This window comes from Neolamprologus multifasciatus, chromosome 13 (genome assembly GCF_963576455.1).
Source record: "Neolamprologus multifasciatus chromosome 13, fNeoMul1.2, whole genome shotgun sequence".
NCBI classification, from domain to species: Eukaryota; Metazoa; Chordata; class Actinopteri; order Cichliformes; family Cichlidae; genus Neolamprologus; species Neolamprologus multifasciatus.
In genome coordinates this window covers 9,730,187-9,871,246 of record NC_140451.1, presented here as the reverse complement: position 1 = coordinate 9,871,246, position 141,060 = coordinate 9,730,187, and the positions used below count along the sequence as shown (strand labels likewise).

The 141,060-nt window shown below is 41.3% G+C and overlaps 10 protein-coding genes across 12 annotated transcripts; 4 read left to right on the top strand and 6 right to left on the bottom strand.

The window, feature by feature from the left end:
• Positions 1–27,555: 27,555 nt before the first annotated feature.
• On the bottom strand, positions 27,556–36,816 carry emx2 (empty spiracles homeobox 2). Its single transcript, XM_085183290.1, has 3 exons — positions 36,024–36,816; positions 34,617–34,801; positions 27,556–33,131 (listed from the first exon to the last, which is right to left on the bottom strand). Exons 1-3 carry the CDS (start codon positions 36,412–36,414, stop codon positions 32,964–32,966), a joined length of 744 nt encoding a protein of 247 aa, XP_085039416.1. The 5' UTR covers positions 36,415–36,816; the 3' UTR covers positions 27,556–32,963.
• Positions 36,817–39,046: 2,230 nt separating this feature from the next.
• Positions 39,047–47,216, bottom strand: eif3s10 (eukaryotic translation initiation factor 3, subunit 10 (theta)). Its single transcript, XM_085183452.1, has 22 exons — positions 47,029–47,216; positions 46,380–46,570; positions 46,152–46,288; positions 45,830–45,993; positions 45,157–45,356; positions 44,777–44,985; positions 44,505–44,676; positions 44,277–44,381; positions 44,049–44,147; positions 43,844–43,960; positions 43,519–43,704; positions 42,975–43,322; positions 42,778–42,882; positions 42,591–42,704; positions 42,368–42,490; positions 42,128–42,281; positions 41,830–42,011; positions 41,637–41,704; positions 41,116–41,543; positions 40,871–41,003; positions 40,550–40,749; positions 39,047–39,911 (listed from the first exon to the last, which is right to left on the bottom strand). Exons 1-22 carry the CDS (start codon positions 47,075–47,077, stop codon positions 39,727–39,729), a joined length of 3,669 nt encoding a protein of 1,222 aa, XP_085039578.1. The 5' UTR covers positions 47,078–47,216; the 3' UTR covers positions 39,047–39,726.
• Positions 47,217–48,246: 1,030 nt separating this feature from the next.
• dennd10 (DENN domain containing 10) lies at positions 48,247–52,825 on the top strand. The gene is made up of 10 exons (XM_085183479.1): positions 48,247–48,442; positions 48,528–48,582; positions 48,887–49,083; positions 49,200–49,279; positions 49,362–49,510; positions 50,751–50,862; positions 50,945–51,045; positions 51,178–51,285; positions 51,359–51,453; positions 51,539–52,825. The coding sequence occupies exons 2-10, from the start codon at positions 48,537–48,539 to the stop codon at positions 51,704–51,706; spliced, it is 1,056 nt and encodes a 351-aa protein (XP_085039605.1). The 5' UTR covers positions 48,247–48,442; positions 48,528–48,536; the 3' UTR covers positions 51,707–52,825.
• Positions 52,571–56,954, bottom strand: sfxn4 (sideroflexin 4). Its single transcript, XM_085183480.1, has 14 exons — positions 56,760–56,954; positions 56,597–56,662; positions 56,455–56,511; positions 56,326–56,352; positions 56,142–56,196; positions 54,739–54,764; positions 54,604–54,657; positions 54,392–54,454; positions 54,186–54,260; positions 54,002–54,092; positions 53,465–53,580; positions 53,292–53,377; positions 53,098–53,215; positions 52,571–53,018 (listed from the first exon to the last, which is right to left on the bottom strand). Exons 1-14 carry the CDS (start codon positions 56,796–56,798, stop codon positions 52,941–52,943), a joined length of 951 nt encoding a protein of 316 aa, XP_085039606.1. The 5' UTR covers positions 56,799–56,954; the 3' UTR covers positions 52,571–52,940.
• A 327-nt stretch (positions 56,955–57,281) lies between these two features.
• Positions 57,282–64,410, top strand: prdx3 (peroxiredoxin 3). The gene is made up of 7 exons (XM_085183483.1): positions 57,282–57,408; positions 61,124–61,235; positions 62,159–62,300; positions 62,439–62,574; positions 62,820–62,923; positions 63,958–64,123; positions 64,241–64,410. Exons 1-7 carry the CDS (start codon positions 57,373–57,375, stop codon positions 64,289–64,291), a joined length of 747 nt encoding a protein of 248 aa, XP_085039609.1. The 5' UTR covers positions 57,282–57,372; the 3' UTR covers positions 64,292–64,410.
• Positions 64,411–65,628: 1,218 nt separating this feature from the next.
• tm9sf3 (transmembrane 9 superfamily member 3) lies at positions 65,629–78,221 on the bottom strand. Its single transcript, XM_085183471.1, has 15 exons — positions 78,000–78,221; positions 76,894–77,089; positions 76,624–76,746; positions 74,535–74,695; positions 74,324–74,401; positions 73,885–74,016; positions 73,605–73,771; positions 72,062–72,156; positions 71,819–71,949; positions 70,974–71,113; positions 70,181–70,249; positions 69,942–70,088; positions 69,753–69,836; positions 69,582–69,658; positions 65,629–66,268 (listed from the first exon to the last, which is right to left on the bottom strand). Exons 1-15 carry the CDS (start codon positions 78,204–78,206, stop codon positions 66,201–66,203), a joined length of 1,875 nt encoding a protein of 624 aa, XP_085039597.1. The 5' UTR covers positions 78,207–78,221; the 3' UTR covers positions 65,629–66,200.
• A 967-nt stretch (positions 78,222–79,188) lies between these two features.
• On the bottom strand, positions 79,189–86,394 carry LOC146505034 (lysophosphatidylserine lipase ABHD12). Its single transcript, XM_085183617.1, has 15 exons — positions 86,339–86,394; positions 85,171–85,265; positions 84,568–84,649; positions 83,261–83,376; positions 83,061–83,166; positions 82,798–82,917; positions 82,652–82,682; positions 82,520–82,565; positions 82,071–82,200; positions 80,859–80,896; positions 80,329–80,411; positions 80,121–80,221; positions 79,928–80,006; positions 79,667–79,788; positions 79,189–79,568 (listed from the first exon to the last, which is right to left on the bottom strand). The coding sequence occupies exons 1-15, from the start codon at positions 86,392–86,394 to the stop codon at positions 79,547–79,549; spliced, it is 1,227 nt and encodes a 408-aa protein (XP_085039743.1). The 3' UTR covers positions 79,189–79,546.
• Positions 86,395–87,072: 678 nt separating this feature from the next.
• mocos (molybdenum cofactor sulfurase) lies at positions 87,073–95,642 on the bottom strand. Its single transcript, XM_085183461.1, has 15 exons — positions 95,203–95,642; positions 95,031–95,120; positions 94,858–94,924; positions 94,115–94,759; positions 93,935–94,011; positions 93,597–93,796; positions 93,386–93,502; positions 92,909–93,289; positions 92,639–92,801; positions 92,425–92,506; positions 91,901–92,025; positions 89,441–89,537; positions 89,155–89,296; positions 88,963–89,067; positions 87,073–88,839 (listed from the first exon to the last, which is right to left on the bottom strand). The coding sequence occupies exons 1-15, from the start codon at positions 95,312–95,314 to the stop codon at positions 88,732–88,734; spliced, it is 2,511 nt and encodes an 836-aa protein (XP_085039587.1). The 5' UTR covers positions 95,315–95,642; the 3' UTR covers positions 87,073–88,731.
• Positions 95,643–97,458: 1,816 nt separating this feature from the next.
• On the top strand, positions 97,459–113,212 carry LOC146505032 (poly(rC)-binding protein 3). Of its 3 annotated transcripts, XM_085183476.1 has the most exons (14): positions 97,460–98,061; positions 99,361–99,401; positions 102,201–102,309; positions 102,452–102,475; positions 102,588–102,620; positions 102,728–102,844; positions 103,011–103,142; positions 103,609–103,737; positions 104,375–104,464; positions 105,013–105,054; positions 105,468–105,543; positions 106,421–106,473; positions 108,605–108,774; positions 109,111–113,212. In XM_085183476.1, the coding sequence occupies exons 3-14, from the start codon at positions 102,232–102,234 to the stop codon at positions 109,469–109,471; spliced, it is 1,305 nt and encodes a 434-aa protein (XP_085039602.1). In that variant the 5' UTR covers positions 97,460–98,061; positions 99,361–99,401; positions 102,201–102,231; the 3' UTR covers positions 109,472–113,212. The 3 variants fall into 3 exon arrangements, 2 of the variants coding, with proteins under 2 accessions (XP_085039603.1, XP_085039602.1); XM_085183477.1 differs by lacking the exon at positions 99,361–99,401 and having other exon boundaries at positions 97,459–98,061; XR_014877736.1 differs by having other exon boundaries at positions 97,460–102,309; positions 109,111–109,650; positions 109,696–113,212.
• vwc2 (von Willebrand factor C domain containing 2) lies at positions 112,762–139,746 on the top strand. Its single transcript, XM_085183481.1, has 4 exons — positions 112,762–112,896; positions 122,739–123,459; positions 124,847–124,976; positions 136,969–139,746. The coding sequence occupies exons 2-4, from the start codon at positions 122,818–122,820 to the stop codon at positions 137,118–137,120; spliced, it is 924 nt and encodes a 307-aa protein (XP_085039607.1). The 5' UTR covers positions 112,762–112,896; positions 122,739–122,817; the 3' UTR covers positions 137,121–139,746.
• Positions 139,747–141,060: the final 1,314 nt, after the last annotated feature.

Genomic DNA, 141,060 nt, shown 5'->3' with positions numbered 1-141,060 from the left:
AATAATAATAATTTTGAGATATATTTCCTGCTGCTTCTGTGCGCAGACCTCTGCTTGCATGCTTTTACTATGAACAGCCTATTGATTTCCAGCTTATTTTATTTACTTACACTGCCTGTTCTTTGAGGGACAGGACTGCTAGTTTTACTTAAGTTAAACACTATTATGCTATTATGATAAAAGGCAAAATTGCACCAGAAGAGGAAAATGTCGAGCCTTGAAGCGCGGATGGCTCGTGAATAATAGAAGCATAAAAAAAGGGGACGAAAACAAACAAAGAGTCCCAAATCAACAAACACGCTGAGGCTCATCAGATATCACATTTTCCCCAGCTCTGTTTGTCAAAACACCTTTTATGGTGGTCTTTGAAATTCAGGGGCCCCATTAACAGTTCAAGCATATAATCACATCTCCGTAATGAGGTATTAATTAAGCGAGGGGCATCCATTGGCCCGCTAAACAACCTCATAAACAATTGACAGGAGATTTGTGATTTTTGACTCCCTGACACCATTAAACAAATCAATATTGGGTTTTGCAGACATGCTCTCCGGCTGGCTCTCTCTGGTCTTTGCCAATCAGCTCTGTTGAATACTAATGAGGGAATTAACTGCCTCGTATTCCGCATGTGTCCCATCAAACAGATCCTTATCAAGCGAGTCTCATTTGCATGGAAGAAGACTCTGCTTTGTAGGTAAAGATTTCACAATATGTCACTCATTATGCCAGCCCACCCCACCCCAACCCAATCTTCTATCCCTCTGCGTGTTTCTTGTTTTCTGCAAGGCTCTTGAATACCCCCCCACGCCCCACTCCAATGTCCACAAACACACACATACACACACCAGACATTCACAAGCGCTGTTTGGTTCTCTACTCCGGCCAGAGATGATGATGTAACATAATAAACAGAACGGTGGTTTTTCAAGTGGGGCGTTTATCCTCACTATTTCTGCTGAGATTCTCTCCCACCACGCCTACAGTGAGTTTGTCTTTGAAATGACTGTCTGTTTGTTGTCGCCGGGCTTCGGGCTCCCTGAGTGCTGTGGTAATCTTGTTTGATGAATATTGTGCCCAGACTACTTAAAGATGTTTGCTGTTCAAATTACAAAGCTGTTTTTTTCAAACCTGCTTTTCCATTTAATGTTACACCATCTAAAACATTATCAGTGACAGTGGCTCACTCTTCATTTTTATTTCTTTATTTCTTTACAACGTGCAGCTAACACCTGTGTTAAAAAAAGAGACACTGTTAGTCTGCAATGAGGGACTATGGAAGGGACATGGAAACATGCTTTCTTTGACTCTTATGAGCATTAAAGGGTGTTTGAACATTAATAGCGATGTGAAGCCTTGATGCTACTACAGTGTCCTCGCTTTGTCTGTTTGCACGAGGTTGTTTGTCCAGTATTTCATTGTACATGTACAATGACAATAAAGAGCTATTCTAGTCTATTCTATACATGCAGACATGTCGATGGTGGTATTCTCACATCTCATTTTGAAGCTGTTATACCCCTCTACTGAGATTTGGTGGTACTAGCCATACAAAAAAAGACTGTTAGCTAGCGTGGAATCGCACCTTAAAATTATTATCAGTTTCATAGCTACTGTTGGTGCTTTATAGTTACAGATAACATGCATAGAAAAGACGGTGAAGCCTCTGTACCTGCATTCTTTAAAGCTTTTAGCACGAGGAGACTGCAAAAAGATGTCCAGTTGTCTAGAAAGCAACAGTGACCTGTTTTAAGGGCTAATATTTATTTTGTCCGTTGACGGTTCAGAATGTTCTTATATAAAAAGCTTGGCGATGAAAAGATTTGATCTGGGTGGAAAAACAATGGAAAATGAAAATAAAGGTACATGATCATTTTTAACAGCGAACTAGTGCATTGCCAATTCCAGATTTCTTAGTTGACGACCTTCAGCCTATTTAATGCTTTGTGTTGTGTGTGCAGTAAAGTATCAAAATAAATTGATATAAATTGATAAATTACTGCTTTTTTTTTTTGTTATGAGTGACCTCCACCAATCAGAGTTGTTTCAGTTTTTAGGATTGTGGGTGGAGTAGTTTGTTTCACTATGAATAAAACGCTTCTTTATTGAAATAAGGTTGACATCGCACAGACGTGGTTTCAACAGGATACCCTTTGATTGATAAGTTGGCACCATGTGGACATGCAGTCTCTTCTGTTTCCCGGTTAGATCAAATAGTTTATGGTATTAGAAAAAGCAGAGGTGTAGATATTAACACACAATTCCATGTATTCCTCTGCTTCAGTTTAATAATAATAGCTCTCTCTGACGCTGCCATGAATAGAACAAAGGAAGCTTTGATTTTATTAGTGACACCTGTGATTTTCTTCTAGCTAAAGTTGAAATGTCCTACACTAAAGGCCTTTTGTCTTTAGTGTAGGTTTTTAAAGCACCCGATTCTTTGGGACACCACACTAAAACGATCATAGTGACCTGATCAAATGTCAAACAGAGTCAGATTCATTGCATTCATTGCACAGCTAAGTTTAGGTTTCAGCAGGTGAGCCCAAAAGGACAGAGCATCTAATTTAATCTATCTTGGGAGCGCTCTCTGCACTGCTCACCCCAGAAAAAATGAGTGACAGAGGATGGCCTGTTGCCTTTGTGCTGTGTGTGTGGCCGTGGGGCGGTGAGTTAATGCAGGAGATTGACTCTTAATTGCAGTGGGGAACGCTCATCTTTTCTCATTAATGAGAAGGAGCCCGAGCCTAGAGATTTTCTCATCACATAAATACACTCCTCCACCGGCCAGGTTAAGTGCTGTTTAGAATATTGGCCTTCTTGCATATGATTTTTTTCTTCTGGACCACTATGTCTCAGATAGTGAACACAAGCAAAAGATGAAATGGGAGTAAGGCGGGACTCAAAGGTTTGTGGTGTTGTTTGCTGTCGGGGTGGGTGGGGAGTGGGGGGTGTCTCTGAAGTGAGCCGGTCACATGTGTGATACGAGTCGTGAAGAGGCAGGGCCCCGTCCAAAAGGGGGCTGGTGAAACCTCTTCATAGAGCCTAACGAGGCAGATGAGATGGCCATTTATGGGATCACGTTTCATTTGCATTTTGTCCAGCCTCCAGATCAAAAGACAACCTTAATTTGAGGGCTGCACCAATAGAAAGTGAGTGTTTCCTGATGGATACAGATGTTGTGGCTGAAGCAGAGCAGAGGCAGTAGAGCTGCTCTGCGGTCCTGTCTGTCTGCTCGTCTGTGAGTCTGGAGGTGGGGGTGTGGTGGGGGTTAACCTCCGCCTAAAGGACGACCACTGGCTCCCCATGATGCATAACCGTGAGGGATTAGAGAGCACAAAGCAGCAGACTGTTTGGTGGAGCACTAAAATGTGCTCCTCTGGGGCTCATTGAAAAATGATTGCCGATTAAGTGTTTGAAGTCTGCCAAAGACGAGTGTGCGTTTTTAGTGGGATGACGATGAAACTCTATCTTTCCTGCTTATGCAGGCAATTTTCCCTCTCTTTTTCCACTAACTGTACCATGATGTGTGTTCTCTTGTCGTGCCTGGAGTTGAGGTTGCCAAACTCATTTCACCTCTTGGACCCCAGCTTGACTGGAAGCCAGACAACCAAAAGTGATAAGAGTGAATTAAGCTGTTACTCTCCAGCGGGAATGTTATTATACCGCCAGAGAGAGGCATTGATTTCCCTATGAGAACAACAGGTGAGCTTGTAGAAAATAACTTGGAGTCTGCCTAAATAGCAGGTAATACCGGGTCTATAAAGATAGAATTATGTTAATGGAAATAAAGAAGATAAGGTTGCATAACTCAATTCACGGAGGATAAATTGGGTCAATCCTAATACCGTATTTAGAGCGCCATAATAGTCATAATTTCTAGGGGGTCCTATTCGTGCAACGGCAAGGATTGCTAAAATATTTTATTTTCAAGTGGCATTTATCCAACATGATTTACAATTGTCGTAGGTATTTATTCCAAGTATAAAGCGGTGAATTACAACCCTTAGAAAATTCCCTGAACAAAATCATGAAGTATAGCGTCCGCTGTGATGCCAGGGTCAGTCAAAGTCAGCCTCCCGAGGCATATGGGACTGTGCTTCCTTTGATTAATTGAACCCCTAAGAAGACTAATACTCTGAAGTGAACTGGAGGAAATAATTTGTGCGAGAGACAATGTCGAGAGTGATGACAAACATAGCTTAGCGTTTCCCTCGTTGCACCTCAATTCCCCGCAATGTCAGCTTTGAAACTGCGGCGCTCCTCAATATATTATCGTGTTACACTCATTTGTTTTCATTATTGCATCAAAGAGGATCTGGTCATGCAGCGGCCATTTTCCACCGTACGGAGGCCTAGAGAACAAATGTGACTCTGGAGTCACTTCGGGGTTATGTAAACAATGACGAGTCTGCAGTTTAATAAAGGGTTAGACTCACATTCTTATGTTACTACATAAAGAGAGCAACAGCCACTGAACTTCAGGGTAAATACAAATATTCTATGTTGTCCTGTTCTGGAGTAATATTTGAATCTCTAAGTTAATTACAGCTACATTCACATCCTGTCATAGCCCGCCGAGCCTTCGATTTCGTAATAAAACGCCACGAACTCGACTTTCGTCTCGGCGATGTTGGTAAACAAAGCAGGAAGATTTGTTTTAGAGTTGTAAAATGAGCCGAGTATGTTAAGTAGTCTCACAGAGAGGCTGCGGGGCTGGGGGTGAAGGGTGAAGCCGGCCCCAGCGGACAGGTGGAGGTAAGCTGAGAGCCATGCCACCCAAGGGGAGGATGAACTTGAGACGTGTCCCTCACCGTCCCGTGAAGGTGGAGGTCAGCAGACAGCCACTCTGATCGCCCGAGATGCCCCAGTCAGCGGGAAGGACCGGACCCTTCTTCCCTCTGATGAAATGAAGCCACCAGCGGGCCGGGTCAGTCTCAATTAGGCCTCATAAACTATCATCAAAACCTCAAAAGCTGGGCTCCAGTACTCAGGTGGTCAGGGCAGAACAGAGCACATCTTTGTGCCGTGAGAGCGTATCGCTCATGCGTGGAAACAGACACGCCTTGTCCCACTGTCTGAGATGTATCTCTCAGTCAGCATGGAAACAGCCTCCTCAAAAGTTTGTACCGTTGTCGACTTTTGCTCCAAAAAAGCAAGAGTTAATTAACTCTGGGAAAAAGCACTCACAAGTGTCACAATCCCTTCACAGGCAATTTCCACCTTATATGGAGCTTTTATACTAATCTCCCTAAGACATCAGACTACGGTTATAACCGTCTATACGCCCAGAGGTTGTTTGTTTTCCACTAGCATCTCTATCTAAGGCCGATTTATTGTTTGTTTTTGAAAGCCGGTAATTAAGGCAGCTGCAAATTTGTATTTCTGTTGTCTGAGGCCTGGGGCTGGGATTAACAGCATTTAGCATTGTGGAGTGTACCCCGCCCCCTTTAAATAGGGTCAATTAAAAAATACAACAAAAAAAAACACGAGAAGATGAGTTCGTGTCTTTAAAACACAGAAGACGAAAAAATGCTGTTTGACATGTTGATGCGGTTGTTCAAAAAACGAGTCACTCGTTAACTGTGTATTCACGCACACTGCATTAGCTGGTGAATATAGCAGCAGTGCATATATTTTTAGCACAGGACTAATGTTTATTTAGTGCTCTTGACAGGCAGCTGTACATATATACATAAAATAAAATTGATACACTGATAAGGAAATGATTAATAAGTGGTATATTTCCTGCTCTTCAAAGCTTGACATGAATCACATATTGTTCAGAGAAATAATTACAGCTACACCTACGGTTGGATTCTGATTTTTGACACCAAAGTGACGCGTGAAGCCAAAAGGTATTTGAAATGGCCGTTGCTTTCTGACACTCATTACCCCGACATTACAAGAACACGTCAAGCATGAACATTTTTCCAATTTCTGTGGTAGAATTTGAACAAAGGGTTACATTATAGCCCAGGAATCCTTAGACGCTCACTAGGCATTATTTACCCTAGGCTGCGCCCATGGGTGACATCTCAACTCCCTGGGTTATTACACCTGCCCATCAAGCCTCGGCTCTCAGCCTCTTTTTTTTTTGTTTTCTTTTTTTTGTTCGGTAAAAAACATGTTTGAGCTGTCGCTCGGATCGACCCGCTGCACAGACTTGCTTACCGGGAGGAAGTTTTCTGTTTCTGACGGCCCGTTTGAAAGCAGATCAAGGCGATAAGCCAGATTGAGCAGGTAATAAGTCATTTTAACTGATTCATCATTTAACTCACTCTGACGGACTGATATCCACACTGATAATATCTGCTACAAATTATAGGCTGTGAAAAGATCGACTTTACAGGCTCAATCATGTGACAGTGAAAGATTTCGCTTGTAGATTTCTGCTTCAACCTCAGGGTACAAGTGATAATTTCCTGGCAAAGCAATGTTTCCTCTAGCTGTTTTTTACACATTTGTAGACATTATCTGAAGGACGTGCATGTTAGAACCCAAGAAGCGGGATCAGATATTAAACACACGAGCAATCACATCTTATTCAGCAGTAGTGCAGCATAGATGCTTCGGTCCAGTAAATCCTCCTGCACGCTCCTCTCAGGCAGCACTCTCACCTAAACCTGTTTCTAGTAGCAGGAACGCAGCTAAAGAAGACTACACACCTTCTTCCATGAAGCAAACTATGCACTCCTGGCAGTGTTGCTGTAAACAAACTCTAAATAAGGACCATTTCTACCCTTTTGTCTTTTTATAGTTTTTAAAATGTAAGTTATTTCAACTTTAACCATTGCATCCTCTCAGCTGTGTTTTTTCAAGAATCAGTGCAGTAAATGAGAAAGGCCAACCAGCAATGAGGGAGTAAATTCTATATTTAGAGCAGCTTTTCTGTCAAATAAATGGATTTCTGTTTTTACAGCTTTGCCAGGTTATAAGAACTTTAATAAGGTTTATATTTGCTGTTGTAGCAATAATGCAGTACACCAGACACACTACATTTCCTGCAAAAACAGCTGTGGCGCTTTGGGAGAAAAAAGAAGCACTCAGTAGCCCCAGAAATGATTCATCATAGTTACAGTGTTGTAAAAAAAAAAAGAAAAGAAAAGGACTTTGAGTGTGCATCGTGTATATTTTTTAGTTGTAGTTCTGTTGAACGAGAGATGGTGGCCACCCCAGGGGAGCTCTCTCTTGTAGTCAAACCTCAGCATGCTCTGGTAATCCTGTTAAATAAGCGAGGACTTGTAGCACCTCCAGCAGATTAGATGTGACCAGAACTGAGGGAACACCTGAGCGAAGCCAGAAATTTGACCAACTCCGAAAGACAGAGCAAAGTGAAATAAAGTGGAAGGGAGTTTATGTTGTGTTACGCTGAGAGGGAGCCGTCGTTGAGTCAAGTTGCTTCAGGGCATGAGAGGGGAGGTTGTTAAATGAGCCGGTCCTGCTTTACTGTACCTGATATGAAAATAAATCAGAATCATATGCATCTTTGAAGCATTCGCATGTGAAATGATGAGTCCTTTAAGAGTGTAATATACTGACCTTGTTTTGACTAATATGAAGAAGACGTCCTACAGGACATACGTGAATGTACAGAACGTGACTGCACTGTATATCTGCAAAGGTAGAGAGCGTGCTCCAGAGGGGAAGTTTATTTTTCCTCATACATTCCTCCACCTTAGCTCTGTCATAAGCTATTTTCTGCTCCGCTGCAAATCCTAATTGATCCAGTTCAATCTCAGCTTTACGTTACATGGGCAGATGACATCATTTGATACCGATATTTTGCACCGTTCTCGCGGGCTAATGTTGTTTTGCCAGCTTTATGGCAACGCACCGTCTAGACAAAGGCATATGTACACAAAAATCAAGCGTATAAATGTTTAGACAATCATTATTTTAATTTAAAAATTTTAAGGTTGACTTACCTGCGGTGGATGGTGCCAGTCATTGTTGGATGGTGACAGCTCGAGTGTTATGCTAAGGCCTCCGGTGCTTTGGTCTTTTTCAGGCTCGCATGCTTCACGGGGCTAAGTCAAGAGTGGAGAGACAATAGTGCAATTTATTACACAGCTGAAGATCAGGTTCTGCTGTCAATCCTGGCTTTGCTCAAAGGATGTGCCGCGTGCTTGTGTGTGTGTGTGTGTGTGTGTGTGTGTGTGTGTTGTTTCAGTTGTGATGATGGAAGTTATTTTGTGCATTGTCACCCAAGTCTGACATTTCTGACAGTCAGCACTCTCGTCAAACAATCCCTTCATAATCCTCCACTTTTTAAACAAACACGATGTGATTAAATGCTGTGAAATAGTTTCTTAAATGTGGTGGCTGAAACCCAGGTACCTGGATTTAGTGGTCATAACCCTAAAGGAGGAATTTCTCTCTCACATCTCCAATTAAAAGATACTAGTGTGATTTTTCTCTTGAACTTCCATTTAGTTACTTCTATGAAAGTAGCATTTTCTGCTTAAAGATCTTTATAATCTTCTAAATGCCTTAATATGTAGTTTTCTGTTTTTTCTTTAACAAGACAGTTAAGACACCCTCAAACATCAGTCACTACAGGCTTTATTGGCATTCATTTCTTCAGGGTAGTACAGCAGCCTCCCAGAGGGGCTGCTAAATCAACCTTAAGACCCAAGACTAGTGCTTTAACCCCTTGACTACCTCTCTCCAACTCCTCCCCCCTTTTAAAGCTTGTCCTTTGGACATTTACTAATAAACAACAGGTCAGCACCTGCAATGGCAGGTGATTTATTTAACTCCGAACAGCCGTGACGAGCTTGCAGTGAGGAGGGAGGTGGGTTGGAGGTTAAGGGGGGAAGATCCTCCCCAGAAAACCAGCTCCCCGGCCCCCGCAGGCCTGGAAGCCGACGCCCCCACTGTAAAGCACTTAGTGCTCACTTCGTTCTGCTTCTCATCTGACTGTTTTCTTTATTTCCCCAGTAAAAGACGACAGAATCGTTCCAGTTTATCACCATGAGCTCATAAAAAGCCTGGAGGATAAAATAATCATTTGTATAGCAGGTGGGGGGAGTTGAAGCATGTCCCCAGTGTATGACATCATTGGGCCTGACCGCCTCCCAGCCGTGCCAGTGACACAGGGCCACCATGTCGTAAACCCACGATAAAGGATTAGAGCATGTTTCCACTGCATCTGTCCAGTGAGCTGAGCTGATCGGACAAGGTACAGTGCAAGATGTTGTCCAAGGACCTAACTAGAACAGAATTATTGAGTAACAGGAAATTAAAAAATTCCTGCAATGCCGATCCACCACTCAAAGTAATTCTTTTGCAATCTGGCCTGCCCCCTCTCTGAACTTCAGCCATTGGGGGTTCATTTTGTTGTTGTTTCCGCCAAAATATCCCAACATAAAAGGAAGGAGGACAAAGACACTGTACCTTTATCAGTTTTTGTTTTCTTTTGTTTTGTTTTTTCATAGGAAACGTATCGTTTTACGCATCATAAGATAGTACAACTTGTACTGGTTTCACCTTCATAATTACAGTTTAGAGCGACAAAACTCTTAAAAGTTCATAAAACTGCAAGTTTAATGATTGCATTTAGTGAGATTCTAGGTTGTCTGGTTCATCCATTTGGAGTATTTACTTAGCTTCTCTTGCCAAATGCAGATAGCTCTCTCGCTGTTAAATCCCTGCATAATACATGGGATAAAGGCCTAAATGTTTCACTGCTCCAAATCTCCCCTGAATAATAACACTGAAATTTTATTCAACTTTTATGCCTCTTAGAGTCAGATCCCTTTCCAGGAATCCGACATTTCGCAAATCGGACCTTCATCTCACCACGTGGGCACTTTTCTCTTTGGTCAGAAAAATGAGTGTTAACAAAATCACTTATATAGCAAACACACGTAGGTGGAAGATAGCAAACATCCTTAGCTATGGAGGGGTGTTTCTGATCATATATTGTCACTGTTAAAGCTACTTTGGGATGTTCTTGTCAGAGGTAGCTCCACATTTTTGTCAGTTTCTGACACAACTCCTGTAACCATGAGTCGTATATTCTCACTGTTTTCATTTTATATTAACTAAATCAGACAGATTGAAAATTATTACATCTTTAAATAACTTTTGGTTAATTCTGCGAGTTTTTTCAGGTATTATTACGAATTATTCTAACACATTACACAATCACCCGCAAGTTAGAGCAGACAGACTCCGTAAAACTGTAAGCAGGTGTGAATGAAGGCTGAACAGAGGTATGGAAGCGTGACCGCAAGCCCACCCACACCTTTCACATTAAGTAACATCAACCTTAAACCTGCGTGTAAAATATTAACAAACTGAGAAAAAATGACACCTGCCTCACTTTAAGTTTCATCAGCATGTGGAAACAGTTAATATCATACCTCTATTGTAGCCTGTTCTCATTAGCAGAATGACTGAAGCAGGAGGGCTGGGGTGCGGGGTGATGAAGAACATCCAGGCTTGCGTTTTCAAGACTTCAGCACACGTAAACACAACATGAGGATTTGGTGAATTCACTTCCTGCTTTGAGAGAGACACTCTACTAAAAAAGAAAAAAAAAGCAGTACAGCTGGGGTCATGTACTTGTTCCCATCAGTTCCATGGTGTTACCTTCAGGGTACCAGGACCAGATTATGTTGGGGTACAGGATCAAGTATTTCATTTTCAGCTGTTTTCTATTAGTCAAAACAAACAAACTTATGTTAATTTTTTCTAGAATAGTTCACCATTATATGTGAACTGCAGTAAATTTTTAATTTTGGAGGCTGTTTCAACACAGCTAAGAAGTCTTGTTTGTGTGCATGTCCCTTCCTCCACTTGTATTTAATAGAGTAGGTAAAGAGTAACACCTCAGGCAAACAAGTAGGAAAATAAAGTCTTTAGAGACTATGAAAAATCCCACAGTAACTTTGTACCTGCACTGCTTACTAGTTTTATTTTAATCTCTACAAACACATCAGCTAAATGTCAATCATGTATTTTCCTAGTCCCCAAAGGTTGCCGTTTTTATTCTACTGAAACTGTGCCATTACTGGTTAGATTCAGGCACTGATTTGGGAAAGCTGGTTCAAAATAATCTCCTTCTTGGACAGGTGTTATTATTTGATGAGCTGGAAGTGAGACCCTTTTCACTGTTTCTGTAAACCATGCGCCGCATGTCTGTGAGGCAGTTTTGACAGAGTGGCAGTGTTTGATATCCTGGGAATGAGAGAAGCCTGGAAGTGCAGTGACAAGAGTCAGTTTTGTGTGTTTGGGGAAAACAGTTTTAGATTACATGCAGTGATTTGACCCATTTCTAATAAAACATATTTATTTGAGCAACTAGATGCATTTCTGATTTTGAACAATAGGCTATAACTTCAGTTACTGTTTGGGTAAAAGCAGGGAAAATGAAGCTGTCAGTGTGGGAGCATTCTCCCTATATGACATTAAAAAAAACATTTTGTATCGTTGTGTATATTTAATGCCTCATACAAAGTCTAGCTGTGTCTCATTCTGCCATGTACATTACATCAGCCTCAGCCTAATTCTGCTCCAACCAAACAATCATTTGGATTAATTGTCAAAGAAAATCTCCCGTACAGAAACACGACAGTCGCTGGAAGCTTGTGTGTGTGTGCGTGTTTGTGTGTTTATTTTTCCCTCTGTCACAAACATGAGGACTTGAGTGGAGTGTGAGTTGTGTTTGAAAGGTGGTAAACCTGCTGAGGCTCTTTAATTTCCCCCCTCTTCACCGGCATGAGGGATGGTTCAAAGGGTGACTCTCTGACAGGGCATGTGATCGCTCCTCCGTCCTTTATCTGCCTCCCCACATTAGCACGTAAATGAGGCTGCACTTTGGGTTTTGGGAGCTGAAGCGTGCTCAGTGTAAACAGGAGTTGTACTGTTATCATTATTGGACAGATTTCTGACATCCTAACACCTCCGTTTCATTAACATTCAAAAGGGCTGGGATTTGACACTGCCTCTGTTTATACAGATTTTTGAATACTTTGCGGTGGGGATTGTATACAAAATACTGTATACATAGTATCGCCACTGTTGAGTGGAGTTACACACCTTTGTATTGGCAACCTGAGCTTTGTGGTGTACGCAGATGATTGGATGTTTAAGTCCTGAAGTTAACTTAAGAGGCTATAGTCGGACCCTAACAGTGATTTATAAGAAGAGACTCTTTAGTTCGAGATGGAGCCAATATTGTATGTATAATTAGCTACAGTGCTATATTTCAATGTGCTTGCATATCGATGTTGATGTCTGTGCTGAAGTGTGTTCTCAGGCCTACAGTGGGGTGACTGCAGGGTCCTGAAACTCCATTGTGATTCGAGCAGAGCTTATCGCATGAGAGAGAACTGGCAGCCTCTTAAAAGGTATTATATGTGCTCTCGTTCTCCTTCCCTCTGTCTGACAGGAGCCCTTGGGATGAAAGGAAAAAGCAGTGGAAAAAGAGACATCGGTTCCCGACATGGGGAAGTCTTTGTTTCTATTCTCTCCATCCCAAGTCTCTCCAGGAATCCTAATTTCCACCATTCACCTACCTATCGGCAGATAAAAGCTGCTTGAAGGGGGGGATTTCCTCAATTGAGACAGCTTGTAACCAGTCTGCATAAGGGGGAAGCCGCACAAAGCTCCGTGAGTGAGAGGAGGTTGGAGCGCAGATTTCAAACCGCTTTGAATTCGAACACACTGGTGAGTGAGTTGTTCTAAAGGACATTTTCACAGAGGCTGATTTGAAACCTGGCTGGGAATCTCCGAGCTGAGAGTTTGGATAAGAACACTGACACACGCCATGAGAATCTCCTCAAATCCTGAATATTCCCAGGAAACCAAAGCAAGGATGCTGACACGGCTTGTGAGAGCGTCATAGCCTTGTTTCTCATTATGTCGGTTTCTTGAAACCACTTTTTATTAAGGTTGTTTGCTTTTTGGGGTGGGGGGATGATTAGATGGTGATGTCCAAGTTCAGGGAATGCCAGGCTTGGCAGCTGACGTCCTTAATGCGGCTGCTTGGCATTAGAATGGGGGAGGAGAAAGTCCATGCCAGTCTCCGGGGAGTGGGAGGTGTTAACTTCTAATGGCTTTCTCTGCCACAGCTCTGACATCTGCAGGGCTCCCAGCAAAAGAGAGTGAGGCCTTTTTGAAAAATTAATGGAGCTGAATGCATCTCACAGCAAGGAGAGGGCTGGATTAATCAGCACATTAAGGGCTAGCTCCGGATTGGAAATAATTATTGGAGCTGACAAGGTGCAGAGGTGCCAGTGCCAGCTCCTTTCAGGAATGCATTTTAAAAAGCAGTTTAAAAAGCCTTCAGATGTTGGCATTATCTTGCGTGACCAAATTAGGAGCAAATGAGAAAAGTTTATCTGGCATTTTGGAGTATTGAAAGAGCTTAGGCTTTATAAATTATACAGTGTGTGTTTGTGTGTGTGTTGGTGTGTGTGTATGTGGAAGCACATGTGTCTGCACAGCGTGCACGCAAAAGGGGTGCAGATGTGTTTTTTTGCAAGTGGGGGGAAAGGATGAGAATGAGAATTATGAGTAAATCCTTTTTTTGCAAAAAAAAGAGAGAAAAAAAACAGGTTTCCGATTAAAAGTGGGTGTGTGGTTTTTTTTTTTCTAGAGGGACTGCACAAAACTTTAAGGGGGATTAATTTAAATGGGTGCTTGAAACTATCTTACTGTTTGTGCAAATGAAAAGTGGATGTCTTAACATCCTGAAAGAGCCAGACGGTAAACTGATTACTGTTGACCACCCATGAAAAGCATGAAGAAGGAGGGGTGGGGGGGTTGAAGAGAGAGAAAGAGAGAGAAATGATTTAATAAGCGGCATGTTTTTCTGCCTTTCAGAAATAATCCTCTATAATTTTTCTAAGCAAGTGATCGGGCAGGCGTTCCAGTCACCATTAATATACTCTACATTTCAGACATCATTTGCCCGATAATAGCTGCTTCCATCTGAAAGGAATCAAGGTGATGCAAGCCGAGTCGAAGATAAGAACCATTGCTGCGGAAATGCAAAACATTGCAGTATTTTTATTTATTACATTTGGACAAATCAAAGTGAAATTGGAATTAGTTATGTAAGTTATTAGGAGGCTACCTGACATTTGGATGTCAAAAACTGGAGGCAAGAAATGAGCAAACTGCTGCAAGCTAATACAAAACATCTTTTCTTATAATAGCTGCTTTATGATTCCTGCACAATTTCCAGGGTTGACTTTTTAATTAGTGTTACAAATGGTCAGTGAGCATTTCTCTGGGTTATCCTGGATAAAATTGAATGTGACTCTGCCCTGAAAGCAAACAAAATATGACTGAATGGATTAAGAGTAATAATGTTTACATCTTCGTGGTGGTATGAAGACACCTTTGAAGAGAGGCGGTCCACAACATCAAAAGAAGCTCTGTGTGGAATGCCAAATGTTTAGCTGGCTGTTTGATCTTTAAAGCACCGTCGATCAGATATGCAACCTTGGATAGAGATCTCCATTATGGCTGTTAGTCTCTTTTAAGTACAACGGCTCTTCAGGTAAAGTGCTCGGTAACAAACTGGAGGGCCTTGAGCGTCGTCTTTACGACCTCTGTTCCGCTTGCAGTGAAACAAACTTCAGGCGGCGGTGAAAACTTCAACGCTGTGAACGAGCGATTACTCGAGCCAACGCCGACGTAATTCCGTTGTCTCGAATGTTGTCGCCGGTCCTCGCCATGTAATTACACGGAGCGTAGCTAAAGTCAAACCCCAGAAAATGGGTGGATTTCGCCGATGCAATCAGGTTTGTGATATACCCAATTCAAGGGATGCAAATTTGATTTAACTATTTCCAGGGCTGATGTGTGGAGCAAGATATTACTGAAAAGGCACGTAAATTGAAAAAATAAATAGGAAAGAGATCATCTTAATTACCTTGAAATTAGACTCATATTCCACGGTGCTGATATCAGGAAGTGACATAGGTTAGAGATTTCACTTGTTTATTCACCAGCTGACTTGGCGATTGCCATACGTTTGCATTTATATATGGCGTATCAGTGAAATTGTGTTTGTTTCAAGATGCTGCAGATTATCCAAAGGTGTGAAAAGATTCATACGACTGAATTGCTTAATATTGAATACTAAATCAATTCCGTGTCTGTGTGTACGTTGGGAGCGGGGAGGGGGGGGGGGGTCTCTGCCCTGCAGCTTGTGGGCGTAAAGCTTAAGCTTCTACATTCATGAAATCCAACAGGATATTTACCACCTGTAAATGCTTACATTACGTGAAACTCTAATTTCCCCAGATCCATGTGTGTATGATTGTGTTTCTGAGACCTCATCCAGGCCCGGTCGCCTCAGGGGCTGAGACTGGACAGCTGTATTCACTATCGTAACACTGAACTGCTTTGGACTTTGTGTTTCTTCATCACGGTACTTAAATCCAGTGAAAATGGGGGTTTTAAATTTTTTTTAAAAGATGTTTCAGGTATATGCATCTATATATTTCATCGTGTTCTAAATAAATAGAGGAAAATTCAACTTTCATGCTTCCAGAAATGAATTATGCCTTAAGGAAATGGCCAAACTTCACAAGAGTGGGCGTTTTCAGAAAAGACGCATAGGCCTTGTCATTATTTCCTGCCCCACCTACTATTTTTTTTCCCCTCTGTCTGCAGAGCAATGCATCTCTGCCCTGCAGCCACAGCCTCGAGCACGTCATTCTGGGAAGCATTCGAGAACACCTCTGTCTCCTCTTTTCAAAAGCTGTTTAGTGTCTGGTAATATTTGTGAATTCCTTTTGATATACTACATACATTGTAGTGTGAAGCGCTCCTGCACATACATGCGGGGTCACAGTGTCTTTGTGTCTTTTTCTCCCTGATCCACACTTAAAACAATGTCGATGGATTAAAGAGCTACGAGAGCGACGTGTCTGCATGAGAAAAGGCTGCTCTTGGAAAAGCTTTGCTTTTTTTGATGATCATTGTCGTGTCAGAACAAATCAATCCCAGTCTTCATAGTCACACATCACCTGCTGTGTGGTTAGTCACCAGCCACCACTAGGTTACATCCCAGACTAAATAAATTATGTGTATCAGAAAAAATCATAGAGAGGAACAAAATTGCAGATATTTTACAATATCTATATATATAGAGTCTTAATAATATTTAAAATATGTTGTTCATATTCAACCTTAGTTTCCATGGTTTTAATCATACCTTTCTAACACAGCCCCTTCTCACCAGCATCTCGTGTTCTTAGCAAAAGTATATTAAATGCAATTTTAGATGAGTTCATTTAAAAAACATTTGCATCTAAAGAAATGTAGATGGTGCAAAAACCACAAGGGGGGAAATCAATGTGGTCCTTACTGTAGCCTGTAATTAAACTTTCTTAAAGCTACTAAAAGAGATTTCATAAAGGCCAAAGGTCCTAGACTGGCACCATGGGTGCTGTGAGGGTGCTGATGGTACAGTACGGTGGCGAGGGAGAGCTGTGATAAAGGGCAGCTGCCGGCGATTTAATGAGGGAGCAGGGGATGTGGCCCCCCGCTGCAACTCATCGCCACTTAATGGCACCACTAATCCCTGCAGAGATGGTGCTGTACACACAATTGGTCTCCCCTTCATGTGGCGAAATATCCCAGCAACACTTTCTCACACCCAGCATCACCAGTTAGCTGTTCGCAATCACTATGAAATGGTGCCTCTTTCAAAAACATTGACAGAAGAAAAGATGAGCCGCTTCTTGCAGGTGATTCGGTCTGGAGCTCAGTCCTTTGAATGTTGTTTCTGGCTAACACCAGCCACTTCACCCACTCAACAACTGAGGACATGGTGTGCAGGTGTAAAGGACTAGAGGGTGTAAAAATGTGCCCATTATTTTTCACTGCAAGCCTCTCTTGTGTATGACTGCTGGCGGCCACATGCTGCTAAACTGCAGGGCAATGAGTCCTCGTGCTTCCAAGGTTGCGGTGTTAAGGGTTGAGACAGATCCATCAGCTCTTGATGTTATTTAAAGCAGGCTTTAATTGGCCCTGGGTGTGAAATGTGATCTATGAGTTGCTGGTCCACTTGTTTTTCACAACACTATGCCATTATAAAGTGGATATTCCCTGACCTGTTAGCTTTGCCAGGAATTCTGTCCCACATTTTCTCTCGCAATCTATTCGACAAGAGCCTCGGGCCTAACATCAGCGATGTGCATATACAGGCCCTCCTGTAGTCCATTCATCAAACACAATGATTTGGCTGTGTGTTTATATGGCGCAAGCAATTCTCCTGTCTATATTTGAACAGAGTCTCATTAGAATAGCGGAGAGAACTTGAATTTCGGGTAGTGCTCACCGCACAAGCACACCGCTCTCAGATGAACATATGGAAATCGATTTGCATGTGAAAAAAGCATGAATGAGCGTCCAAACCGCACTCTGGAAAAACATTCCATGTACGAGAAGAAGAGGGAAGCACTTGCAGCGTCACAGAGCTGAAAAGTTAATGCAGGAATGTCAAAGCAAGCATGTTTCACTTGTAAAACATCTCAATCTGTTAGCATGAGCGCACGATTTATACGTCTCAATTTTAAATACATGCATGTAGAGTGCAATCTGTTTAGTTCCCAGCTGGGAGCTTCTCTTTGTTTTCTGGAGAAGAGTTACTCGCTCCACTTGTCTGGACGATAACTTACGGAAAACATTCATTCTTTGACTGAAGTTGATACTTTGCTCTCAGCGGGACTCCAGGCCAGCGGAAACAAAATCTTTACGATTCTTTACCGTCCATATGTTCTTGTTTATGAGCAGGCACCTCTGCCTGTCATGTTGGGACATGAAGGGCAGTTTCTTCCTTAATCTTCAGAAAATACGTCCAAACACAAAGTGGTGCCCACCTGCCTGACGCAGACATAAGCCCACGATCTATTTAGACACTCGCACACACTATCCCTCCCTCAGCTTTAGAGCCAGATGTGCTATGCTCTCGGCGCAGCCTGAACTGCCAGCTGAGGCGAGAGCATTACCCTGGCAAAGAGCATAAAAGGCCACATGAAACAGACAGAGGAGAGGGATTAATGCTCTCCTCCCATCTTCACTTGGCTGTATTCAGCTCTATTCAGCATATCTGGCCTATAATGCATTTACAAACTGGATTGTTACTGACTTTAATAAAGAACAGAGTCTGGATGGCATTCTAATACTCCGAAATTTATCTTGCACCTGTCCCGAGAAACTCGTGTTTCTAAGCCTGACACAGTTATTGATTTGGACAGCGAGTTCATCCTTGTTAAGAAATTCTGCCTTAAATCCTCGCAGCTGTAAATTATTGCCGACGCTTATTGTTGATGAAGCTGTGGTTTGTGGAGACAGAGTGCTCTTTGCGTCAGATCTCAGCGTTTTATGCTGCAAAGAAGGAGAGGACCTTTGTAAGTTAATCGAAAACTCTCGGCACAGATGATTCTTTTAGCGCACGAGAGGAAGACACAAGGCTAAAGAGGGCAAACCTCAAAGGGGCGGTGCTTCATATTTCTTTCCAAGAGGATTGTGGGAGATTTTGCATACAGGCACCTCTTGAAACCAAAAAGAGGCCGCAGTGAATCAAAGATGGAAGAAAGAATTAAATGCCAGAGTATACGCAACACGCTAAGACTTTTATTCTTGTGGTGATTTTTTTTGTCACTCTGTAAATGTGCACTTAGTTTGCATTTGGCAAAGATTTCGTGGTGAAAAGACGAATTGGTGTAATCTTTATCCCATGGCAGCGAGTGCAAATTATGAGCCACCGGTAAAAACAGAAATGGAGTGAAGCTCTCGCTTCTATTGCCCCCATCATCTTTGACAAATGGAGCAGCAGTAAGAAAGGCCTCTTTGAGTGAGTTGTAACTTTCGGCAGCCCCTCGCAGGTGCGGGTGATCTTTCATCCTCCCGGCCCTCCTCCCCCTCTGCTTCGGCATCCAATCTCTGGCCTCCATCAAAAGTGAACGCGCTGCCCCAGGTTCAGATTAACTCCACTCCGACAGACCAAAGGCCTCCCCTCCTCCTGCCCCTTTCCACCTCAACTCACACATCTCCTACAACAGGGGAAATTAGGGCTAGTTTAGCAGATCTTACAGCATCACTAAACACCGCCTCAGATCGCTCGCTGATTGCCTGGCTCAATCCGTTGCGTCCCTCCCACCACCTCCACTCCCCTTCGCTTATCTCTGCCTTTGGCCAAAAGCAGCTTCTCTGCTCTGAACCCTTACTCTCCCCTTACTCACACACAAGCACGAACACGAGCGAAAGCACACACAGTCCTCCCTCCAACTTCTCCAGAGGAAATATATAACTAACTTATTGTGAACAATCTCTCAGCAGAGTCAATAGATAATTTAAGTCAAGCCTGATGCCATGCCACAGTGTTTGCCGTCTGCTTTTTCCACTCGGAGTTAATGTTTCTTTTAATTGTGAACCATAATAGAGAGCTTGCTGTGTTCATGATCAACTGTACGACCTCCTTTACAGGTTATTATCCCAGCTTTGTCCCAGACGAGCTTCAGTGGTAACAGATTTACAGATTTATGTGGACTGGGATGAGTCTGACTACAATGAGCTAGGTAACCACAGCTTAGTGGTAGACTTTTGGAAATTAGTTATGGGAAAATGGGCTGTGGTAATTGCTGGAGTAAAATAGTTTCTATTTTTTTAATTAAATCTCACCAGATATTTTAAAGGCTTTTTAAAGTCTTGCAGCAATTACGGATGATCAGCTTTTGTAGCAAGCTGGTTAACCAGCGGGTGGTTGGGTGAGACCTGTCATTTGTCTCTCTTGTCAGTTTCCTGTTTTCCTGAGCAACTCCCTTGACCTGGCTGGCAGGCCTGCCTGCCCTGAAGAGCACTTTCCCTTTCCTCATTTTGCGTCGGGCCACAAGGATGAAGGGAGGGAGAGGGGGAGGGAGGGAAGGGTGAAGGTGGCGGTGGTGGGGAGGGTCCAACTTAATCTGACCCATTGCTCAGGTCAGTGAGCTGCTTACAGGGTCTATCCAAACATAGGAGCTTGTTTTGCTAAAGCTGTGGAAAGAAGAAGTACCCTCTTAAATCAATGCTTTACTTAGAGCTGTGCACATGCAAGGTTGTTATGCGTGAAACCACAGGAGGCAGAGCTGGCACACAACCAGCAGCGTGCTCCTCTTCTCCACACTCCCCTCACCAAAGGGAAGAAAAAGAAAACTTGCCTCTGTACATGGCCAAAAACTTTTTCACCATTATGAGCTATATTTTTAAAGCATAGCTGGAGTGTGTGGAACAACCCCCTCCCCACACGCACAAACAATTGCTTTGGTTCACTCAAATGCAACGGCATTTTCATTTGGGCCCTCCACAGTGTGTGCTCTTCCTATGACAAAAGAGAATTGCAGTCTAAAATGCATCCAGCTGTGTGTACTTATCTTTTTCTCTTGACATATTTTCACCAAAAAAGTTCAGCCCTGATCTAATCACGATGCTGCGAAGAGACCAGATTGAGCGGCGCTCATGTATGTTTGTGGTGCACACGCTGGAGCAGTTTGAGTTTTCACCCGGTTGTTTGGGTATCATATGATCTAAAGAGGAATGTAGAAATCAGCCAGATTTATTATTCCTGTTTGAGTGAGAGTTTGCAAAGGCAAAGAGAGAACTGCTTACTGCTAGCTTGAGGAGGCATTTAAGGTATCTTTGAAGTAGCTGCTATGACTTTTCGGGGCACTAAACTGCCTTGTTACAGAGGGGAGCAGACGCATTGCACACTTCAGAAGTGGTTTGTCATTTAGATTGAATTTTTATGAGTGCCCACAGGCACTTTTTCTCAGGGGTCTTTGCTTTCAGTGAGGTGGGGCGTTGTGGAGCTGTGGTTGACGCTGCAAAGAAAGGAATTCACATTAAATTCTGCAGGTAGAGCGCAAACACCTGGGCGAGGTGTGTTCCCAAACTAATGTGCCACAAGTAACCAAAGCAAGCACGGCGCACTTGAACCCAGGTTACACAGGGCTTCTGACAAACATGGCCACTGGTAAAAGGCTCTTGTTGTGACTGTAAACAAAGGCTCTAATTCACCGTAATGGTTCTGTGGGTCCAATGCTCTGGGAGATGCAATGGCCAGTCTCAGTAGCTTAATTATCTTTCTAATTTGTATTAGCACCAGCTATCCTCTCAGGGATAATTATGTGTCTTGTGTGTGAGCAAGCTTAATGAGGTTAACTTAAGTCTTTACATGGAATACGGGTTCATTCACCTTATAGAGTAGAGAGGCAAGGAAAAAGCTCCTGATTGCTGTGTTTTTCTCCTTTATAGATGAATACCATAAAGTCTTAGAAATCCCAGTAGAGTGCAGAGGTACTGTGAACTTATTCTCAGTGCTAACAACAGAGGAAGTTAGTTTGGCGTTCTGGTTGAGGGATGTTCAGCTGAATCAGTCGAGAGCGCTCTAGAATGGCTAAACCTTGTCCATCCTCACTGATTATAGATAAAAATCAAAGAGCATTCCTATCAGATTGGTATAACCTTGCAATCATTCACTATGTTCCCTCTCCTCCCCCTCCAGTGACATTTTCAGGAAATCTCAGCACTTCCACCAGCCGAAACTCAGCGCGCACTGAAGGGAATCATGTTTAGCAGGTATTGATAAGGCTGATAAGAGCTCAGGCTTGCTCCTTGATATCATCTGAATTCCTAAAGTCCTGTGATCATACGCCTTTTCCCCTCTCGATTCATATGCTGTGCACCACCACTACAAAAGACTACATTTTTCCCTCTTATGACTGAGTGTAATCCACTGCTAAAGAGCCCTCATTTATTTGCTGTACCCCTCCCATTTTTGCTTGCTCAATACTTAGCTGTTTTTACTGCGGGTTAGGGAAGGAAACCATCTTATCTGTGACTAGGGGGATTTATTAGTGCAAAAAAAGATAATTGCTATTCATAGGCCACTGGGGGCTGATTTACAACCACTAATATTTAGGATTCCTAGAGCCGGTTTTCAGCTTTTTTATCTCCAGTCCTGCCTGCAGCGCAGAGGGGAGAGAGGTCGATGAGGGATGGACTGGGCAGAGCCTCCGCTCAGAGTAATTTGGTTGAAGACTAATGTGTGAGGAAGTAGCCTGCATGAGAAGGCCTCATCCACGTAGGTCTGCCTGGAGCTGACAAACACCTGCGCTACTTAACCTGTAATGAGTCTGCAACTGAGATCTGTCTTATCCCCTTTTGGTCCACGGGAGCAATTCTAAGGCAACAAAAAATGTCAATAAAGTGGAAAAATCTGGAACGATATTACTTTAAAGTCTCTTTTATTATCTTTGAATACATAAAAATATCTGGAATGACCACATTGTTCGCTTTCTGTTTTCCTTCTGGCCTTTTACCCACAGCACAGGGAAAACATAGCTTGTCCTCACAAGGGTCGTGCTTTGGTTACCTGTAACACAGGTAGCTTCTTTTTTCTTTTCTTTGCTTTTTTTTTTGTTTGTAGTTGCAGGCGAAACAGGAAATGAAGAGTTCTGGGTCTGTCTGTCCGTGCTGATCCTCCAGCTGACCGGGAGGCAGCGGGGGCTTCAGCGAGAGCACTCAGATGTGAGGTCACGGGTTCAAAGCCCAGGTGTTGTGCCTCACAGCAGGACGTTTCCCAGTTTAAACTGTGTAAATGATTTTAGAGAATGTAGAGGTTAACCAGAGATCAGCCTCTGGTGAGACTCCTTCTACAGTATCTGTCAAAGACGTCAGTTTGTAAACACTCTGATCTGGCTTCAGTGTGCTCACGCTAATGTGCTCTATTACTGCAAATCCAAATCGCGACTTTAAGTAAACCTCACCTCTCTGTTTTGGTGAGCAAATTTGATTGTAGATAACTTCAGATAAGAATTAAACAATTATTAAATTTAGTTTTCAATTTGAAAACAGCGTATCTGCGCATGCAAGCTGCGATATTACAGCAGGAGAAATTTTTATGAAAAAAAAAAAAAAAAAAAGGCGGCTGAAGAATCCCCAGTACATGCAGCAACTTCCTTTTGATTCCCATTTCATTGATTTAATTTCTCATCCTTAAGAGATGTCACTTTGTCTGAAAATGTATTCATCCTGCATATGCGACTCTTAATAACGCTAATCTTTTCGCCAGAGCAGAAATCTCATGGAGGGATAATCTGAGATAAATATAGTTAATTGAGGCCAGGTGAACTTTCTTTATCAGCGGCACAGTCAACCAATCTGAAGTAAATGTGATAATTAGAACGGAGATGTCTTCACCAGGAACAGCGCATGGTCCTGTCCCGCAGCCATTTGCCTCAAATTATATCTGATTTCACAATACGTCAGAAATCTATAGCAAATTAGTTGGGCTGCGAATGCACTCATGTTTCCTATAGACATGCCTGTACATGACAATCTGGAGGGAAGAAGGACAGCTTCTCCTCAACCACTCAGTCTACTGATCTTAAATAACACTGCACATCCTACATGGCAAGTGCACCAAACAGCCCCCTCCCTGAGAGACAACAGGTCTAAATCAAGGGGAAAACAGCCTCACGTCTCCCCCCCCCCCCTTCCGCTTGCTGGTGAGGTATGAAAGAGTGCTCTCTTTGGCCATACATGGAGCCTATGCTCCACTGAGCCTGACCACCATTAACACCCCTGAGAAACTACGTCCTAATTACTCATTCAGCCCGACAGAATCTCCTTAATTACAAACTTCATTAGCCTGCAGGACTTTGTTTTTCTCTTGAAAAGGAGGGAGCAGGGGGACAGCTCAGGCCAAGGTGCAGTGGAGGCGAGGAGCTATGTGCTTTAGCACCTTATTCCTCCATGCATTTCTTTTTTCTTCTTCTTCTTCTTTTTTTTTCAAAGGAGATGTTAAGACCTCAGTCAGAGATCTAATTAGATTCATGGTGAGAATCAGACACCTTTTAACTAGCCTCTGGAGTCCCCCTAAAAGGACAGTGAGATCCAGGCTAAGAGAGGCACAGAGAATTAAATGAACCTACTCCTGCCTTTCATGTGTGAAGTGGTCTGATTTGCCATGTCCTCACCTCCAAATACAAAATAACCTGCAGCACTTACACACCCCGCTGCCATTATACCTCACTCATAAACACATAGAACAGCCTGTGTGTGCGTGCGTGCTTGTATTGAGGGGGGACATAAAGCTTCAACAAGACCAGGTGCTGTGGCTTTAGCTGTCGTTGTAATTGGACTTGAAAAGACATAGATTGCCATTGCCTCGTTTATATATTCCACACTCGGCGTTGCACCTGTTTATTCTGCCCGCTCGTCTGAGGTGCTGATGCGCACATCGCGTGGCTTCACAGTCAACCCGCCCCTCATTTCTGTGGGTTACATGCATTTAGAGCTCATATGTTCACACTGCATGCAATTATATGGTTGAAGGCGCTTTAGCCAGCAAGCGTTAGCACCAGTTAGAGTCAGGTGAAGCACAGAGCACTTCTCGGTTGCTGCTAATGCATAATGGAGTGCTGCACAACCGTCGAAGTTGGAGAGTTCCCAGCCAACGCTGGTCAGACTTCAAAGTCTCTCTGTGCCGCTGCCTGTGGAGAGGTAATTATTTCACCTTAAGCTTACGTAAACCGAGTTATGCTTGTTATTAATTAGAAGGAGGCTCTCACAAACTCCACTTGAGATGTTTAGACAGCATCCCTCTCCTTTCAATAAATAGCTAAGCTGTGCAGAGGAAGAACATTATGAGTGAATGGGAGTGAATGATCAGCAAGAGTAATTTAGGTCAGTTTCTCTGTGGAGGTGCTAAGTTGTTCATTGGCCCATAATAGGTGTCACAAACTGAATTACTGCCACCAATCATTTACACCGCCTGTCAAGCAAGGCTCCAGCTCTCCAAGCAGTCACACTGAAACCTGCACTAAAAGCCTTTTCTTGTCTTTCTGCGTTGCTTAAACATGTCAGTTTTTAGATGTCAGACACTTCAGCACACTGTATTTTTTCCCCCTGCCGTAACACATTTGGAACACATGGCCCGCACGGTTTTCCAGCGGGGAATTCGAGAACATCTGCCGCCATAGGAAAGACGTAACAAACATGAAGCTTCTCGTACTTTTTCCAGCCTCATCTTCTGTATATTACTTCCATGTTTGTGTGCTTAATCTCAGCTGAAGTTGCAGCCCTCGGGCTCATGAGACAAAACCACTTCTTTTGTTAGGTGTTTGTGCTGAACGTAACGATGTGTATTTAGCCATGACCGAGGATGTTCAATTTCTCGAGACAAAGCCACAGACTGTTTTGTCGGACGGTATTTTTCCACGATGGAGCAGAGAACGCAGAGACACCCACTACCAAACCGCAAATGCATACTCGCTCATACAAGACACGCACACACAGTCCTCCACGGAAAATATTGTTTGTGAATATTAGTCAAGTTTAAACCGACTTTAAGTGTCTATTGCGCAGAGGGGGAGGTGGGCTATTATGACAGAACTGACCAGAGAGTTGGCGCGGCGTCGCATTGATGCCACAAATGACTTCAGTGTTGTATGAGAAGCTAATGGGAGCTGGCGTAAGAGTTGGATCAGCATTCATGAAGACGTCGCGTGAAGCAGCTGAAACGTCATGAATTACCATGAATTACAGAGTGTCAAGAAACCCCTTCTGGTGTGTTATGAAAACTGCCTGTTGTAAATTAGAATAAAGTGGTCCGGTCAGTGTTGCTTGTCATTCTCCAGTTTTGACTGAGGGTAATTTGGAAAGGAGGGTAAAAGCTCCATATTCCAAACCAAAGCGTGAAAATGTACTGAATAAGCTGGTAAATATTTTCAGTCTGGAGCCACACTTCTGTTTTTAACTCACACCAAATATATCTACACACACACAAGCAGAAATGTCAAAACACTTCATAATGACCTTTGTTGTTAAATGGTAAATAGATAGTTAATTCAACAATTACAGGATTAATTATTTACTAGTAACATAGGATAATTATTCCTGTTTACCAACCATTATTAAAGCAGTAATATAGTTATATAATTAATTCATATGTAGAAAAAAAATAATTTTATTCAATCCAATTGTATTTATGGGACACCTAAAATTCTAGATATTAAAAAAGAAAGACCCTTCAACATTTTTTAAAATTATATATAGTATAATGCATGGTGTCATAACTGATAAGAGAAATATTGTAGTAAAGCTTTCATTACTGATCGCTAAGCTTGTTCTAATTCTCAGGGCACCAACATATTGTAGATTTGTCATGACTACTGGCATCACAGAGATACACAGTGCTCAGTGAGATTATTCTCACTATATATATATATATATATATATATATATATATATATATAATTAATATATTTTTATTTTTTTCTTAAACCGGAAGTGACTAATTTGTGTCTGTTTAAGCAACAATATTTCAAAAAATACCAAGATGCTAGCATAAGTAAGCAGCCCCCCCACCCACCCTCACCCCCTGCCCCAAGCTCACATTCTTATCATTTACGCCACTGCCCACCTTACCTTCTTAGTTTTAAGTTATTTAATACAATTATTAAGAACATAAGCTTCGACTTTTAGAATAGCCATGTAAGTAATGTTTATACTAGCACTGCTGTGTGTTTACTAACTTCTACAACGATTTATAAACATCATTTCCAGCTTTACAGTACCATCAACAAAATGTTCACGGATAGTTTGCAAAATTAAAAAAAAAATATGCAGGTTATCATTGCTTAAAGCTCAATTTATTGCTAGTTTTTATACATTGCCCACTTGTTTCACAAGCAAATTAATTATCTGGTAAAGGAAACATCAAAATAGCGCCACGAAAAGTATTTCTTCTATATTAATGTTATGATATAATTATTTGTGTTATGATCAACTACAGCTCAGGCTATAAAACAAATTAGAATAATGATTTTTCACCTTACCATAGGGTGGTCCAATGCAATAGTTTACGGTTCCACTTTGAAACTGTGCCATTTCTTTTTAGTGTTAACAAAACTATGTAAGGCTACAGTACCAGTAGTATTTACTGATATGTGCTTTACTTCAGGCTAATGTTTCTCTTGTTTGCCAACAGTCTATTTTAAAGCCACTTAATGAAAAATCCAAACGTCTAAAGTTACATTTTAAATGTGTGTCATGGGCTCAGTTGACTCCTGCGTTGAAAAGGAATAAGGAAAAGCGATGCACCATCCGCTACCCAAGTGCATGCAACCCCCTGTCTGCAAAGACCACTAGTATTTTATTGCTGCTTCACTTCCCAGACACTAAACACTCCACTGCTGTCAGACTCAGCCCAAAGTAACTTGATATTTCATGTTTTTTGGGGGCCAGATTTTGCTCCCTCCCAGTCACCAAAAGGGGGAGACACAGCGAAGCTTTGAGGGGGCAGAAGAACAGGTGCCCACAATTTCACCTGTCTGCTCTGTAACCCATGCTCTGGGAGCTATGTTACACTTCAGCTCTAATTGTAGCCACATTTGCAGCGATTTCACAGGGATGAAGTAGCAGAGGGGAAGTGGACTCAAAAGTCCACTTTTAGAAGTGAGCTAATTTAATTGCATGTGACCATACCCTCACATGGAGCGACATAAAACACGGACAGGAAAACTAGCAGCTTACATAGACACGCACACACACACACACACACACACACACACACACACACACACACACACACACACACACACACACACACACACAAGAGCAATGGAGCTTCAGCAAGCCTACAGCCTATTTATTCTAAAAGCAGCAGGTCATAAAATCAGGCAGTATTTTCAAAAGTACCTGCAAGCTGCATCCTGCAAACAGACAGAGCCGTGTCAGTGCTGATGATGTGGGAGGGGACTTGCAGGTCAAGAGACACAAAATAGTTCAGCAGGCACATGTGATATATTTAGTGAGGCCATTGTTTGTTTTATTTAGAGAGCGAATTGAGGATTTTCCAAACTGCAGCGCCCCTGAGGTATTTTATCAGGTGTACAGTCCGCCATGTGTTACACATTAGCGAGCTGAAGGGAATGCTGCTTGCAGATACAACCTATAAAATGTTTGGAGGTTGGAACTTCAGAGGACAAGGGGTCGACAATCGTTCTCTTCAGAGCTGGTGGTGGATATGTGGGAAACACTTATATGCAAATGAAACGGCCTCAAATTACAGCCCAAATTGCCCCTATATCGTTAGAGAAAATAAGCATTAGGTATCTCTGGTATTGCAGTTGGCCATAAGAATATTAATGCATGGAAAAATAGGTGTTTACTGCTGCAGCCAATTATAATAAGAAGAGTTTAAGAAAGACGGGGGGAAAAACAGCTAATAAAGTTTCTGAGGCCTTCCAAACTGAGCTGTGTCTGTGCAGTGTGGTTACTGAGGGGAGCACACAGATATGCTGGTGGTGTCTGCAAATGCAGGGCGCAAGGCATGATGGGACTGAGGCCTGACAGAGGGGGAGGGCGGCCATTGTGCAGGTGGAAAAAAAGAAAGTTTACTGTTTCTGAAATGCAATGAATATTTCATAGTGAAATGACCATTTGTCACTTGTAGGTCATGTGATGTGCGTGTGTGTGGTGACCTCGGTGAACATGGGCAATGGAGCACCAAAACCCAGTGAGTGAAACTCTGCATGGGCCTGTCAGAGCAGCTTGTAATGTGCCACTTGGCTTTGTTCATCTATTAACAATCACATTTTGGTGCCAGGCTCTTAGTGTGTGTGTGCGTGCGTGTGTGTATACGATGTCGACCTGCCTTGAATACATTAACTCAAGTGTCTTTTTGTTTCTTTCTTCTTCTTTTCTTTTTAAAGAACAGTCAGCATATTTATATCTTACAGCTTTGGCATTTTTTCCATATTTTTTTAAACAATATGTTGATTTTTTTTTTCCAGTATAGGATCTCAAACGCTAGCAAGTTCATTGTCATGTCAGGAAACGCAGCAGGCCGCTGTGATGCCTTTAAGAGCGCTTCGTGAGTGTCTGCGTGTTTAATCGTGCTCTTAAACGCCTCACCTCGTTCAAAATCGGAGCTGGAAATAACTTAAGGATAAAGAACGCGTTATTCACAAAGATCGCCACTTCTGCCCAGCTGTGTTCATGCCCCTGAAAGTCGGTAGACTAGTTAGTCCGAGTCAATAACCGCTGACTCTACCCGATGGCAAATTGGAAATTGCTGGGTTCGGAAAACATAATCATCCGAGCACATCGTGGCTGCAAACGCCACTCCTTCGTTATTAATAATAAAGAAAGAAACTGAATCCGAGGCGTGGATGTTTAATTTGTTATTATGTAAGCTATTTGAAGAGTGATTGTATGGTAATTGCTCATTAGTCTTGTATATTTATCGCTGCACCTTATGTCGAGGCCAGGGGAATTGTGCGGGGTTCATTCTCTCGTTTCAAGGATCAATTTCAGAGGCAATTTGTGAAACAGGACAGATCAAGTTAGGCCTGGCGTTGGGTCTGTTACGGGGTCGGCCTACAGGTGCCACCCCACAGACATTCATTTTGCCCCCGACGAGATGCTCTTCGAAATGAAACTCCTCTGGCAGACGACGTGTTGACAAACTATCCAAATCCATCCTTTCAGAAGCCACTTCTTCCGACTTAAGAGATTCCAGCTCGATCAATTATTGACTTTGCGCGCTAATACCGAGCCTGTCCTCCGCTTATTCCCTCCCTCGGCCACTATTCACATTAGTGGTGTCAGCGGACGTAATTATACCTACTAATTGCAGATTAGAGGTTTTGGGTCAGTGGGGTCACTTGATAGGACCGACTACTCTTTTCAGTGGTGGATAATCGTTTCACGTTGCGCGCTAAATGTTTGATGCAGCGGGAGCTCGTTTCCAAAATGTCCAAAATTTACGCAAGAACCAAATTGCGCGTGGACTTGTGATGATTTATGAGGGAGTTTAGCCCCCGGACCGAGAGGGGCAGTTTCAGTTTAGATAAGCGGGTCACCAAAGGTCCCCACAGTTGGCCCTTAACGCACAGCACGAGCGTCTGGGAGAAGGATCTAACATGTGAGGGCCCACTTCAACTCATAACGCGCGCACGCTGTTTGAGTTCTGTCCAAAGTAATTATATTCATGTGACCTTAGTTTCAAATTTCACCTGATCGTCCTCTAACAAATGCCAGGACCTGAAAAGAAGAGCGCCTTGAATTTCTCAGACGTAAAAACCTAAATATTACGGAAGCCGCATGCGCGCTTTTGTTAGGAAAATGTCTTTACCCAGACTGCTTTACAGAAAATAATCCCCCACGCCACCTCCGCCTACAGCTTTTTATTATTTTAATTTTCATTTTTTATGTAGTAATATGTACTTTCAAAATAAATAGTCTTTTCTAATTTTATTTAACAAATTAAAATACAATACACCCACTGGAAGCTTTTAATTTGGTGAAGCTGATTTTTGGATATTGTAGCTTTAAAAAAAAACAAAACGTAATTTCAAAAATAAGATCAAAAATTATTTCCATGCACTAGTTTCTTTTAAGAGAGAGGGGTTGAAATCAAACGCATTTAAATTAATCAAATTGTACCAGGCTCTAATGAGAAGCCTGTCCTGTCTCCTGTGTGTCCATGCAGGCGCACACGAGGAGGGGGTGTATGTGTGGTGGTGGTGTGGGGGGGGAGTGCGCCAAATTTGTTTGCGGCGGATCAAGGCTCACCGCCTCCACTGCACTTTCTTTATCTTAATTCCAACTTGAAAAGATATAATTATCTAGTTTGAACAGGACTGCTATCAAATCCTTCTTTATAGGCAGGGTAGGGAAAAGCTCGAGTGGATTGTGAAGCTCTGAGCCGCTCGGTGTTGCCCGAGATAGGAGTAATGAAGTTGTGGAGTCCGGAGATACAAAGGGCATTAACCTCATTAGCATGAAACCTTTTCTTCTAACTATTGTGGGACCCTTTCAGTCCTCTAATCCCCCCTATTTCAAAGCTGGGTTTGTAATAAAGCTTTTAGGGTTTTTTTCTCCAAAGCTAATGGTATTCTCTATAGATTTTTATTGCTGTTATAATCTATGGGCCGATTAAGAATTCCCTATATGCCATGCCCCCCCTCCTTCCTAACCCAAACCACAAAAACACCACTTTTTACTTTATGAAACAATTAAACAAACACGTGCACCTCCGCGAGAAACACCGAAGTTAGGTTTGCTGTGCTGTTCGCGAGGAAACAAACAAAAACCATCATAATCTAGTTTCAATTTGTTAAGATTTCTTTCTGCTTTCGTGGTTTTGTTGTTTGGTTTGTTTGTGCTTAAATGAGAAATCGTTTCCTGCATCTCTTTCTCTTTTTTAATGCGCCCACGGACTCCAAAAAACAAGTCCTGTAATGTTTCCGCTCGGTCCAAAGCAGCAGCTTGCAGCACGATTGGAGCCTAAAAGACAAGATTTTAAACAAAGATCCCATTTTTTGCGGCACATTGCAACCTTCCCTTATCGCGTCGTGAGGGGTAGTCAGATTGTACTAAATTATGTCCAACCAAGCCCCCCTTGGATCCGTGGATTAAGAGATTAAAGTGGACCACTGGGCAATGCATCCCCTTTCCCCCCCTCATATTACTCGCATGATAATTGCCCAAACTGATTTGCACTTTCACAAAAGCTTGTAGGGACTCTTTGTAGCCGGAGCGGAGCAGACGCTGCAGCTCCTGGAGGAAAAAAAATGCTTTCTATGTCAGACTGAGAAACAAATGCAGGGCTGAGGAAAACAAATTACATGCTGCAGAATTTTTCCTCTCTTTGTTTTTTAAATCATCCTATAAACGCCACATCAGCGCGCCTCGCTGTGCGCTAAATGATTGCGCATTTCCAAGAAAAAAAAAAGAAAAAAAAACTTAAGGTTGCTTTCCGTAATCAAAAGCCTATACTTTTACTGCGCGCGACATATTGATAAAACTTTATTGACAAAATATTGACAATTACATACTTCTTGGAAGTATACTTTGTGTTAAAATTGTAGCAAACTTAACACAAACACAAAAAGTATTTACATTCTGTAAAAGCGGGTTTAACAGAAACATTAACTTTTTTTTAGCATTTCTGTACATGGAATAACGCTCAGTGCTTTTTTATTTTTGCTCTCTCTCCTGTCTTTGTCAATTCGTGCTTTTTAGTCCTTCGTTGCAACTTTCACTGGAGGGTCAAGTCCTGACAGAAGCCTGTGTGGGGGCCACAGCGACACATTGGTAAAGCTTTAGGTTAAAGGAATGTCCTGATACCTTCCCTTTAAGTACTTTGTCTGTGGTCTGATTCACTTATTTTTTAAATTTTATAGAAAGATGTCATTTTTTCATCGAAATTCCACTTTTCTTTCCTTAAAAAAATTAAAAATAAACACCATAACGCAGCACCGCTACTTCATATGTTTTCACAATCACTTTTACACGAGAATCATTAATTAAAGACTGCACACATTGTAAAAAGGAAGAAGCACGACATCTCTCTGTTTGAAAATAGAGTTAGAAACAAAACTGATTATTCCTCTTTTTTGTTGTTATTGTTTCTGTTTTTCCTTGGTTTGCGAAAACTCGTCAAATTAAAAACAGCTACCAGGAAAAAAGAAGAAAAAAAAACTAGACCATGCATTTCAAGTTTTACAAAAAAAAAAAAAGCAGTTTGGTGTTTTGGTATATCTTACGTGGAAACGATTTTTTTTTTGTTTTGTTTAAAAAAATAAGAGGAGGAAAAAATAATAATAAAAGCCTTCTGAAGTGCAAACGTCCAATGTGAATTGGAGAAAAATATAATTAGGTGTTGGTTGTAGGTGGGGGAGGGTAGGGGAAGGGGGGTAGTAGTGGTGGTTGGTGCGAGAAAGGGTTCAGGTAGGTGGACTGAGACACTGTCGGTCACATTTCCCTGGGTCACTCGGACTGACAGACCCGCGTGGTGACAGCAGTGTCAGTCGGGCTTGTCTCACCCTCAGCTGCCGGTCTCCGGAGATCTGAAATGTGACATTGGCTTTGTACCCTCTCACTTGTCTCTACACGGCATCCTGTATCCATGTCCTCCTTCATTCAGGCGCATAGTCTTTATTTTAATCGTCCGAAGTGACATCAATTTCCTCCGGGCTCGCCTGTTTAGTCGCCAGTCTCCACCGGTTTATGTGATGCGATCCTTTCTTCTTCTGCTGAGACTCCGAGCCCTCCTCTTCCAACTTCTGTCTCTTGAACTTCGTCCGTCGGTTCTGAAACCACACTTTTACCTGCATAGAGGGGGGGGGGGGGACCAGAGAAACCCGTATCAGTATCACGAGATAAACCGCGATTGGCCAGTGCGTAAAACCAAGCGTGAATAGGATGGCAGGGCTAAAAAGAAGCAGAGAGTTCAGCAGAAATAACAATATTTTTTAAAAAAAAGGCTAAATGTGACCTGCACCTAAACAAACATCAATTATAGTTCCAGTACAGCACGAATACATGCCATTAAAAATCATGTCATTGTTAATTACTCCAATTATTCTTATTAACTCACATAAAAAAGAGCGACTTCCGCCTTAAAAAGGTCAAACCCCAATTCTATTAACAATATAACAGGACAGAGTCTTTTCCACATCACGCCTTAAAATTATGGGGAGGGAAAAAGGAAAATGAGACAAGGTGCTGTGACACAAATAGAATATTTTATTAAATAAGATTCACTACTGTTTTAATGCACGCAGAAACTTTGACGCCATACCCAAAGTAGGTCAGAAATGTATTTTATTTTTTTAGATTTTATTTTAAAACAAAAATGTCAGCATGTGGATGTCAAGAGAAATAAATGTCTCTGAGGCACGTTTAACATATATGTCCACACGCTCCTCTAAGTGGATTTGTTAATAATCGGTACCGTGGGGGGAATTAACAACATCTAAATCGATAAATTATCTGTTCCTGTTTTGTCGCTGTGCAGCCCTTTCAGCTCTTTAATGGCAACCGAGGTGCGTTTAATAAGCCTTCAGTGGGCTAATTGAAGTAGGTGACGGTTCATTTCTCCCTTCAGCTCCTCCAAAAGGCCCCGCCGTATAAAGGAGACACAGCGGACAAAAGACAGCAGGCTGATGGGCTCAAACAGCATCTTAAATATGGCAGGGGGAATTCACTGAACCCGCCTCGCTCTTTGTATCTCCTACCCTATAAAATGGTTAACTGGTTAATTTGCCCTCCATTTTGAAAAGGCAACATTCTCTCCCCCCCCCCCACCCCAAAACAAAGTAATTCAACCCCCTCCTGGAATGAGGTTAGGCCTACACAATGACGGTGGACTGGCTCCAGCAGAAAGCCTCTGTCTTCAAATGACAACGTGGAAACGGTGTGCCACCTGATAATTTCGCGTTATTGTTTGGCAAATGATAAGCAAATGATAACACCCCGCTTTAGTGCCGCGCGTAAATACGCACACGTTTTACAGGCCTGATTGAAGGCTCCATGACGCACGGTACCACGTTAAAAAAAATTTAAAAAAAACCCCAAACACATAAAAAGTAACACACCGTCCTCCAGGACAAGCACCACAACACAGTCAGCTTCTATAATAATCAATAATAATCTCTCGCATCACTGTAAAATGAAAGTGGGGATTTCCTAAAAGCCAAAAACACGACACGACGCGCTGAGAAGCAGCACTGAAACAAAAAAACACACACAAAGTGAGAACAGGTGAGTGGAGAGAGAGGGCGGAATGTCGAGTAAAATCCAGTGCTTCTTACCTGAGTTTCTGTGAGGCTAAGGCTGTGGGCGAGCTGCTTTCTTTCTGCTCCCACCACATAATGGTTTTTCTCGAACGCGTGTTCGAGCCGCAGGAGTTGCGAAGGTGAAAACGCTGTCCGGATTCTTTTGGGCTTTCTGGCCAGCGCGTTGTGCAAAAGGAAGCTCTCTGGACTCGTTTCATTACCTGGAAGCGAGCAGAAAGCGAGGATCCTCAATGACGTATTCAAATATATATGTATATTTTATAAGATGTTAACTATTTCATAAGAAACAACAGGCCTGGGCGCAGCTAGAGGACTGCAGTCTCCTGAGGGACTATAAAAGAGGACGATAATAAAGTCCAAAAAGAAGCTGGACATTAGTCAATAAAAAGCCACACGTCGTATTTATGAAAGTGTGTGTGTGTGTGTGTTTAAATTAATCATTACTGAAGGTTTCTTCTTTAAATATCTGTCAGTCCTTCCGTGTGAAGAGAAGAGGGAAACAAATAAAGCAGACGTATAATCCTGGACTTAATTAAATTAGCTTTTTGTGAACAAACTGTAAATCGACAACACCCAAAACCAGCTTAGAAATTAAACTGAAAATACATTCCAGTAAAATAAAGAATAAAAATAAAAAATAGTGCTGTCACTTGCAGGTTACACAAACCAAATCAAACAAATAAAAATAATATTCAGTAATAATATTATTAATAATAACAATCACATAAAAATACCACAAATTCAACACCCGAAATCAACAATAGAAAAGTTCTCAGGCCAAACCAACTTAAACAATAAATTTACAATTTACTCATATTTTGTCTAATGTCAGGTTCAGAAATTTAGAAACAGCATACTCATATAATTACACGTTTAGCTCAAATAAAAATATATTTATTTCTTTAAAAAAACAAAACTAAAAAAACTAAAAACAAAAAACCTGCTGTAACAGGTTTAAGCCGCAGACTAGCGAAATGCTTTCATTGCGTTTCTGGATATAGATCATGCCTATATATAACCTGCAGACTACCGGTGTACAAACATGTCAGAATTTCAATTCTTAAAAAAAAACGTTAACACATACTCCAAAGCTGCAGGCGTCCTCACAAGCCCAGCCATAAATATTTCTTTGTTACAGATTATTTTTCTTTGTCCAAAATCGAAGAAATTCGTTACGAGGTCATTTCTTTTTACAGCTGCAACACCTTTAGAAACTACTTTTGGCACTTAACGACGCTTCACTTTAAAACTGTTCTGCTACAGCTACAAATATCTATTTAGATATTTTTTTACACCACCTTGCTCTCAGCTTAACACAGTCTAAAAAAAACAAAAATGAAATAATAACAGAAAAGAAAATGCTACAGCCCGTAGTTGTTCGTGCGTAAAACTCATCCAACGTCGAATACTTTGACAACTTACCTTGAAACCTGTGACCCAAGTACCTATATCTGTGTAATAACCAGGGGTAGAAAGTTGAGGGGTCTCTTTGCTGGCTGGCAAAAAGCGGGTGCGGACTGTGTGAGGATGAAAGCGGGTGCGCGGCCAGAGCGTGCGGCGGGGCCACCGGATGTACTGGAACGGTAGAGTTTGGCGGATGAGAGACCGCCTCGGCAAAAACCAAGTCCGGGTTAGAGTAGACGCCCCTGCCGCCGGAGTGAAAGCCGTTCAGAAATGGGTTCATCTGGCCGGAGTTTGCATAGCTGAGAGCCGCTGGCCTGATGGGCTCCTCGGAGCGGGACGCCGGTATCGGATTATCCTTCGCCACTAAAGACTCTATAGTAAAACACCTCTTGGGTGTAGGTTGAAACATGGTCTGATAGTCCAGATTCCCCAGTTTAGGTTAAAGTTGTCGTAGGCGCTCTTGCTTGAAAAATACTCCACACCCAAGGAAAAAAAGGGGAAAGTTTCTGCGCAGTAAACAAGTTGGGAAAGGTCGGCGGGCAGTGTCGAAGAAGCCAAAAAATAAAAAGTGCTCGGCTACTCCCAGACTAATCCATGGATGTGATCGTTTTCCTCGCCGGCTTCGTGCAGGCAGATTTGTTAGTTCATGAGCCTAATTAGCGCTGCAGCCCCATAAACAGCTTCCTCTGAAGGCTGTAATGGCATGGTGATTGGTCGCTGCCGCTGCTGCTCGCCTTAAGGTGGAGAAGGGGGAAGACGCTTAAAAAGTGCGTCAATGGGAAGCAGGGGCGCGGAGAGGCGGACTCGAACGCGCAACACGGAACGGATTCGTTCAGAGAAGAGCCCCCCGCGTGCACGCACACATGCCCGCACGCGCACATGTAGACACACAGACACATGCATCTACTCGTGCGCACATATCTCCAGGACATTTAACACATTCAACTAACCAGTAGAAAAGGTAGCCTGCTTATTTGCATTTAGTGTCTACGACAGGTTCAGGCAGATTTTTAAAGTGTGTGTGCGCGCTGTTACTACTAGAGGTGATTACTTTAAAATATGCAAAAACAATGTGGCGGCAGCACATCAGCTCTGACTCTCTTTTTGGGATGCTAATGGTATGGAATAAATGGAATTTTTCAGCAGCCGCTTATTTGCGCCATTAGTCGGATTTAATTTTCTTTTTCCATATTTTCCTGTTTTCTTTTTGTTTTGTTTATTTATTTATTTGTGACTGGACATTTGTAGAAATTTCTTTTTTTCCGTTGCTGCTTGTTTCCATTTGTCCCGATTCTAGGATCAGCATTAGTATGAGTTCTACACTGACACGCTTACATTTGTGCAGAATGGTTTGTCGGAGACGCAGACGGGCTTAAGCTCAGATTTAGAGGTGTTTCTGCTTTTTTTTTTTTAAATCTAGTGTGCGTGACACGACCCTGAAACAGTCACTGTTCAGTAACACTGATGTGTCGCTGTGTGTTAGCCGGTGAGAGCTGTTTATTAGAGTAGTGTACCTGTGCGAGTGCGACCTGTCACCCCTGCATGCAGATCAGCGGCTGACGGCAGCAGCACGAAGCTGCAGCCATGTCCGCGCACAGCGGGCCTTCACAAAGAAATAATACACACTTGGAGTCCGTGCAGGCTGCTGACAAGTTAACTGATGCATCCCCGAAATGAGAAAATGATGTATTGCCTACCGACAGCCTACGTCCAAATGTTTGGAGATTATTTCATCATCTTATGCCTTTTTTTGTTTTTGTTCATTTTAATTTTAATTTTTTGGCCGCTGCTTGTAAAGCTGATACATGTTTCAAGGAAAGTTTCCAACCAAATACATATAATCAGAATAATTCCACTTATTATTATTATTATTAAATTATTATTATTATTATTATTATTATTATTATTATTATTATTATTATTACTCACATGGAGTTTAGGCTTTGCTCATTTATGCGGTTAAGGGTCCCTGAAATTAAATGTGGCCTATAAAAATATACTGGAGCACTGAATGGGCTTCTCAGCGCTATCAGAGCACCAACATGCCCACACACATACACCACACGCACGATCCATCTTGTTTAAGATGTTAAAAAACACATTCCAGTTTATTATTTTCAATACCTGGAGGAATCTCCCAGAGGTGGATTTTTTTTTTTTTATTCAATTCGCTTATACAGTTCAGATAGAGGCTTTTGGTTTGCATTAAATATCAGCCTATTATTATTACTGTTATTATTATTATTATAACTATATTTATAACTTTTATTATCATCATTATTATTATTATTATTATATTGTAGCTCAAATCGGGGAGTCAAATTCAAAATGCCAACGCAGTTTTGTTGTTAGGACAACAAACCCCCGCCCTGCTGAGGGTGTTTTCTTACTTTACAGCTCCAGCAGCATGTTACTGGTTTTGTAATTGCCTCCTTTCTGACCACCTTCTACTTGTTTATATTTTTCCTGAGTTTTATACCCTCAGTTAACTGATGATCTTAGGCATGAACCAACACGTTTCCCGTTTTCAGATGTAACGCGTCTTCTTTCTGGTGTTTTACCGACCTCTAGTGGTTACAGAAAGAAAGGTTTTACAAAGTTCAGATCGCCAGCGTCGTGCGGTTGTAGCCTCCACAAGCAGTTTTGAATTATTGTTATCTTGTTTGCCAGGCCAGCAGTCTGACCGCTCCTAAATGTTTGGGCATACATGTTTCAGTTTCAGCCTCAAGGTAGCCAAGAAGTTCTGGATTACGATGCACCATGTGTTGTTGTTTATACATTAGCAGTGATACTGCAGTGATGTGGGATTAATTTAGAAACCAGAAACCAAAATCTAAACGAAAAGCTTCATCATGTGCAAGTATCAACATAGTTGCTTTACTCATTTAAATTAAGTATTAAAATGCATTTGCAAGCAGGCTTTATTTCTAAAATGTATGTTCATAAGGTTATCTGTGGCTTTATTGATCTAAACTAGGCGATGCTGAGGACAGCATCCTCTAACACTTTTTTAATATCACATTGAAGACAAAGAACATATCCCTGGTGAGCATTGTCTTTATTAATAAAGGCTTTATCTGTACACATGCAACCTGGTGTGATACCATTGATTGCAGCAAGATAGAAGCACACACTGGATATGAAGCCAGACCATTTCAATACTCTATGCATGCACAAAATGTAAATTCCACTAGTTCTTTAACAGGTTAAAAAGCATCTCATATTAGATGGAAGAGCTGAAATAACTGAAGCAGGTGACAAGATTCCTAGTCACCATCAGCCATTAGAAGAGTTGTAGATCTGTGCCATAACATCTATGCAAGGTACAGTCAATAAAAGAGGCAGTTGGTGGTACACTGAGTTTGCATTGAATATTGTAGCAGGTTCACTGGTTTGCATGTAGGTTGGATTAACTTCACTAAGGTAAGAACATTTCCAACCACTGGGGGTTACAGTAATGCTTCACTGAAACCTAAGTGAACACAAGTTCATTGGTTAACGGTGTTTAGAAGGTGAGGAGTTTCTGGTTCAAAACTGCAGGTCAAAATAAAAATAAAACAAAATCACTTCCCAGGAATCTACATTCTACAAATACTCAAATCAAAGGTATTTTTTGGCCACCAATGAAACACTGTGGCCAACAGAGTAATGTGGTATTTATGATTATTATAATTATTATTATTTTAAATCATTTTTTATTGATTGAGGCATGAGCTGAGGTTCAGCGGCGAACGGTGGTCCAGCCATCATCATCTGTCTCGTTTTTGGTGCGGCGAAGGTTTTCTTTGTCAGTACGCCAGCCCTTCTCTCCATCAGTGTCACGATCACGGTCCCGTCCCGGTTCTCTGTTTCGGTCCCTGTCACGCTCCTCACGTTTATCCTCACCTCCACGACGCCAAGAACCACCTGTGGGGAACAAAGATGTTTTGTAGAAAATATTCCAGCAACGGAAGTTTTTTATGTTTTAACTTTGGAAGATTTGTGTGTCCAAAGTGGATGATTTCTTTAAAAAAAAAAAAAAAAGCTTATGTAGCAGAGCATGTATTAAATGGGTATGCAGTGCCCTCTGCTGGCTGAATAAGTTATCTTCACGTTGAAATTGTTGACAGTCAGAAGATGAGCTCAGTGGATTGAGGATGGAGAGTTGGATCAGGGACACCAGCGTCTACAGCGTTTTAAATCTCTCTCAACTGTGATTACTTTTTATTTGATTTCAGCAAGATAAAAACCATGGTGATGTTGTGCACATCAGTTTTCTTTTACAATCTTGTAACAACAAAAGTGTTTGGGAACAAACCATACTAGTTTTGGAATAAAAATGTTCTCCATTCAAGCTTGATATAGGATTATTATTAATAAAAGCAGAGCTTAAATTATTGGTAAATCTCTGCAGTTTTTTTTTTTAAATTTTTATTTACATTTCATATAGCAATTTTCTGAAACAAAGTTACCATTTGTGCATAAAATAAATTACTTAGATCACACTTAATGAGATCAAACCCAGCAAAGACACTGAAAGCAAGTCTAAAACATGCTCTGCTCACCATCATCAGGATCTCTGGGTGGGCCTCTGTTGTCACGATCATCACGGCGATCTCTATCACGAGGGTCTCTATTGCGGCGATCATCACGGTCACGTCGATCGTCTCGGTCACGTCGATCGTCGCGGTCTGCCTCCTCTCTGCGAGATTCTCTCCAGCTGCTTCCCTCATCAGTACCCCCTCTTCTCCAGATACCATCCTCTCTGTGAACGCACAGTGACACCAATTAGAAACTCTGCCAACAACTACCTGAAAAGCAAATTGTCACATCCTCCGCGGTGCTACGAATAACTCAGCATACAGGCATAGATCTATTAGCCCCACCTGTTTGGACGACGGTCTCTGTTGCGGTCGCTGGATCTTTCGTCTCCTTCGCCATCCTCTCCATCATCATGGGAGCCACTCCGGGGAGGTCCCCAGCTCTCCTCTCTGGCCTTCTCTCGCTCACGCCAGCCCCCTATATCAGAGGCGTTCATTATCATAATTTTATTAAGACTTGACATTTAGGCACAGACCAGCTGCCTGGCTGTTGGATAACAAGACTGATAGCCAATTGGCTACAGACTTACCAGGTCGGCCCAGTGGTTTCCAGGGTTTGGCGTCATCACCACCACGACGTGGCCCATCATCCATACCTCTCCTTCCAACTCGGTCATCATCTCCTCTTCTGGGGCCCCAGTCGTCATCAGCTCCACGCCTGGGTCCCCTGGAGTCATCCATGCCTCTACGAGGACCCCTGTCATCATCAAAGCCACGTCTAGGACCACGGTCGTCATCTCCACCACGCCTTGGACCACGATCATCGTCGAAACCTCTGCGTGGACCACGGTCATCATCCAACCCTCTGCGAACAGGGCGGTCTTCATCGTCACCACGGCGTGGGCCTCTTTCATCATCAAAGACCCTACGGGGACCTCTGTCCTCTCCGCTTCTACGAGGACCATCTCGTCTGAAAGGTAACTCTTTCTCCTCCTTGTCATCGTCCTGTCTCCAAGTCCTAGGGAGCACACAGTTGTTGTTAGAGAAGCCATTCCTAGCTGAGTCGACATTACAAGAAGAAAAGCAGGAACTAAGTGTTAGTGACACACACCTGTCTGGTGCAGGACGACGCCACTCTGAATCCCCACCTTCTGTGCGTCGTCTCCATCCTCCCTCCTCCTTTTAACAGAATCACATGATACTTCAAGATTACTCAAAGTCCTGTAGACCATATTATCCTTACACAGCCCATCCCAGCCATCTTGGGGTAAGCAAAAGCAACTTATTAGAAAACACATCCAAACCTTTGGCTTCTCCTCCTGTGGGACCCTTCTCTCCTCCTCACGGCGTCGTTCTCGCTCCTCAATCTCCTGCTGACGAAGACGCTGCTTCCGCTCTTGCTCCTCAAGCTTTCGTAGACGCTCCTGGTACTCCCTCTCCTCCTCCTCTCGCTGCTCTTGTTCCAGGCGTTCACGCTCTTCACGCTCTATTTACAAAAAAATAAAAAAATAAATCCTTCCTGGTTCTCTGTGGAATATGAGCTCCTGTCCTAACTTTGAGGACAGGTTGGATCACGGATTCGACTGGAAAAATTGTACAAACCTTTCTTGAGCTGCTCCTCATGAATACGCTGTGCCTCTTCTTCTTTTTCCCGGTAGTAAGCATTACGCCTGTCCTCTTTGCGCTGTCTCTTTCTGTCTTCCAGGCGCTTCTTCCTTTCCTCTATCAAGCGCTCTTGGAAAGCCTTCAGTTTTTCCTTTAAAAGGCACAGAAGTGAAGCTGAAAGCACTGCTTCAGTCCTCATAGTCAGCTAATGCTCAGAGATTGACTAAGCAGTCTTACCTCATAAATGAAGCTACGAGCAGCTGTTATTTTGGACAGGAAGTTCTCTTTGTCCTCCATCATCCTGGACATGCGCTTCTTGTGCTCCAGAGCCTTCTCCCGTTCAACTTTCATGGTACTAATCTACATAAAGAGAAGAACAACTTGTTACATTCCAGATGCTCAGATTTTTTACAATTGTTTTTATCTCTTTATGTAAAGCGCTTATTTCCTGCCCACTTACCCTCTCCTCCTCCTGGAGCTCCCACAGTTCCATATCCTTGACACGCTGCTCCTCATAAGCTTTTTTGATCAGGGGAATCTCCTCAAGACGCTTTGCCCTCTCAAAATAGTCAATCTGAAGAGAAATAAAACTTAGGGCCCAGTACATATTTAAGTTATCAATACTTTTACTGATTTAATACCATTACCTTTTTCTCCTGGTTCTTCAGACGCTCCTGAAGTTCTTTCTTCTCCTTCTCCAGCTGCTCCACCTGTTTAGCCATGATGAAGTCAGGGTCCAGTTCTTCCAGGTCCTGCAACAAAATCAGTTTGTTAGATCTACATTAAAAATGTAATCCATGTGAAATTTACCCAGATCAAGTTGATTATGGCGACATTTCATCACCTCAATGTCGATATCCTTGAAAGCCTTTGCTCCAAGTTCAGTCTTCTTGATCTGCTCCAAGCGCTCACGGGCATTCTTCTTCTTGATCTGCTTGTGCTCCTCCATGATGCGCTCCTTCTCCCTTTCCTTGGCCTCCTGCCGCAGACGCTCCTCCTCTGCCTTGCGAACCTTCTGCATCTCAGCCTCCCGCTGTTCTAGCTCCTCCTTCTCACGCTGAATGTTTAAGCTCTCCAGACGCTCCTTACGCTCTTCGATGGTCTGTCTACGAGCCAGGATGCGCTGGTGATCCTTGCGGGCATTTTTCAGGTAGGCAGCGATGGCTTGTTGGTTGTGCTCCTCTCGCTCTTGCTGAGAAAGAAAAATTAAAAAATAAATAAATAAATAAGATGCACTTGAATTCAAACAAAGGCACAACATCAGTAATGTTTTAAATATAACATGAAAAATACAGTTGCTCTATGTACATTAATAAGGTTGGGGGGGGGGGGAGCGCTGTATATTAGGTGCCTCTGGTCACTGTGTATCAGTTAGAGGTTGAACTCACCAGGATGGAGGCAGGCTTGATGACCTGTATGGCTTTAGCCAAAGATGCAGACATGGCAGTGAGCTGGTTCCTTATCTGCTCTGACGGCATGTTCTGCAGGAAAGGTCCAACAGGAGCATCCTCTTTGGTCGAGTAGTTCAGATCAGAGCCGAAGCTCAGAGTTTTAGAGGTGTGGTCTATTCTGACCTACAAGACAAAAAGAAATGTTAGATAATCTACAAAAATGCAGCATGTTACTTCAGTAATAGCTCACATCCCTGTTTCTGGACCATCAGTAATGTTAGCGTGTAAAAAACGACATCATCTCTACCAATGTGAATCTTACCTGCAGATCACAATGCCGTGCAGCATCTACAATGGAGCGCTCCAGCTGGAAGGCGTCCACAAATGGAACCAGAGAGGCCAGACGACTGAACTCGATGCTTTGATAGATCTGTGCAACCTAAAATTTTAAAAATGAAGACAATTACACCCATTTCAGGGTAGAAGTGATTTAGAAAAAAAAGATTAACCAGAAGAGAGAGGATTACCTGTTGCAAGAGCCTCAGGATGGTGTTACTCTGCAGATGTGGGACATACTGCTGAAGATCAGGTTCCTTCTCAGCCTGATCTCTCACCCAGTTTAACACCTAGAAGAGTAGCAACAACAAATGTTAATTAAATTAATAAACTTCAAGCTGTATGTAAGAAAATGAACTGAACGACAGCTCCTTTTAATGATTACGTCTGCTGCTGCCACATGAAGCTGGACAGTTTACCTTGGTCACTCTCCCGCTCAGCTTCAGAGGATGAAAGTCGACCTCAAGCCAGTTGTAAAGTTCTTTCACATCAGGTACAACATACTGCAGCAAGTTAAATCTCACCTAAAACGCAAAAATCATACATTTGACAAAAAATTAAAAACAAATTAAAGAACAGATATAAACAAAAACATTATATTCTTAAAAGGGTGTGAAAATTTCTCTCTTCTTGAGCACATAGTGTACCATATCATTAATGAGACTTTGGCGGGTTGGTGGAGACTGCAGGGCCAGGAGGGTAGCTAGCCTTCGGTGTTTCTCAACAATGATGCCATCCATGTCAAGCAAGCGAGCAATATCGGTACGCTCAGGGGTGATGGGAATAGACAGCGTAGCCAGGAGGACTCGGGTAGACATCCTGAAAATTGAAAGTAAATTTTAATACATATTTGGTCATGATCAAATTTAAAAAACAAACAAACACTGGTGCATTTATCCACAAGGAATTAATGGAATACCGCTGCATCTCCTCTTGGGTCAGATTCTTTCGCATCTCCCTGGACAGATGATAGAGCCGGTGAAGTGTGCAGGCATGGAAGAGAGCGTTTCCAGATTTCCAGAATACAGTAGACACTTTGTTGTAGTAGTTGGCCATCAGCTGTGGTTTGGGAGGCTTCTTGGAAAGAGCAAACAGGCCGTGGATGTCCTCAACAGCCTTGAATGCTTCCTGAGAGGAAAAAGAATAATTGCATTAGTACCATTAATTTTACATTCACCATGTTTCAAAGCTACTATAATATTATACATTGCCAGCTGTACATTACAGCATCCCACAACAGTGGAGGCAACCGATCTGAAAATGCTTGTGTAGTTGTTGAAGAGTGTTAGGTAGACTAACCTGCCACAGCTCCATGCTTATGGCGCTGTCCAGCTGCACCAGACGTGTCTCCAGGTGCATGGACTGACTTTCAGGGTTGTTCAGATTGATGGCAGTGCTCTGGTTGTGATGCCGCTGGATCTGACCCAGATGCATGCGCAGGTTGTCACAGAGCTTACGAAATTCTGCCTTGCGGGTGTACTGAAGGCAAAACTTGAATGCTGCAGGGAAGGTAGGAAGATAGAGAATTTAGAGCCCCGTACTTAAAGGTTTTAACTGTAAAAATGTTTGCAGTTGCAAAACTATTCAGTTATTTAATATTACTAGTAACAACGACAATAACTGTTCACTTTAACAATTAATTTAATCTGTTACATTATATCTTATTACATCACATTGCTTTGCGTAACTACTGTAATACCTTGAGAATTAGCTAATCCTAGACTCACAGCAAACAGACTTGAAATACATTTCTGAATAATAATTAAATGACTTCATTGGGAAAGATTTTTGTTTTATAAAACATCCTATACATGCATTGGTGTTAATTAACATCCATATACAGAAATCGATTAAAAATACAAAAACTTTATATTAAGATGATAGTAAGCAGCCTGGTATATTGACTTAGGACTATAACATGACGACATGAAAACAGACAGTATTTAAAAAGTAATTTGATGCATGTCCCTACCTTGCTGTGCAATGTCATGGTATAGACGCTCCACCTTGGAGTTGTTTCTTAGCAGGTCAAGGCACTGGCGGTAGGACTCCCACAAGAACTTCACCCACGGAGTGAGGAGCAGGCGATCAGTACGATCCTGAGTGTCCTCTCCACTCACAGCACTCAGGAGCACGCTAAAATCAAAGCAAGTTCCACATTAGTCCAGTTTATTTATTTAATTGAAAAAAAAACAAATCAAAATTGTAAGTTAAATCAAATACCAGCCCTAAGAAATGAATTAAGTCATTTGTTAAACAGCTGATTTACTCTATAAAAACTTAAGCAGCATCACCTTTCTGGGGTCTGGATGTTATCCAGATCTTCGATGTCCAGGACCATTTGCTGGGACTCCTCCTTGGCTGTCTCAGTCTTCTCCTCTGCCAGCTTCAGGTAGGCCCTAACCACATCCTCCAAAGACTTGATGTTCACCTGGAAACAGAAAGCGCTTACATTTAGACTAAGCTGCTATTTTGCATAAATTATTCTGTGTGTGCAAAAATCACAGATTTTTCTTGCAGACCTGCTGGCAGATGTTTTTGTACTGGTAGAGACCCTCCTTGGCCAGATGACTCTTGCGAAGATCGACGCAGAGCTCCAGATATTTGAGCATAATGGGCTCGTGGATCTTCTGCCATGTTCGGTGTTTCTTGCTTTTGATGACATCGTACAAGACATCCAAGGCCGGCTGCTTCTTGCCAACCTCAAGAAATTCTGCGCAAACACGTTAAAATAATATAAGTCAACAATAAAGGCGTCAAGTCCCGCGTCATTAAAAAATGCAAACGCTTCACACACCGTGACTAGCTAGAGCCGGCTGATTAGGCCGCTGTTGGTGCGTCGTGATAGTAGGATCTACTTACAGCACCGTTTCCCAGGCAGCGTTAACAACACCGTAAAGCTACTCGGAAGGTTAACAGCTCTCTGGCAGTCACTTTTCTAAAAAAAAGTCTTTCTTTTGTAATTAAAAAAAACTGCGTAGACTGTTGGCTACATACCAACGTAGCTTCACAATTTCGATATGGCTTCCCCGCCATCCGGCTAGCGTTAGCAGTTAGCCCGGCCGGCTAACAACAACGAGTCACCAACGGCTAATGCCAGCTAACCCTTCGCCCAGTAGTTAGCATGGATGTGGCCCATCTGTTAAAACACGAAGCCGTTTGTATACTCACCGTTCGCTCGTTTCAGAGCATTCTCTGGCCGCTGAAAATACGCCGGCATGTCGATGACCTTTTAGCAAAGCTCAAAATTGGTTGACTTGGATTAATTTTAAGAAATTTTACCAGTCCATCAAAGCCACGCACTCACCCTGTGCAACGGTGCTGGCTGAGAAAGGAACAACCTCGTGAGTGGCCTTGGTAGGGTTGCCAGTTGCGTCACGTGTTATCCCTCCCCCCAATCCCACACTGTGTGCGCCGCATCTGTGTGGCGGTGAAAGGAAATAAAGACACTGAATACAACGTACAGTTCAGCGTATCCGCGTAGTGTTGTTATTATTTTATTTCTTCTCTTTTCACATCTTGTAGACCTTTTTGGATATGCAAACACATAAGACTTTAGTTGATAAATGATTCAGTTGGCTGTGGCACGTTTTCAGTAACGGAAATATGATCATTAAAATGATACAGTTTAAAAAGGGAAATAACTTGTAACTCTTGTGCTTTTATGAAAGTTTCTATAGCGTTAGCACCAGTGGCCGTCTGAAGTCACTGGTACATTTTAGAACGTAGAATAGCAATGCAAAATCTAAACTTCCCAAGTGAGGGCTTTAATCAAACCTGGCAACTCTGATGGTACAAGGTTCCCGTATGTGCTCCCCCCAATGGTACCTTCAAGTACTATTCAGAAAAACATTAACTCAAAAAAGATCAATTCAATCAATGCGGATATGATCAAAGAAGAGTGTGAAATAAGATAAGATAGAGCCCAGCTTATCCACAAAGTTCGTAAATTCCCGTGCATAGGTAGCAAAGAGTAAACACAACCAATAAAACCATGAAACAATAGCTAAACAAAGTCAAATAACTCAGTAAAACAGAATATGACTAAATTAAAAGTAGCTCTATAAGTAACATAAAAAAATTATAATTTAAAGCTAAATAGAACACAATTATTAGCTGTATAAATATAATCATTATGTTACAGTACAGAATGAAATCTTAAAAGCAATCTTGATTTTATTTTGACTGTTTTACTTTCAAAAACATATATCTGTGCTACAGATTACGTGCAAGCGCAGACTTTTCTATCACATCATAATGTGAAATGCTAAGGGTTCATAAAATTTCAAATTTATATTTTTCTGCCGTCCGTGAATATTACTTGCATTTTGTAAGCTACCATGAACGCACCGTTACGGCTGCTGTGATTGGCTGTGAGCTGCGTAGCTCCTCCCTGCACAGCCCTCCTGTCCCGGAAGAGGGAAGCAGCTTCGCAGAGAGAGAGAGAGAGGGGGGGGGGGAATGTTTGTTGACAGCAGCAGAAATCTTCTGAATCAGACTGCTGGCAAGTTTTAGCCCACTTTCTGTCCCATTAAACCCATCCAGCATCGCTCTCTGGTATTCTGATCTCGCATGAACTCTCAAGGTAACTTTCCTGTTACAACTATGTCCGCAGAAGAAGACGCCCGGTGGCTGCTCTCCAGTTAACTTGTCCTTATGAACTGTTTCAGGTATGGAATATGGCAACGACTGAAACGCAGCTTATGTTAAGCGTGGGATTAATCGGTAAGTTTCGGTTAGGAAGTCGTTCTTTTGTCCTTTTTTTTTTTCAAGCGAAGTCGGCGTCTCAGATCCGCTGAACATGCAGGACAATCACATGATACTATTGTGATCCGAGAATGTCCCCTCACTGGTTTATTGCTCCTGCATGTTCAACCTGAATGGCTCTGGATGGGTTCCTGAGCGCCTCCAGTAACCTTGTTATTGGTAGTGATGCTCTTAGAAGACCCTGAAAGTCCAGTCTGAATGCATTTCTTTCTCCTGATATGCTAAATGTTGCTACATGTTGCTTTTATTTCCCCTCCTTCAGAGAAAGATGTGAATGGAGACACTTTGTGGGTGTGGTGCTATCCATCTGTGGGCGACGAACTAAGGGAAGTCCTGCTCAGCAAGTGCTGCCTGACACACGATGGCCGTGACTTTCACACCTTTGTGTTTGGTCAGTTCTCCCGTACCTGGTATTACATTACTACAATGGAAGTACAGGAGCCGACAGCACTAAACAAGGTAAGGTGTCTTTATCCAGGCATTAGCCTCATCCTTTTTGTCACATTTAATATCTCCATAGATGATATATATAATAGATGAGCATTTCTTTAATGTCTCTCTTTCTCTTCGTCAAGGTCACTCATTTTTCAGTAGTTGTTACAGCAAAAGACTTCAACCCTGAGAAATATGCTGCACTCAGTAGAATACTCTGCAGGTGACAGTCTTTATGAATACGAAGCATCACCTTATGTCTTTGTGCTTTGGGCTGAACTCACAAAGTTACATTTATTTCTCAGGATGTATGTCAAACACGGAAGTCCGGTGAAAATGATGGAAGCCTACATCACCGTCCTCACCAAAGGAATCTGTCAAAGCGACGAAAACGGCTCGTTTCTCATTAAGGACTACGATGTTCGGAAAGCCTACTTGGCAGGTTCAGTCAAAGGTAGGACTTCACATTTGTAAAGAGGAACACACATAAAAATACTGAACACCTTTCCCGGACTTTCCTGTGTACACGAATCTGCTATTTAAGATTTTTGTTATTTGTTTCATTTGTTTTATTGTGACCAAACACGGTTTGAACTTTTTAAAAGCAAAGAATTCATGCTTTTTAGCTCTTATTAGAAACCCTTGCTGTTACTGGAGGTTTTTAGGAAGTAAAAAAAAAGAAAAATCCAGTGTTAACACATCAGGGTCAGCTGATATTTCACATGAAAATGAAAGTTTTCTTACAACCTTATGCAGTCCTGAGAAAATCTAATAAACTTACCGCTTTAATAAGAGGGGGGTACCCAGGTGCTGCTAATCAAATGTACTTGATTAACTTATCATTGTTAAGTGTGAGAACCTCTATAAAAGCAGAAGTTTTGTCAGTTTGCTGGTCTGGAGCATTGAGGCGTGTGTTAACACAATACCACAATCCTTCCAGAAGTGCACGTTACAGTCACTGAGTCGACCAGAATTCCCCTGTATACCAAAGAGGCCCATGTGTCTGATAGCTGAAGTTTTCCTTAAAAGAGCTGTGCATAAATGACTGACTGTAAAACGTCAATGAAACGTCAGTGGCCCAGTCTTCTTTATGTTGTAAAGAAGACTGGGCCACAATGCCTCTAGTGTTGTTAGAGACTGACGAAATCGGAGAGAAAATTATGAGTTTATGTTATTGTTGTTTAAAGTGGTCGCACAAGCTACCGAATGATGAGGTATACTTAATCACGTCTCCACATAGTCTCGTGAAAAAGTTTTTTACACGGGCATATACATATATAGTGAGATATACTTTAAATGGAAAATGGTTGTCGTTTATTAACTTTGAAGTTATAACTGTTTGCTCAGCTGTGATGCTACTCTGCTACTCGTGCAGCAGATGGTGCTCAGCGTGCCGGAAACAATGGAGCCAGAGTCATAATCATGGAGAAAATACACGATAGCTGCTTGAGATATCAAGCAACAGTTTTTGCATTAAGTAGTGTAAAAAATATGGGATAACAATAAATGAATTGCTGGGGACGGCAGGAAAACATTATGCAAACGCAGTTTGGCATCTAGGTAATTATTATATCCATTTTTAATTGATGTACAGCTTTTTTAAATTAATTCATTGAACATTTTAAAATGTTAGCTGTTAGTGGAAAAAGTCACAAGATCTCAAATCTTCGACCATGTTTCTGCTCTTGTCTCAGATGTGGTGTCTCAGTTCGGAATGGAGACCATCATCCTGTATACAGCCTTGATGCTGAAGAAGCGGATTGTTGTCCATCACCCTCGGATTGAGGCGTTGTTGGAGTTCACGAGGTGAATTTAAGACTTTCATAATCATTTCATAGTGGACATAATTGTGTTGTGTGGGTAACTCTTTTGTCTGTTTGTCTCTCAGAGTTCTGCCGGCTCTCGTGTGGCACAGGAAAGACTGGTCCATCCTCCACCCGTACATCCACCTGAGTGATGCTGAACTGGAGGATTTAAAGAAATGCCCCGGTGAGGCTGCCTACTGGTTTATCTGTGTAATTAACAGAAAACTCATCACGCAGCTTAGCAACTATCTGCACTGCCATGACTGGGGTGAATGGGTGAATTATTAATGCTCCAATATGTTTGCTTCCTCCACAGGATACATAGCAGGGTTTGTAAATCCGGAAGTGAGCAACAGAACGGATTTGTTTGATGTGTTTGTGAACCTCCCAGACAGCACCATCACAGTATCCCAGAGTGCTAAAGGTACCATGTGTTCAAAGAGAGAGCAATATGTTGCTTTGATTCTCTCAGACTGATGCTGAGTCTCTCACAACAGAAGCCATGGCTATGGGGAAGTTGCACAAGGACATCGGCCAACTCATCGTGCAGTCTGCGGAGGACGCAGAGAAGTCAGACAGTCAGGTGATCAAGGTAAGAACGTAGTTAAAAACACCGGACAGGAAAGCGCCAGCTGTAAGAAACCTAGTCTTAAATCTAATGTGCCCTTCATCTGCAGGACATTTCTGTCAAGACTAAAGAGATCCTCGCTAACCTGGTTGCTCTTGCTGATGAGTGTGAAGACTCTAAAATCACACTGGAAGGTTTAAAGCAGCGTCATTTCCCTCCAGCGACGGAGAACTTCCTCTTTCATTTGGCGGCTGCAGAGCAGCTCTTGAGGATATAAAGCTGTTTTCAAACACTCTACTGCAGGTTACCATCTGCAGCATGGACTCACTGTTGGGATCATTACGGTTTTTGTTTTTTTAAATGGCACACTGTTAATACAAGGAAGAAAAGTGTCCCTAGCATCAGATTTTATGGTGCTTATCTAATCCATCAGGGGACTCACACACCAATAATGGGAGCAATGAAAGGATTAGTTTGGTGATAATTAAGGTTTTTTAGCAGAAACTAAATTAATCTGCAGCTCAAGTTATTAAAAATATCAACACACAATGTGAACAGACTGGCTGCTGCCTGAGTGACCTCAGTGCACAGCTGCTTGAGTTTTTGTGTAATCTGAAACGATGGTCTTTATGTCGCATTTGCTGAAAATGTAAAACAATGCAAGTTTTATCCCTTAACAGTAACAGGTATGAGGGGAAAAGCGCCGCAGCTGTTGACTTGGAGTTTGTAGAGCAGAAACAACAAGCAGTGATTTTCCATCAGAGCGTTTTCCCACACGTTGGCTTCCTGTTCACGGTGCAACGCAGCAACTCCAAACGTCACAAAGCTTGTTCGTGGCTGGGTACTCACTTTGTACTGTCACATGTGTGTGCAGGTTTTGCAATTACCGATTTAGCTGATAGAAACTTTGCTGTGCGGGGAAATCAGATTACAAGTGTAGCAGACACTGCACAACTTGTAGATTCTTTTGTTTTTTTCCTTTTAAAGGAATGTCACATTTTCTATTTTGCTAACAGCATTAGCGCCGCGCACAGCTGAAACAGAAGTAAACTGTTGTGCGTTGGGGATTTTTCAGAGTTGTACTAATAGCTTCCACTTCAGTCTTGAGCTGATTAAATAACGATTAATGCTTCCATGCCCACACTGACTCACTTGTATTTAATTACACGTCTTATTTTCCAAGCTCTTTTTTTTCTCCACTCTTCTAAATCAGTGTCGTTAGCGCCATTGTTGTACGGTTGAATCCATTTTTCACCACATTGCAGTATTTCAGGTGACGGTAACACATAGGCTCGTGCAACTTTGAAAATATATTTTCATGAAAATGTGTAATATTTGCTATATCTATAAATCCAACTAATACTCAAAGTGAAATAAATTTCTATCAGAAAGTAAACTGTTGCTTGAAATAAACTCTTTATTTTGGGGTGTGGGGGTTGTTCCTGTCATGCTCTCTGCAGTTTGTGGAACATGTGTCAGTGGATTGTGTGTCTTCTATCTAAAGCTGCTTTTCAGAGTCCTCTGTGGTAGAATAAATGTCTCCCAACTGCTGCAGCCTGCAGCTCCTCCTCCAACTGCTCCCTCTTTATCTGCAAAACAAGGTCAGTGTCAGCTAAGTTCAAGAAAGCAAAACAAAACCTGAGAGCAGAGAAGGACCTCGACCCTTACCGTTCCCAGCTGTGGAAAGAGACTGAATGAAACAGGAATCATCAGGCCAAGGACGAGCGCGGTGCTTATGTGTCGGAGAGGAGCGACAAGCAGAGAGTTCCTCTGGAAAGGTCTCACCCTGTAAAGAAAAATCTATTCGGTCGAACCTGATTTTCTTCGGAGGGTGTTAAAGACGGCTTTAACAAAAGGCTGACCTTTTCATGAGTAGCACCAGCAGATTAGGAATGGCGGCGGTCATACCAAACAGTGCCGCTCTTGACAAGGCAGTCTCCCACACAGCCTTACGAAAAAGGAAAGATCTTTAGTACATCAAGATTTCACTGAAATTACTGATTTCTTTCTCTTTTTTTTTTAAATTTAAAAATACCTTTTCTCCTGCTGCTTTGGACATGCCAACAGGATTTCCATTGTGATCAAACACTTGGATGCCAGTTTCTGACTCCTCACTTCTGACAGTTAACACATTGAAGAAGGCCAGAGTAGCTGAGGAGAGTAAAACAACATTACAGAGCTGAAAGTATGCTAGTTCATTTGCTCTTTTAGGGTACCAATAGGCTCAGGCTTCATTTTTTTCCTATTATCCCCAATATGGTCTTCCCAGGCAAATATGTGAGCTCATACCACCTGCTATGAAACCTTCATTTGGCAAGAGGAAGCCAATCAGGATAAGAAGAAAATTACTTTAAAAGCAGAGCAGCTTGTTTCAGACAGAGGGTCTGCACCAAAGCGTAAAATACATAAGGATTATTCTGAACTGTAAATCATGCAAAGCTACTCTAGTAGAAAACCTAAAATGCAAACTTTAAATACAGTGTCTGCATTGGGATGATTTCTACTGTATGAGTCTCCACAATACTATTTATGCAGTAAGCACAGCGGCTTGTATTCAGCACACAGAACTTACCTGAGAGAGGGATTGGTAATATTGACCTAAAGAAAGTCTGCACTGCTGAGCTTCTTAAACCTAGTCTGTTGATAAAAATCTGAGGGAGGGCCTGAAACAGAAGATACAAAGTAACAATGACTGAAAAACCAAAAGTTTACTTGAGGCATTACGGTTACGATTTCCATAATCAAAATGCACACACCCCTGCACATGTTGTATAGGAGACTGTACCAGTGATCAACAGAAGCTGCTTCAGAGAAATGTTGTACCCCTGGTGCTGAGAGATAAGTGCAGAAACAGAGGGAGGGCTCGAGATTAGAGAAAAGACACTTTAAAAAAAATGATTAAGCTATTTGATCACACAATCAGCTCATAAATGAAAATATAGGCCTGATCTAAACACTTTACCTGCTCTGATGAAGAATTTCTGTTTGCATAACTGAACCCAGCACTGTAACTCTGCAGTAGAAACTGAAAGAGTGCAGTGGAATATTTGCCATTAGTTACTTTGTTCATGTCTAATATATATATATATATATATATATATATATATATATATATATATATATATATATATATATATATATATATCAATCAATCTGATCAATATGCTTTGTTACCTGCCAAAACAGAGCAGGTTTCACAGTGCTGTGTGGCAAAAGACTGGCAACAACCTGTGAAATTAAATAAATAAACTTCCTTTTGAAAAAAGAAAAAAAATATATATAAATATAAATAAAGGAGTAGACACCTACCAAAGGTCCTGATATAGGAAGAAATGCTGAAAAGAAGCAGGTGGACATAAACTCATCAGAATCTCCTGTAAAGCTCTTTCAGCGATATACAGCACTGTGCAAAAGTCTTGAGGCGCACCTTGTTTGTGTTTTAAAAAAAATATTTTTATTGTAAGGAGACAGTTTATTTTATTATTTAGAAGTGTTTTAAGTGCTTTTGAGGAATAGTTCTGCAGGCTTTCTAAACGTCTTTCAAAGTTTTTCTTTGGACATCAGCTGCTTTTACACTCATTTTCTGTTCTTTCGTTGTACCATTTTCAGAGGACTGTGTTCTGAATCATTCAAGCATAAAAGGACATTTAACTTAAGGGATGAACGATTGTTATGTGCAGACACAACAGACAGTCAAAACAACTACAGCAGACGAGGAGTACCTGAAAGGCATGAAAAAAATAAAAATATATAATATAAATAAAATCCTTAGACCTGACACAGGAGCTGAGAGATGGATCTGACCTTTCAGTGGACCCATCTACTGCTCACCAAAGCCTCATCAGAAATGGTCTCAATGAGAGTTGGCTGTCAGGAAGCCATTATTAAGAAGGGGGAAACATGGGGATAAGACTGGAGTTCATTTGAGTTCCACCTTACAAACACACTGCTAGTGCAGTGCAGCATACTTGGATAGAAAAAACACACAGTGGAACGCTATTGGTCATGGATTGGCCTCCCCAGAGCCTGGACCTCAACATTATTGAAGCAGTGTGGGATCATCTTGACAGAGAACAGAAGAAAAGGCAGCCAACATCCAAAGAAGAGCTTTGAATGTCCTTCATGAAGCCTGGAGAACTATTCCTGAAGACTACTTAAAGAAATCACAAGAAAGCTGCATGTTTTGAAATATTGTTGCATTCATTCCCCTTTTTCATTGCACAATATATAGATATGGACTGCTATTGTGCCCATTTACTTGGATTAAATGAAAGCTACCAGGGTAGCTTTCATTTAATTCACAGACATAATGGACCCTGGTGCAGCCCATCAATCTGACACAGGTTACTTTCATCCCATTCCTCCCCCTTCTTAAGCTCCTTTTCTTCTACCTGATCACACAGGTTACTTAAATATATGTTATAGATGTTAACCTTGTTATTTGAAACTTTATCTCATATGACATGACCAAAGTTTTTCTTTGGAGATAAAATATGGAAAAGTCTAACAGGTCTATTTTAATGCTTCAGGAATACACATGGGAAAAAACCCAGCTGATTGCTGTTTGAACTTACAGGTGTTTATCTGGAAAACCTGCAGCCTTTGTAGCATCTTTAACAACCGTTTAAATCTTTGTTATCACACATATGAACTGATCACACTGCAAATGTATGTATGGAAACTTGTAAACAACACTTGTAAAAGTCTGTTACCTGGCGGCCGAAAAATTAGGGGAAGAGCAGCCCCAGAATCAGGGTGGACAGATGACTGTGGAGACAAAGTGGTCATCCTCCTTTAAATCACATCTGCACAACATAGCTCCTTCCACTTAACAATACTTTAATAAGACTGATAGCGAGGAAATCTTAATTTAGGGTCATTTCTTGCAAGACTTACAAGTGAGATGGTCAGTGCAGCTTCATCCTAGTAGAGAAAATGAAAGAAAGAGAAGTAAAACAACCACAGCAGGTTCACAGTGTTGTGTACGTGACCACTGTGCACTCAGATCCTTCAACATAATCTGACCTTTTCATTTAATTTTTCTCCGCTTCCAAGGAGAGAGTGAGCCTTTTGTATCTCAGGCTGCGGAGAGCAGAATCACAAGGTAAACATCAGGTATTTTCCACTCATCCCATAATATCGAATCACTGCAGTGGTTGCTACTCACGTCAGATGAGAGCAGGAGGGTTGGATTAAGGAGATTAACCCAGATCTTGAGTCGACGGAGGAAAGACTGTAAAACAGGAAAAGTGTAGTCATGAAAAAGCGTGAGAGAAACTAATTCCATGGTAACTGTGAGAGGTGATGCTATGCATGCTGTGCACCGTTACCTGTCCCTCTGCTTTCCAGTACAACAGGTTAGGATCCATTAGAACAACGAGTACATTCACGTTTCATAAATTAAATCACTCACAGTGACACTAATACACTACATGGCCTACAAGCATGCATTTCTCATGCTTTTGAGGTCAACTTCTAATTAGACTCGACTTCCGCCACCAGTCACGTGTTCGCAGAGGTTTATGCTACATTCAGGGATATCTGATATATCAGGCGTCGCGTTTTTAGTTTTGTTTTACTTCCTAGTGGCTTTCTGCTCAGCGTGTTCAACAGAAACCACAACAACCAATTTAGCATTTTTACGGTCAAACAAACACAATTTAAATTAAAAAGAAAAAAATATCAGCTTCGTGTTTCGCTCACTTAAAATATTTTTGTCTCAATATTACGAGCTGTACCTGAAGGTACCGTGACTTTAACATTTTCTTTATGCGCCATAATTTGTCACAAAATACGTTTTATGGTCGGCATATTCGATAAACTGAGCTGGCAAAATATTAATACAATTCATTTATTTTTATAGTTTTTCCTTCCAAGGAGAGGTTGGAATTGAGCACGTGCGTAATAACCTGCTCAACCGTGCCTCCAGTGACATAATCCAAGATGGCAGCCACCATTGGAAAACTGCTCAGGACCTCTGTAAGTGCAACTTTATATAACGTTACTTTGCATTTGTTAATCGCGCTGTTGCACATAAGTCATTAGTCAGTGTTGATAGCAGGTATTGATTAAAATAAATAAATAAATGAAAAATTGTAATCCGCATTTATGTTGTGTGTGCTGCACATTTGAACCTGAGCACCAGCTGTCACCGGTGTCAACCCGCGGCAACTGCGCAAGCCTCGCTTCATAAGAAGAGCGATGAGTGGAGTTGTGGTTATTCCTAAACAAAACCTTAAAAAATGACGTTCGTGACTTAAATAGAAACGTTAATGTCGCCATCTTGATGCATTGTACTAGAATTTTCTATGGTAAACAGGGTAAAAGTTATGAACTGAGTTGCCTTGTATTAAGATTTTTTTTAAAAAAAGGTCGCATACAATTAATCTCATTAATTACACAAAGTCTTAAAGAAAGGAAGGCGGGAACACAACAGAGGTTCAAATTTAGTATGATAATAATTACCACCTGTAGGCAACTGCTGTGTTCACTTTGTAGGCCATGACTAATATAGATTTATTATTATTATTATTTGTATGAATGGTAACAGAGCTGGGGCTTAATTGTGTTCAATATTAAGGCAGTTTGTTTTGCGTGATTGAGCTGTTGTTGAATTTTATTCTGCAGTCCACATGCTTCAAGAGCCCCAGCTTTTACTTTAAAGGTATGGTGTATAAAATCTCACCACTAGATGTCAGTAAAACCTGCTTTCCACCCCCCAATATAAGTGCATGTTCCTAGCTATGTTGAGCGCTGTAGGACAACCAACTCTGGCTGCTGTATATCTTAGTGACTGTTTACCTCAGTTGTGGTATATCTATGTCCATTTACTCTGGAGGAGGCTGTAAAACTTTGAAAGCAGTCTGAAGCAAGTCGATTAGTCAGTGAAGCTCACTTCTATTTGAAAGCAATACTGACGCGAGTTCTTGAGAATATCCTGAACCTTTATGTCAGCGAGCACCGATGATTTTGCTGCAGTTAGCCATCATTAGTGAAACTTTCTTTGGAGTGGATGTAACATTGTTGGACAGACATTTAGCCAATAAACTCCCATACAATGTGAGAATGTAATCAACATATTTATCAGATGGAACTCGAGCTGGCATAATGTTGGCTTATGACCAGCTGTTGTTGTTTTAGCCGGCTCATTATCAGCCGTTTGTTTGCATGTCTAACCTGCTACAGCTGGATGACAGTGTCCAGTGAGAGCATATTAGTGCAGTTTGCCTAGTAGTGCAATGTTACTGTCCCCACCCTTTCCATCAGTCTACAGGTTTAACAACTCTTACAGCAGAAAACTTGCACAATCAGTAACATTTGGCACATGGCAGACATTAGCATTAACAACGATGATCCTCTATCTCCCGTGGTGTAAATCTATTTTTGCTTTGTCCTTTTTGTTCTTTCTTAAATATAGTTTATACTGGTGCTGGTGGGGATGGGGGTCCCTTTCTGGAAGCCTCAGCCACTGTTTGCTGTCTGACTCATTAGAATACCTTCCACATGTTGTACTTCTACACATAAATTGATTTATATGCAGTCTTCAAAAAAGGAAACCATACAGAAAAGTTTCAGACGCATCGTAGTGGTTGATTCTTTGCAGGTGGACCAGCGATGTCAAACTAATCTTACATCATGAGCCACATACAGTCCACTTTGATCTTACATGGGCCAGACCAAAGAAATTCCTCTTTTACAGTTTAACCTCCTAAGACCCAAACTCTTCAACGACATGAATTTTTAATTTCTCTTTGATATTTGGTCACATTGGGGCCTGACGAATGTAAAAACAAAGAATTACCAGTGAACACCAGATGTGGACGCCAGGTCATAGGCGCTTAAAGAAGTTTAACTACAAATTCAACGTGCAAATATATTTTCTCCACATTATAAAGCTTTTTTCTTTTTTTTTCTCTTTTTTGTAGTAAGTGAAACAAAATGAACGGAATCTGTCAGCACAACTTTTTAGGTTTAAATTGTAAAAAATACATGTTGAAAACCGCATTAAAATTGTTGTAGATCATGGCCTAGACTGCCCTGTAATAATAATACAAAGTTTTTGTTAATTTATAGAAAATGTCTTTTTTGTTTGTTTGTTTCTGTAAATAAAGACATTTATCGTTAGGGTCATTTAATTTTTTTATCCTTGACTCAAGTAACAGAGGTTAATTACGCAATTTCTGTTATTTAAGTTGTAGTGTAAAAATCCAAAATGAATGTCATCACATTTTCCAAAGGTGCCTAGCGACCAGAGTCTGGAGTCTTTGCTGGGTGTTATCTTTGACAGCCCTGCTGTAAACGGCTTTGTTATAGTGCCTTTTTAATAGGGATTGTTACAGTGATGTACAGTAAATGAGTCACTGCAGGGGAACTGCCTGCATAGTTCAGAGCGCTAATGTGGTTTTATTCTGAGCTGATGATAAAGTCATTGAGGTCCAGTGATTGCTGTCTCTGACTTTGATGCATTTATTATGAACGTGGTCAGGTTAAATGTAACGTCAATAATGCCTAACAGGGATTTCAGTATTCATAAAGATACAGACTTCTGCAGATGAGTGTCCTTCAGTATGAGCTTTGATATCAATTATATGAATGAGGAAATAAAAACTGAATGTCAGACAGCTGCTCCAGCTGCAGCAGGAGGGGAGGAGTCAGAGAAACTTAGTGTGGAGAACAGGGCACTCGTTACTGTTACTGCAGAGCACGACTAAAAATTCTAACTTTAGAAAGCTTTGTTGTGATTTATTTTTCCTTCTGTTAGTAACAGCACTTGCTGATATAAAATCCCTGCTGCGGTTTCACCATTTGGGAGCCAAAGCAAGTGGATGACTTAGAAACTTATAGAGGCAGTGTAGCCTCAGTTTCCTCCTATTTTTGGAAATTCTCTTTGATATCCCAGCTAAGCAATTCGTTCAACAAGTTTTGAATAAAAAATAATTTCTTACCTAAAGGTGGTGCGTGTTGATAGACAGAATCTCCGCACACACACACAGCGGGAATGTTTCCTCAAGCTACTCCAGAACACACTGTAGCCTACATATAACAGTACGGTGTCGCAAAAATAAATCCATTTAAATAATTCATAACCTATGTTGGAAGAAAAGTCACTTTAAAAAGTTAAAGTGGCACATGCGTTTTTGAACTATTTATGGTGGCAGTGTATGTGCAGTAGGAACATTTAAGATGTGCTGCTCACGTACTCTCTGTATATAACATAGCAGTGGAATATCTCAGTGTGAGTATAGTAATTAAAGAATGAGCAGTACTCACAAAGACCTTGGTTTAGTTCAGTGTGGAGAAACTGTTGGGTTAGACCTTTAATTTTATCAACTCAAATTCATTAAATAACCTCTCATTTTAAATTGTTTCTTAACAAGGCTTGTTTAATGCTGGAGGATCTTTCTTTAAGCACCACCATCACCTTTGCTCACTAGATTCTCAGGTGATACCAATGAAGGTAAACCATGAAAAACACAATTAGAGGACATTTTCCTTTCACGGAGGACAAATTCTTTCACTCTTGAATGTATCTGCAAGCTTGAAAGCATTGATACCTTTTCGTGTTCCAGTCGTCCTAAACCATTGTTGCAGTTAGTAAAATGGTAACTTGATAACTAAAAGAGCTAAATAGCCTTCCAGAGTATGGATTATGGATTATTCATGTCATATTAATGTCTTTTTATTTATTTTTGAGGCGAGGGTTGCAGCAGGAGGGCTGAAAGCCGCAGCAGCCTGTCAGCATGGAGCCTGCGGGGCTGCAAGAGTCCTCACCGCTCCTGCACTCCAGAGATCCTGTTTCTCCACCAGTATGTACAGAACCAAAACACACAGCATGCAGTCAGAAATGAAACTGCCTGATTCAGCTCTGGCAGGATTTTTCTGTTTTCTACTTATATATAGACCACACCATGAGTTAGTCAACTGATCAAATAACTTACAGATGAAATGAAGTAAGTTATTTGCTTTCCAGGATAAGATGATAGCATTTTTCTCCCTATACTGTTTTTATCAATCTTATTCTGCAAAATGCAATATGGGGCAGTTTTACCAAACAGTTGGTTACAGCTGTACTCAAAAGGAAAAACTATAGTCATTATAATTAACTTTCCAGCAATATTAACAGTATCGTTATGTTTGTGATCCTGGTTGGTTAAATTCTGCTCAAGTGTTCAGTGTTGTGGATATAAACTAAAAGCATTTGTTCAAATGTTAGCTTTGCTGTAATATCATGTTTGTTACAGCAGTTATGACAAAAAATACTCTTACTGTCATAAAATTGATGTGAGAGAATGATTCGACTTTTTATTTCTGATTTTTCTTGAACTCGTATGACGGCTTAATTTTTCAGAACTTTGCAACTCTGTTTTCTTTAGATAACATTAATGTTCTTGCTCTGTGTACTTAAAATACATTGCAGCAAACAAATGGGAGATGTATCTATAAAACTAACTAAAATCATGTTTGATGTGTGTATGTTTCACTCTGCAAAAGCCTTGCTTTCCCACTCCCAACCCCACCCACCCATTGCCAGATAAACAGTGTAGATGTTTGTATATCTGTGACAAGCCAAACATTAACCAGATGACATTACAATAAATTACTGTTTTATCCAGCATGCATCTTATAGTCAGTTATTTACAAAGGTAAATTGACAAAAAAAGAAGACTGTTGCATATCTTATGTTGATAAATAAATGATAAATAAATAGAGTTTGACTTTGCTGTATCAGGTGCTTCCAGATGGGCCCCTGCTGTCACCCAGCCTGCTCCTGCTTTTAAAGGGACAGCTGTCCACAATGGGGAGTTCAAGGACATGAGCCTCGCTGATTTCAAGGGCAAATACCTGGTCCTTTTCTTCTACCCACTGGATTTGTGAGTATTGATAAGAATAATTTTCAGCATGAGATGAAGTGAATAAAATGTTGGCATTAATGGCTTGAGATTTTCCAGTATTTCTGCAGATCTGCTATGATTTTTAATAAGTGCTTTTTATTTTTTGTTACACCACAGCACATTTGTGTGTCCGACAGAAATCATCGCATTCAGCGACAAGGCCAACGAGTTCCACGATGTCAACTGCGAGGTGGTCGGAGTGTCTGTGGACTCTCACTTCACCCACCTGGCATGGATCAACACGCCACGAAAGGTACATTCAGTGTAATAGTTATTCAGTAAGCGGCACACGGTGCAAGGTTCAGATCACTGTGTGTTCTCTATTCAGTCTCTGAAGTAGAACTTCAAGGAGCCTTTAGTAAATGACTGACCTCAGAGTGTGTTGTGCTTGCAGCACTTTGCAGTACCGTGAAATCATCTCAAAAGCTGTTATTTCTCGAACACTACTAGAAGCACTATGCAGCGTTTGTGTTCATGTATCTTTTTATGTTTTGTCAGGCTGGAGGCTTGGGAAATATCCACATCCCTCTGCTCTCAGATCTCAACAAGCAGATCTCCAGAGACTATGGTGTGCTGCTGGACGGTCCAGGAATTGCTCTGAGGTGAGTTCATTATGTGCTTTGAAACAAGTATCAGTCCACAACTGCCTCACAGTACTAAAATAAAAAACCAAAGACATAAAACACAAACCAGTAAAAATGTGCACAGCTGTAATAGGAACAGAATCTGATAACATGCATCACGGGGATTACTTTTTATAGAGCGTATTAAACAGTTTTTCTTTGATTTTTGCCATCCAGAAATGTCTCTGCCAGACGGTTTGTGTTTTGTAAAGTTCTATCCTCACGTCTTTTATTAAATTTTATTTTACATGGTCAGTTTGTATAAAGGCTTTAAATGGTAAACGTCATACATTCACACCCACAGTTCCACAACTCTGTCATCTATACCCAAAATAAGCTTAGAAAAAGCTCATTTCAGGAGACCACAGAATACAGTAGTAGAAAACGGTGGATTTGAGAAAAACTTATCCTAATTGGAAGCACACTGGATATAACTTTAAATGTCTGGAAAAGTGACTGTTGCTGCTACTGTTGACTTAAATACCCTGGGTATTTTTAATTTGAAGACAGGGAATATTATGCAACAGGCCTTAACCCCCTCAGGCTCAAATTAAACTTTTTGTTGCTAATGCACAACCAAGTCCTGCAGTGGTACTTCGGAGTAAAAAAACTCATAAAATATGTATGTGGGGTAATCAGGTTGTTAGTTTTTAACTGTTGCAAATCGGCAACGCCTGCCTTGAGAGGGTTAAAGTGTGTTTTCTCTCATTTGGTGGGTTTATCCAGATATATCACCAAGTGTTGCAATAGTGCCTGTAACTGGTCTTTTATGTAATTGCTCAATATTGAAGGGAGAACCTTCTAACACTGTTTATAAGCTTGGGGAAACCTGCAGTCAGCTGAAACTGAAGAAGTCACTTGGATGAGTGACGAAATGTTTCTTCCACTGAAAATGCTACATCCAGATGAACACAATCAACCTTTTGGGATTTCCTTACCTGGATGATTGAGCATGCATCGAGACCTAAACTTGTTTAGAAAGATGTCTGATGTTTTGGGTTGTTTTCCTTTAGGGGACTCTTCATCATTGATCCAAATGGCGTGGTGAAGCACATGAGTGTGAATGACTTGCCGGTGGGCCGCTGTGTTGAAGAGACTCTTCGTCTAGTGAAGGCCTTCCAGTTTGTGGAGACTCATGGGGAGGTGTGTCCGGCCAGCTGGACCCCTCACTCCCCAACAGTGAGTACACCTGGGCTCTGTTTCAGTCCATTCAAGACTATAACAGCTAATGTGGATTTGATACCATACACATTTTTTTTCCCTCCTTTCTCAGTTTTTGTAATGTTTGTTTTTCAGATCAAACCAACACCAGAAGGATCCAAGGAGTACTTTGAAAAAGTCAACTGAACACTTCACAGCAGACTCAAGGCTTAAACGTGGTACAAATCTAGAAATATACTGAGTTTACACATGCATTTACTCACAACATCTGGATGCTCTAATAAACAAACGCTTTATAAACCACAGCTCTTTGTCTTGAATAATGCACCAGACCACAGAATAAAGTGGTCTTCATGTTTGTCTTATTTTTCCTGCCATAACTTCATCATCTTAGCTGCCTCTCCTTAGTGGTCCAGCAAGGACTATAATGCTGTAGTCTAGAAATAAATGCTGTAGACTGTTCTAATCAGGTTCAACAGTATTTACCATCAAAGTCAAGATCACGCTTTAATAACCCCTGTACATAAACATGTTTATTTTCTTTTTACAGCAAGTTAATATGGAGGTTCAAAATGTCTAATCAGACATTGGTACACAACATGAGGTGCCAAAATCATCTTCAGTGGGGGAGAACTGGAAATCAAGAGAAAAAAGAAGGCAATGCCACTTCTCATACAAGTAGGGTACATACTGAATTTACACAAAATAGGGGGGAGCATTTGAAACACACTGCAGCACTGTGTGTGGTTATGAAAACATCTAGCTTTAAATGTACATAAAGTTGAATTTGTACAGTATGTTTGCAGAAACAAAGCCACTGCCTCTTTCCGTTGAACATTCACAGACGATGTTTCGGGTTAGGCAACAGAACGTGATGGAAATGGCTTACCAGAAGATGTAGAGCCTTTTTAAGGCTTTAAATAACATATGGAATCAAAATAAAGTGTCTAGAAAATCGTCAAAATGCACCTTTCCATTTTGAAACCAAGAAGATGCCAACAATCAGGAAAAAGAAAAAAAACTGACAGCGCTGAAGTGAAATCTGATTTGATGATTTGGTGAAAACTTCATGCAATTTCAGGCAAGATGTAACAGCGCCACCAGCCCCACCCCAAGCACCAAACAAACAAATTGTTTTAACTGAACGATTCATTTTTGGAAGAAAGGAAAAAAAACAACACCCTGTAGTAAATCTGTACAACGAAAATACATTTGGGATCTACATCTAAAGGTACATTATTATGGTTATATACACTGCCCACCATCCATATATTATCTTTACATGTAGACTTCATTCAAACCCAAACATTTAGAAAACATAAAACTAAACAGATAAATGGGATCACATCAAACATCCATTTTTAAAAAATCAGTTCTTGCTGTACCTCAGCTGTTGCTCAGTCCCTCTGTTCTTTGTCTGTACAGTAAACTACAGCAGGACTAAAATCTCTGGACTGGATGGACTGCTACCTTAACAGGGAGTTAAGAATAATCGAAATTGGTGAATGATTATTGGGTGATCATTTTTAGTTTTTTTTTTTAAATCCACTGGGGAAAAAACAATGGGAACAACCAATTGTACTATAGTAACAATAATTTGAGTGACTTCATGAATACAAAATAGACTTCAGAGTGAGAACACAAACACAAACCCAACTCTCCAATATTCTGACACAACAGAACAAAGGCTTTCAATACACTCAGGCCTCTTCACTGAAGAGAGCTACACTATTCCATCAATATCACATGTACTGTATGTTCTCTGGTCTCAGGTGGGACTGGGTTGGAAAAGAGAAGCCATGTCAGCCTTAAACATTCGCCGCCTCCCTCAACGTTTGTTTGAAAGCAACTGATAAAAATCAAAAGTTGTGTTTGATATCTCTTCCGCAGGTCTCCTGTTGTTCACTATTGAGTTGCGGCGTTGAAAATCTTTCAGAGGAAAAAAAAAATATGGAAAAACTACATTGTACAAAGTGAGATTCTCACAATCTCTTTGCAAGAAAGAAAAGTAATAAAGAATGACTTGTGCCCGCCGTCTTTTGGGATAAGCCTAGGCAAATCCATTAACATCCCTGTGTTGATGCTGCTTCACTTCTTAGTCAATTTTCACATTTGTGTAAATCTTCCTCACAAAGGCACTTGTTCCCATGTATCCTACGGCACCTGAAAAGCAAAAGATGATCTGTGAGCAAGTTGCTTTTTGTTTGACAGCACCAGGTATCAAACTCTGCTGTTACTTTGCAGGTAAATCCATCACGAGACAGGATGATTACTGGTGAGGTATCCAATAAAGGTTTTAGCAGAGAAACGCACATCCCACATCTACAAAATGAGTATTCAGACACACAGACAGCCCCAGGAGGCAGTGTAGTACCTGATGCAGATCAGAGAAAGCTCCACAAAGGTCCTTCAAGGTACATGAGTGTCAGCCTTGGCTTATTACTCTTTCAGCTGAAAAATGAGTTTGGCTTGCAGCTGGTGGGGAAAAGACTACTTAGCTGCACTTAGAGCTGAATAACCGATGTAGAAAATAAGATTTCTCTAAAAAGATAATTGGTTTCATGCAAGAACTACTTGTATGTACATACGACAATCATTTTTCATACTGAATAAGCCTAAATCATATACAGTCAGTGTGCTTTTCTCCATGTTTGACTCAAGCCCAACTATGAATGAAATTTCAGGTTAACATCGTTTATAGGGAGGTGTGAAAAGCTTTTATTAGATTGCTGACCGTAGCAGCTGTCTACTGTACTTCTATAGCCCCCTCCATTGTACCACCTGCTGTTTAATATTTTCACGTCCATCTCTATGACTGTCACGTCCCCTCGACCACCACCTGTCTAAGCCGTAACCCACTTTCTGTTTGAGCAACAATTCTCCTTTAGTCCTGTCGCAGTACCGTGCACGTCTAACAATAAAATGTAAGCAGTTGTATTAATATCTTCAAATTATTGAGGTCCCCCGTGTCTGCTGACAGACTTCCCAGATTCTCTTGATTTCTGACAGCTAGACTTGAAGCTTGATATACAAAAATAATCCACCTGGGATGATAATTTGCAGCAATTTTTGGAGAATTTGCACAAGATCACAAAGGCACTCCTATTCATGAGCAGGTGGCATTCTTCATGTGAAAATGAGCAATTTAGAGGAAATTTGTGCAGGTAAGAGGAAAAGCAAATCTTGCAAGACATGAATTTAAGTAAAACTGTTAAATTATGGAAGCTGCTGCTTCCTGCCTTTAACATTTTTTTAAAGGCAGGAAGCAAAAGGCATGTTTCAGTCACTAAAAAGTAAAGCGAGGTTAAATCCTCTAAATGCCCAAATTCAACCACAAACTGTCAATGTACAGTGTTAATGCTGCTAATAAACGGTTCTTGCTGTGACAGTGATCCATCAAGTATCACCTCAATATTTGCATTTATACACCAATCAAATTGATCCACAAGTTCTCCAAATTATATTAAAAAAACCAAAACAAAACTGAGCAATAATCCCCCACTCTGAGATATTTGAAAACTGAACTTCAGTGAAAGGTGAAATTGCTCCACACTATGAGTAAGATGCAGTGTAAGAACTGTCTCAGTCTCTGTGCTCAGAGGGTGGGGAATGTGATGAGCAAATTGAGAAATCTTGAGCAGAATTTAATGTCAGACTGGATTTTGCTTAGATTTATTTTTTATGGCGTCACGCCTCACTGGCACAAATAACACTCCTTATTTGTATGTTTCCAATAAAGTGGATGTGTTACCAACATGTGACACGAAGTGAGACGTGGTAGTTGAGATTTTTAGCCCATCATGTATTCATCACATCTATTTATTTCTTTTCTCTTTTGTTTAAACGAACTGTATGTAAAGTCACATAAACACAAAACCAACCCTTTATAAATGAGACTACTGGTGTTTATGCAGTGAACAGCTATTTACATTTGGCAGAACATCTAATAGTTCCTATTCTGAGATGAGTCTTCAACAAATTCTGAGTTTAAAAATAAATTCAAAGTTGATTAACTTTGAGTTTCTTGTTCCAGACCAGCTGAGCGGAGTAAGTTCAATCAACTCTGAGTATGTTCACCCCGAGTTAAGCATGTGAGAGTGGAGAAAGAAAGCCATCATCAATGGAGCTGATACCACAGTTCACTATGGCAACGGGTAAATAAAAAGTGTTATTTAAATCCAGTAAACCAAGGAATATGAATGTGTGTCAGTGTGGACCGTGACAGTCATCTTAAAAAGCAAAGAAGAGAAAAGAGATTTTAATGAGCTTGGTCTGCTGTCACCATTATAGAGAGAATAAAAGTTTGATAACACACATGTGTGTGTGTGTGAAGTTCAAAGCTGGATCATCACTTACCCGGCTTGAACTTTCATTAAATGAAGCTTGAATTCTAATTTTAGGTTTGATATTTAAATCTTATTATTTAGCTTTAACCCTATGGGGCCAGAGTGTAGGTGAGAGAAACTGAAGACAGTAGCAGACTGCAGGGTGGAGCCACCTTCAAGACGCGTTTTTATTAAATGAAAACATTTTTTCCCCTCCCTCTCTCTTCTACAGTTTATGAACATTGCGTTGAAAAACATTATCTGGAAAAGTAAGCCATTATAAATGGATCCAGACAGGATGAACCTAAACTGGATGAGGGCCTGATCTGGTCTGATCTATTCATCCGTTTTGGATCTCTCCTGCTTTGCAAGTAGACTTCGGTCCGTTTGCTAATCTGTTACAGAGCCTTTGCCTTTGGGCAGATCCTGTTCTCTGTCGACCCACTGAGAGTGATTTGTGATTTTTTTGCGGGAAATATGTTGAGATTCAGAGTCTGAATTTCAAACCTTTGAAAATGTTGAAAGCATGTAACAACTGAATCTCAAGCTGTGAACAAATTTCAGCAGATGTGTTCAGAATACAGACTGCTTGCAGCTGCATATAAAAAGACACTTTAAATACATTTAGTCCAGTTTCCAGGTCTTAAAATCATCTTCACTCAAATATTCACCATCTCCAAAATCCCAGCTGTGACAGACATTTCCCCCCCATCAGTGTGGCTTTTACAACACGACAAATGATTGACAACAAATCATATATTATGCATCTTTATACAGATGCAAGCTATTATGCAGATGCATTTAAGTTAAACATTAACTGCTACAGTAATGTTTCAGAGGAACTGACTAAGAGTCTGACTGTTGGATTACTGTCCACAGAGTAAGAAACATGTAGACTACGTTATTCTGAGCTGTCTGTCTCTATCCTTATATATTGATGATATAGGTGCAGGTTTAGGTGCAGAGAAAAACTCAAGAGTTTTTTAGTTCATGATCCGTTACCACGGTAACCAACTTAGTTAACTTTTTTCCTGGCACAGAAAACCAGGGTTTTCATCTCATGGTTAACAAACTCAGAGTTAGCTAAACCTGCTTCATGGAATAGGGCCTGGACCTCCTACAATATAAAATTAAGTGGACCTAAAACTTACCACACATGATTCCCAGGGCAGTGCTAAACACAGCCATGTAGCCAAAGTAGAAGGATGTCTGGAACAGCCCATACATCCTGAAATACAACAGGTTGAAATGTAAGAGGTGTGTAAGATGTAAGCACTTCTACAACAGGATGTTTCATTGGATTAATAAAGAGTAAAACTCACTTAGTTTTGAAGAAATAGTAGTAAAAGGAGTACATGTACACATAAACAGCAGTGGATGCAGCAGAGAGGAAGCTCGTCCATTGCCTGGAAGAGAGGGACAAGCAAACGAGAATGAGGATTGATGACAGGATGACAATGCCTCAGTTTTGTGGCTGATATTCCAGAAATCCATGTGGGGAAAAAACTCACCATCTGTAGTCCTCAGCATTGAGAAGAAAGTATGTACACACAATGGTGACACACACAGTCACAATGCACAGGATAACCAGGACCAGCATCATGAAGCCATACACATAGTAGATTTTGTAGGCCCAGAAAGATGTGAAGATGAAGTACCTGTCACATGAGGACAAAAACAAAAAACCCTTCAACATGGCTGTCTGGATCATTTTAAACACAGTCCCTCAGTAACACTGCAATACACTTACATTTCTATGAAAATGGAACCAAATGGAAGGATTCCTCCAAGGCACACGATGACAGCTGGCTCCATGAACCTGAGAGCACAAAATTCAACATATTGACGTGGCCGTGTATCCTTGAGTGTTCGTGTCAGAGTCCCCCTTCAGGGTAAGGACGCATGACAAATTGTGTTACGAACGCGAGAAGGGGGAAAAGTCGACAGATTGGAAATTCAAGTAGAGTCAGACAATGGCCTTAGGTCACATCTACCTTTTCCATTTGGCAGCAGGCCACAGTGCTTGGCAGAACGTTGTAAATGTTAATAAACCTGCAGTCGATCGTTTTTCCATATTTCATAACCTAAAAGTGTTTGTGCAGACAGCTAAAATGTTTTGAACTTTAAACCTGACATCTGGCAACTTAAACACAGGCCATTCAACACCTTGTGTCACCTGCATCGAGTACGACATTCTCACTGCCCACTGATCCGATAAGCTAAGCCTACATCTTCTGACATTTTATAAACAAAATAAAGGAAACCTGCCACTTACTAGAATCATAAATAACTCTCCTCTGACCGGTGCCCCTTACAAACTAACACCCTGAACGGCACTTGGGGCAGGGTCTGCATGAGAGAATTATTTTAGGGATACGTGTTCTCATTTACATCGTAGAGGGACAACACTAAAAACAAAACTGTTGAAAGCGGTGACCTCAGGGTAGTCTTAAGTTCCAGTTACACTCTATCCATTATCTGACCCCACGTCTCTGTCACTAACGCAAAGACAACTGCGACTGTCCACGTCAAACCACACCTACCATTTCTTCTCAGGGATCGGCCGCGGCACAGCATTAACTCGGCAGGGAAAGTTGGGCTGGCCAGACAGATTCCTCCCCAAAATTGTTCCCACAAGGTTCAGAGGCAGGATGACAAAGAAGCAGATACAGCAGACAGCAACCTGCAAAGATAACAAACATTTAATTGTTTTAGTTGGGCGGCCTGTATTTACGGCCATTATCCAGGGTGTTTCACATCCCCAATTAGTTGTTTTAATTTTGTTGACTGTGTTACAGAAGTTCATGTTCACTGCGTGATCTTATGGTACAAACTCAAATGTTCATTAAACTGGAAGAGTAACAGATGAATGGATTTCATCAGCAGATGCTCCGGTTTGGACAGAAAGAGCAAAAACCTGCTCCAGATGTTTCTGAGGTTTGGCTGAGTTAGGGGAACAATGGCTATTTCGTGACACTTTTGATTGATCAGCTCTGCAGCGCTGAGGGGAGCAAACAAACAGCTGTTTGTAATTTTTGTAATTAGCAATTTAAAAAAATATGTGAAATGTTTGTGTGTGTGCATTTTTTATTGCTGTAGTGTCTGAAAACATTTGGCACTGAATGAAGAAATAAAGCAAACAGAATTAAAACTCTACGGCGGATTTGGGACTCCAGTGTCATAAATATCAGGTGAAGTGTGCGTATTGTGTTTCAATCTGTTAGTGCACTTTTCTCATTACTTCAGTTGTGTTCCCCTGCATGACTAAATCCCATTGCTGATACCAGAGATCTATGCGGCCACACAATTTAAATGCTGGCTCTTGACTTGGAGGATGTTCTTCATAACATTGTGGTTTCTAGGGAGGTGCTGCAGTGTGAAATCCCACCATAGTTCCAAATGGGATGGCTCTGGAGGCGTGGTAGTAGATAGCAATGAAGTTGATGAAAAAGGCAGTCCCGCACACCATGGCTGGGATCATAAAGGCCCCAATGAACATTTGTTTAATCCATCTCCTGCCTGTATTAAGCCAAAAAATAAATTAATAAATCAGACGGCAAAACACGACAAACTGCTTTAGCAGGGCATGTCACACATATTTTGTTTGTAAGAAAATAAACTATTTTATTACCTCCTTGTTTTGCATACAAACTTCCCCCGAAGTAGCCATTGACAGGAGAGGTTGCAGCATACACAAAAATGGCTGTGCTCAGCATGGATCCTCTCCTACAGGGAAAAGAAAAAATTAGGGCAAGTGAAGACCACTCCCCTTGGAGTTGCATATAATTTTTGTAGTATTTTATAGCACACTTGCACCCAATTATTTGTCTAAAAGAAAAGAAGAAAGATAGAAATGACCACTTGAGTCCTTGATTTATAAAATGGTTACTTTCTTTTTTTTTTTTAAATTTCCTCTTATTTATACACAAATGATAATTAATTATTCTTTTTCTGCCTTCTTTCTTTTTTCCTAATCATTTTGTTAATGTTAAGCATGACAGACTACAACAAACTAACGTAAGGTAGTGGACCACTCAAAATGTAAGGTAATGCTTTTTTAACAAGTTAATACAAGTTCCAAGAACACCTCTTTCAACATGTAGCTCCCAAATATAGCACAGATGTTCTTTTTTCTACAATCCCGTTTCAGAGTCTGTAGCTTTAAAATCAACTGAGCTGCTGTTCACACCTCTTCTAGGAAAAGGTATGACAGTGAAATGAAGCCAATGGGAGCAGCACAGTATCTCTTCCACTTCTTTGTCTGAGTGATCTTATTAAATGTTATTATCAAGATCACAGCACATCTTTAACTTTCTCAGATGTTATAATATAAAGTCTGGATTTATAGAGTGGAAAAAATGGCTTGTATGTGACACCAGGTTAACAGTCCTTCATACCCATTCTCTGCAGTGACGCAACACAAAAACACAACCCGCACAAAACTCTTGTCTATTGGCTTCAGTCATCAATCTTAAAAGTCTCCATTTTCCAATTGTTCTTCAATATTAGCATTTTGAGCCTTACATTAAAAGGTAATTGTAACCTTAGCCACATTAGCCACTAGACATACCAGAATGGGATTTTTACAACAGCTGTGGAGACTAAAAATAAAAGCCAACAACTCAGTCTTCACTTCTGCAAGAGCCAAGTCTGCATGAAATGATTTCTTGGGATTATTTAGAATACTTTCCCATGCTGCCAGACAACTTTTTTTGACTGAGAAACTGAAGTCATTATATCACTATAAAGCCAGCAGACTCTGCAAACAAAAACTGTATTTTTACTTTAGCTTATTTGTTTTGCTGTAGAACTTTTTAAAACACAGAATAATGCACATTTTATACTTTTCAGGCTAAACAAAGAAAGCGAATAAAATTCGTAGAGGCGTTTAAACCTGGGAGCTCATGTAGTTGTGGGGGTGCTAGAAGAGTGCAACTTTTCACAACTTTACACAAAAATGAGCATTTTCACAGTACATATTTTCCTGATTATTTCATATTTGAATTTTAGCTGAATGATTTAAACCTTGCTCTTTGATAAAACCGTAAGTGACAGAAGACAAAGACTTTTGATAAGGGATCCAATACATAGAAATCAACTTTGCAATTAAAAACCAGATCAAAAACAGTCCTCAGCGAAATCTTACAATCATAACAAAATGTTCAATTACTCACTCTGTGTACAGATCCTCAACCATAGCGACGATGATAACGATGAGGGAGACTGAGAAAATCTGGCAGCCGGAGCCAATAAGTGAAGAGAAGATCAGTGGATGGCTTGACGGCCTAAACACATCTCCATGTACCTGCTTCCACCCATATTCGTCTCCAAGGTCTCTATCCTGTTGGTACAAAGCAACATAAGGAAACTGAGAGAAAAGCGTGGTGGGGGCAAAAATCAACAAGAACAGATCTTAGTTACATGTTAGAGCATGCAAGTACATCCAAAGTTTACCATGTCATCCATTTCCTCCTCTTTGCTGTATCTGGCGTAGTCCTTTCTTAGCGTTCTCATAAGAATCATGGACACCAGACCCACCAAGAAAATGACCATCATGAAGGAATTAAAGATGGAGAACCAGTGAATCTAAAAAAAACATATAGTAAAATCAAAAAAGAGGTAGCAACACTGGAAGGCTCTTTGCATCAAAACAGTACATCAAATATCCACACTTGAGTGAAACAAATGAATTATGACGCTGCATGGGAAAAAAAAAACAAAAAACAAAACAAAGACTCTTATTGAGCAGGTTGGTCATTTACATTACATCTGTTGCAAGGCTCAACTTGCATCTTCTGAAATGTCATACAGAGTTGTGCTATTACAACAAGCCAATGGTATCCCCACTGGCAAGAGGAAGCATGTTAAACACCACAAAAGTTATTTCACTCACTCTGTGCTGAAAGAAGGATGGATCAAGGTACTTGTCAAATCTGTCTTCAAACTTTACATCTGACTTCTTCCATTTCACCTGGATAGGAGAGGTTCATTGGCATTTATGCATGTGTTTACATGTCCTATGTATCCCCAAGAGAGTATAAGTCAAATATGGCATATATACAATGATTTTTAGCTTCCCAGAATGTTCATCAAAAAGTACTCACAGAATAGGACATTGCGATTCTTGTGTTTGGCACAAGTCTGACTTTGCCTTCGCTGGTCAGATTTACGTCAACGATTCTATTGCCATTGAAGCCGATCTCTAGTTTCTTATACGTCCACAGGTAGTGCTCTTCTCCATTTTCATCTGCCTCACCAACAATACCTTTTTAAAAAAAAAACAACGAAAAAATAACTCAAGATCTCATTCAGCAGTGGTCCAATGGACAGGTGAAAATAAACGCAGCAAACCTTTAGTTATACAACATTAACAATCAGGGTGTAAATGCCAAATAAAGGCAAGGTTTGATAACTTTGTAACAGCATAATCTCTACTCACTTGTTACAGTCAGCATTTAGTTTTCATAAAAGGTCATTGCTGAGCAAAGAAGTCTGATGCAAAGCTAGAACTATGAATCAGCAGCCTATGAATCAGCAGCCTGTTACTCCACTACATGGGACATGACTAATGGTAACACAAAAATCTAATGTTGTGGCTACATGTATTTTAACTAATATATATATATATATATATATATATATATATATATATATATATATATATATATATATATATATTTTTTTTTTTTTTTTTTTTTTATGTTTAATGCCTGAAAAATTGTTGCACATTCTGCACCACAGATTAATGTAGACAGGAATTTTTGTTCTAGCATACATAATGCAGGCGAGCTCACTTTAGTAAGCGGTACTACAAGTGCGCAAGTTCTGAAAGTGATGAACAACAGGTCTGCAATTGCTGAGCTAAATAACCCTGATAAACATCTCATAAAAGAAAAGGCACACCAGTGCACTTCTCACACAATAGCAACCCGGATGTTAGACTTATAGATATTCATGACGCTCCTAATTATGCGACACATAACTCAGCAACGTTTGATCAAATACCAGCGCCCCTCCCACTTCCTTCTACATCAGCTTACATAGTCTGTTTAAACAGGGTAGGAGTGGCACCATTGTACTACTCCAACATATGTGAGTGATCACACTGACTGCTTGTTAGAGTGACAGTCTTGACTCAGTAACAGTAGTTACTGGACGGAGAGGTTTCAAAAAGTGAGACAGCAGCGGGGCACAGCGTGAGAGAAAAGTTAAACCTGCTGTTGCTTCCAACTTTCTCTCCGAGTTATCATTTTATACACAGATAAAGATGAAAAAACACCACAGCCATTGTCTTTAACACATGGGCTGAAGAGCTCACCTTGGGAAGTGTTTATTATTCTGGACAGCCCTAACACTCAGTACATCCAGTGTCTCTATTCATTTTATGTCAAAATGGTTCCACTTATTAATATATTTTTCAGTCAGAATAATACCATAAAATTATTCTAAAACGTAAAGCTGATGAGGATTCACACGAAGTATATAAGCTAATCAACCGTTACACTGCATTAATTAAGCTGATTCAAAACAAAAACAATATAATACAACATAGACTAAATCTTGAGTGCCTTTTATTCTGACATTTGACACATGACATTGTGTCCGGTTACACCTCCCTACAACACCAGTAAAGAATAAATGGACCAGTCATCTCAAGAATAAGAACTGGTTTTACTTCTTCACCATCAGGATGAAAATGTCGGTCACTCTACTCTAAATATTAGCACTTTGACACAGCTCTTGGATGCCACATCACCACTAATAGCCAGTAAGAGGGGATGCGTGAAATTCTGAGATGAGAGAAGATGTTAAAAATACATTTGGCTATGTTTTGAGGGGGGGGTGTCTTTACTACTGCTGCACATTACTGTGAAAACAAATCTTTGTATGCTGTTGCAAAAGCAATAAAAATATTGTTCAAAAAATAATGATTTGGCTATGTTTTTTTTTCATTGCTGTTGGGCTTTGGTTATTCTCCCTCTACTCCCTATACTGCTAGTAGTGAATGTAATCCTATGTGCTTACAGGGTAATAACAGTCGAAAGATGAATGTCACCCAATATCGATCTTCAGTAGATTGATATTATACCTATTACATCTATAGTAATAAGAACACACCTCAGAAGCTAGACAAAATAAAAGAAACATGTAAAAGTAGACATGTTAATAAAATAAAAAGTGGTTAACACTTACCCCAGATTGGCAGGTCATCTATGTACATTTGGTACCAGTAGTGATTCTTTATGGCGTAGACGAAAGCATCCCGTTTGGCTTTGTCCAACTCTATTTCACAGTATGTTGACTGCATGACTTCCTCTACAGAGATAAAGATCACATTTTTAGTAAGTGTAGGAAGTTTTGTGGAATTAATAAAGCCAGACATCCAGAGACAAGCAACATTTTTTAGTTGTAATGCTCTTGTTGATTCATAAGTCCTAAACAGGTGAAATTCATTGTAAGTACCTTTGAACTTTATTTGCAAGCCGCTGAATTCAAGCTCTACTCCCTGCAGAGCCTCTCCAAGTGTTTCATGGTAATGACTGATGGTCTTCTGGGAGCCCGCACAGAAGGGCAACGAGAAATACTTGTATGTCTCCTGTCGGTTGTGGTAAGGCCCCACTGTGTTCATCCATAAAACTACCTCCTCCTTATCTGTGTACTGCAAAAGGAAAACAGGAGGACTCTTATAATTAAATCCAGGAATGCTACACCAGTTCAGCAAATACTGCTGGTGTCCTATTCTTATTCTATTGATAGTGCACCAAAGAAACTTCTGTGAGTTGCCAACAACTTTTAAAACAATGGCAGCAACTTTCAGAGCACTACCACGTTATAAATCATGCAAAGAAATGTAAATTTCAGGCTCTTTTCACACTTATCGGGCCATCCTCGTAGCACTATTGTGTGTTAGCTATGTGTACCACTGGCAAGGAAGTTCTCTTGAATGCAACATCCGCCTCTTTACTTAACAGCTTTCCCACATTAGCGCCCCATTTATAATTAAGACAATGTAATGCACATTATTATCTTGTTAGCCAGGTGTAATTAGGGCGGCTGGATCTGACAACGGAGAACAAAAGTAATATGAAGAGGGCCTTAAGTTTAATCGATGTCAAGAGTAAATGTTTTTCATTAATTGTGTTTGCGAGGCTAAACGGACGGCAGTTTTATAAATCTTGCCTTTGATTAACTAACTAACGTTAGGCTAACACAGGCTAACTAGCTGCTAACTTAAGTGTAGCTTCCGCCGGTGCTCAAGTAAGGTTGCAAAGACCAGCTTGGAAGATGTGCTAACAAGCTAGCAAGCAAGCAAACGTTACTCATAAGCACTTAGGCCGATAAGTAGTGACAACTTAGCCGGCTAAATGAATGCCTACCCGTTTGATAGCTCACCCAGTATCAGTATATAACCCGCAAAGACCAAGTCATGAACCCTGTCACGTTTATAATTCTGTTTTGTGGGGTGTAGCTAGCCGTCGCGGCTACAGTTAGCAGGTTACACAGAGCACAAACGTCCATTATTTTCAAGGCTCCCCCTTTTCAGTCGGCCTCTCAAAAAGGTGTCTTACCGTGTGGTCATGTTCGTCTGCGTCGACAGGTGATAAAGAACATACAAGTGCGAAAAACACCGCCGCTACCACCTTCCACCTGGAATATCCCATTATTTTCGGAAAAAAAGTGTGCAGAAAGACTGGGGATGTTAGCTTTGCACGGCTATCCCACCTTCTTCCTGGTTGTATGACAGAGGCAATTTTTAGGGATGCTCTCGTACGCATATGGCGTAAGAGCCTCATGAGCGTTCGTCGTATGCACGTTCGATTGGCTGAAAAGAGGCACGTGGCTGACGACGTCCAGTCAGCGCAGAAAACGATGGATACACGGTGATTATAGAAACTGTCGGCGCATCTACCGCAACCTTCGGCCACGTCATCCGACTGCAAAGACTGGAGCTTCAACTTTGACAGAGCTGGTGCATGAAACATGATCCTCGAGTACAACAAGCGGGTCTATTCACTGTCTGATGAGGCCTCTTAATGGGCCCAAAGTTGTCCGAACAATTTGTCAGTCTGAGCCACGATAACGCACAATTTTTAAGCAAGCACAACAACCTCTAAATGTCCTACTTGTTTGGATTGCAGTTCTAGGTTATTCTTTGGATAAAGCTGATAAGTTGAACCTGAGTTTAAGACTGTAACTTAAAAGTTTCAATGCACTTTGACTACATTTATCTTTAAGGACACAGTTCAGCTCAAGGTAGGCTGACTGTATTCTCAAACAGACGATCGTCTTCCTTGACTACTTAAATGCTCTATGGTGTCATTTAATATGTACAATTGTCTGAGTCAGATTCTGACGCTTCAAAATGAAAATTAGTTTTACATTACAAATATCAACTTTAACTGAAAGTTACCCTGTTTCTCATTTACTGCCCCCTACTTGGGTGAAACTGCACAGCAGATGACATTACCATAATTTACAAGAGGGCTTGGTTCACAGTCAGTCAACATAATTTTAATTAATGCAATGATAAATATACCATTTCCTTGTGTTTCCTTCCTTGTATTTCCTTACAGTGGAAGAAATCATTTAATATTAGCAGATTTTTTTAACACCTTTGTGGATATCATACATGTTGAACTATAGCTATAGGAGTCCTCAGAGGTCCCATCTTGTAGCTGTTTTTAACAAGACAGACATAAAAATGAAATTCTCAAAAACTTATCTGTATGCTCTACATATTCTGTGGTTTAGATGATGTAACTCAGGATTTCTGTCTTTATTTCCTTTTTTTTCTTTAACGACACTTGCGATAACAGAAGATAACACAAGCTATCACTTGTGTGGTAATGTCTCACATTTCCATTTCCTATTTACAATCACAAAAATCAACAATCCTAAAGCTGCAACTCATTTAGAAACACAATCTTATAAAAGCTTCAAAAATTCTTTCAGTTCATTAAAAACTTTAAACTCATTCAATTTACAGTGTTCAGAATTCATTAAGATGTTTCAGTAAATCACTTTTTTTTTGCAAAATAAGTAAAGCAACTCATTAAATCAGTGGTCTCCATGTGAAGTATGACGAGGCCTTTCTGCTTCAGACGTCTTTCCAGCATTACAAAGACTGCACAAACCTCCTGTAGAAGAGACACGAGGGAACACAGTACACATGTTGTGGAAATGAAGCAGATTTGGTGTAATCACTACGAGCACGATTAGTGTGATGTTTTCTCACTTTACGACTTCAGGCAGACGGGGGTCTCTGTATAAGCCGTTGTGCAGATATCCCAGAGACCCTTCAAATGTCACCAGCTTGACTCTCTCTGTATTCTGGGCACGCGTTGCCACCTCGTATGTCTGGGGGAGTAAAGAGAAGGAATTTCAGTTCACCTAAAACAAAAATGTTCCTAGAAGAGACATTAATTACTTACAGCTCTAATGAAAACACTGACTCAGTTTACTTTAAATGACAAGCAGCTGTCTGTGCCACTGATACCTGCTGAGCAACCTCAATGGGAACCAAGTGATCATCCTCAGAATGAAGGAAAAGTATGGGGCTTCTCATTTTCTTCAAACTGCAGAATAACAGAGCTATATCAAATCACAGCATTTTTCTAGTAATAACATTTTTAGCTTATTAACGTATTACATGTCTCTTAATATCTCACTACTGTATGTACATAACCAACTTACTGAGTAGGAAAGTACTTTCTACTGTAGGAAAGAAAAACTTATAATCCTCCCATGGTGCTCGGTATAAGTAACCAAGGCCTGGAAATTTCCAGTAACGCTTTAAACACAAAGAAAAAAGTCATTGTAAAGTCTGTTATGATGCAGTAACACAGTCACCGAAATAAATACAGCAAATACTAAAAGTGGTAGGTTAGACGAGCATACCCAAGCAAAAGGGTTAAATGGAGGAATATTTTGCCGAACAGTATTGAATGCGCCTTCAAGGATCACCCCATCAAACACCACTCCTGAAAAGAACGGGAAACAATCACCATGTTGAGCTCATGAGCTCTTATGCCCAATTTATGCTTTAGTGGGAACTTTACATCATAGCCTACGATGCAACCTGACGTGCACCTTATAAGAAACGCAGCTAACACGTCCGGTCGATGTAGCCGCAGATATTGGGTTATAAATTGGATTCCTCCTGTGCTGCTTTTCACTGCAGTCTTTGAATTTATCAGTGAGATAATAACAATCATCACCTCAGTATAAGGAAAAATAATCTTAGCATCAACATGAGGACTCAGTAATTAATGGTTACCACGTGGTAACCATTAATTACTGAACAGAATGCAGGGCACAAAAATAAATGTGGGGACAAAGGTTAAGTTGTAGGCCCTGCAAAGACTCCTCGCAGAAGTTTAAATCAGGCATTACTTCTTTTTGCTTGATTCATTAGTAGCAAAACCTACCCTGCTCCAGAAGTTTGTCTGCAGTGTTAGTCGCCACTCTGCACGGAAATACAGAAAAGCATTTTCGGTTTATCCACTACGTCACCTTCTCATCTCATCGATGTTGCCAGATTCATTAAAGCTGTCGACTAATTTCAACCAAATCCAATTTGATTATGTTTTTTTAAAGAAATGCAAACTGGTTCGAGGTATCTTGTTTTGAGCATTATAAGGGTGAACCAATACAATGAAAAACAGCTAAATGTGCAACTACATTCATTTCAAAATGAACACGTCTTTTAAAAAAAAGACCTAGATATTAGAAAATGAACAAAAAAATTAGGTTAACATAAAAAATAGACATTAAGCACCGAATTATCTCCACCTGGAAAAAGACAGAAAAGCTATTTCTCAATATGAAACGGGAAATATTAAATTCATGAGGGATCTGCGTTGCATAAAGCGTTTATCACTTGCCTATTCATAAGGCTTCCTCCGTTTCTATTCAGTCAGTCAGTACAGGTAAGGTTCCATAATTTGCTGCCTAGTGACAAAAATCTGAAGTACTTCCAAACAGGGATCTTTAGGGTGCCGAGCTGGGCTGTGAACTATCTGCCATCATTACCACACAGTTGCTGATGAATTATTCCAGATTTAAACTACCCTCCTGCCAGGCCTAAGCACCAGGAAATTATGTATTTTTAAGATGTTTTCTTTGACAACTGTTAACTTTGCTCATTAATGTTATTAGCCTCCTGATCCTGTTCATCATTTTTGCATATAAAAACAGCCTGGAAGAGTTGGTAGAACTAAAATTGCTATGGCTTCTCATCATTTACCTTCAGTTGTTCAGCTGATGGGTCCTGGTTAAGATCAGCTAAATCATTTACTAGTTTATCTCTTCTTTTGCACCAGCAGCTTATCCTAAGCCTGAAGTAAAAAGAACTGTACCAACGCCATCCAGCTGCTTCTATCAGGTTTTATAGTAGAAATCCAACTTTGCAGCCTATGCAGGACTTTTTTGCCCCAACAAGCAAATTTTACTTTTTACAGTCGAATGGCATTATTGCTTTCTGTCCAATTCGATAATGAAATTTAGAATAGCTCTTGACTGTTGCAGATTATTACTTCAATATTTTAAAAGGAGGAGGATGTGACAAGTATTCCAAACATTTTTTGGGAGTGTGTAAAGGTTTCCAAAATGCTGCACATCAGGAGTCTTTCGTTACTGACCCAGTGCCAAGAGAATGTCCCCAGATAACGACAAGGCTGTTTCTGCTGCGTTCTTTGACCCAGTTGTACACGCAGAGGAAATCAGTGGTCAGACTGGCTTCAGTTGGCTCTCCGGTGGAATCTCCAAAACCTGCCAGAGATTGTCACATCATTTGCTATTCGCGGTCACGTCAGAGAGCTGAGCTTGAGAGCAAAGCAGCCACAAGGTGGCAGTCACTTAGAGGAAAACCCTCATCAGACATTGACCTGAAGCTGAACTGATCTCTTTTGACTGCCTTACAACAAACAACTCATCAAGCGCAACAAAATTAGTTCACAGTGATTATATGTCTGCAAATGATATTAAATCAATGTGAGAAGGTTTTGCTTTACAATCAATACTAAGGCAAAAAAGCACGGAAATAGAAAATATGTTTAAATAAGAGTCATAAATCTTCATTTGTACCAACCTCTGTAGTCAGGCACCAGGACATGGTAACCAAGAGCACTCAATATCTGTTGACACATAACACTTATTTGTCATCAGAATGGCCACAAAGACCTTTTAAAAGATTAATATGTTTGTATTTGTGATCACTCACTTTTGCAACTCCCACCCGATGAGGAGCTGCCCTGTTGGATTCATAAAAAAAAAGCCACAGAGCCAAAAAATGGGTATTTTTTCCAAAGTGTGGAACCTCTACTCTTTGTATCTGCAGCTGTAATACAAATGCATTATTTATAATACCTCGTGCCTGTGTTTCCATGAAGATATATGAAAACTGGACTTCCATCCCTTAAAGTGTTTTGGTACCACGCCAAGTCTTTCCCCTGTGCCTCGTTCCACCGACTTTCAGGGACAGTGTGCCTTTGACGGTCAAAACAATGCACCGCTTAGAAATACAACCAACAACTGGATCATTAAAAAACAAGTGTTGTCCTTTAGTCTTAGGATTTTAAAAGCTATGCTAGGAAAAAAAGAAAAAAAAGTTGAACTTAGCTTATGCTCACCATACGCCGAGGGATACGCCTTCCTCTGATGTTAAGTACATGTTGATGGTGTGATTAAGGGAGAAATCAGCAGGTCGGCTGAGGTCAACAAAGAATGGCAGGCTGACTATAAACAGGAAAAAAGAGAGGTGCTTTTTTTTTCTGAGTAGCAAGCTAAGGATTTACAGTACATCCAAGCGGCAAACTGGATTTTCCCATACTTCTGTGTGTGTAAACAAAGTGCTGAATTAATTCTGGAAGCATTTTCACCGAGAAAGGCACCACAACCAAGATAACAAAGAGGGCCAATAAGCCCTTTTTTAGCCACCCTTGGGATTTATAAGGAGACAGAAAAAAGACAGAAATAAAAACAGTGTGACTGGAGACTAAAGATGGATATTGATAAGATCTTATTGATTGGCAATTCTGCTTATCGGACAGATTCTTCAACTATTCCTCGATTCTTGTTCCACTGTCTTTGTGTAAAAGAAAATAGGCATACGCAGGTTTTCAGCATGTTCACCTGAGACTTAACACTGTGTACAAACAGCGTGGGAAAACACTGGCAAGTGACTCAAGGGGTGCAAAATCTCCATGAACATGATTCACTGTTTTTGCATCAGTCATATAAACATGAAAGCATTTACAAAGGGTATAAAACAGTCTGGAGGCGTACAATTTCAGTAGACTAGGCCGTTCCTGTTTGCACTGACACCGACTCTCTCTCTTTATCCAAAAATTATTATAAACTTCTGATGACTTTATTCCGCCTACCCCTAACTGTCCAATCTGTGTTAAAACACCAAATCAACACTACAGCAACACTAAAAAGTTTGGCTCCCACTTCTCCTCTTCATGACATCTAAATTCAGCTGCATCCCTGCAGACAGTTTGAATGACTCAGCAAATGTGAGAAGCATCAAGTGAGGGGAGAGGAGGACGGGGGTGTGGTGGATGAGTTTGTTGAGTGGTGCAAAAAGAAGCCACCTGCAGCTCTATTCAGGCAAGATCTGGGAAACAAAAGCCCCCCCCCAAAAAATAAATACATAAATAAAATCTCCCTCAGATACACACTGAAGGGACTGTGGACCAGGTTGAGCAGATGCACTTGGAAATGCTCACTTATTCCCACTGGTGTGCACCAAACAGCTCTCCACATGTCCTATCAGTCTGTGGATGCAGCATTAATATAGAGACATTAATATGGGAGAGAAGAACTGAACGATCTAATCAAGACGGCAGGCTGTCATTGGAGTCAGTCTGGAGTCCCTGGAGGCAACAGCGGACAAAAGGATGCTATTCAGACTATTGCCAATTAATGGACAATACATCCCACCCCTTCCATTAACACTTTAATCAGCCAGAAGAGCCCTTTTAGTCGAAGACTGATCTCTTTGTACTGCTCGGGGGAAACATCTAGGAGGTCACTTGTTCCAGAAGCCATCACAATCTAAAGTTAACTCCTTGAATTTATTATTCAAATCCTTTCTGAAAAAATAAAGTTCACTGCAGATTTTTCATTAATCACCTCTCTTTTTTCCTGTTTATAGTCGGGCTGCCATTCTTTGCAGGACGACGCAATGCAACCTTTGTTTTACTGGGCAGTCGCTCTGCAGAAGATGCGTCTGTTAGTGATGTTATATTTTCACATTTTCAAGACACTTCCAGTCCCTGACACAGTTTAGTTTTCAACAACACTACAAGAATTCCTGTACTTTGGGAAAACGACTCACTTGTATTGTTCCACTAGTTATTGTATTGTTCTGTAGTGCGTTAGAATTTCAACATATGACCATTATGCAAGACATATTTTCAAATGTTTACAACAACGCCCTTTATGAGTTTTTGATATTGTTGTCTTCGCTAAATGCGTTTGCTCAATGCTTCAATGTCCATTTAGCTAGCTAACGACCTATCAACTCTATTATGGTCTAGTAAAAGCGTGATTGTAGTAGTAACACCATATAGCGTCATGTAGTAAAATGCCTGTCATGCGCTTACAAACGTATAACAAACGGAATAATAAACTACACGCGAAAACTGTCTTAGTGCAGACTGCTAGTGGAACTTTTAATTCCACAAGCCGTTAAAAGGTAAAAGCTAATGCAGTAAGGTAAGCTAGCTAACTCACTGTGGTGACCGTGTCCCCTCCTTCTTCTTGGATTTGGAAGTCCGCTGTACCCCGCTATTGTCGGAGGATGGCTTATCCTGTTTAACGTCCCTTCTCTTCATTATTTAATGTCAGTTATATTGAACAAAAAGAGACTTTATCTATACAGCTAAACGTCTGGGACAGTTGTATGGCTTGCAAGGAACTTCAGCAAACTTTGACCGAAGTCCGTTCACAGACCTGATTCGCGGTGAAAGGGCGGTGCCAGAGGCTGTTAAGGTAGCACAGGTTTGCACTACAAAGCACAATATATGGTAAATGGTAAATGGCTTTTCTAGTTTACCATTTAAACTTTGGCTTTACACAACCTGTCATCCACCCACTGGTGATGGCAAGCTACATTGTAGCCACAGCCACCCTGGGGCGCACTGACAGAGGCGAGACACTGGCGCCACCGGGCCCTCTGACCACCACCAGTAGGCAACGGGTGAAGTATCTTGCCCAAGGACACAACGACCGAGACTGTCCAAGCTGGGGCTCGAAACGGCAACCTTCCGATTACGAATTCCCAACTCTTGAGCCACGATCGCCCCATTGAGCCACGATCGCCCCAATATATGTTACACACCTTAAGACAGCAATCTATACAGCTCGATACAGTCTGTGGCAAGGGGTGTCAAACATCAGGTCCGGGTCAGAAGCAAGAGTCCAGTCTGGCTCTCTGCAAGGCTTTGTGAACAGGGGCATAAATCTTTTAGCTTTTCCTCCTAATAAAAACCTGCGTCATGGCCATTCACTACAACCATAAAGTAATTAAGTGATAGATAAATAACTAAATGATAGAAAAGGCCCAGTTCTTTCACTATCTACTAAAAAAAAGCATTTAAAGGAAGTTTGGGCAAAATACTTCCTAAAATTAAGTATTATGTAAGTACTCTTCGGGAATACTTCTCCAGGCTACCTGAAGTTCCCCAACAGACTGAAATGCAGCCCCAAAACACTGCAGAGATTTAGGGCTGCAGACATTAACTGTTACCCCTCTCTCTTTACCTCCCTTGCACATATTAATCACTAATTGAACCAATAATTTAAAATGTGGATTCCTCACTCCATAAGACATGCTTCTTGTGTAATTTGACACACCTCAGCCTTTCCTCCCTGTTTCCCATCATTAACAATGGCTACTTGCCTGCCAGCTTTCCACTGAGAGCATTTTTCATTGATCAACTGAAGGGCCAGATGCATCTTTCAGGTCCCGTGTCAGGTCTTTGTTGAAGTTTTATGTGTTTCATGAGGACATGATTTTCTGATCCAGTAGTTTAGACCTGACACTTCTTTTGCCCCACACTTGTCCAGCATTGTAAGACTTATTTAATAGCATGCTGAACACAGTGTAAAATGTTTTTAGCTAAGAGCCCTTAGAGAATCTCATTGCTGGTGCAAAAACATTATTTTATGTCTGTCAACCTGTGTTATCTTTTGCATTTTTTGTAGATTCAGCTAAAGCAATGAGAACATATCATGTGTTGTGATAAAGGCTTCTAGTGATAAAGTGCCAAAAGATACAATTTAAGATTGTTTTTTTGATAAGTGTGCTAAGTTATGCGCAGACAGAACTCCAGTCCATCCTTTGAGTAAGTTTATTTTAATGCTTGAATGATTCCTAGATCAGCATTAAGTGACAAAAAAAAAACCCTTTGAAAATGGCCAGCTACAAGGACTGGACTGAAATTGACAAACCTGGAGAGCTACTGCTCAGGACCACTTTAAAATGACAAAAAGAGTATTCCCCTCTGAAGGAAAATATAAATAAACAAATCTTTGAATTTTATTTAAATGTTATTGGGGAAAAAAAAGATTCTTTAATTTCTACTGTCCAAGAAATCTAACTTTATTGTTTCTTGGGAAATACACATATTCTGTCTGTATTACATGAAATTATTACTGGCCTAAAATATTATCAACTATTTAAGCTTTAATTAACATGCTTTAAATGCAATAAATAAAATATAAGATGCAAAAAAGAAAAAAGAAATAAATAAAAACAGATTTGAAATCCACACCAAAAACACTAGTGCACCCTTGGGAGCATTTACTGATCACCGACAGTCTGGGAGGTTTCTATACTACAAGAAATATGTTTTAGATTTTTGGCAGCAGTCACATTGGTGGTGTGTTTGGGAGGAAATGGCAATAAAAACCTTCATGGGGAAAACCTTCACGAAGAACTGTCTGGAGGGTTAATATAAGATGGGATTAATGCATCAAGCTTGACATGTTCTGGATCAGATAACACATTGAAACCACACAGCGTGCACAATTATTGGCGCACTTTGACTTTATCATTATTTCTATATGCCTATTTTCCAGCTCTGCATCACATGAATGATAATGATGATGAGGGAGACTAAATGTAACGAGGCCTAAAGTGATCCACACCTTGTATTAAGTTGCAGGATTACCTCAGCTACGCTGGAGCACAACCACCTCTGAGTAAGAGTTCTCTGTGCTGTGTTGTAGGGTTCTCTGGTCAAGCCTTGCTCTTGCACTGAAAGTCGTTGTTGTTGACTGGCACTGTATAAATACGACTGAACTGAATCAAAATACATAAAGACACGGGCTGCTGTTACTGCACATCATTACGCATGCATCAAAGTAGTTCACTGTGTATTGTCACTAAGCCAGCACATCTCTGAAGAGCATTTGGGAGTCTGCAGTTGCTGTCTTAGTGAAAGTTGACTCTGAGATGAAGAAACGGACACCCCATGATTCAAAGGCTTATGACAGTTATTGAAATGAAAAATTGCTAGGATGGTGGATGCTCATATTATAAATGGCCAAAGTTTCAAATAATGAGGTGGGTGTATGCTCTATGAGCCAAAAGCTGGGGCTTCATAGGGATCTAAACATTCTTTTCAGTCATTTTTTTTCCTACTCACCAGTGTGTGAATGTGTGTGTGAATGGGTGGATGACAGGTTGTGTAAAGCGCTTTGGGGTCCTTAGGGACTAGAAAAGCGCTATACAAATACAGGCCATTTACCATTTACTCTTGGCTCCATTAATGTGGTCATCTAAAGCACTCAGCTCTGGCTGTGAGCACAAGCCACTTTCTTTTCTTTTCTGTGGAAGGAACAGCCATTGAAGACAAAGTTGGTTTAAAGTGATGGGGATTGCATTCTGTTTTTTTATTTACCTTTTACACAGCAACCCAACTTTTCTGGAATTGGTTTGTAATTGTACACATTTCTATTTCTAGAGAGAGAAAAAAAACCCTCCTTGCAATGCATTTGCTCAACAACAAAGTTGTGACAGCAGTTTTTTTTTATTTCACATCTTCTTTACATTAAAAAAAATCCCCAAATGTCATACATTTTCCATCACAACAATCTGAAAGCCTGAATGATGTGGCATGAAAAGGACACTTGAGAGGACCACTCAGGTTATGCAAAGAAAAAGAGCAACGTCTCCAGTAACTCTGTCAGTGTTTGACAGGTGATATTTAGGATGCACAGCAGAGAAATGGCCTCTGAGGACCAGAGATGTCACTGAAATAAATTAAGAGGATGTTGCAGACGACTGCTTTAAGAACTGTTTGGCTTGGGCTGTATGAGGGAACCGACCGAGAGGACATTGGCTGCTGCGGTGGGGCCCTCTGTTAGCTGATGGGTCAGGTAAACACCAAAGGTCACCTAAAAAAAAATTAAAAAAAAAAAATCACAAAATAACAGAGTTTGAGTTGCCACACACACACAAACAAACACACAACCACACAAAGCATCTACATGAAGGTGCAGTAATTGCTTTTGACTGACCTTCCCGCTGCGGTAAGCAGATAGAGACATTAGCGGCTCTTTTGTTTTGCTTCCTGTGTCTTGGTCTATTCCAACCATGTGACATCTTCCACAATGTCCTGCAACCTTCAGGTTAATCACAGAGGGAGCATATTCATTTTGGACAAATCCGCAGTTGAAGATTTCATCATTTATCTCAAAGTGTCAGCTCACCATGAATTGAGTACTGCCAATAACCAAGTGTGACCAATTATCCTCCTCAAACGGTTCGACACCAGCGATGACTAAATTGGCCCGGAAGCGGCTAATGACACTCTGTGTGTCAAGGAGCTGATCGCCCTCAGAATCGTCCTGCCTGAGAAGGCAAATGGGGAAATTGCATGTTAGTTTGCCTTGCTGTGTAAATGACCCACTGTGATGCAAATGTACAGACATCGACGCATCCTGAATATTTCACTGGAGCCATGTGTATTTTGAATAACATGCCATGTGTTCAAACCTGCTGCTCATTAGGTTCTGAATGAGCTCCACGCTGGCACGGCTGATCATGAGATACTGAGCTTCATTTACCAGGGAGAGCGATGTGGAGATGGCAGCTAGAAGGGAACAACTTCATATTAGCACAGTGAGCTGAGGAAAACATTTTCATTAACACTGTCGTTTAAAAAAAGTCTGGTAATTGAGGTTTTACTGAGATACAGTGTTTGGAAAATGTAAGTGAATCTTGGCACACATCAAAATGTGCACTCACAATTCAACACACAAAATGTTTTGTTGGGTTACACGGATGAAATCTTCTATTGCTGTGTCCTTGAAATATTCTTAAAAAAATATCAGAGAATGCACAAGGAAGTGACAGCTGCAGAAACTGTAGCAGAGAAAGAGCAGCCACAAAAAATGAGATGGTTATACCACAATAAATACATTTTTGTTTTTTAAATTAAAAGGAAATAATTATTGATTAAATATTATGACAGAAGTTGTCTAGTAAATAAAACTTGTCAAGAAATATTATACTGAAGCAAGAGTTAGTTTTTCCAGACTGCAGAATTGCTCTCTGAGTGTTTATTTGTCAAATTGCAAGTTATTTCCTAACACACTTACAAATATTAAAGATTCGAGTGAAATTTCACTCGATATGAGGAAATTTACTCAGGCTGTGAAAACAGTTGCAACAAGTTTCTTAGTGCTCTACAGAAAATGGACAATAACCTGAGATCATAACATTCCTAAAGACGTAATCAGCAGTGGTACTGTACACTGGATTAGACCATAAACTGATGGATTCAACCATTGTTTTCTTGACTCCGTGCTTTATTAATGATTTGTTTTTAATCAGTTGACTATGGTTATCAAGCTCATTTAGCAAACTCCATAAACTATAGTGGTGGAAAACACAAATGCACTTTGTTTTATGCACATGCAATTTTTTTGGATAGTCTGCACTATACAGAATATATATACACACACTGTGTAGTTGTCATATAGTTGTACTGTTGTTATTAAGTGAGATCTGACCATAGAGATCAAAATTATGTTCTGCAGCTTTTATGTGTATAAATTTGGCCTTTTTAACATTGGAGTCTACTGGGTTTTACTCACTTTCGGAGTAAGCCTCAAGGCAGCTTTTGTTCCTTATGTGCTTACATCCCTTGGCCTTGTTGCTTAGCTTGGATACAAATAAAAAAAGTTGTAAAGATGTGGCGTGTGGGAAATGAAGATGTCAGAAATGTGTATTAAACGCGAGGGTAATATGGAGACTTGCAAAAGGCAGATTTCAAAACAAGGAACGATTGGCATCTGCGCAGGCGAGGCTGAGATGTCCTAATTTGCTGTCGTTTCAGACAAGCTCAAAAGACACAGCAGTACAAGGGCACCGACTTCACATGGCTCCTCTCATCATACTCTTTCAAAGTGGTACGATAAGAAGAACTGTGGTGTCTGGATTTGTGTGCATTCCTCTTCAAGGAGCAAGTCCATTTGTTCATAACAAAGTGGGAGTGACTCTGAGGTCTGCACAGAGCCTCAAGTTCACCATCTGATGGGGAAATTTACATCATGCAGACCCAAGCTGACCATTGTATACCTGCAAAAGTACAAGTAAGTATTTCCTGGTATAATCCTAGCCTTAGATTCTCCCTGGACGCTAAATGTCCAGAGCTTTCAAATCCCTCATCTCCAGTTTGTAGCACAGGCTTTCCATTAAAATCCTGGATCTCCATACTCAGATTAAGTTCACTTTTATAAAGTCATATTAACCATAACAACTGAACTTGATGCACTTTATGCATTTATTTATTGTGTTTTCCTTGCCTTTATATTAACGCTGACATGGGACAGTACTACAATTTCATTGTACTATTGTACAAAATTTAAGCACACAGTTTTATTTAACTCATTAACGCACTTTAAATATACATATCTCGTGTTTACAATGGAACAGCCAATCAGAAAAAAGTTGGCTTAAGGCTGGGAGAGTGAATTAGCTAAAATGGCTTGTGTCAGAGTGGCGCACACAAGCTAGGAATAAGATAAATAAGGATTGTTTTGAACTGTGAGTCATCCAAAGCTACTCTAGTGGAGCCCAAAAAGAAAATATAGAGGATGAAATGAACATAATGGGGCATGTTTTCTGCTCCCTTATTAATAATTTTCACACATTGCAAAGTGCAAAGGGAATCAGGTGTGAATGTTTGCTCAGTAGGTGTGATGTTTTTAAATCAAATCGCATGTTCCAGTCTAAATGAGGGACTCACATCCTTGGCTGAGAATCCCCGGCATACGCAGCATTTTCACAGTCTTTTGGATTACAATCTGACGCTCTTAAGCAGTGTCACAGAAAAAGATGTTGCCAGCATTACTGAATGCAAGGTCACACTGCTCGTGTACTGTATTCCACATAAATCTGGAGTAAACAGAGAAAGGCGAGGCAAAACAGGTGAAACGCTTGTACTGGTACCTTCACTCGGCCTTTTCTTCATTTCTCGGGTGAAATCAGGCCTTTGTTTTATCAGGCGGCACGGCTGTCCAAGGAAGTCTGAAAGCCATGATGCAGCCTCATCCCCACAGTCGACAGTCTCCACCCTTGGGGAAGGAGGAGGATTATATTCAGGAGACCCCCGGGGGAAATCTACAGAGTTTTGATGCTGCTTACTATTTGCTGCGACATCTAATCGGAGAATCACTGGGTGAATGGCTTTTTTTTTTAAGCTTGTGACTCGTCATGTGGGGATCTGTCAGAGGAGATTAATATCATCCAATGCTCTATTGTTTGTTTTCCCCTAAAAACGGTAAGCAGCAGGAATTTCATAAGAAGCTGGGAGAGGAGGGCCTTATAATGCCATCCACAAAGAAGGGGTAGCATAAAGAACGACGCAGGTAGGGAGAGCGTTGACACGAGAGAAAAACAAAGAACAAATGACATGTGTCACAATATTTCCTGCAGCTCATGCTTTTCAGATGTCTCAAACGCTGCCAGCTCACCTGTCACCACAAACTTTACTGTGACACACCCTCGTGTGCGAATGATTGTTGTTTTCCAGGGGAACAGAAATGGTATCCATCCCTGTAGGGCGATTGAAGAAAAAGCAAAACGAAAATCCTCGTTGAAGTTTACGGCACAAAAATCGGACTAACTGAAATTTAGACATATATTTTAAAAATGTATTCCCAGTGAGCCATGGACTGAGTGTCTGACCTGGTGCCTGCAGGAGCAATTTGTTGGAGCGAATGTGGACTTGCGGGCGAATGAGGCATAAACGTGGCTCCCTCTTCTGACTCAGGCAAACGCCGTTTCCATTTACCACCATCCAGCCTCTGTCATACAGTAAACCCAGCGGGCCCACCGGCCAGTCGTGGACCTGCATGAAGAGCAGAGTCAAATCAAAACAGGTAGAGTGGAAGAAGGGGGAGGAGAGAAAAAGGTTAGAAAAGAAAGACGAGAGATAAGGCTGGGCTGTTCTCAAACCTCATAAGCTCCACAAGATTTGATAGGATAGATGTATATGTTGGTCAGAGTATAAGCCACCCCATGGCTGTTTGAGTCTCTCAGTTGAAATCCCTTCAGTAATGCTTCTGTGGGCTTCTTTTCATCTCCTTTATATACTTCGCCATTAGTAATTTTGATTGAAGGAGATTCATTGGAGTCCTCTGACGCTGCAGCAGCTCTTTTTAACTCCTGTAGCCTCTCTTGGTCTACTCTGACAGGTTTCTCTACGAAGCACTCCGCCACAAAGTTCAGGAACTTTTGACAGTCTTCAAATGTTGACATGTAGCCGAAGGACACTCGAACAGATCCGGTCGGCTGGCCATCCACTATGTCGACGTTGTCTCCACAGACGTGGCCGGCCTTGAAGAGAGAAAGAGAGAGAGAGAGAGACGTTTCATTCTACCTACGCATGCCCTTCACAGACTTTGACAATTTTCTCTTTCTTTCATCTCTCACCTGCAGGTTCCTCTTCACCCGCTGACTGGTGATCCCGAGGAAGGACTGACATGCCCCCGTGTTGCAGGAGCAACCCGTGCGCATGTGAATATTGTACAGGTTGGCCATTCTGTCGACCTGTGAGTGACAGAAATTATTTCACCTCCTGTACATAAACACACAATTATTAGACTGTTATGAAATAGAAGTAAATTCTGTTTTCCACATGCACCTGCGAATAGCCAATTATCTGTCCATTTGAATCCATTAGGTTGAAGTTCAGGACTGCGCCCTGTGTGATTGGACTGTCAAACTGGCCTTCGGTGTATATGTGAGCCACTGGTCTCCCGTTGCCATGGCAAAGACTTGACAGCAGCATGTAAGTGTATTGTGCCAGGCCGAACGTGTGCTGCTGGATGTTGTGCATGCCCCCTGAAGGGAAAAAGAAATAAACGAAGGTTGAGGGCTGTTGTTTTTAACCTGGGGCAGATTATAAACAACCCGCATACGCATCATGATTTCGCTATTAAACAACAGATTGAATGAATCACCATGCTCTGGCAACAGTACCTGTGATTCTGTAAAGAGCTTCAAATGCGTGATTTAAGCCAATGATGTCCAAGAAGGACACAGTGCCATCTTCAAATCTTTATCGGGGAGAGAAAAAACATTGCGTTTCGAATACAGATGCTCACAACAGTGAGTTCTCAGAGACTATCTGGCGTTCGATGGGCTGTAAGAATGTTTTACCTGTCAGAAATATTTGCCGCCTGTACATAATAATCTTCTCCGGAAAGGTAAGCTGCTGCTGTGCCTCCTCCGAAATAAGTCTTTTTTAGTATGTCTGCTGCGTCGTTACGGACAAGAAGCGCCCCCAGACCTGTGGGGAAGCCAAATATCTTGTAGAAAGAGATAGGAATGAAATCAGCAGGGCAGTCCTGTAGGCTTAGAGGCGAACAACTGACATAAGAGGCTGCATCGAGCAACACAAACCAGCGGCCTTGGTGGGCGCACGCTGGGTAAAGGCGTCTCGCCTGGATGCCTTTCACATGGCTAAGGGGATACTTCCTCCCTGAGAAGTTGCTCTGTGCTGGGTAGCAGAAGAGGTGCGGTGTCTGGCAAATAACATCTTCAACTTGAGCTTCATCCTTTGCTCTGTTTTCCAATTCCTGCGGGGAGACGGGCTGGGTAACCACCCCCTGGCTAGAAGTCAGTCCTCTCATGCCAACTACAGAGGTATGGCTGTCAGTGAGGTAGCAGAAGTAACTCCCTGCTTGGCTCTCTGTGTGCGACCTCCAGGGAAAGCTCTCAGCTACTAATTTAAGAGCAGCTGTACAACCAGAAGTGAAAATCACAGAGTACTCCTCAGGGGTGGTGTTAAAATGCTGCAATACCCTGTAAGAAAATGTTTTCACTCATTTATTCCAGCAAGTACCAACTGAAGGAGTTGCTGGCGCATTATTAAGGATTTTGAGAGCATGCACAGACTTTACCTGTATCTGACCCGGTCCACCGTGTCATGTGTGAGTCTGCTGCTGGGGTTGTGGCTGTGGGGGTTTCCTATTGGAGGGGAAAACAAAAAGGAGATGCTTTTAAATTTCATGGCTCAAGGAAAAATAACCACATAGCAGTAACACTTGGTGGGATTTTATGTGACTTGTCTCACCGTACAGATTGCTTGTAATGTCCCGGCAGTAGTCCCTAAGCACAGACTCGGGATACAAAGTAGCTGCTGCATGATCCAGGTATGTTATCCCTGTTTACAACAGAGAAGCAACGGTTTACAGCCAGCGGTTCCGTCACTACAGCTGCTGCTCAGGACTGAGCACAATCATTACCTTTAATCCGCGTGAACTCCTGCTCGATCACGTCTCTGAAGTTTTCTCCATAACCGTAGCGCCCCGAGACCTGCTGAAAAGTTTCAAAAGTGAAAAGTTGGTGAAAAGCCATTATGACAATTGTTCCGCCGAACAAAGGTAACACAAAACACAGCGGGACTGCTCCTGCTTCAAGTATTTCAAACACAGTCCTTATCACTGTGTAGGTTACTGATCGACTCTGCTAGAGTGTAAAGTCCGGCGGACAGCAGCTGAGCTTTTGTAGTCTTCGTCCATTTGTAGTCCTCGTCCATTTATAGTCCTCGTGCGTAAGACCCGCCGACCCAGCAGATGTTGGTGTTACTTTACCTCGGTGTAATGACTATTTATTTATTTATTTACCGCTAGGAAGACGGAAGAGAGCACCAAAACATGCTGCTCCTTGGACCAATCAAAACTGCTGTAGGTGCACTGTGGTCACGTGACTCGCTTTAAAAAAAATATCTCAACCTTCGCGTTTGGCCAATTTTTGTAGAAGAGCATCAGGTAAACGTAAGAAAAGTTGGCAATCTTAAAAATGTTTAGCTTGAAGAAAAAAAAAGTCCTTAAAAATGTACACTGGTTTTTAATATAGGTTCGTTGAATCTTGTAAGCTTATTGGGAGGCCAGGTATTCTCTGTGAATGTGATTAAAGATAAGTGAGACTCATGCAATTTTAAGTCTATCTACCTTAAAAAAAATGTTGTTTTATATTGTGTAATTTTATGTGTTTTTACTATTAAACAGATGGTGCTGTGGGATATAAAACCAAGAGTTGGGTCACAGCAAATTTCCTTACATCAACATTTCTTAATTATCAGATGAAATATATATTTTTAACACATTCCAAAGTGGAAGATTCTCCTCGTCATCAGGGGGCGCTGGCTGTAGAAATACATGCATTATGCACGTACATATGTTTCTGGCAGCTGATGAGAGATCTGCACTGACACATAATCTATAGCTGTCATTTTCATATATGGGGCATCCATCAGATTTTTTGAGTGCGTTGTGTCAGCCCAGCAGACATGAAAGGTTCACAGGTGCTAAGCACATATATACATTTAAATAACATCATGAGCATGAACTGTGTAGTCATCCTTTACAGGCATTTAAATTCCTTCCAAGACATCTGAAATCACAGCTTTGAGTAACAAGCATGAGAAATTGCTTCTCAGTACCTCTTACATATCATCTGACTCCTAGCCTCGCTGGCTAACAGGGTGCACAAAGGAAGGCATTAATCAGAAGTGACTGATTAAAAATATTGATTAGTTCACAATAATACTGTGTAATGATTAAGATGTGCTAGCTATAGAGCTAGAAAGCCACAGGAAATCATGCAAGGGCAGTGTGTATATTTTATCCTTTATCTAGTTTTTCCCATTTGGGTAACCACTACATGTACTCTGCTTTCAGTAACTGTAACTGATTACACCAGCAGGTCTAAGTAATCACTTCACTGTAATCCAATTACATCTAATCCCTGACTTTTTAATCTAGTTGACAGACAAGGTACATGAAGGAGAAGAAATTAGTCACAAGTGATTGGCATGAAATGCCAGATCATCTCATGGTCTCTGAAAGGATAGAAATAGCTGTCACATGCTATGCCCTTGAATGCTTTGATGCTCCTCTTGTGCTTCTGATTCTACTTGCAGTTTGGACACAAAGAGACACCCTGTTGAGCCTGTTTTGTTATAACTGGATAAACCTTTGCTTACTTTTACTGCTTAACCTCTAACCTTGTCTTAACTCTGAAATAAAGGCCTCCTAAAAAGTGAAGGGAGTCAAATCAAGTCAGTATCGAGACTTATAAAGACAGCCTTCATTCTTCTGTTCTCACGAGGTAAAATCTTTTAATCATAGAAGTGCAACTTGCAGGCTGAATTGAAATCATAGCTGAGAAGTGAATGTCTGCTTACACGTCTGCTTACACGGCCATGAGACTCGCAGCAGCCATCATTGTCTCCGTGCAACGCACTGAATAGTAATTAAATATGCCACTTATGCTTCACTGATTCATTTCCTTCACAAATTTGGGTCTCAGCTGAATACATTTTTTCTGTGCAGAAGGGCTGTATTGTATCCAGTATGGCCTCATTACAAGGGCAGAAGGGCTTGTTGTGGGGGAGGGCAGAGGCCGTATGAAGGGGGGTGGGCAAAGCCCCCCACGAAGACATTGTACTTAACATCACTAAATACCTCAAACGCCACATTGTCCTTTCCAGCCCTCAATTAGTCAAGTTCCTTGTAAGAAAGCACAGATTTCTTACAAGGAGATTTATTTTTAGAGAAAATCCTGCCCTGTGCTGGCAGGAAGCTCTCAGAAAATCTAATGAAAAACACAGCAGTCATGCAGAGCCGTTAGACACGAACCAACATCGGTTAACAAAGCTTCTCTTCACCATCTCACTGTGCATTTTTTGATGACTGCAAAAGGCTAGACCTTCCTGGGTCTTTTTGTTGTGGTGTAACTGTAGCTGGTTCTATCTTTGCTGGACACTGTCCAGCCGGAGAGCCTCTTTGCCCTGCCCTTAGGCCTCTTCAGCTAGTGGAACTCCATGCGGAGGAACGCCTCTTTGGTGACTGTGACAGGGAGAATTAGGCAAGAGATGCGGGTTCACTTGCCCTGCGTAGGGGCTTATCTTGGGCTAAGCTGAGGGACTAATAGCAAAGCCAGCCTCCGCTCCAGCCGGTCTGAGGGCACAGGGAGCCATCTGTCCACTCTGTGGATAACTGACAACAAAGGGTCATACGTTGAGCACGGACTACAAACTAAAGCGCCATTCTTTTTGAATACCAGAAATAAGAGCACGGAACCAGTATTTTGTATTTAAGGTCAGTACTTTAAACCACTCATTCTTGATGCATTACAGGCCTCGCACTGGGCTTCAAATGCAAGCTGGTGATTGTTCACTGAAGAGAATTTGTTGGGAACATTGTTGCATACTACAGTAACCTTGGGGTTTAGCCAGAAAGAAAGCTGAAGTTGTTGGTTGTGGACTTTTAATGGAAGCTGGATAATGAGAGGCTTTGTTTTAATGCACTACTCCTGACTCCCATTAGGTTGAGATAATTTGAGCTGCTTGTTTTTCCTGTACTCTGTGCTGTGCTGTAAATGCATTTTGTTGCACCGTTCCCCTAAGAGATAGTTTGGGCTTGAATTAATTAACACATTAAGCCAGACATGCGATGAATCTCCAATACTGGAGGCTTTGTGTTGATGGAGGAATGCCACACTGAGAGGACTCACACTTATATTCTGATATGTGGTGGCTCACAAAATAGCTATAAATAGCCATTGCTCGAGATTTTTAAGAAGCGAATGCTGTTGGCTTGTTGTGATAAGTGAGATATAAGTAATTTGAAACATTGTCTTTTAAGAGCATTGCTCCTAAACTGGAGAACAATTGCAAGTGATAATCTCCTGAAATGCTGTAATTTTATCAGTACTGTTTCAATTTCAAAATGTTCCATCATTCTTCGTCTTAGCCTCCAAATTTGAATATATTTTCATACGAAATCCTTCAAGTAATCCACTTAGACATTGTTCTCCATTTCCCCCGAGGGATAATACCCTGTTTTTTATTGTCTGAAGCACACTTCTGGCTGCCTGTTCCCGGAGCTGAGTTCCTGTAGATTATCTGTTTTATCATGTATACTCTGTGGGTGCTGTTGTGCACCAGTGTTTTGTTCGGGAAGTCTTGAGTGGGTGCCTGCATGCTAGAGGTGACAGAAATAGGTCAAAAGGGTCTTAGCATTAGCTAAACAAATCCCGGCCTATAGGATTAGACAGAGATGTTTCGCTTTATTCGATGTATTCACAGGAACTTTATAATGATGCACAGAGGAGAGAATAGCTGCGCTTCTTGTTAGCAGAAAGACACCCTCCACTTATTCAAGATATTGGTTGGATTAAGGCCTTTAGCCCAGTCTGGTATTATCAACACTGGAATGTGCTAGAACAATACCATATTGTAAGCTTCTCGCTGCTGCTGGAAAACCCCATTTTTGTTTGCTTGTCATCACACTGATATTACCAACATTTTAACTGGATACCACCTGAATGAATTTTGTTGTTAGTGCTAGCATGTCTTAATCAAACCCACACAATCACGCTGTTCTTCTTTTTTCTAGGTGTGGAATGGCGGCACAGAGTACTGTATTTATTGGTTTGTGTGAGTATAAAAGCTGGGATCTATGGGAAGGTCATAAAAATGACACTTTTTGTGAAACACTTGGCATTGAAGGGTTATCCATCTGTACATATGTATGAGGCTACAGCCTGTTAGCTTAGCCTGTTTCAGTCCAAAGGTCACTAAATCCTTGACTGGGTTCAACAGCTCCTGGAGAGCTCCACTGTTTGCCTGCCAACTGGCTGAACCAGTGAAGGAGGCAGGCAGATAAACCATAGTGTATTGTTTTTGTGATTCATTCTTTTATTGATTAAACAAAGATGCAGAATTGTGTCTTCATGCTAAACTAAGCTGACTGGCTTGAACCCTACTTCATTAAGACAAAGGAATAGTGTCAATCTTCTCATCCTAGGGGCGTAATTTCCACGGGGGTTAGGGGGGTTATGACCCCCCCCCTCCCCAATAATCAGACCCTACCAATATAACCCCCTAATAAAATTATGAATTATTTTGCATAAATAGGCTGTTAATGTCTTTACTCGTTTCAAGTATTACCAGCAAAATAGTTGCACATTTAAACATCTGGGAATTTACGCAGATTTATTTATTTATTTAGACAGAAAAAGTTAACAGGTGTACAATACTTAACAAAAGTCCTGATTAACCCCTCATTTCTGTATATTTTTATATCAGAATGGAAAACGGATGCAGTGACTTAGTTAAACGACACATGGAAATACAGTAGACAAAGCAAACCTTTATTCTTCAACACAGCCTGAACTCTTTTAGACAAGCTTTCTTGTAATTTTTCTAAGTAGTCTTCAGCAATACTTCTCCTCCATTCAAAGCTCTTATTTAGATGTTGGCTGGCTTTTGTTCTTTTCTCTGTCGAGATGATCCCACAGTATCAGTGACGTTGATGACCAATAAGGCAATAGGGAGACCAATACATGACTGATAGTGTTCCATTGTGCTTTTACTGCATTGGCAGTGTTTTTTGGATCAATGTCATGCCGAAAAATGATATTGCTGCCCATCTGACGCATGGTGGATGGAAATCTGACATCTCCAACACCACTGGCTAAAAAATACAGCCCCAAACAATGACAGAGCACCCACTTTGTTTTACAGATGGCTCTAGACACTCACTGTTGTACCTCTGTCTGTGATGTACGTCTTCCCCATTTCATAAGACCTGATACTTTTGACTTTTTGTATAGTTCTTAAGTAATTCGGCCTCAGCTTTTTCTCCCTGTTTACTTTCCTTAAGAATGGCTTCTTCACAGCCAGCTGTCCACTAAAAACATTTTAAAAAGTCTTTTTATGATATTTTGGTATATGTGTATTACATTTTATGTTTCCTCATACATAACAACATACAATATGGAGTATATGAATGAAAATAAGAGAACAACTAATTGTGAAAAACTAGCTTTTAAGCGAGAAGCAGCCAGTATTTAAAACACCTTCAGAAATCCTGGAGAACTATTGGTCAAACTCAATAAGTAAAGTTTTACTCCTTGGATGCAAAATATAAAGAAATGAGAGATGGTTGTCATTAGGCATACTGTTAAAACGTTAGAGTAGCATTGACTTTAACTGCAGATTAACTGGGAGCACTTCATGCATGCTTGCCAACAGCAAGCCACTATAGCCACTATATTCCTGCTTTTTCTGACATGACCAAGATTTCAGCTAAAGCGAATCTATCATGTGACTGATTACTAAGTTAGTCCACAATCACATCAATCTCTTGTTAAATTACCTTTTTTTTTTCTCCAGTTAGATTATCTTGTTTATTAGCTACGAACTCTCCGTCGTGCCCAGCGTTAAAAGTAAATAGAAAAATCACTTCTCAGCAGAACCATGATGATCTAATGAACACTGCGACCTTGGCGCTTTATAGACTTGAAGTCGTCTCTCTGTCTGTTACGGTGCAATAAGCTGGCCGTCCTTCACTGCATCGAGACATTCTTTATTTGTTCTACAAATACAAAGAATTGGATACGCGGCCACAGCAGAGTCGACATTGCGTGGTGTCAGTGTGATATTAAGAGACACGTCTCTCTCTCTCTGTCTCTTTCTCACACACACAGACACACACATCAATTGATCCTCAGGCCTCCCCAGCACAAGTAGCTTCCTTTATATCTTATCTTCTCCAAGAGAGTAACACAACTTGTATCTAGCCGGAACTAAAGACACAGTCCCATGTGAAGATTGCACGCAGCGATAGGCTTATCTTCCCCCGCTCACAACTACATGATCAGAAGACAAGCAACAATGGTCCATGACTCTTCAGAGAGCATCATTTAACTTAAAAATCCCCCAAAAGGGTACGTGGCTCCGTAAAGCAGCATAAAAGTGAGTGTTCCATCTTTGGAGAATTTTCCACTTACTCAACGTTTATCCTCGTTAAGGTAATAATCCATAACAATTTCAGATAGACGTCTACTTCATCTGTGCCACAGATGGATTCCACAGTGGTAATGCAGCTTACACGCACTTCATGAAAGCTTTTAACATTTATTTTGCCAGAAAGGTCTTTCCAGCTGAATCTTGTTGAGGAAAAGAAATGATGCATATTTCAGGCCGCTCTGGAAATGTAACTGTAAACAGAAGAACAGGGTAGTTAGCACGAGTAGTGAGGATAACCCAAAAATCTCAGGTTTGCCGGAAATTCAGAATAAAAAGATAAAAAGCAGCAGTGCCCGATGGAGGCCCGAATGAGACCCTGTACATAAATAGTCAAATGTTACAGCTGTAATGTTCACTTCAGCCTGCATGCATTCAGTTTACATGTTATTTGCTGACAACCTGATTATTTCTCGATCCTTGCAGAGTGTTTTACTTTACATCTGGGAAAACGAGAATGTCTGACAAGGAAGAAATGGCTTCAGATGGGAGTTTGAACGTTACACTGACGCTGAGGCTGCTGATGCACGGAAAGGTAATGGACACTTGTAAATAGTTCAAATCATTCAGTGCATTTTTGTTGTAATAGCCTAACGGTCTCGTAATAGCTTTTAAAATGTTTACATCCTGCTGAAAAACTGTTGAGAGAAGTCACGCTGTTATCTTTTCATCCGCAGGAAGTTGGCAGCATAATTGGGAAGGTAGATTTATTTTACAATCCATCACCATTTATTGATTTTTTTGGCTGTTTTATTTCTGTTTGTCTTGTTATATTCCTCTTATAAACCGACTTGTTTTCCTGCCTGATTTCAGAAAGGAGAAACAGTCAAGAAAATGAGGGAGGAGGTGAGTGTTTGCTTTGACATCTGTAATGTGAAAGGGCGTATAATTTCACGTTGTCAGGCAGATCGAATCAAATCACAGCTGGAATAACCGCGGGGCTTTGCTTCCAGAGTGGCGCTCGCATCAACATATCAGAGGGCTCGTCCCCTGAGAGGATAGTCACCATCACAGGACCTACAGAGGGCATCTTTAGAGCCTTTTCCATGATTGCGCAAAAGTTTGAAGAGGTACGCCCAAAAGCATGAAAGACACTGGCTGCACCTTTTCTCCAGTCTTGCATCGCAACACACATACACACACACACACACACACACACAAAAAGACTTGTCAAATAACGCTGATGTTCCGTACAGTCGACACTGAAAAACAACATATTTTGGAAATCTCCCTCAGGATATTACCGCAGCAATGACAAACAGCAACGTGACAAGCAAGCCACCTGTGACACTTCGCCTGGTTTTCCCAGGGAGCCAGTGTGGCTCACTGATTGGCAAAGGAGGCTCAAAGATCAAAGAAATCCGAGAGGTATGAGTCGTCTTCTTTCTTTTTTTTCATTTTGCAGCAGGAAGTTGTTTTTTTTGCACCCAAACAAGCACAGAAAACAGTCTCCCCGGCACTCTGACACCCTGAGTATCAAACACTCAAGTCAAAATCTTCTTGTTTTTCTCTGCCTTAAACTACATGAAGCTATGTGTATGTTTTCTGGAGGGGTGGCGGGGAGGGGGGGGGGGGGGGGTGGGTGAAAATCCCATTGATTATGCCTGTGAGGATGAGCAGGGCCTGAATACTCATTCCGAATGGACAATATTTGTGTGCGCCTCTTCAAATATTGGAGCGCACATTGCTATTTGGCTTGCAGCTGCTCCCTGCATGTCAAAATGTGTTCAGGATAATTTGTGGGGGGCTCGAAACGGCATTTCAATCTGGGTGATGGCGTGCTCTTTTCAGCAATAAATAGCCTTTGTATTTTCTGTTGTCTGGTGATGTTAAGACCACAGGCGCTCAGGTTCAGGTGGCAGGAGACATGCTGCCGGACTCCACAGAGAGGGCTGTCACAATCTCCGGCACTCCACAGGCCATCACTCAGTGTGTAAGACACATCTGCTCTGTGATGCTGGAGGTAAGCGCTGTCAGCCAGCAGATGATCTTCACGTTCAGCGGCTCTATTTAGAAGTCAAGTATGTCACATTTATTTAGAGAGCAGAGGAAGGTAGTAAATTCAGGATGTCTTCAAAGCTAAAGCCCAGATAATTTATATTGATAGTTCTTAACCTTGTCTGTCTGATGTACCCAGACGTGTATTATATAACAAACATATAAAACTGGATATTGATGCAGTACTTTTTCCATATTGTTAAAATGTCAGCGTTTAAATTAACACTGTACTGTCAAAGCCTCTTCCCGTTTTTAGACCCCCGTTTTAAACTTTTCTCACACTGCCCATCGCAGCACATGCTCTTAATATATTCTGAGGAGCTTTGAGTTTGGATTTTGGGTTTAGTATCCACTTGACCTCTTTCTATTTTGATCAAAAACTTGCCAATTCCCCATTTTCATCTGTGCTCCCAGTTGTATCGCAGTTTTCTTTGGTCCGATCTTTTATGTTACTTTCTCTGCAGATGAATGGGATATAAAAAGATTCAGGCAGTGCTATAAAGGAGGATATAAAACGCATCAATGCCAGCGAGAGTTCTTTTTCTCAGCTGCGGCAGTGTATAAATTTTCTCCCTTTTTGGTTTGCACGACTGTGTCTCCAGTCTCCACCGAAAGGCGCAACTATTCCCTACCGTCCCAAGGTCGTACCTGCTGGAACCCATGCAGTATTAGCACCACAGCACTCTGCACAAGTAAGTAGCCATAGGGGAGTTGTTTAGCTCTGAATTTAGCTTATTTGAGTGGACTTATTATTTTGTGTGATTTCAAAATTTCACTGATCATCAGGGGGTGTTTCTACTACTAAACAGGCAAAACAGTGTAAATATACAACCATTGATCGTATTTACATGCATTTAGCCAAAAATGTAGGAATAACTTGCTTTTACATGAATAATTCACATGTCTACATGTTGTGTCTAAGGCTGATGTTTTCCACGAGCTGCCCAGGCGCTGTCCTGAATTTGGCAGAGTCTGCTTTGACCTATCAGACATCTGTTTATGTTATTGGATTTCCAGCTAATGGTCGGAGAAGGAGGGGGGGGGAAAGGCAGATGACATTTAGATGAAATTCCGTCAGATCTATAAACATTAGAGCCATGGAAAAGGGGAAAGGAATGGATTTTCACTGCACTGACTTTGCTCTTGATGCTCTGTGACAAATTCATTTTTCAAGTAACACGTTATAACATGTCTGCACCACCCGATTACATAACCGTATCTCATCTGTTCTTCCTTCCAGGCCTTTGCAATTCCAGGGCAGTATGCTTTTGCACATCAAGATGTAAGTATGTCCATTTGAGTGACTGACATCAGTCCTAATGACCTACTCCTGCCCACTCCTTCCAAGCCACCGATACGCCCTCTGTGTACCCTACTCTGCGAAGATCAAATTTCAGTAGCCCTGATCTGTTGACTTTACTAACACTAACCCACGGTAGCAGCATGCACTGATTGAAATGGAAATGAAGATTTGCAGAGTTCATGATCACTTGTAGCTTTGTAGCCTGAGATGTGACTGTATTTTCAGATGACTGCTATGAGAAGTCAGCATGCTTTCTGAGGAAAATGAATCTCTTGATACTGACACCATGTGTGATGTTTGTGAACTTCAGATTGGCTCTGTTTTGTAGTTGTCAGCTCCTCTGAAATAATCCAGTTTGATTGGTTAGCTCTAACTTCCTTCCTACCCTGCAGTTGACCAAGCTTCACCAGTTGGCTATGCAGCATATCCCCCTCCCTTCCCTTGGGCAGAGCAACCCTACCTTCCCTGGTACGTACCCACGGCTCCCCAGGGAAGTCCATCTATCCCTCTCTCATCACTCCTCCTCGACTCACACCATCAAAACACTGCTGTCACTTCAGTGAGGATCAAGGATTTCTTTGAGAGTAGACGGTGGCTTTGCGGTGATGTGCGCGCATCTGCATTTCATCGATTTTCACAAGAAAATAAGATGAAAAACAAAACAAGAATAATCAACACAGTTGTAGGTTTTTAAGGTTAAGCCACCCAGCTTTCTTTTTTTTTTACCTTGAAAGTTAGTCACTGAAATATTTATCACTGAAAAGAATATGCGACAGACTGAAGCAGACAGAATGATATATAAGCTAAAAAGGGAAAAAAAAACAGCAGCTTTCTCTGACAGGGAAATGTGAAAAATGAAAAATATTTACAGTTTAGTAAATATTTAACCATTTCTCACCATTTCTCCCATCAAACCCAAATTTCAGCCCCATTTGCCCAGTTTCCCTCTCCAAAGAAAAACCAAACAAAAACAAATCCTAAGTTTTTGACCCCATCCTCCACCTTTTGCAACATTTCTCCTCCAAATCTAACACTGTCTTGGCCAGACCATCCCTGACCTCAACCACCCCACGTACTCATATATTCCGTCACAACTAACTCAGCACAATACATTACAATATTTAGATTAAATAGCAAGTATTGGTGTGGTAGTCATAGTCAAGCAGCATGCATGTATTATGTATATATGTATTGTCTTTTTAGAATGATTATTTTGCCCTATGCTATTTTCTGCTTTAGCAGTGTAACAGTGATAAACTAGACAAAGTAGGGCAACTTGTCGTGCTATGAAAGTGGAAGCCATTAGTGCCAAACTGTTGGTAGCGCTCCTTGTCCTACTTTGCAGGATTGGATGCATCTGCCCCCACAAGTTCACAAGAGCTGGCAATACCTAATGATGTAAGTGTTACATTGTTTGTGTTCTCCCGGCACTAAAACCTGAACTGATAATCTCCATGCATTTGGCTTCATTAAAACTTTCTAGGAGGACAGCTATAATGAGGAATTGTTTGGACATAAATGTTTCACCTACTTAGCTGCGGAAATTACATACTCTTTGCTTTTGGCTGACACAGATTATTGCAAAAGGAATCCACGACAGATTTATTGAAAAGATGTCTGCGGACCGCTGTTAGAGGACTGTTAACTGTGCTGCTTCAGACACAGACAGTCCTGGTTTCATCTGTACTGAATCATATCAGAACTTAATGTTGTAGGAAACATCTTTTTGGCAAATGCACTTTTTTTGCTGAGATTTGGATGAGTAAGACTGACTCTCAGGTGTGTAAACATAAAAACAAAGCCAGCAGCCTGTTAGCTAAGCTTACCATGGAGGCAGGGAAAGGGGGAGAAATACCCAGCTTTGGTCTGTCAATTCTCAATTTTAATGTTGTATCTTGTTAGTTTAATAATGACTGAACCAAACTGTAACATCAACAAGTTGTAATATTTAATGGGTGTCTATTTCCTGGGCAAAAGAAGTGTCTTTCTTGAGCATTGAGGGAAAATAATGAAGACTCCAGGAAGTCACTGTACCATCCAGTTTCTTACATATCCAGTTCAGAGTTGCAGAGATCCACAGCTTATCCCAGCTGTCATAGGACGAGAGGCAGGGTACACCGTGGACACATCACCAGACAACCATTCACAGCCAATTTAGAATCTCCAATTAACCAAAACCCACACGTGTTTTTAGACTATGGGAGGAAGCAGGAGTACCCCAAGAGAACCCACACAAGTGCAGGGAGAACGTAAAAACTCTAAACAGAGAGGCCCAGCCCTGATTTGAACTCAGGACCTTTTTACCATGAAGCAAGAGCGCTAACAAACGCAGCACTACGCTGTCCAAACAAGCAACATAATTAACAAGAATCACCCTGAGAGCACAAACCTCCGTCAAGGCATCTCATTCTCTTACTTTTAATGGACTTCTACTGTATTTCGTGCAAGAAGTTAGTAGCGCAGATAAAATAACACATTTTGGGGTCAATAGGCAGATCTAAAATGTAAAAGGTCAGAGGTCAGTTATCACTTTGACCTTCAGATCAATCTTTTAACCTTGAAGAAGAGGTCAGAGGTCAAAATCTTATTTTTTTTTTACATACCATACTCGTAAGAATCACAATTTTTGAGTCAAAAGGCATTTTTTCCAATTTTTGACCAATAAATCATTAAGTTGACCTTGAAGACCCTGGTAGGTCTAAGCCAAATTTTAATGGATTGTTAACATGACCTCGCTCTGCACCCCTGCAAAGTTTTATCAGAATTCATTCAAACCTTTTTTTGAGCTAATGTGTTTACAGAAAGAATGACACGAACGCTACCAAAAACATAACCTCCTCGGCGGAGGTAATTACTGAGCTTTGGAGGTGGATTTTGCTGACTTCACGCTGTAGGAATATTAAGGTGTCAGAGTTTCACTGCACTACTTATATTAATTCACAATGTTATTGCTGCGTTTACAGAAGAGTATAATGAAGTCACTCAGAGTAGATAGACAAGCTATCTACTCTGACTTCTTTTTTCTATTACATAGCAGGTGGGAACCAGTGATAAGGTGCAACAGCCACTTATTCTATTGCACTGTCTCCCAGATAATAACGCCTGCTGCTGAATTATTTACCATATGTATATTAACATGTTATCATCTAATTTTTTTTAAAATAATTTCTTGTTTATCATCAACACTACTACTTCTACTGCAGAGCCAAGATAGACGCTCCTTCTGTTTCTAATATATCATCCTGCCTTCTCATTTAACTCAGACAAGAAATAAACATATTTGCCAAAATACCAATCAGTTTGCAAAAAATAAAAGCCAGTGCTTTAGTGGTGATAAATTATGTATCATCTGTTTTATCTGATGGGCATATTGGACCGTAGATATGTTTTCTGTTGTCGCAATAATAAAGAGAAATGTGGTTTCCCTCTGCAGAAAACGGCCACGGCGGTTGCTCCCAGGTTCTTTTGTAAAATCTAATTTCTGCATTCCTGTTTTGTTATTCGCATGTTTCTGATCTCCACCTCGCAGTTCATTGGCTGCATAATTGGAAGACAGGGTAGCAAGATCAATGAGATTCGCCAGGTCTCTGGAGCTCACATCAAAATTGCCAGCGCCACTGATGGCTCAGCCATGCGCCAAGTCACGATCACAGGTTCACCAGCCAGCATCAGTGTGGCACAGTACCTCATCAATGCCAGGTAAGACATTACGCAGGACAGCCACGTCCAGCAGGGCATCACTCGCAGCCTGATGATAAGACAGCCAAACACTGAGCTATTATATTGGGACAGAGATATTGTGCTCAGGGTGAGGCTGGATTTGTTCCAACTCACTGCTCCGTTCTCTTGACTGCATTAAAATCCTTATTGTCTCTGCTTTTTAACACATTCCTTCTTTGATTCTTTTGTTTTCTCCTTTCTCACCTCCCTTATCCGTTGTCTCCCCCCCCTCCTCTCCCCATTTTTCTTTCTCCATTTTTCTCCTCTTAACCCTTCACCATCTCCAACTACCCCTCCAATCGTCACGGCCTGCAGCTTAGAGATGGCTAAATACACAATGCAGGCCGCTTCCTCTGCGACCCCAGTTGACCTGAACATGAGCTTCTCACAGTCTGCTTCCACTGCCTCCACTTCTGCAACCTCTATGGCCGTCCTGGCGGCCACCACCCCAGCCCCCACCACAATTAACGTCCACTCTCCCTCCACCTTACCAGCCATCCAAAACCCACACTACGCCGTCCCCGTTTCCAGCCTGCTTGGCATGAAAACGCTCCCCGTGCTGGCCGTCCACCCAGCAGCCGCTTCCAGCCTAACGCAGGGTTTATCCCCTTACACCGCAAAAATGCCAACCTCCGGCGTCAAAAAGTCAGAGCGGCAGAAGTTTGCTCCTTATTGACACCTGCTTTTGAGCCCAGGCATCGTAGCCGACCGATAGGACCTAATTAAAAAGGATGGCAAGTATATAGGCCTAAAATCGGCTTACACCAGTGTGTAAGTTTTCCCCGTGTAACATTTGTTTCCCATAAATCAGGATGACATTAGACAGAGGCAGAAAGGCTGGCAGTATCAAAACATGTTCTCGTTAATTAAATGAGGCAGTAGAGGTGCATATTAAGTCAGTATTATCTCATGGACATGTATAACAATTAATGTGGGTAACTCAGGCTTGTATTCATAAAAAAGCTATTTTTCAAATGGATTTGTGTTCCAGAGCTTTATATGAAGACTTATCCCGATGCAATTATTGACTTAGTTTTCTGTCCGTGTGACTAGTTTTTCCTAGAAAATCTCAACTAGCAATAAAAGACGTGGTGCTTTTGTTGGCAGCAGGCTGTTAAACTTTTGGTTTTTCACTGTAGAAGTCAGCGTGTTAAGTGTTTTTTTTTTTTTTTTTAACAAGGATTGTTCCACTCTTCTGTCATATTCCCCTCCCTCTCTTTCACTATAGGCTCTCATCAGTGCTAACAGGCTTGGGTGTTCTGTAGTAGCGTTGCACTGTTGCAGTTCTGATGGGATTATCTTAAAGCCACATTGGATTCTAGTGGATTTCACCCTACACAGTAATCATGTAAAGCAGGGACTGGCCTGACTAACTCTCGCTCGCTCGTACCGTACACCGGCTTGTTTCTTGTTTATTCTCCAGCCTCGGCGAGTGGGGGAAGGCTTCGACTTGCTTCATCCGAAACGGGGCGCTGATCAGTTATTTTAATAAATGTTTTATTCATGTGTTCCTGGTGTGGCAACCCCCCCACCCTCCACCCCACCGCCACCCTCCAAAAAATACCAGAATGCAGATTTATTATGTTTGTTGATGAAATGACTTTGAAATAAATGGGACTTTTTACGAATGCAGATTGGTTGCTTTTGTTCTAATTTTGTCAGTGGTGAAAGAATTCCATGTTTTTGCCGATTTCTCCGAGTCATAAATATAAACCTGGACTCTCGAGGATTTCTCCCTTGTTTACTCGTGGCTTTAAGCCATAATTGTATATACCACACATACCCACTTAGCTGAAATTATGGATAATATCTCAGAGCGTTGAAGCTGTTTTGTTGAATATACACTGTTTAGGATTCGTGTTTTTTATTGCCTTTGTAGAAACGAGGGATTCTGAAGCCTTCTGGTGTGATTCAGTTTTCTACACTTGGAAACAAACCTCATAAACAAAGTGATATTAATAAGGTCGTAAGATCAACTTTTATTCTTTATTTTTATCCCCCAAACACTGAATTTGCTTCCACAGATCGTACGTGTAAAACATTCAACAGCTTAAATATAGAAAAAATAGAGCGAGTCTGTTAGCAAGACACAGCCACATAGAGACTAGCAGGAGTGCGAAGACAACTCTGCACAAGCTACTCCATAGTATTAAGGATGCAGTTTGCTTGTGGCACAGGGCATGCAGCTCCTGCCCAAACAAACTTTTCTACCTGCACTCTCCTGAAAGAAAACAGAAGCGAAGCTGAACCTCACAGTAAATATTCAACACATGCTGTGGCAAAATTCTCATGGGTGCCAAAAAAAAGAACAAGTTAACCTCCAGTCGTCCGCTCAACCGTGCTGCTAGTGGGCAGGTGGGGGTACAGTGCAGTCACTCCTTGTTTCTCCGTGTCCCTGCCGGCTTGTCCCTCTTTACCCTCGCCCCTTGGCGAATCTGACTTTGCTCCCTTTTCAGCGTAAAAACCCAGGAGGAGGAGGAGGGGAGCACTTCTGTTCCGCCTGATCCGTAGCAAGCCACGAGGGCCATTTCCACAGCAGGGCTCCAAATGCTGAAGTGGAGATAATCAATAGTTAATGGGGGCAGAAATGTAATGACAGTGAAGGATGACATTTCAACCTGGGGGAAGGTGTATGTGCACTGAACGCTGCTGCATGTATGTTGATGTGTGCCCAGGGCAGTTATGAGTTCACAGCCAGCTTCTAATGTTATATTAATGATTTCCTTTTTCAACCTGACACAGGCAGGAGTGAGCGGGCCATTGCTGGAGCTTGCTGCCATAATGCAGTTTTGGAGAAAAAAAGCTATTTAGAGGTAAATAAGAAAATGGACTGTATTTACATATAATGTAGCTAGGCAAAGTGGAGCTAATGTGGAAGAACATCAGTTATGGCTGCATCAGGTCAAACTGTCCCTCTGCTCAGCTTTGTTCTGTGACCACATAGTTGCTAAGCTAATGGCATTTCCTTTCTAATAGCACCAGCTAAGATAATACACCTGCTGGATATTGTGCTGTGAACAGGTTATCATGGTGGTGTTTTTTTTTTTTCTCAGTTGCTGTGCCCAGGAATTTATCTTTTACTCACAGCTGTCAGGTAAATGCAGTGAAGTATGAAGCATGCTATCTCCTTGGACTGCAAGAAAAAAAAAGTTTTAGGCTTGAAAATGAAAATAAAACAAGCTAAAACTCACAGCGTGGCGACTTATTGGCGACTTTGTGCTGCTAGTTATTTAAACTCACCTCCCGCTGGCAACAATAAATAATGACTAACTAATGTGAAATAATGTCTTAAACCATTTAAGACCTTTTTGGTAATGAAACAGGCAAATGAACAATAAAACGGGATCTCTATGGATTACATGACTATGTGACACTGATGAACAGCGGGCTGTTGAGGGGATGCGATTCACAGCTTCAGTTAAGATAAATCAGGTAAGAGGAGGAATCTTGGCCACACACACACACAAAACATCTTTATGCAACAATTAATCAGAATCTTACATCAGGTGCTTTAGTCTTTTTCTCTTCTGGCACCAAATTACCCCCAAAGACCAAAGTGCGCCGTGGAAAACGACTCCCTAATTCCAGATAATTAGGTAAAGTCGTTAATCACAGCAGCGAGTGAACCTTCTGAACCGACCTGTGAAACATCCATCGGGCTCACTAATTGACTGCCTGTTGTCTTGGAGCCATATTTAACTGCTCCATCTAGCGGTCTCTCGGCTGAACGTGACGTCGGAGCGCTGCTGCCTCTCTTCTCTCCCCCATTTATTAAATTATTTAATTTTTTTTTTTTTGTCACCGTGAGAAATAAAGTGCCAGTGTAGGGCAGGAACATCAGTAGCGCTTTGAAACCGTGGCTGTTCGCCGCAGACGGAGCGCTCTCACTCACTGCGCCGATGAAAGTTGAGCGCAGCACGCTGATGACCTGCGAGCTTCCTCCGGGGAAACTGTGCATTTGACTGGCTTAACGAGCGCCTGTTCCCATCTCTACACAACACATCATTTGTTGCTGTCTTGAGCTCCGCTGTCCAGCAGGCTGAAGGCTGTGTGTTTGAACCCAGCGCACTCACGGATACGGACTCACTCCGAGGATCACAGGTGAATAAGGATGCACCAGTGTTCCTGTGCGGAGGTTTTTTCTTCTTCTCTTATTTGCTTGTCTTAAATTGCTTGAACGCTCGGGCTTCACGTCAACTTAGTTGACTGTGAATAGGCTAATTTATGTTTATTTATACTAATGTTCTTTTGCATTTCCTTGATGTTCCCACTCTCTGTGTTACAGTAAAGCCACCGTGCATGCATTTAATTGCACCTAATCCCATGCAAATTAGCTTGATTGGAGAAAACTAACGCAGATCGTTGCAACCTACTGTTGCACCTGTGGCTGTTATTGTAAGTTCATTATGTGTTTTTTTTTTAAATATGTAAAATAGGGCTGAGGATTTTCTAAGAGAGGTTTCAGACTCTGCTCGCACACTTAGGGGTGCACCATCCAGTCAGCACAGCCTTTACCAGCAGAGCCGAGCCGAGCCGAGCCGAGCAGGCAGCCGAAACCCACAATCCAATGTATTCATTATTTAATATATTCATAGTATCCAGAAAAGTAGGGGGTAGGGTCTCAGGATTCTATATGTTTTGTGATGCTGTAGGCTTGTTGTTGTTATTATTATTATTATTTGGTAAATTCTGTTCTGATTTGTTCTTTTTTTTATTTTTTATTGAAATGCTAGTTCCGTTTTGGGTGTGTTCCAGCTGCATACCCATCACTGTCATCATCATCATCATCATCATCATCATCATCATCATCATCATCATTCTCTTTGTTCTTATTGAGAAACACACAAAAAACCCCTGCTTTTTTTATTCTCTTTTCCTTAATATAGTTCCAGCCTCAGACTTTCCCTAGTTGGCTTTGTTGCAAGAGCAAACCACTTACCTTCTTGCACTGCATATAACCTTAAAGCCTGTATGACAGTTTTGCAAGGGCTGTTGGTTTGCATGTTTAGGCAAACTTTCTTCTGATTTGGGTCACTAGTAAGATTTACAGTCAGAGGACAAAATTCAATTAGACAGCCCTGCAGCAATCTTTACTCACTGGCAGATGGCTTTATGCTCTTGGATCCTGCCTTAGTGTCCCTTATTGCTCTAATTGGATTTCATCATTTCACACTGTTTATCTGTATGAAAATGAATTTTAAAACGCAGCATCATTAATTCAATACTCTCTCAGCCCTGTCAGATCCAAGCCCACAAGTCACCACCGCCTAAGCATTTCACATCTCATCCCCTGCGATCGGCTTTGTCATAAATTGAAGCAGACCTCAGAGTAAATTGTTATGTTGATGGCATGTTGGGTTCTTGGAGGAGTCTAACTAGGAGAATCTGTAATCTGTGTGCAATAAATGAAGTGCATGCAGTGGCGAGGGCATATTTGTCTGTCTGAGTTTATTCTAGCCCTGAGGAGATGGTTTTCCTCTCAATGACATCCACTTTGATTTTACATAGGGACATTCGCAGGAGTTGCATTCCCCAAGACAATGTGAATATGATGTTTGCTTATCTGGTAGTGCTGCTTGTCAGACATACATTGTGTACTATACCAGCCTTACACAGAGAAGGAAACAAAAAATGGTGCTGATACTGTAGTCTCGCCACTGCTGCATCCCTTTCCCATCGTTTTCTGTCACCGTGAAGTGTTTCACTGGGATCAGATTTGCAAATTGTCCTATTTATTCTTTTAAATACCACTCCTATTAATTAAGATTAAATGCTAATTAGAAACAAACAGCTTAGTTGGGGTGTAGAAAATTTCTGGAGATGAGCGAGCTGCCTCAGTACATTTGACCCTATTTATAGCATTATTGCGAGACTGAACAGCCATCAACCGCCCTAACTGAGTGACATCTAAGAAGAAAGTAACAGGGAGGTCAGCCTTTACACAACTCAAGCGCCACGGTTTGTGTTATTGAAACCTTGCCAGTTCAATTTATATGAATAATAGTATCGTATTTGTCAAGGTGGAGCTAAAAATTGCACTCAGATCTCAGGTTGTTGTGGCAGGACTTATCGTCCATATTTGCTCTGCTGTGTAATGAAAACGACAATAATTTATGAGTCATGAATCAATGCGATGGCGAGCTTCACTGAAGCATGAAGCTGCAGCTAGGCTGAATCCCGTCTTGATTAATCATTGTTGCTGCACCTCAGTGGTCAAACCTACTATGTTCGGTTGCCTGAGATGTAAACAAAACTCTGGCCTTTGACAGAGGGGATTTATAACTTCAGCGACGATAATGACTGAACCGGTGCTGGTGCCAAACACCGAGGCTGGATGTTGAGTCCGTTCACTCCGGCGCAGGAAGCCACAGAAATATTTAAATGTCAGATGGAAGTGGAAGCATGGTCGGTCCTCAAAAGTAATAGCACGGGGACCGGCAGGAGTTAGATTTGCAATTTTAATGGTTGGAGCAGAATAACAAAATGCAATTGTATTATCAAGGGATAATTATAGTGGCATGCAAAAGGTTGGTCCACATTTCTGCAACAGTGAACAGTTAAGTGAGTAGAAAATGAAGTGAACTCCAAAAAGGGAAAAACTATTTCAGCATTTGGAGATAGATTTGTCTGTCATTTCTATTGTGTAGAACTGCAGAGTGTGAAAACAGTAAAGGTGCGTGCCTCATTCACACAAGCACCTTTCCCCCTATGCTGAAATGCTTTCTATCTAATATGTACACACATTGGCAATATAATGAATGCATTGGCAGCAACTAGGGGTTCAGTATCTTGCCCCCCGAGTATACTTTGCCATGCAGACTTGAGGAGCCGGGGCTTGAACCATCAACCTTTCAATTTAATAGTTCTGCCTCATGAGCCACAGCTACTACCCCCAGTCTTTCCTAACCTTGGATTATCTTTACCAAGGCTTTTTCACACTTGTCATAATGAAACACCACATTGGAAGTTTTATAAATACTCCGACTTCTTCTTCAGCTTGTGTCAAAAAAATCCTGCACCCAAACAGCACTCTACCTACAAAGAGAGGGACTGCTATGAGAGGAAGGCATTCAGGGAGCTCTTTGCTCAGTTCGTTAGGAAGATGAAAGCTAACGGGAGTGGTGGAGATCAAGTTGAGGTCTGGAAGACCAAGACAATATTCAGAGACAGCCGCCTCCTGGATTGCAAGAAAGGCAAAACACAGATTTGTTTGAGGTAGATTTCACAGAAAAAAAAGAAGAATTCATGAAAAGAAGACTTCTTCAACTTCACAGAGGTGTACAGGTCGTGCTTTGGGCTTTTGTTGCAGCCAGCGGAATAGGGAGCATTTCACCGGCAGAGGGAAGAATAGATTCAATTAAATACCAGCAAACTCAAGAAGCATCACAGTTTGAGTCTGTAAAAAAAAGATGAGAAGATGAGACGAGGCTGGCTTCTACATCGGGGCAATCATCCTGAACACACCTTAAAATTCAGAGTCAAATACGAAAAGAAACTAAAGACTGTTTTTTTTTTTTTCCCACAGCTCTGATAGTCTGTCGGCCTAAATGCCATGAAAGATCTGTGGCCAAACCTCAAAAAAACACAGGAATATTTAACAAATTCAGAGTAAATAAATAAATGACTTAACTTCTACAGCAAGTAGTGTTACTTGCCAAAAGATTAGCTATTAAGCACTGACCATGCCGGGCGCCCAGCAGGGTGCCCAGCTGTTTCCTCTTTTCTTGATTTTCTCACTCTAACTTTATTCCTAGTGGAAATTAGGACATCTTTTATTCATTTAACTGTACTAACAGAAATTTTCAAGAGGGCAGGCGTTTGCATGTCCCTGTAAAATTCCCTTCAGTTAGATAGACACAAATCCAAGGTTACATCCTCTGTGCATATGGTAATTGTTGCTAACTGCATGCAGAGAATTGAAGGATAGAGCTATATGAAGGCATATCAGGTGAAGTTTGGGGTGGACGAGGGGAAAACAATCTGTAACATACAGTAAGGCAATTCCCATTCTTTTAATATGGACATGCTGATATGCATCCATCTCTTACATCTTCTTAATACCCTGGAATTAAATTTTGGGCTAGCACTTAGTATCTATAAATTTGATCTAATTTATCCAGAGAAAATCAAATTATTTAGTATTTTTCCCAGGAAAAATATAGGTGGAAAAAACAACAGGCTGCTTTCGAAGGCACAGTCGAAACAAATAGCGTAATAAATAATAAATTATAATAAAAACGCACAATATTTAATGGCAAGTTTCATGTACTGTGATGTAGCTATGATCAGTGAAAGTGCATTACAACAGGAGAACACTGTCAGTGCTTTTCTTCTTGACCTATGCATTGCCTGGTTGCGGAATATTAATAATTGCATATGTTCTCCCTTAAATATGTTATTTGACCTTATTAAAAACCAATTTGCAGGAAAGTATTAAGGCAGAGCCCTTCCTCTGCTGTAAGCTGGGTATAATGAAGGTGACAAAACACAGGAATGTCCATAAAACAGTGTTGATATAGCAAGCAAGGAAATATTAAATAAGATATGAATATTTAATAGGTTACATCAGCCATGCAAACAGAAATAATTACATTTTATGTGCAGTGAAGTCATTTGCAGACAGTACATTAACCTACAAAGTGACATGAATAATGTTTGGGGATGGCTAAACCCATGAGACATCTAACTCCCTTAGACTTAGCCAGTAAAACAAATCCAAAGACATTTGTCTGGGATTTGGATGGTGTAGTGCAATATGAAATGTATTGACAAGACAGCCACATTTTTCTATAGTAGTGCATGATTTATAGCGCATGTGTTGCAGGAATTTAGAGACCCGAATCTGCTTTTTATACTAATGAATGCGATGTTGTATTTCACGGGAAATCTGCTTCCTTTGCTGTCAGTTTCCAGCAGAGGTCTTCCTGCTGTTCAGCCTGTCAGGCCTGAGGTTTGAACCGACAACTTTCACATCGCTGTCTGGAAGCCGGCCGACCATAACCTGCTTTAAAGTCCCAGTCATTAAACTTTAATACAATATGACCACTCCAGAGACATTTAGTCTTATATTTGAGATATATATTGTATTCCCGGGGTGTGTGGTTTGTTCTCCTGGAGTCTGTTTGCATCATTATTTATTAATCAAAAATTGGACGACCGTCAGATCAAGTCTCAGCACAACAGCAAAGATAAGCTTCTGTTTTTTTATTGGCATTATTATGATGTATGTGTTAGTGTAACTGTTTTGGTCCAAGGCACTGTAATATAATACAAACTGCATGTCTGGGGATTTGAACTTTTCTCATACATATTTCTTGTTTAACTGACTTTAAAAAAGTCTTTGCCTAGACCTTAATCTCATTTTAGCACCTTATGTCACTTGATAATTGCTTGCACCACTTCACCTGGCACAGTGCAGAATCCTGCCACTTGCCAAAGTGATTTAAAAGAAAAAGGGGAAAACTGCACATCCACTAGACTCTGTGCGGTTCAAAAAGTGACTGCTCTCCCATAAAAATAAAAATATATACACATAAACACACCTAATTTTCCATCGAGTGTTTGTTTTCCAGCGATAAGTATTTGCTGTTAATTGGAGAGTTGCTTTTCCACTTACAAAGCTGAATTTCCTTCTTTATTTTGCTCAGAAGTGGGTGTTCTGAAGTGTCACACGTGTGAATGAACTCACTGATACCAGCTTATATAATCTCTGGTATGCTTTTGATTGATGGCTGCAGCCGGTAGTTTGCATAAATCTGGGATGTGCTTTGAGGTCACACCTGTGCAGGGTTTGTGACTGAGCGCAAGAGCGCTGTTGTTACCTCGGCAGGCAAAAACACAGAGTTGCTACATCACAATTAGGTCCCTAAAGAGACTATGGTTGTAGCGTGAAAGACACTAGGTGATTAATGCGTATAATTTATGTAATATTCAATGCTGTATTCTGCAGCGACATGTAGACTGACACTGTTTGGTATGTTCATGTCATTTCTTAGTTGTGTTTTTTCTCTTCCTGCCAGAACGTCTTAGCGAGCACTGAAGATAGAGCAGTGAAGCAAAAAACCCAGAATTCTTTGCAGAGCTGTAGGCCAAAGATAAATCCATGACCTTTCAGCAAATAGCTTATATGCAACATTATAAATATAAAAAACGCTTGTCATCACTTGAACCCGAGGAGTGGTAAGGAAGAAGTATCCACAAAGGCATCTTGAACAGTGGAAATGTTTTCAGTGTTTTCAATCCAGTCTGTAAATCTTCCAGACATTTGGCACACATTATGCTGTGTGCTGGAGAATTAATTAGATAGACATTTGGAAAAGATGTGATCTGTAGGAAAATGGCAAGATGGCATAAGGATAAGGCTAATGGATGTAGGCGACAATTTGATTTGCCGATGCTGAGAATTTGCATAATTTTGTAAAGAGTTTGTTGTCAAGAGATAAAAAAGATGCTGCTGTTTCCTTTTCTTACCTTTTACAAATGCAATAAGAAAAATAAATAAATAAATAAAACCAGAACCAAAACCTGTCTGCGGCTTTTAGTAGCTATCCCATTGATTCCTGAAGTAATGAAATGGGTCTTAGATGTAATAGTTTTTATTTTATTTTATCGGGAGTATGTGTTTTCATAAAAACAGCAGGGAACTGTGGCTTAAAGTAGAAGTTATACAAAAGCAAGTAAATGGTACATTTGTTTAGGACTATTTTCAGCCATGGGTACACATGTAGTTCTGTAGTGAGTACTCACATCACCAGTGTATATCATCTCTGTAAGTGGATAGTTAGCAACCCTTTGACTGTGTTGTATGTTGGAGGAATAATGGAAAAGAGACTTAAGTGTGTTCAGTGCTTATTATTGTCTGAATAGGAAGAGAATAAATGCACTGGTTATGGCACCACAGAGTGAAGCCAGTGAGGATGGATCTTAAAGCTGGTCTGAAAAGCTTGAAATTAATAAGCACAAACTAAAACGATTGACATTTTCTAGTTTGTGAGGATTTTTCATCTATCAACCAAGAAATGTCTTAAACCTTCATTCTTTCTAATGGCCACCAGGGGGGCGACTCCTGTAGTTACGTGCATCAGTGTTGTATATTAGTCTGTGGGGAAATGGCTCATCTGTGATCTTCAAAACGTTTTTAAACGTGTTTAAGGTCTAAATATCTAACTTGAAGTGTTACTGGATGGAAAAAGATCTAAATCGTGTTTATGCTGATTACATTCAGTGGCATGTGCCAATATTTTTGTGACTCATGGTGATGCACCTCTTGATTTTTGTAATCTGGTGCATTAACCCTAAAATGCAGCTGTGTTGACTGCACAAATGTACCATTGTATTGGTTTTTATGGCTGTTTTAATGGAATATCAGTACAGAATCTCAGAGATATATAGATATACTGAAGAAGATACTGCAACAATTTGAACAGATGAGACTTTGTGGAAAAAATTTGAAAAAAAACCAAACCCCAAACACTTTGCAATGTCTTTGCTTCCAGTTTTGACTTCTTCGCTTCCTATATCAGCGCTGATGTGGCGGCACTGTCTGAGTGGTGACCCCTATCATACAGGAGAGTACTGCACCTTAACAGCAAGCATAAATAGAAGTGACTGTGTGATGATGTTGCAGCAGCATGTAAAGCACTTTCGGCAGTCCACAGATCTGCATGGGGTTAGGTTAATTGGTGATTCTAAGTCGGTCATAGGTGTGAGCATGAACGATTGTCTCTCACTCTGTGTTGGCCCCGTGAGAGAGTAGCGACCTGCCCAGGCTGTGCCCAACCTTTTACCCTATGACAGCTGGGACAGGCTCCAGCCTCACTGTGATCCTAAACTGGCTAAGCGGAAACGGATGGACGGGAAAGACATGATGTTTTTGTACATATTGGTCCCAATTAGAGTCATGTTGTGTCTGGTGTCAAAACACCAAGATGCTGACGGCTGAAAAGCACTCAGCTTGAGGCTTCACAGACGTCACAGTGGTTACGGTCGTCTTGCATCTACAGCCTATTCACAGGACACAAACACAAACTGTTATTTCATGTCACTTAACCAAGTGCACCTTTTCGCATTGCGTGCCCGCTTAAAGGTTATAAAATGCACCGCATCTTCTTGTTACGCTGCACAGATGAAGTTTAGTAAGTCACAACGCTGACGTGTTCGCAGGGGACGTTTCCATTACCAATTTGCCACACTTGTGCGATGTGACAGTGAGAGTTACACAAACTCGAGCAACTTTTACGTAATGAGAAAAGAGAGAACGCCTGCGAGACACGACACCCACATGACTCATTATCAGCTTGTTCACACACCGTACCGACCGCGTTACCTTTGGAATTAACTTGTTGCCGGTTATCCGTGGGAGCTGCTGACAGTGAAGGGCAAATATAGATCTATTGGCATCCTCGTGTCCTTTAACATGATGTTATGGATGATGTTCTGCTCCCGAATGCCAGCAAAGCCTGAGGGCCACCCAGAGCTCAGCCTGGATGGAGAGCACAACAGCAAAAACCAGCAGCGGTGTTAATGTGACAGCCAGTAGCAGCTGTTAAGGTGGAGAGGTGAGACTGAAAAAAGCCAAATGAGATACTTTTTGCTAATGAGGCCTAGACATTTCTCTCTCTCTCTGTCTCTCTCTCTCTCTTTCAGCTGCAACAGTGTTATCGGTATGCACCTCGTTCTGCTTCCTCTCAGTTCCACAGCAGCTCCAAGGATTCAGCCTCAAACATAGCAATTCAGCTAAAACACTACTCAAATACCACTGGTGTGCCAGCAGTCAATTCCAGCATTTTTTTTTCCCCTTCAGAATGTAGCAGAATTAATGAATATCAAAATGCGCGGCTTAAAACATGCAGACTTTGTTTTCCTCGCAGTAGAATTAATGTGGCTGCTATCTCTGCTGTATGCGTTACCATTTCAGCTCTTCACCTGCTGTTTAGGGCTCCTAAACACTCTGTTGGAAATTAGTTGTGTTCATTGACGCTGACAAACCAATCAATATGGTGAACTATTTCTTAAACAAACGCAGACAGGTCTTAAGTTAATTGTCGAGTCAATCGATGAGGGGTAATCTCACCGTTTCTGTTTAACGAAATAGGCCACGGATGTCAACGCGGCGTCGAGCTAAGCCGAGCATTTGGTGGGAGAAGGGAAATGAATGGAAGTAGGCCAGTGAATGCAGCAAAGCATCGTAGCGGGCATTTGAATTTCAAGGCGGTGCGTTAAATCAAGTTAAGCAGGAGACAAAAACAAAAACATTGACTACAGCTTTTCAGAAATTTGCAGTGTGTGCAGCGTCAGCAGTTGATCCTGGGATTTTCCTTAACTTCAGCTGTTGTATATTGACTCCTGGCAGTGCTGAAAACTATAAGGAAAGAGATGTGCTTCTACTTCTGATTTAAAAACAAAAAACAGAGAGACAGAGCTTTAGAGGGAAACTTTTAATGCTCCTCTTTGCAAAAGCTGGCCACTGCAGTCAGCTCTAGCAAAGGAAATTTGTCTTTCCAGACTGATATTATGTTCTATTTTCAAATCAAATTTTTGTACAGCTGACTGGGATTGATTTAAGAAAAAAAATCTAGACATTGATCCTGATTCTCCCTAAGAGGAGCGAGAGCTTACGAGATTCAAGTTGTTGGAGGTTTTTTTGACCATTTTTCTTTTACTTTATCACCGCTGAGCCCGATTGATGCAGGGAAGTCTTACAGTTTGAAGCAGCATCGATTTCCTAAAACGGCCCCATGAATGCTCCCTGTCCTGATGATCCAATTCACTGATCCTGCAGGCTTGCATCACACTCGGCGGGGTGTTCGACAGACATGATGAAGCAGTGTTCCGAAGTGAATTTCTTGCCCTGTTCTCGAGGCTAAATGAGACAAAAGCCACACCTTGGATAAAAAGTGACAAAATGCCGAGCACATAACCCCAGTTTAATTTTCTCTTTCCAGATGGACTGGCTCACACCTGAGATGTGAAGTGTGTTATGTGAGCCAAGGTGTTTTCCCACCTCACTGGTGGTGGGGAGAGATGCTGCACTCCGTTGCCATGACAGCAGAAGTTCTCTTTGTTCTTGGGTTCCTGATGATGAGCGGCGCTCTGTGTAATCCTATCGCGACCTTACCGGTGAGCCAAGAGCGTCTGGAAAGGGTGTTGACCCAAGCTAGGGAGGACAAACATCAGGACAAGCAGACTGCAGAGGAGCCGCTGGGATACATGGCCCAGGAACAGCCGCAGGAAATCAATGCTGTAGGGCCCAACAGGACTGCCAGGTCAAACCTCAGCTCTCAGGCGCGAGGATCTAAAGGCGAGAATTCCCAGGAGCTGTGGAGCGAACAGGACAGCCTGAACCAAATAGACGAAGCTCCGACCAGTGACGTCACCCTCTCCCTGGACGCCATCGACGAGTACGCGTACCCAGACTACAGGGGGAAAGGCTGCATGGATGAGAGCGGCTTTGTTTTTGCCATCGGCGAGCAGTTCACCCCGGGCCCTTCAACGTGCCCTTGCCTCTGCACAGATGAAGGCCCTCTGTGCTCCAAGCCAGAATGTCCCAAGGTCCACCCTCGCTGCATCAAAGTGGACACTAGCCAGTGCTGCCCGCAGTGCAAGGAGAAAAAGAACTACTGTGAGTTTCGGGGCAAGATCTATGCTTCGCTAGAAGAGTTTAAGGTGAGCCCATTAACTGCATTCACTCATTTTTGACATGCTCCAACTTGAAAGGAGTGCTGACAGAACACTCCCTCGCCACGAGTGGAGTTTATCACAGGCACTACACAGGAGCTAGTTACCTCGCCTTGCAGCATGCAAGCAGGCAGGCAAATTTATAATGGCAAAGGTCAGCACTTGTCTTTTATTTCCCTTTTTTCGTCTCTGCACAATGTTACTGGAGGCTGAATTTAGCAGTGCAGCTTCAGCAGAGTGTTTCCATATTTAGTTTGTTGATACACATGATAAGAGTTACAGTTATAGTAGTGTTACAACAGCACAGCGCAGCACACTGCTGCATGTGGGTGTTTGAGGAAGAAGAAATACACTGGTGAGATGGTTGTTTTATCTTCTGACACCACTTTGAAAGGTTCGGCTCAGGACTGCACCACAGTCTCAGCGTTAGGTCTCATTTATCAGCGCCTAATGCTCCTATTTATAATGGATAGTGTCTCACCAGGTGGTTAGGGCTAATATGAGATGTCTTCCTCTAAGTCATGTTGTTGCCGACAGCTCTCTGCTGAGCCAAATCTACAGAAAGCCTCTACTGCCACTAGCCGCATACATCAGCCTTTCTGCTGTGTGAAGAGGGGGTGCTTTGAAACTAAGCAACAGGCAGGTTTTAATGCTTGATTGCTGCATTCTGGGGCATTGTGCTAAGTGCTACCTCACTCCATTTTCACAGTGGAGTGCCATGCGGAGGCGCAAGCCTCTGCAATCTACAGCAATGCTGGAATTAACCTTTGCTCTCTTGTTAAGACTACATGTATATGACTTTATACATGCAGCTGCTAAACTGAGCTTTGCATGGACACTGTAGGCTGCAGGCTAAATGTAATTCAAAGTGCGCTCTGCCTTTGTCCTACATTTGCTGTACTTTGAGATATACAGGAACGCTCGGATAACTCAGTAATTTCTGACTCTGATCACGCGGCGAGAAAATTGGAAGCATCTTCCTTCTTGTTTCCCATTCCTATTGATTTCTCCATATCCCCCTGATTAGATTGTGAAGTTCAATTCTCAACTCAGCCCTTTCTAAAACGAGGCATTCATTGGCAATGAAGTTGAGAAAGATGGGGCTTCCCTATAGATGTGGCTTTGAGACATTGAGTGCACGCAGTCTTTAAAGGAGCCAGACAGGCAGGCGTGTTTTGTGTGTGCAGGTTGAGAGACAGACAGAGCTGCAGAAAGGCAGGAATTTGGCTAAACAGACATGAAATAAATGAATCTTAGACAAAGATGGCAAGAAATCAATTAATATGGGAGGACTTTATGTCACCTGTGTTTGCTTGTGCATGTGATGAACTGTTTGTAAGAGTGTTAATTGATGTTTTTTTTTCTCTGATATCAGGTGTCTCCGTGTGAGAAGTGCAGGTGTGAGCCGAGCGGAGAGGTGCTGTGCTCTGTGGCAGCCTGCCCACAGACGGAGTGCGTGGACCCGGAGTACGAGCCGGATCAGTGCTGTCCCATCTGCAAGGGTGGTGAGTGGAGATGATGATTTCTTTCAACAAGCCTTTCGGTGACCAGTTCATTCCAGTGCAGTCGGTCTCCCAGTGGCATTGGCATGAAAGCCCCACTAGTGCCAGTTTTTGCTCAAGGGCACCACAACAGGAGTTATGAGAGCGAGGTAGCAAAGCATCATTTCGCTGACGCAAAGCAGGCAGCATGCTGCACTGCAGTGTGTGCAGTATCTTGCCACGTCGGATCAAATCTGTTTAAATGAAGTCACGGCAAACAAATATGGCTAATGAGCTCTGAGTCGTGGCCTGTTTTTGTGTAAATATTACTTTTTTCTCTGCGTCATTCTTAATGTCATTTCGAGAGTCGTTTGATTGATTCTGTAGCATATGTTCCAAATCCGTCTACTGTCTGGTACTGAGATTTGAGATACGCTTGCATTTTTTCCTGCTTCTGTTGGGGGGGGGGGGGGGGGGGGGGGGGGGGGGTTTATGATCCCGTTGGTTTGAGAGCGTCGGCCTGCCTGAGAAGAAGGAATTCTGCAGCTCAGAGTCGATTATATGAAGTTGTTTCCGATGATTCCAGACAGCATGTCCTAGATTATGCCCCCTTGTTTTCTTGGCGTGACTCTAATGCATCATGGCAATGTCAGCAACATTGCTTCCTTCAGCAAAAAGAATGATGACTTGCGATATGTATCTCTGACTTGGAATCTTAAAGCGGCGCAGGCTGTCTGCTATAAACAAGAGCAAACAATCTGCATGTGGAAAACAGAACCCGCTGCATGTGAAAGTGCTTCGTCTGTATGAACCGCTTACAAGGTGACAAGCGCTGCTGGTAGTGTCTTTTTTTTTTTCCCGGTAAAACTGCAAGTGAGATATTTTGATTTTCCGGGCGTCTGTTGGAACTTTTTACACATTAAATGCCAAATGGGAAAATTAGAAGTCGATTTGAAACAGATGATCAGATGATGATGAATGAATTTGGCTTAAATGAACAAAACACACACACGCACAAAAACACCTCTTCTTCAGCATATGTCTGCCATCAGTTCATTATCATTGCACCCAGAATATCGCATTAGCATTAGTCATGTATCATTTTAAACTCTGGAAGTATTATAGACATTAGAATTTGCATGTAATGAATGTTCATGACTAGTCATCAATCAGAGATCGTCCCGCTCAAATGAGAAGCCTGTCTCACAACCTTCCAGTGGTAGCAAGTTGAAAAAGATTGGTAGTCATAGAGCGTCGCTCGCTTTATTAATATTTGGCTGCTGTAATCTTGGGGAATACATGTTGGTCCTTTGTTCTTCCATATTTATTTATTTATTTATTTTTGCTGTACACCCACATTTTATATATATGCACATATTGATCATGCTGAGAGTGCTTTTTGGGCAGTTGTGGGCAGTGCTCCATAATTTCCCCCCTGTGAAATGCCCAGTGGATTAGCTGGGCCGCATTTGTAGGCACGTCAGTCCAGGAGACGAATGTAGATCCCGTACAGTATGCACAGAGATGTGGCAGATTGAAGAGAGCGGGCATTTGTATTCTCAAGTATCCCCAAATCCACGGGCTCGTTCACCCGATAAGGATTTTCAATTTTAGGTTGACGTCAGTCCCTATTACCATAAGATTACCACACATTACCTTTCAATGAATGCGGCTTGCTATGCAAGGGATGACACGTTATCTGGCCACAGCTAATACCGTCACGAGGAATACTGTAGCCCATGGGGATTGTGTGGTTAAAAGTGTTAACTACTCAGCCTGCAAAAACAGTAGGGCACGTCTTCTGTGGCGTTGTTAGAGCTTCCTAAATTAATGACCCTAATAACATCATCAAGTTAATCTCAGCTTGAGCTGGGAGATTTTATATTTTAGCCAACTGACAACCTCTAGAGCTGAAAAATGAAGCCAGTGTAGAAGTTTTGCTCTTTGTCAGGGGCAAGGCTGATGCCATTTCCTCAATGCAGCCATTGCCGGAAATTATAGAGGGTACAAGAAGGACTGGGCATCCTTTTTTATGGGGGAAAACAAACTTGTCCTGCTCAATACATCATTGTCAATATTAAATAACAAAATGCAATAAAAGTGCTAATAATAGAGGTGATATAACAGATTTTTTTAAATGACTGCCCGTTGTTTCCCGATGTGAGATTCTTTTTTCGTCTACCCAACAATGAAATAAAACATATTTATGATCGTAACCAGACTGCATTTGGTTTGCAGTTGTGCTCTTTTCTTATGGACAGCTGCATCTCCTCATGCATGTTTATGGAGGCAGGAGGTCTGCTCACAGTTATTTGCATATTGTGATTTATGACTTGTTCTTAACCCCGTGACACACCATTTTAAAAAGTCCAGGAAACACCCATGCTCCTTAAAATTAATGCTATCAGCTCAAATGTCTAACTTTGAAAGTTATATATGTTTAAAGGCGTGACTGATTTGAGTGGCACGTGTGCACGGACCCACGCACACGCAGTGTTGCTGCTAGACATCACCTCGGCTAATTGGAGGCACTCTACTGGACCTCTTGATCTGTAATTATCTGACAAATAATAGGGCTTGTTGTGTGGTTAATTATACCAACAGACCGTCCAAGATGTCTGTGCTCCAGTTTTTGGGTTTTTTTTGGTTTTTTAGTGTGATTCTAGAGTTATTCTGCTCATGTGTTAATTAGCAGGTAGGCTGTTCTGTACTGATGTATTTCACATGTACAATTATGCATGCAGCTTGCAAACCAAGCTAAATGGTGTTAAAGAACACCTTTTTCACTTATAACTTCCAAAAGAAAGTGATATCTTTGAAACACTAGTCTAATCTGGAAACAGTGACTGATTGGCAGCTAAGTGCATCTTTTATTTGTAGTCTGTTGCCCTTTAACTTGGGGAAAATTTGTTTTTTTAACCATATTTAAGAGTTTTCCAGTGGGGGAGTACCTGCTGGTTCTGGAAGCATTATTTCTTCACTCTTAAAACGTTAATGAAGCCCTCGGTGTGCTTCCACAGAGAAACACAGGAGCCTGCTGCTTGATTTAACATTACAATTATTTGCGTGCTCAGCTGGAAATCTGGTTACATTTGTGCACCATATATTCTGAATCACACCCAAATTGGCCAAAAGTTCAGACCGATCTGTTTTTACCAAACGCTGTTATGTTTAGCTCTGATGCACGATGATGATGCTCAATTTTCAGCTTAGTGACTGGATGTTTCATCTTGAAATGCGACCAGTGATTTCTCCCACCAGTCGTTTTACGATCAAAGGTCGTTGCTTTTGTACGGATGATTCAGTGAGTCATTCATCATGAATGTCCAAACCATTTGTCAGCTGCTTAAAGCCACTCGTTATGTTGTTTAACTAGAAATTGAATTGAATCTGCGAAAAAACATGAGAACCCAAAATTGCTTTCTCCACTTTTAGGCGCAATGAGACTCTGCTCAGTTCCATTATGGAAATCTGGACTTTCCTATCTGTGTTCCTTAATACAGTGAAGTGAAGGAATAAATGACCAGAGTGCTCTTTTAAACTTGTCTCAAATACTTGTTTTCATGCATATACCTTTATGACATTTAGCTAAAAGTAGAAGCCTCGTCTTCGTCATGCAGCGTCTGTCAGCCTGCTCTCTAACTCCTTTAGGGAGCATAATCTACAGGAGCACAGTGATATTTATGAGAATACAGAAATAGGCTTTGGCAGCATTTATGCCTCATTTGCGCAGCAGTCGGGCTGCTGTGCTTTTTTTGTTTTTAACTCTAGCAGGTACACTTTTTATGTATTTTTAGGATCGTGCCAATAATTTCCACTTCCTTCCTCACTTTTGCTCTGCCTCCTGCTGGTGTTTTCGCATGTTCACGATAGCTGTGAACATTAGAGCCCAAAGTGTTAATTGACACAGAATCGAGAGTCTGGTATCAGTGTGTGTTTAACAACTTCTTATTGGACGGGGAATCATTTTTGGCTCGTGATTTTGTGACCACGGCTGACAGGGTTGCGGCTGTGCAAACAGGAGGCGTAAGCACTCGACAAACAAACACCAGATATCTTTTGTGAAAGTCTGACTCTGCACGCTACGCCATCCGCTCCCAGAAAACTAAGATCTCTGTCAGGAACTAATACAAAAATACCCCCAAAAGATGCATCTCTTTGTGGACTTAATTGGACTTGACAACAAAGAACAATAAAAATGTGAAAAATTAACTGGGGGACACCTTATTAAATAATTGGAGGCTATACTAATTAGATGTAAACAGAAGTAAATGAGACATCACTCCAAATGACACCACTGATCTTCCCTTCAACTCCTCTCAATATCAAAACAATTATCCATCGGATTTCACTTTGTCTTTTATTCATGATGCTTCTTAGCCAGGTATTGCAGGCGCCATGATTTAGATGACGAGGATCATCGATTGTCAGCTCCCATCTTGCCGCTGTTGATCATGCAGCGCTCGATATGAGACAGCGCCGAAGAGGTGGCTCCGTGATAAAATACAGATGATGTAAAAAGGAAGAAAAAAAAAGAAGGGGGGGGGGGGGGGTGGTAGAGGTCGTCGACGGAGAGTTCCTCCTCTGGTTCTGTTGTTTGTCTTGTCTACAGATGTTGTTTGAGTTGTGGGCAGATGTTAAGACCTCCCAGGTTCCGCGGTGCATCCGAAGTGTCACATCAAAGCTCGGGCTCATTAATGAGAAAGAATTAAACACTCACCCAGATGACACCAAACGGGGAAGGAGGCTGGTAGTGTGCACAGGAAAGTTTTTTTGTTTTTTTAAGAAAAGCACAGAAGAGAAGTGAAAATGAAAGAAAGATTAAAATCTGTAGAGATAAAAAAAAAAAAACCCTCAGATGTGGTTTCTCGTTCAACAAGTAATCCCTCCTGTCTTTTACCTTCATTCCCCAGCAAACAGCCACTTCGCCTCTTTACGATTTTCCTCACTATTGATAAAAATACAACGAGGTATTTCAATGCTTGATAAGTTCATCAATTATGCACAGGCATTATCTTGGCCTTTTCAGGCATGCAAAATCAATGCTTATGGCAGAGCACCCTGCCTCAGATGTGTTATTCACCCTGTATGCTAGGAGACACTCGGGGAAGAGCCAGGGGAGGAAGATGAAAGTAAGAGGTATCACTTACATCCACCCCAGACATTTGTTCATGAATATCAAAGAACAGCTGTGAATGGGGGCAGGTTCTCATTTTTCACTCATTATCTTAAAGCAGTGGAACATATTGCAATTAAATGGTTTCATAGCCCTCAAAAGTTTGTGACCATCATTCGCTCTATGCCATAAAGTTTAATTAAACAGCATCGATTCATGCAAAGAACATCTAGTCAATGCGAGCTGAAGGGGGAAAACATGTTTTCTATAGTCTAAGCTGGAGTTTGTCTTTTTTCTCCCTTTTTTAGTTTTTTTCCTCCGGCCAATATGTTTTGACGTGTTGCTTTCCTTTTCTTGGACATATTGGTAAATACGTGGCGCTTTCCGTTCTTGCAGATTCTGAGCCAAGTTTTCTCTCACTGCATCTGCTTTTGAAGAACGCTTAGGGGAAAAAAAAAATCAATGCAGGAGAAGTCGCTCTTGTCTGCACCTCAGCCGTGGCTCCCCTCCCTCTTGTCCTTTGCTCTTGCAGGGTATTGCCTTGGCAACGCACGAGGAAACAAGTGGTGCTCTCCAAGACTCAGACATTAGGGTCAACACTAATCTGGAAGGGGGGGTGTGATAAACAGTATGAACCGGAGCCAAAATCACTTCAAATAGAGCAGCACGAGACACGGTAGCCTGGTTGCCAAGAGGGATACGGGCTCATTTAAACTAAGAAAGGCATGATTCATAGACGGGCCTTTTAAAAAAAACAGACATCAAAAACACACGAGGGAAATTGTTTGTATGGTTATAAAATGGTCTGGTTTGTCCATTTAAAGCATCCCCCGTTTCACTCTGATGCCACAGATAGGGACCAGTGCAGCTAACAGAGCTAGTTTCAGTCAATGAATGCAAAAATAATGCTGCTTCATTACTGACTGTTTGCTAAGCCCCTTAGGCTAATGTTGTTACACTTATCAAACACTTCTCACACCATAATGTAGCTTACAGTAATAACTGTGACTAATTTATCATTGAAATTCCAGTAGCATTTCAGCATGTACAACGATGGATTTCTCGCAGAAGAAAGTAAAAGCAGGCTCTTGGAGAAAGCTACTGTAAGTGTATGAAATATGCACACACATCACATGAGGGTAAAAAAAAATAAGTAAGGCTGAAACTGTTCATCCAAGATTTTTTTTTATTTTGAAAAAAGGGAAAAGTAAATTATACCGTAATGAGAAACTTATCGGTCGATGTTTCCTTTTTTCTGTTACATGAGAAAGAATTTAAAAAATGGGGAATACCTGATGAGTTGGAGTATCTAACACCAATCTAGCTGCACTTGCTGGAGTGTGAACTTTCCCAAACCGAATGACGAGCATGAGAACATTATTCTAATTTCACACATTGGCTCCCACGCTGTGGCTGTTCCAGATAATTTTCTAACGTAACCTGTAACCTCACATGATAATAAAGCTAATGGCATACTCCTCACGTTTGGAAAGGACACAAGACTGCTACTGATGCCAGTCTAACATACACACTAACGCTTATGTTTTTAGTCTTGGCAAGGCTACTTGGAAGGTAGCAGTGACCTCTAAGTTTTACCCTACAGAGTGTGGCATTTATTAGAGCCTCGTATGCACACAGTTGCTGTGTGCAGAGGAATCCAAAGCTTTCCTTATTACACGACAAACAAAATGACATCCAGCAACAGACTGTATGGTAGTAATTGTTGTTATAAATGATGTCATGAGGAAATCAAGATTAATGCATGCACTGGTTTAATTTTTTAGGCAAACGTGGAATTACATGCAGGGCATTTTGCATCTGCTCTAATAAGCTAATCAATTCACAAAAGGTTTCGTTTTTTCTTTCCCCCCCTTTTTGTTTAATTTTTTTTTGCTGGACCACAACATTTTTATTATTTAAAGGCCATTTTCTTTCCCATTACTGGACTTTGAGTTATGATTACAATAGCGAAAGGTCGCAATAATGACGATAATAGTTACTCGTATTATAGTACTACTGGGTCACTGAATGCTTTTCGGCTTTGGTCTGCTTGTTAAGTGTTATTTTCTACATTTCCTCCTGAATAAAAGTCCATTTTAATGTGACTCGAAAATACATTCTCAGTACAGGAAAAAACCCCATAGAGGAACAAAACGATACAAAAACATGTTCTAGGCCTGATGCCAGACCTTTAAACACAGTTTTTTTTTAAAGGATTATGTAAATGAAGGTCTTGCAGCAAAGACTGTCACCTGGACACTGCTGTGATGGCTCCCGAGGCTCCTTTCTTTAAAGGACATTGGTCACGACAGTCGAGCTGCTCGAGTGCAGCTGCGTAGCTTGGCTGCAAAGATCATCTGTGCGCGTACGCGAACCTTCACGCAAGGTGGCACTCCCACAAAACCAAAGAGTCAGCGGCTCTCTAAGCGAGGCGGTTACTTAGAAAACCAGTCTCACCGCGCATCTCTGAAAGAAATTATTCATATTGTTGTTAAATCCCTGCAAAGTCCTCCCTCTTTCTGCCCTTACAAAGCAGCCTCATTTTTATTCTGCATTTATAATGCAAATGTACCCAAGAAATGCATTAAGATGAGTGATTTCGGCTATTCTTCTCTTTCCATTACCTTATAATGCGGCTGTTTTTAACATGTCAGAATTAAGGGGTGCGATCATCAGGATGTGTCCTCGTTTCTCCGTCCATTATCTGGCGCAGCTACGGAGCCAAAAGCCACAGGTGCTAATGGCTATCTCTTTCACATGCTTCCCATGCCAACTTCTAACACGCTGCACTGACAGTTTGGGTCCAACTGTTCATGCACATGCACAGTCCATTTGTCTCTGCCTCTTTAGGTGTTTTTCAAAAGCTCTTGTGAAGCCTGATGTGCCCATAAAACCCTTTTTTTTTTGCCACAGTGAGTGACGGAGAGATGGGGATATATTATATTAATGAAACAATGACAAAAAGGTGGGTGTGATATGAATGGCAGAATAATAGGGTGAAAGGAATGAGTAAGCACAGCAGGGCTAAATCCATGCATTAATTAACACAAATGAGTGTCATGCAACTGTCGATGACGGGCTTTAATCCCGGCTCCACGAAGGAAGTGCTTTTGATTAATGCCGCAAAGTGGGAGATTATTTTTTGCATTTTTCCCCCTCTCTCCTAGCACACCCTTGACATATGCATCCCCTTACTGGAGACTCAGTGCTTTAAATGCTACTAATGATGATGAATCAGTAGCGACAGCAGCCCGGGCCACAAGATGAGTTGTTATTCAGATAGCGTGCGTGCGCGCGCGTTCATTTACAGACTTATAAACGTGTTGGGGTTGACATTTTGAAGGCCTCGGCAAACTGTTCACATTGATTGATGCGCAGGCTCGCTCCTTCTGGGCGCTGCGTCCAATCAAACGCGGTGGCTGCAGCTGAAAGACTCCCCATTTATCAGCATCTTAATTATACAACAGAGTGGCTCAAGACCTTGTTAGTGTAAGGGAAATAGCCATTGTTATGCTACACCTGTTGTTGTGGAAGCAATTCCCGCAGTGTTTATATTTTGCCGTGCGGCTGGAGAGATAATGGATGATTTATGAGCACTTTTTCTGCAGCCACTAGTCGAGGACGTGGGCACATTCACTAGACAAAAACATTCCCATTACACTTTAGGACCAAAAGAAGGTAATTCTGTCCGATAGGAGGAGGACACTTGTGTTTTTGTATTGTAAGCATGGCAAGTAGATTTCTTTGTACACTCCAGTGTTGGCAGATTGGAAGAAGCACCAAAATGAGTTGGACTACAGGTTTTATTTTCTCTGTCGACTCTCTCGGCTAGTTGTTCAGGTCTTAACAACCACTACCTAACATCAAAATTTCCATTAGCGAGAGCCAATTTCCTGCAAAATAGTTAAAAAAAGAAGAAGAAAAAGATGCAGTCCCTTGGGGTGCACTTCAAAAACCATATTAAACCACTGTGTAACAGTGCTTAATTTGTTTTTATGCACAATTCACAGTCCAGCCTTGAAGTTGCAGAGGAGAGCAGCTGCCTTCAGCCAGACATATGCTTTACAGTGCTTGTGGTTTAGCCAATCTAAGGAGCGTGGAAAGAAATGTAATTGAATACCTCTCATGTGCAAACCATACAAAAAAAAGAGACAGGATTCAGTTGAATGCCTTAATTTCAGAATATGACAGTGGATGAGATAATCGTTTGATACAGGTTATTGAGAATTCAGTGTAATCTTTATCCTGATGGGATCTGGGACTGAATCAAAGGGCTGTTCTGCTTAAACCATAAGTGGTCAATCAGTAGTCTGCAGAACATTGTAATGATTTCCCAGGAATGTATATTTTAAGTGGATTCAAAGCCGGTTGATGAAAGATGGCAGAGTGGAAGCTGCATAAATTCCACCTTTAAGAGAAGCGCAAGCCTGAGATCATAAAGGTAAAAGCCTTTCATTTCCTTGCCATCAGAAACGACTCTAGAAAGGGTGTTAGCAAATTCTTGATGCTTGTGTAGCCATTATTTTTTTCCGGGCCTCTTATATTCCCATAACAGAACACTATTTTGGGAAACAGTCAATGAAAAGCCCAGACAAGAGAGCCCGTTTTCCACTGAGAGAAATGAACTGACGAGCAGCAAATTCATCCTTTCTTTGACTGAGTGCATTCAGCTTCTCCTGGATGTCACGAAACTGTCTTAAAGCAAAATAAAAAACCAAAAAAAAAAAACCAACCCAAAAAACCAAAAGACAACCAACTGCACTGAACTCCATTTGGTCAATGCAACAGATATAACATCTAAAATTAGCAGTTTAACAATAACTGAAGTCCTGCCCCACTTTCAAACTGGCATGTGTCCCACTGGCCTTCATTGCACAATGTACTTTTGCACAGAAGGTTTTCTGTCACCAGCCTTTGTGAAAAGCTGAAATATATGGCCAAGCAATTCTGCCAGTCCTCCTTTATGACTAATTTATATTTATTCCCATCCAAATAATTATTTGTACATGATACTGAAACTTTGCCCCACCATAATAGCAACCTACTTCAGCTTAAATTGCACACCGCATTAGAAACATTAGAAAACAATTACAAAATATGAATGTTAAATGTATAAAATGCATTCAGATTGCATCAGCAAGAGTGACAGTATATCTGATGTATTGTAGAATAGCACCAGATAAGGAAACCACAGTGGAAATAGAGCTGCTGCTCTGTCCTGAGTGGAACTCTGTGTTCTGTGTACTGGAAATAGCCGGGGTTAAACAGTGCAATTGTTAAGCATGCACATTTGGCAGAGTCAGAATGCAGAGAACAAACTCCGGTGCTGTTAGTGGTTGATGCAGTCAGTGTATAGGATAATTGGTTGGTTGTAGCTGACTAGCTAACTGATGCATAGGTCTGGACTGCATCAGAGCACTGACTGTCTGGCATTAGGCTGTGTCCTCTCTAATCTTTAGCCATTAACATTATGTTTTCATAATCTCCCTTACCAAAAACACTCAATGCTGGCATTAGCAAAAATATACTCTAAAATATACTCTCCTTTCAGTTCTTCAATGCAAATAATTAATCCGCCAATGAACAACTCAATGCATTAAGGCATATAGAGATGGTCAAGACATCCAGTTGAGTGGCAAAGTCATGGTTGTTGGTGCCAGGTGGCCTGATGTAAGTATTTCACAAAGTGCTGATCTGCTATGGGATTTTCCCATGTCAGCCATCTCTATGGTTTTCAGAGAATGACCCAAGAAGAGACAATATGATGGTCAGATGCTTCGAGCTGATAGGAAGACAACAGTGAGTCAAATAACCGCTTGTTACAACCGTAGTATGCAGAAGAACATCTCTGAACAGACAGCACATCAAAGTTTGTGGCTGATGGGCTACAGCAGCAAAGGTCCAGCCTGGTGGTGATGGCGGTGGTAATGGTGTCAGGGATATTTTCTTGACTCACTTTGAGCATCATTTTAAGACATCGTCCTTCCTGAGTATTGTTGCTGACCCTATCCATCTCTTTACTGCACCACTGTCCATCTTCTGATATCTCCTTCTGGCAGGACAAAGCTCAAATAATCTCAAACTGGTTTGTTTAACATCACAAATGAGTTCACTGTACTCAAATGGCCTCCACGGGCAGAGCCCCTTGGGGATGTGGTAGAAAACGAGGTTCACATTATGGATCTACAGCAACCGTGTGATGCTGTCATGTCAGCACTGACCAAAATATCGGGGAAATTTTTGAATGTAGGGTTTTTCATAAAGTAAATGTTCCCAGACGTGAGTGAAAACAAGTATCTTCATGTTGATGTTTAATGTCACTCACCAGATTCATGAATTGAAATGAACTGGAGGTCAAGCACCAGTTTACCATCCTATTTCATAAATCATCCATGCCACGGCTGACACAGGTGTCTGCGAATCTGAAGAATTTATAACTGATTGAGATCCACTGAGAAGCACAAAAGAACATGACTTTCAGTCGTTTTCAGTCTTTGAATTGCGTTTTCCCGTCACACCGAGAAGAGCCCTTGGCCGTTCAAAAGGCAAAAAAGAACCGACAAGTGCAACCTTAAAATGACTTCTGCACGTACATGAAGGGAATTTTCAGAATTTTAACAATAAATCAATCCCCTTGACTATCATCAAGTTTGTGTTCGTTTAATCTGACCACAGCACAGGTCCCACAGCATTGCAAATCAAAGGAACAAAGCAAATCACGCTCTCAGTGTGAGTCTGACCTCGATAATGTGACACTGTGCCAACAACACAAAAAGAAACATATTAAAAATGGATGAGCTAAATTTGAAATTCCACTGTGAAAGATTTGAAAAAGCCCTGCTGTCTGTCGTGCCCTGTTTTCCTCTTTATTTATTTCTTTTATGTCTGTACCACCTACAGGGCCAAACTGCTACGCGGACACGGCGGTGATACCGGCTGGCCGAGAGGTGAAGATCGATGAGTGCACAATCTGCTACTGCACATACGAGGAAGGCACGTGGCAGATTGAGCGTCAAGCCACCTGCAGTAAGAACGAGTGCCAGCGGAGCTAGAGACTGGCACGGCGACGAGAGAGGGACATTGGCACGCAACACCAGTGCCGAGCCTCATGCACACTCTCAGCCTTTCACCCAGTCTACCGGGCATCAGGGTCGGACAGCACCCCTCAAGCATTTCAGCATTAATACTGTAGTCACTCCTGTATTACTGAAACGATGCTTTTATGAAAGTTTATAATCCACACACAGAATATCTATTTATCTATGTATTAAATTATTTATGAATATATGTATATGAAATATAGGAGTCATTAATGCTGAAACAGTGGAAGACTATTTTTTATAGTATCTGTATTTTATTAAGCAATGTATTGGACCAGAGGTCAATAAAACAACAGAATGTATAGAACACACACAGCTGTCTTTGGAGGTGCAAGCCTCAACGTCTCTTAACCCGCGGTGTCATCCGACAAATCTCGACACCCGTCCCTCTACCACCAAAGTGCAGACCAGACTGTGCGCGATTCATTTTGCAGTGCTAGGGTGCAGACTTGCTGTGTAGGACAGCGCAGTGCAGAGTTACAGGCGAACAACAACGAAGAAAGACGAGTAAATTCACGAGGACTCGACTGTTTCCTGATTTCTTTTATCCTTTTTTTCTGGATGTTCAAATGTGCTTTGATTTGAAAGTGCTTTTTTTGTATTTCTCTCGGTACAGTGTGTTCATGTTTCAAATAAATGCCATTCTGTGCTCTGTAAATGCTCTGACGGTACCTGTTTTTTTTTTTTTATAGCTGTGAGTTTTTATGTTGATGGTGATTTGCATGTACAGACTTGCTACCTGGAAAAAACAAAAAGCTCGCAGTTTCACTTGAGTCAACAAATGATTGTCGATGGTTTGTTGTTTGGAATAAATGATCAGAGTATCAGAGGAGCCTTTGAAAGTGACAAATCTTCCCTTTTTAGATGGGAACGTTTTTTGGTTTTGAAGTTCCTGGATGATATCTGTGTGAAAGCTACAGGTAAATATTTAATAAGTTGTCAAAGAGGATATTAAGTTCCTCGGTAATGCAGGGCTTTCATTTCCGGTAGTTATAAGCATCCCAATATAAACATGAGCCCTTGGAAGTGCAGATGCTCCGGAGTTGCCCCTGGATTTCCAACTCCATTAATAAAGCCCAGACTGGACAATTCGATCTCATTGATTCCAATTTGCTTCCAAAATTTGGAAACCGAAAGGTCATCCGACTTGCTGCATATATGCTTTTTTTTGCCTTTGTTATTTTAGTTTGAAGATTAATCAAACGAATGCAGAGCCGTAAGGGCCAATCGAGCAGCAGATCAAAATGAAGATGAATAATTTAGGTCCAGGTTATGAACACTGAAAGGCAGGCTGGCATAAACGCGTGCATATGTTGTGTTCACGCTTTCGCCTGTCATCTTTTGCATTAGCAGCAAAGCTGTGTCACCCTCTGTGCAGCGTGCTGGCCCCGCTGCAAAACTTTGATCAAGAGGTTGCCAGACAACGATGTTGCATCTCCAGCGGTGAGACGTGCCTGTCAAACAGCCGAAGGGATCGAGGTAAATAAGCCTAAATGCATGTACATGCTACGTGACAGGCTTCTCTCGGAGCAGCGGGGGAGCAGTGGCACAGATCTATTAAGGTTTTCTGGCTGTCCTTAACTCCGCTATTCCTATGACTGTAAGTGTCCTCTCAAATCAGGCTCATTCATTCAAGGAAAGCTGGACTTGCTCTTGTGCATACAAGTGGTAAATGATTGTGGGATTTTTCTTTCCTATACACAAATCCCCCCCACAACACACACACACACTCTCTCGTTTCTTCCATTTAGAGGGATTGCTGCCATTTTTATCTGTATAGTCTTTCATTTTACAAGATGATACTCCCTTATGTGTAATTTCCCAAGCAGCTTACCTGCTGTGACTCAGCCTGTAAAGTAATGGCTCCATCACAGGGCCTCTATCAGTTCCCTTGAGCGTCTCTGTCCAGGTCATTAACATTCAAGATTCTCTTTAAATCACTTCATATTTCAGCAGTTACTTAAGATCAGATCTGTGTATTGGACAAAAGAATTAGGACTGGGCATAAAGTGTGCTCATCAGAAACGAGGCTGGGTGTTTTACTTTGAAATAAAATTCCCAGAGAAGTAGCCATCTACATTTCTTCAAAGACAGGCCATTAATTGGATACATCTGTTAGAGAAACCCATAAGAGATTAAGCCCGGTCTCCCCAATGCTGCAGCTATGTAATTAGGCTTCTCCCCTGTTCTGGACAATGCATGCTGCTGCGCTGAGATGAAATGTGTTCATATTACAGTAGGTGATGAAATTCATTACTTATTTATAGCAATCGGCCGGCTCTGTCATTTGAAATGAAAGCATCGCGTATTTTGAGAAACCAACCAAAACTCTCGGTCAGCGAAAGAAAGTTGAAATCTTCATCGGCGTGAAGACGTGACTTTGAGCGCAGCAATGTGACATAAAATCAAATGTCTTCCGCAGTTATTGGCTCTTCAGAAGAGATTATGAAATATGTTGTAAACTTAATGGCAAATGACACAATCGCTGAGCTGCAGTGTCGGCTAATGAGTAAAATCCTGCAGCATAACACACACCTCTAATTCCTTTAGTCTATTTTATCAGTTAAGCCATCTCTGTTCATTTTTTTTCATGTTAGCTGTCTGTCCTGGTGGCCAGGAGGAATGCCCTCACTGAAATATGTCCCATTGGTGACTAGTGCTACCAGCGGGTCAAATTTTTCACTTATATTATTTTATTATTTATCTGATAGACTTTTGCCCATTTGTTTTTCCAAATCTCATCAGCCTCTGTTGTGCAGTTTTAGCACACCTGATATGCTAATACGTTAAAGACTACAACTGGTAAACGTCAGCATGCTAGTACTATGGTTGGTGAGCATCAGCAGTTAGCCTCCCAGAGCTCTACCATGGCCATACAATAACACACTTTAATGCTTTGAAGATGGCAGATCTGCAGTAAACACACACTCTAGATCAAACCAAAGCCAGGGCTGGTTCTACCTGCACAGTACCTTACATCAGCGGCTCAGTCGCACTAGATTAAAAATAGCATTGCTTGCCGTTGATCATTGCCAGGTGACTGCATTGATTTTTTTTTTTTTTTTTTTTGCTGAGAGACCAACTCCGAGTAGTTGCAGTGACCAACTGATTGCCCAGAGGTTGAATGTGCAAAACACTTTATATCTGGGCCACCATGTTTGGTTGCAAGGTGATTGCACAGGTTGCGTGGTGGGAGGCAACCTGTCTCCAAACAATCTGGTCTGATTGAGACTGACTGCAGTCACACTCTCAGACAAACTGCCGTCTAATTTATAAATGCAGACAGATCGCCATCAGGTTGGCTGGATGGGTAAAATGGTAAATGGACTGGTTCTTATGTAGCGCTTTTCTACTCAACCTGAGTACTCAAAGCGCTTTATACAACTCGCCTCATTCATCACACATTCACACATATTCACACAAGTACTTTTTTCTGTGCCTAAGTGCTTTCTGTGCATTGGAGAACGACTGGCGGTTCAGCATCTTGCCTAAGGACTCTTTGACATGCAGACTGAAGCAGCCAGGGATTCAACCTTTCGATTAGTAGATGACCTGCTCTATATGCTAAACTACAGCCAGTGGTCAAGCAGTTGTGTTTTAGTTATATTCCTATGTAAAAGGAAAGCTGCGGAGCATCTAAGCAATTTTGACTTAAATTACTTTCCCACAGCAACTGTGTTGCTATTTGTGGACGAATTTCTGAAATTCAAACCTGTTTTTTGGCTGGACTCTGAATCTAAGCACTCAACGTGAATTTCTGTGCATGCACTTAGCAACAGATTTGCAACAAACAGCAACAGATTTGCAATTTTTTGCCAGTTTGTCACAGTTAATCACCATATCATCACAAACAGATTGCATGTAATTGCCAATTTGACCCCATTCCATTGCA

Excerpts from the sequence above, each read along its gene's own strand:
- emx2 (XM_085183290.1), bottom strand. The coding sequence starts at position 36,414 with ATGTTTCAACCTACACCCAAGAGGTGTTTTACTATAGAGTCTTTAGTG. Across the intron at positions 34,802-36,023 it reads CTTGGGTCACAGGTTTCAAG|GTAATGAAACGAGTCCAGAG; the intron begins GTAAGTTGTCAA and ends GCTCGCTTCCAG. Across the intron at positions 33,132-34,616 it reads TTAGCCTCACAGAAACTCAG|GTAAAAGTGTGGTTTCAGAA; the intron begins GTAAGAAGCACT and ends CCCTCTATGCAG.
- eif3s10 (XM_085183452.1), bottom strand. The coding sequence starts at position 47,077 with ATGCCGGCGTATTTTCAGCGGCCAGAGAATGCTCTGAAACGAGCGAAC. Across the intron at positions 45,357-45,829 it reads CCATGACATTGCACAGCAAG|CATTCAAGTTTTGCCTTCAG; the intron begins GTAGGGACATGC and ends CCTTCCCTGCAG. Across the intron at positions 42,491-42,590 it reads AGCTCCAGGAGGAGGAGAGG|ATTAGTACCATGAAAGTTGA; the intron begins GTAAGTGGGCAG and ends CTCTTTATGTAG.
- dennd10 (XM_085183479.1), top strand. The coding sequence starts at position 48,537 with ATGGCAACGACTGAAACGCAGCTTATGTTAAGCGTGGGATTAATCG. Across the intron at positions 48,583-48,886 it reads GTTAAGCGTGGGATTAATCG|AGAAAGATGTGAATGGAGAC; the intron begins GTAAGTTTCGGT and ends CCCCTCCTTCAG. Across the intron at positions 51,286-51,358 it reads AGTATCCCAGAGTGCTAAAG|AAGCCATGGCTATGGGGAAG; the intron begins GTACCATGTGTT and ends CTCTCACAACAG.
- sfxn4 (XM_085183480.1), bottom strand. The coding sequence starts at position 56,798 with ATGGATCCTAACCTGTTGTACTGGAAAGCAGAGGGACAG. Across the intron at positions 53,216-53,291 it reads CTGGTGCTACTCATGAAAAG|GGTGAGACCTTTCCAGAGGA; the intron begins GTCAGCCTTTTG and ends TTTTCTTTACAG. Across the intron at positions 53,019-53,097 it reads TCTTTCCACAGCTGGGAACG|ATAAAGAGGGAGCAGTTGGA; the intron begins GTAAGGGTCGAG and ends CTTGTTTTGCAG.
- prdx3 (XM_085183483.1), top strand. The coding sequence starts at position 57,373 with ATGGCAGCCACCATTGGAAAACTGCTCAGGACCTCT. Across the intron at positions 57,409-61,123 it reads GAAAACTGCTCAGGACCTCT|GCGAGGGTTGCAGCAGGAGG; the intron begins GTAAGTGCAACT and ends TTTATTTTTGAG. Across the intron at positions 61,236-62,158 it reads GAGATCCTGTTTCTCCACCA|GTGCTTCCAGATGGGCCCCT; the intron begins GTATGTACAGAA and ends TTGCTGTATCAG.
- tm9sf3 (XM_085183471.1), bottom strand. The coding sequence starts at position 78,206 with ATGCGTACGAGAGCATCCCTAAAAATTGCCTCTGTCATACAACCAGGA. Across the intron at positions 76,747-76,893 it reads CTTGCAAATAAAGTTCAAAG|AGGAAGTCATGCAGTCAACA; the intron begins GTACTTACAATG and ends TTATCTCTGTAG. Across the intron at positions 73,772-73,884 it reads AGGAGGAAATGGATGACATG|GATAGAGACCTTGGAGACGA; the intron begins GTAAACTTTGGA and ends TTGTACCAACAG.
- LOC146505034 (XM_085183617.1), bottom strand. The coding sequence starts at position 86,394 with ATGCATCTGGCCCTTCAGTTGATCAATGAAAAATGCTCTCAGTGGAAA. Across the intron at positions 82,201-82,519 it reads CCTGGTGCCTGACTACAGAG|GTTTTGGAGATTCCACCGGA; the intron begins GTTGGTACAAAT and ends AATCTCTGGCAG. Across the intron at positions 79,789-79,927 it reads CCATTGAGGTTGCTCAGCAG|ACATACGAGGTGGCAACGCG; the intron begins GTATCAGTGGCA and ends TTACTCCCCCAG.
- mocos (XM_085183461.1), bottom strand. The coding sequence starts at position 95,314 with ATGGCTTTTCACCAACTTTTCACTTTTGAAACTTTTCAGCAGGTCTCG. Across the intron at positions 95,121-95,202 it reads GGAGTTCACGCGGATTAAAG|GGATAACATACCTGGATCAT; the intron begins GTAATGATTGTG and ends TGTTGTAAACAG. Across the intron at positions 92,802-92,908 it reads AATCTTGTGGAGCTTATGAG|GTCCACGACTGGCCGGTGGG; the intron begins GTTTGAGAACAG and ends CTCTTCATGCAG.
- LOC146505032 (XM_085183477.1), top strand. The coding sequence starts at position 102,232 with ATGTCTGACAAGGAAGAAATGGCTTCAGATGGGAGTTTGAACGTTACA. Across the intron at positions 102,845-103,010 it reads TTGCGCAAAAGTTTGAAGAG|GATATTACCGCAGCAATGAC; the intron begins GTACGCCCAAAA and ends AATCTCCCTCAG. Across the intron at positions 108,775-109,110 it reads CAGTACCTCATCAATGCCAG|CTTAGAGATGGCTAAATACA; the intron begins GTAAGACATTAC and ends CACGGCCTGCAG.
- vwc2 (XM_085183481.1), top strand. The coding sequence starts at position 122,818 with ATGCTGCACTCCGTTGCCATGACAGCAGAAGTTCTCTTTGTTCTTGGG. Across the intron at positions 123,460-124,846 it reads CTTCGCTAGAAGAGTTTAAG|GTGTCTCCGTGTGAGAAGTG; the intron begins GTGAGCCCATTA and ends CTCTGATATCAG. Across the intron at positions 124,977-136,968 it reads CTGTCCCATCTGCAAGGGTG|GGCCAAACTGCTACGCGGAC; the intron begins GTGAGTGGAGAT and ends TACCACCTACAG.